The sequence below is a fragment of the Hippoglossus stenolepis genome, chromosome 16 (assembly GCF_022539355.2).
Source record: "Hippoglossus stenolepis isolate QCI-W04-F060 chromosome 16, HSTE1.2, whole genome shotgun sequence".
Taxonomy (NCBI): Eukaryota; Metazoa; Chordata; class Actinopteri; order Pleuronectiformes; family Pleuronectidae; genus Hippoglossus; species Hippoglossus stenolepis.
This window is the reverse complement of record NC_061498.1, coordinates 4,014,298-4,128,937: the sequence shown is the minus strand read 5'-3', so window position 1 is coordinate 4,128,937 and position 114,640 is coordinate 4,014,298. Positions and strand designations below refer to the sequence as shown.

Here is a 114,640-nt window from a genome sequence, read left to right as displayed (position 1 = left end):
CCTGTTCAGCGCGCATGTCTCCAGTTATACCAGTTAATACATGGGGGAGAGAGAGAGAGAGAGAGAGAGAGAGAGAGAGAGAGGCAGAAACACACTCACACACACACAGACCCTGATATTTGATTGTGTGGTTTTTATGCAGCAAATGTTTTCCCACTTCAATTTATCATTAATAACATCATTACATCTATAACCATCCCTATTATTATTTTCTTTTATTTAATAGAAGTCTCTCTCCCTCTCTCTCTCTTCTCTCCCCTCTTTTCCACCCACTTCTCCCCCCAACCGGTCGAGGCAGATGCTCCTGACTCTCCACAGTCTCAATCTGTTTGCTGGTTCTTGGAACTGTTGGTTTTCTCTTTAGGTCTCAATCTGTAAACTGCCTCGAGATCATCTTTGTTGTGATTTGGCGCAACAGAAATAGAATTGAATTGAATTTGCCTGAATAGAATTTTCGTGTTGTGGAAAAGAAAAACTAATATCAAACCCTTTTGATCTCATCACATCTGATTTCACACGTTGCATCATGAGCCATATGGTCGGCTGTATGTGCAGCTTCATAATAAGAGTAATGTCTTTTTTTATTCTTGAGCTTTTACTGAAAATGCATTTCTGCTTCTGATCTCCACTCGAGCCCCCCCGCCCCCCTCCCTCATTGCATAACAAACCATGCAACATCTGAAAATTAGTTTTTCCTTCCTCAGGCTTAATATTTTCTAGCTCAGCAACACATTAGGCATGTAGAGGCGCACTGTAATGAGATGTTCGGCCATAAGTCAGCCTGGAGGCTCCCTGCGGAACAGCTCTACAGCAGCAGAGATGACAGAATGATGGTCCTAGGGTGTGTGTGTGTGTGTGTGTGTGTGTGTGTGTGTGTGTGTGTGTGTGTGTGTGTGTGTGTGTGTGTGTGTGTGTGTGTGTGTGTGTGTGTGTGTGTGTGTGTTGCAGATCATGATAAAGTCCCAGTGCCATTAGTGAGTTTCATTAAACCATGCTCGCCAGTACAAATTTTGATCTCAGTGTGATGCATATTCACACAAGCACACGTAATTGGACAATACATTTATGAGTTTGCATGAGAAGGTGTTAGAGAGAGAAAAATCACACACACACACACACACACACACACACACACACACAGACACACACTGAGTGACACACGAGCAGATGAGCGTTCTCACACAAGTAACAGAGGGGGGTTTAAGCTAAGACCTCTTAAAGTCGCAGGCGCCGAATGCTCTAAATTGAGATGGGTGTGGGAGAAGGCGTGAGACATCCAACATGTCTGCAGCAGAGAATAGCTCAATATCTCAGTCTTCACCAGAGCACCACAGAATAGTTAAGTAGGGGGAAGAGAAGCTGCTGCAGAGACGGACACGAGCAGCAGCAACAACTGAACTCCACATGTTGCCAGCTTGTAACCGAATCTCTCTCGTGGCGTGTTTGGCTGTAAATAGCTGTTCTTCTTCTATACTTTCACTCTAATGGACCTGTTGTTGATGAAACTCAAAGCTTAAAATTGTATTTTAATATTTTACGATGATGGAAGTGTAAACACTGGACCATATATAGTTGACAGTACAAGTACACAGTTTATAAAGTATTTATTTCATTGGAACTAAATGGTTTTCTCAGGATGGCAGCTTGGTCCATTTTCAGTCCCCAGAGCTTTGGCAGCATAAAGGGAACCAGTGCATTAGAAAGGACGAGTCGTGAGTGAAGCCGTCTGGACTCGGCTGCTCAGTAAAAGATAAAAATACTGCTGGTCTATTAAATCTAAAAGCTTCTGTGACCAGCTGACCTCAATTTATCAGCCGTCACCTTTGACCTGTATGCTGTGTGTTGTGGTGAAGTTAGAGCTGGAAAGTTTTCTGTGGGAGGATTTAATTTTTTGCTGATACCGATTTTCCACAGGATTTTAATCATAATCTGTGCCAGGGGTTCAGTCAGAGCAACTTGAGAGTCAAAAGAATTTGGACAAATTTCACATATTGCACATTTATAAAACAGCCAAATGTTGTAAGTAGTACTAATATTTAAAAAAATATAAAATTACAGTCATGTCTCCACTTGGTTTATCTATCTATCTATCTACCTATCTATCTGTCTGTCTGTCTGTCTGTCTGTCTGTCTGTCTGTCTGTCTGTCTGTCTGTCTGTCTGTCTGTCTGTCTGTCTGTCTGTCTGTCTGTCTGTCTGTCTGTCTTCACTGTCTCCGACATGTCAGAGAACAGTGAACTCCAGTGTGATAACAACAGACTCATCAGGTCTGTGGCTCTGCTGCAGCACATCAGTTTGTATATCAGCAATGGGAGGACTGGGTCTTGGGCTGCGTGCCAGAGGTACAGTGGTAGACGTGAGGAGAGAAATCGATAATCTTTTCTCCACTCGTGGTTCTGATCAAATATGGCAGAGCATCTCTCCCTCTGACTTTCTGTGGAACAGCTGCAGAAGTAACACTTTCCTCCCATTTCTTGGATAGTGGTCTTTTCTTGGTGCAGTGTTTCTTATGGTTCAGTGTGTGAGGCTCACTAACAAAAGACCAAGACAAACTGAATTCATGTGTTCTTCTTTTTTGCATCGTACAGTTTGTGCAAGTAGGACTGTGACACATCAAATGATTAAAGTATCAGGATTATGGGATTTTTAGCACATTTTTGCAAATTTTGCATTGACCAATGAAAAATGTGGAATATTAGTGACATTAGCGTATTAAAGGATTTGGATTAGTAAAACCGTGGATTTCTGCTTGATTTACAACTGCACTTTGTGACATTTTCATATTTAGTCAAGTCAGTTTCACATTATGCTAAAATCATGAATCAGAAAACTGCTTCACCAGCGAAACGATAATCAACGAACTCGGTCCTGAGATGAACAAAGTCCCTCCCTTACACGGGAAAGAGAAATGTCAGGAGGAGCGACAGAGGAGGGAGCTCTTTACCAAGGCACACAGACCTGCTGCGTGGTGTCTGTACAGGACTGCAACACTAGGTACATAGAGACAGACAGATAGGCTTTAAATGAAGATGGATGACACGTCTTCACTGCCTCCCACTATCCAGAAATGAAGCCAAAATATTCTGGATGTACGAACGCAGGCATCTTGGACCAGAGACGTCAGTTGCCAGGTCTCAACCAATTCCTGCAAATCAAAATCAAATAACTTATTAAAAACAAAGTGAACATCAATGTGATAAAAAAATAAAAAATACTAAAATGATAGAAACCATCTTTTAAAAAAAGTTTATTTGACGTGTGACTTATTATTTTGTTCCGTGTCCCATTCACAAACATGGAGGAGGCTGGTTTATGACTCTTGTTTACTGCAGCCAGCCGGGGGGGGACAATTGAGATGCTTCACTCGTGGGGAGCTGTCCTGTCGTCCATCTTTACACACAGTCGATGGAAAAAGAACCTGAGCTACACAACCGCCTCGTCTATAAAGACCTGGATAGTCTCAAACACACAGGACACGGTGTTCTTGATATATGATAAATGTGCTTCTATAGATAAAGTACATAGTACAAAAGTGGATTGCTCACCTGCTGTGCACATCCATGGAGCCCAAGTGGACTTGCTCTACACTTGATTGTCTTTTTTTAACCTTGGCTCTGTGGCTTCCTGTGCAGATTATGACTTGCAAATAGTGAAACCGAGACACAATGACCCTGTTTGTGCAGGAAGATAATGACGACTAATAAAAGAGAGCAAAGATGACAGCTGTGGTCGAGACACCCTGGATACACATCAGACAATTCAGCCGACACGGACATGAAACCGTTCGCCACCATATTCACTGAAAGGAGAGTCCGCTTTTAGAAAAACAAAATCTAATTCATGAGCCATTTCTGAAGCTTTATGAGGCTGAGGACAGGATCGTAGTCTGAAGGTGATTGATTGTCTCTTCCTGTGGTTTTTTTACACTGACAGACGGAGAAATACAGAATAATAACACCATTATTCTTTGTAATATTATCATTTTGTCTGGATGTGTATTTATTTTCAGAATTAAAAAACGTCTCGTTGTATTCTTGAATAAAACATTCAGTGTAGGAAACTCACACTCAGACACACACGCCCCCAAACAGCAGCCAGGGCTTTACAGCATGTGTCGGTGTGTTTTATGGCCGAGCCACGTTTAATTATTTACCTCAGTCTTTCCCTGGCCTCGGTGGTGTCGATTACCGCCACACCGAGCTGCCTCCTCTCCTGAACTCCACGTCCACATTAATGAGATTAACCCGCCTTTCTCTCAGAGGCTGTGGCGCGTTTGCCGGATGATTTAAGATCCGCAGACCCTCTCGAGGCTCCACTGGATAGAAACATGTCGAGGATGAATAGTGATCAGCTACATTCCTCCACCTTGAGGATTTACTCGGTAAGTAACAGATAGTGCGAGTGGTGTGTGTCGGCCTGTGGCTCAAGTTAGACAACAAAGTGACAGATGGGGCAAAATATAAAGTAGTTTTATGAGTAAAGGCAACAAGTCCTGTGTTGTGATTACTTTCTGGAAACTGGGACGGTTTCCGGATCACGTAGAAACATTTCTCACTCTTCTTACCGAGGTGTTAAGCCCAGTGAAACTTCTCTATGCAATTTCTGCCGAGCAAACGCGGTGTGAATTCACAAAGTCAGTTTGGAATTCAGGGAGTGTTTCGCTGGCTTGATAACAGGAGGGATGTGAGTCTGACTCCGTCTCTGCTCCAGTGTCGAGCTCACGAATACAGATTGAATTAAAGATTAATCCTATTGACTTTTCTAAGGTGTGTCTTAAAATATCTGAGAAAAATATCCGTGGAAAGTATCTGAAAAAATATTTCTCCCCAACAGAACCTGATGGATGAGTTCAACCCAGGCCTGAAGAAATTGGTTTCACTGGGAAACAGCTACGTCCGAGCTTTCAAGGGTAAGAAAGCGAGAGAGAGAGAGAGAGAGAGAGAGAGAGAGAGAGAGAGAAAGGGAAAAAGGAAAAGGAACCCTGCACTTGGTGTGTTGAAGTCACGCACCTATACCTTTATCAGTGCTGTAACCTAAACAAACAGTAATGACGGTGCATGGTACAGGAGCTGTCAGCCGTCTCTCTCCCTGGACCTCATTCCAAAGTCCGTGTGCTGGGGGAATATCCCGGGGCTGTTACAGCTTTGCTTATGGGCCCAAGACATTGTAATGGCTCCCCTGTCAAACCCGACAACTACACAGGGGCAGAGATTTAGGACGTGGAATACTAGTAAAAACTAGTTCCGCTTAATCACCAGCAGCTGATTCACAGCAGCTCCACTGCACCAAAAGCCGCACAGACATAAAAATATGAAGCGTCTTGTCGCTACCTGATTAGAGACGTAACTCCAGGACACGGTGATGTCAGCCTGTTTAGATTCTCCTTTCTGAGTATTTTATTTTGGTACAAAAGTACAAACCATTTTGTCGCTCATCGACGAAACAGAAACCTTTCACATCACCAAGGTCGGATATAATAAATCAGGACGTGGCAATAAAAATAAAATGTAACTACTCAAGATAAAATGAACTCAATTATCTAATCTATTGTTGTGTTAAAGTTACTGAGACACCAGAATTAACTGGGGTCAAACTGTGATTTGGATCCGTTGGACATTTACTGTTCTCCAAAGGCAGATACCAGGAGAAGACGTCATCTGCCCTTGATTAGTAGTTAATTAATTAATGTGTAAGTTAATGTAATAGTATCACTATTGATGGGGAGACATAAATCTCTCAGCACAGTGACACTGAGGGGCCTTTACTTCCTTTTGGGGGTAAGAAGGTTTAAGGTTAATGTTAGATTTAGAGTATTTCCATGTATAAATCCTTTAAAATGAATTATTCAGTATAAATATGTTATTTAAAAGTAGCTTAGCCACTGTTTGCCTTGTTGTTTTTAACATGATGTTTAACATTTGACTTACAAATTCAAATAGATGTCAACAAACCCAAATTTAGTCAAAAAACCAAATCTTGCTTAATGCTTTTTGTAGTTTTTTGCCTTTTGGCTCTAGAGCAGAAATAAATCAGTGTCAGTGCTCATGTGGTCATGTGACACATTTCCAAATAACTACAGAGTAGAAGAAAGAAGAAGGAGAAGAAGGAGAAGAAGAAGAAGAAGAAGATCCTTGTGCACAGCGGAGCGTCCCCTGGGTGCCAGCTGGTGCAGGATCAGTCACGATAATAAAATATATTATTCCCGTGCACAGCATGACGCCATGAGAGACGCTATTTATTCAATGAAAACTTTACAAAACGACAGAAGTTCGCTCCTTCTGTCGTTGTTGTTAAATGTTTATTGAGCAAATCGTGTCGATCCAGGCCTCCTGGTGTGTGCTGGGATTTCAGAGGGATGTTTTTGTGTTTGGAAATTTGAACTCTTTCTTTCTTTCCCCATTGAATGACTCTATTTATCTGCTGTTCCAGTATTTCAAGTATTTCAAATGAGTTGTGTGTCATTTTTGTGTGTTTCAGCTCTGGCAGAAACAAGCGAGGCCTACTTCAGTGCACTGTCAAAGATCGGAGAGAAGGCTTTTTACACCGTGTCCTCACGCTCCCTCGGTATGTGCACGCGCACACACTCGTGCGTCTCATGTTTAACAAGTGGGAACACAAAGACTTAATGTACAATCCAGGAAGTGAACATTTATGAAACTAATTAAAGAGCTTTCCTCCGTATCAGAGGAGCAAAGTTTACCCCCGGGTGGCACTTTATTGTTCCTCCTGTGTGTGTGTGTGTGTGTGTGTGTGTGTGTGTGTGTGTGTGTGTGTGTGTGTGTGTGTGTGTGTGTGTGTGTGTGTGTGTGTGTGTGTGTGTGTGTGTGTGATCAACATGCTCTTTGACATTAAAGTGGCTGAATACATATTTTTCACAGTATCTATAACACTAAAGGCTCATAAACATGAAAAGACTTTGACCTCAGCTCAAACTGAACCAGTATTTGTTCTGGGTTCAGGTCCAGTTCAACAACAAGGCAGAGGTGTTCAAAGTTAAACCGTGGCTTAATGCTTGAGGGTGCTGTGTTGTGTTGTGTTGTGTGCTTGTTGGCAGGGTGGGTATCAGACACCAGCAGAGGATATGAATAATAGATGGTGACAGACAGCGGGTTGTGCTCTGCTCACTTAACCCGGCCACTGGAAAACGATGTCATGTCAGGTTTAACGGGCGGAGCTGGAGATATTTGTCCAAACTGGATCATTAGCAGTGAAACGTCTCCTCAGAGTCTGTTGGAGGTTCCTCATGTTCCTCATGTTCACTGTGTTTGTCTCTATAACACTGTGGCGTCTCAAATATAGTCAGTGCCTCGGGATAATGTCTATTGTGAGTTGGAGATTAATAAATACAAATTTAACTGGACTGAATGAATACAAATATAAATGTGTTCACATGCATTTCAATTGTTTACATTGGATGTGATTTCATACAGTCTGATATTTACTGCACATGCACTGATGCCTTTCATCAGAGCAGCTGTATGATGTGCACAGAAGAGATGAATAGAAGTCATGCGTTCGTCCTCCTTCCATCTCATCTCTGGCGTCTCGGAACATGTTTGGTGATTTTATCAGCGAGAACAAACCAAACACACGGAGCAGAAACAAGGGAATAATGATTCAAATGTAAACAAACCGAATTACCTAATCCTCAGGCAGTGGAGACTTTTTAATCTGCATTTAAAAAGTGAACGCATTGGCCCAAGTGTCTGAAATATAGAAGTAGTTCATAGCTGCAGCCTCATTAACCTTAACTTATTAATAAAGTTCAATCAACCAAGGACGGTTTGAGAAGCTTTGTCAAAAGGAAGCAACTTCTTTAAAACTGCTATTTCTTAATGTCTTCATTTCACTCTGTTTATACTGTTTATATTGTATAAATACTATCAACTTTCTTTGCTTTTCAAGTTAAGCTGCTAAACTGTATTTTAGACGCAATGACAACAAAGTTTAATCTAATCTAATCTAATAGTCTAATCTAATCTAATCTTGTCTAACTACAGTCAACAATTCTAATCAATCCAATGAAAACAATACCTGGATTGAATGGAATAAAGAAATTGGATTTCTATTTTTATTTTGTCAATTACAGAAATGCCACCACATTCATTTTCAATCTCAATTAAACGACGTGTGTTGAGCTTTTCATAGGAACGATTTAAAGGTGTCACAAATCACACCGGAGTCATCTGCAGTGTGTGAGAGAATGTGACTCATTTTTGCATCATGGGTTAAAAAACAGATACAAAATAAAGATATTATAAGATATTATATTGCAAAATGTCATTGTTATTATTTCTTCTTAGCCCTAATGTAAAATGTGACCCACTTGTCTTTAAGGAGATGTCCTGCTTCAGATCTCCGAGAGCCAGAGAAGACTGACGCTGGAGCTGGATGGAGTCGTAAGTTAAACACATCACAGATCTGTGAGTGGGATCCTCTCGTGTGCTCATGATGTGTTGTTGTTTGTGTCTGGTTCCAGTTCCGCTGGTTCAGTGCGGAGGTTCTGCAGGAGATGGACAACAACGTTAGACTGGACAAAGATTACATCTCAGTGAGTGATGTCGCAGCAACACAAGGTCACGGGGGACTCGATGAGCAGTTGTCTCATAATCAAAATAATATCTGCAGGTTGGATAATAGTCATAAAACCCACAAGTATGTTGTGTCGGCCTGGAGTGAATTATTTAATGAATGAGAATAGGAATATGGCCACCTCACCTCACAGACCTGATGCTGGATGATGACTGAGGTGATTTTACAAGGACGTGATGTAAATTCTGTGTCTCACAGGGCAGCAGGAATCAGTACGAGATGGAAGTCCACAACCAGGAAGCAGCTCTGGAGCGACGTCTGAGCAGAGGAAACTACAAGGTCTGTGTCTTTCTCACACTCTGCACCATGTATATGTATGTGTTCCTGTACAGTGTGTATATATATATATATATAACTGTAACTATATACGAATCCCCAGGACTGTTCAGAGTACGTGGAGTTCCTCAGGGAGAGCCACGGAGAGGCTCTGAAGGAGGAGGAGAGGAGATACCGCTTCCTGGCTGAGAAACACTGCGCGATGATACAGTCCATCGGCCAGCTCATGGATAAGGTTTGGAATAAGTAACTTTTCTGAAATTTTACAGTTTGACAGTTGGACAACTAAAGGTAGAAATCATTTCCACAGAGGTTTAGTGATTATTTGGGACTTTAAAAAGAAGGTTAGCCACAGATTAGCAGGTACAGATTCAGGGCTGATGACACACATGGACGACATGATCACCTAAAGTGAAGCAAAAGCCTCCTGACTGCATTATTGGTCATAAACCCCGGCTCCTCCATGTTATTGGATGTGACATCGACCAAACTAAAAAGATCAAAGTACACGTTAAACATTTTTCCGGTAAGTTTGTTTTAATATGTCAGACTCTGGCTCCAGATGCGTTTATATCCATGATACTTTGGCTTCATTTTAGGAAGCGAAGGCACATTGTCTATCTTAATATACCGTCTATGTTTTGGACTCTGGGACCATTCTACCGACCTAATTAAACAATTTACTGTGGCTCTGAAGTTTTGTGCAGTGAACCAAATCCAGCTGGGACTGTTAAAATGAATAAAACCCACAGAGAAATGTATTTATGAGCCGTATCTTCACCCTTTCTGGGGACTTTGGAGAAGCTGGTTCTTTTAATTTACAGTTTTCATAATAAGGCTGTCGTGAAGCCCTTTGAGGCCGGAGCAGTGATTCAGGACTATGGTCATTCACTTACTTACAATTAGTAACAGTTGGCAAATTGTAACCCACGGACCATAAAACCATAAAAAACTTTTTCCATGATGATGGATTGGAAACGGACTTCGCTACCTTTCACTCTCAGCAGAAGATGTTGTTTCTCTTTTGTTTAGTTATGGATAATAAGAAATCTATGCTTATGAATGTGTGTGTGTGTGTGCGTGTGTGTGTGTGTGTGTGTGTGTGTGTGTGTGTGTGTGTGTGTGTGTGTGTGTGTGTGTGTGTGTGTGTGTGTGTGTGTGTGTGTGTGTGTGGCAGATAGGTGGTTCTCTCCAGCAGAGAGGTGACACCTGGACAGAGGAGGTGAACGCCACCAGACAACCTGAAGCCAGACGTCCAGCGGCCGTGGAGAACACTGTGAGTTCAGGGTTTGTCAAACAGGGTCGGAAGCAGGTTGTGTTTAGATTTTTCAATATTCCAAGAGTGATGATCTACTGAATAATCCTGTTTCTGGAGAAGTAACTGAGACGAGCTCTGTAAGATCTGTTTGGTGAAATAACTTGGAATTGAAAACTGAATTTGTGATGGAAACTGAGTTTTATTCACAGCAGCTCTTCCCCCCCAATTTCTCTATTATACACAGACACAAAGTAAATCATCCAGAGAATTACTGCAGTAATATTCTTATTACTAGAGCGCCCTCTGGTGGTTGAGCTCGGCCCCAGACTTGATTTGAAACCATCAGAATGAATTGCACCTCAGTCCTGCAGCACATCTCTGAGACAGCAAAGCTTTCTGAGGATTAAACCGCTGAAGTAGTAAAACGGAGATTATAGATTGAAGGAAGAGATGATGTGATTGTCAGCATCTATCCTCCCAAACACTCACTTCAAGTGAATCCATCGCACAAATGTAAATCTTAGGAATCACCTGAACACACACACACATTATTGTGTTGTTGTAAATGAATCCAGACAGAAATCCATTCTCAGAACAGAGGGATTTCCATGAAGGATGATTAACAAAACAAAACTAATGTTTGATTGTATAAAGGCATCATTCAAGTTGCTCTCAGTCTGTTCCTGGTTGGAAAGTGACACGACAATGAACCCGACACATCCCACATCCTGCGCTAATCAGCAATCAGAGGATTACCATGGATTCTTTGTTTGTTTTGGTTTGACGTGGGATTTATATCCTTGTCTAAAGTGGAGTGAAGCCCGAGAGCCACTGCTGGCAGATGTTTCCACGTACACAACTGTATATCCAACACATCCTACGCCGTCTTTGTGCTAAGCCGAGCTAATCGCCTGCTAACAGCACATGTTGACGTACACAACGATGACAGGCTGGGGAAATTGTGCCAAACAAATCAAAATAGTATCTTCTGATAAGTGTGAATATGAAATCGTGTTCTTTATTTGGGGAAAACCCATTTTCGCCCATGTGCTTGCTTTATCTTTTGCCCTGTTAAATCTCATAATATGGTAAATGGACTGTATTTATATTGTGGATTTCCAGTCTTATCGACCAATCACAGTGCTTTACAGGACATGTCGCATCCGTCCAGTCATGCACACATTCATGCAGCACTTCTATTCACACACTGTCGGGGAAATCTGAATGTGTATTCTCATTCTGTAACTGCCGTAGTATTTCCTTTATGTACATTTACATCTCAACAGCTGTTATTATTGTCTGGATGTGTGTATATAACGTGTGTTCTTGGTTTTATAGGTGAGGCAGGAGGAGACCAGAAGGAGCAGAGAGGAGCCGCCCCTCGGCAGAATACCATCAAGGGGTGAGTTTTTAAAATCAAATCCAACACATGAACCTAACACCCAACAGCAACAGGCCTGAATATAATTTTGCTTTTGTCACATTTAACATATTGGGTTCTGGTTCATCTCCATTTTAAAACAAAGCTCTGTCTGCAACATTAATTTCCCTCTGTGAATCATTTGCAGTCCACAGTGCCTTTGTCTGTGTATCAGTAATTTTGCCTTCACTCTACAGCAGCTGCTTTATCTTGGCCTGAGCTTTTTATCTGTTTCCCTCTCTCTCTTCACATTTTGCTCTCCGTGCACTTCTGTGCCTCCTCTTTTGTACTTCCCTCTGCAGAAAGTCTAATTATTAAACTTGCTTTATCTACAGCAAAAAATAGATTCCGTGAAAATGTATGAAAAACAGAAAATAAATACTGGATAATGTTCCTCCTTATTTGCAACCTTCTCTGGTATAATGCAATAAACGGCATCCTCTGTCATCCAAACCGAAAGAATCATGCATAGTCTCAGCTATTTAGTTATGAGTTATGAACACTGGGGTCATAATGAATAAAGAAAAAAATCATAGCTCGTTATAGTTTTTAATTAATCATCCCACCAGAGATTCTTTTTTGCCATTTAAGTGGGTTCATCAGTCGATGGGAGCTGCAGCAAACTGTTCTCTCTGTTCCCGACGTGTGTGTTTTTCATTTTTCATCTCTCCAGCCCCGTCTCCCCAGGGAAGCATTTATCGCTCTGCGGCAGACTCGGTGGGGGGTGGCGGCGCTGGAGGAAGATCTACAAGGGCCCTGGTTTCCCACCAACCCACTGGCTCCAACCCCACCTTGCTGCCCTTCACCAGGGGAGAGATAATCACTGTGATGGTCCAGCAGCCGAGGAACGGCTGGTTGTACGGACGAGCGGACGACAGCTCGCGGTGAGAGATGTGTGTCTGTGTTTGTGTGTATATCTGTACTCACTGATTATATGTGTGTTTCTTTAGTAACAACAAATACTACATGTCTGTTTAACTCTTATAAAAGAAAAGTTAAAAGAAAAATGGTCAGATACTCAAACTGTACAAACGAACTAGTACTGTCAATCCCAAAATGAAGACCAAATATCCCGGATACGAACGCCTCCATCACAACACTGTGCTTAACACAAAGTCCAGCTGCAGCAGAAGGGAATGTCTTCATTTGAGCTGATATTTGGACATAAACCAAAGTATTGTAGATAAAAAACAATGTATAGCGTCAGAGGAGGAAATATCAAGTGAGCACCAGTGAAGTCAGAGGCTTCACCCTCCTGGAATCACGAGAAACTGCAAATATCATATTGCAAGTATCATATATGTCACATATGTCTCTTCCATTTTCAGTCAGGGATGGTTTCCAGCTGCTTTTGTGGAACCAGTGGATGATCCTTTCAAGTCAACCAGCTCCAGGTGAAGATCCAGTGAAATGAATGACAACTAAATTCTACTAAACTACTGATTCTACTCTTATTGTGCCTGATATCGTAGCAGAGGATAAAATTCCCATTAGATTAGAAGTTCCTCAGCATCTATAGGATTCCACAGTTAATGCAGCCATTCTTTCTTTATGTGCAGCCATTAAGTTTGAGTGGGGAGATACACCAAAGTCTAAACTTACTGCACAGTATTTGCCTGTCAAACCTGATGCACATTGTATTTTGCAGCTCCTTCCTCCAGGCTCCCTATTGTTTTAAATGAGGTCTGCGTTAATAACTTGGACCAGTTAAGATATCTGGGTGACCCGTAGCTTTGAGGAAAAACAGTAAAGGTTTAACAATCATTCAAGATATGACACTCTCCTCCTTTTGTTTAATTTCAGCAACTCAACGCTCCGAAGCAGCAGCAGCATGAGCAACCTGTTCGACCAACGGGGAAGCAGCAGCTACAGCGGAGCCGCGCCCCCTCCCGCTCCACCGCCACCCCCGCCATTGTCACAAATGTCTTCAAATAAACACTCTGACATGCAACTGAACACTCAGAACTGGTCCACTCCCAAAAGGAATGATGAGTCAAACTCACACAACAAAAAGGTACGGCCATCAGTCCATCAGTTTTCAGTCAAAAATCTGTACAAATGAATTGATTTGACGCGAAAACAACAACAGAAATGTTTCCAGGGGACCCGAAACAGTGATGCACCTCGCTGCAGGTCAATGCTTTGTGAAGTTGCATCACCACTGACGAGTAGCAGACTTCAATAACTTCACAACTCGTCGCTGTGGAAATTCTCTCACAAGTTGGAAGAGGCCGAGTGTGAATGAATGTCCTCTGCATTAATGGTTGAATTATGCACTAATGACCGTTGTGTTTTTAATCCAGTGATGATGGAGAAATGAGATGTGATGAGAAACGCTGCGTCCACTGTAGTTGTTTGATGGCTGTTGCCCGTCTGTCCAGCAGGGGCACTGTGGCAGGGTGCTGCTCTCAATGACTCCACATCCGTCTTTCTGGTGGATGCAGGGTGGAAGCTCCAGCTGCTGACAGTGTGGGGGGGGGGCAAGGAGGTTGGGTGCATGTGTGTGTGTGTGTGTGTGTTCTTTTACTTATGTATTTGTGAGGACCATGACCCTACAGAGTGACGACATTTTTTGAAAGTGAGGACATTTTTGCCGGTCCTCACTTTTTCAATGGTTTGTTTGAGGGTTAGAATTCGATTTAGGTTAGGGTCAGACATTTAATTTGGATGGTTAAGGTTTGGGTAAGGGGGGCTAGGGAATGCATTATGCCAATGAGTGTCCTCACTAAGACAGAAGAACAAACATGTGTGTGTGTGCGTGTGTGTGCATGTTTGTGTGTGTGTGTGTGTGTGTGTGTGTGTGTGTGTGTGTGTGTGCATGTGTGTGTGTGTTTGTGTGTGTTCTCTTGCCGTGTATTTTTGCTGCAGTGAGACAAAAGCCTTGTGTCTTTTGTGCTATTTAATTACAGAGTGATTTAAATAGCATTTTTGTTTGTGTCAAGAAGCAGGAAGGAGCTTAATGTGATAAATGACCCTCATAAACTTTAGTTTTATAAATTGATTTATATATTAGTTAATTATTATATTATACAAATAATGGAAACTGTTCTTTTACTGACAAAAGCATATGAGCCATGAAACCTGCTCTCAAGTCACCAACGTAAATGATAAAGTAGATTTTCATTAAAACAATTACATAGTTGTGTAATTACTCGAATAATGGCTTCGATGATTCAAACAATGGTGGACACTTATCACTGTGCTGTAGTATTTTAAGATTGAAAGATGAATCCATAATGAAAGTTATAGCTGCAGCCGTAAATAATAATTCTGTGTATCATGTTTTTCATATAGATTCATTTTCCTGGATGTTTGTGTGTGTGTGTGTGATCTCTGCTGCTGATCCCTCGTTCTTCTCTTTGAAAAACAGTGATTTTGCAGTTTGTGTCAAATGGGCACTCACCAATGTGTGTGTGTGTGTGTGTGTGTGTGTGTGTGTGTGTGTGTGTGTGTGTGTGTGTGTGTGTGTGTGTGTGTGTGTGTGTGTGCCGGGCAGCCTGTGGGAGGACTGGCTGAAAGCAGAGGGGCGAGGGGTCAAGGGCTGAATGTTGCTGAGCCTCCATTAATGCACGTGTCTACATGTAGTGTTTTGGATCGGCCCTCGCTCACCCGTACCTTTCTCATCTTTTTATTTTGCAGAGATCACAGCAACACGCATCACAGCCCGAGCTCTTCCCGAGGTAAGAGTGATGTTACTGCAGCTCTGCTTTAGACGATAAAATGGAGGCCGCTCGTCTTCTCTCACAGAGAAACTAATGGTATTTTTTGAAGTATATCACGGACCCATTAAACTGGAGAACAACACAGACGAGGGCAGTGATCTAAATAGCGCAGAATCGCTCTTTTTCCATCAGGCTTTGAAGTGCAGTTCACTTCTGAAACCATTTCAGTTATGGCCGTTTGGGAACCGTGACTATCGCTCTCACTTCAGGTGAAACAGTTTGCCAGATGATGCTTGTGCACTTTGAAATGCGGCGCTCATTTCTCCTGATATAACCTCTACATCATTGTGGGCCAGAACATTTAGTGATATTGGTTTTCTCAACCCTTGTCTATGTTTTTTTCTCTTCTCTCTCCTGTCCTCTTCTTCCACCTTGAAGGGGAACCAACCCGTTTGCAACGGTGAAGCTGAAGCCCACCACCACCAACGACAGATCCACCCCGCAGCTTAACCGCATGTGACATCTCAATCCTTCACTCGTGTCCTTGGTGTGCATATACGGTAAAAAAAAGCTGGACCTTCGATACTTTGACGTAAAGTCCAACTGCAGACGTGTACACACAAAAAACAGAGAAAGAGGGAAAAACGCTTGAATAACAACTTTAGCGTTTTCTTGGATTTGCACAAGGTTGTTAGACATGTATTCCCCAGATCTTTGTAAACTAACAACATAATACTCGAAGCAGGCAGGTTTTCTGCTCTGTGGTTTGTAAAATAATAAGTAAACTAATGATCTAACCTGGTCCTGAATCACCGTTCCTCCTCAGACGTCTGATTTGTTGGCACTGAAATGTTTTCAAATAAAGATATGACATGGGAATGATTTGAATATTGGCCATTTGGCAACAAACAATTAAACTCTGTGATATGATGCTCATAACTTGTTTATGTGCAGCATGAGCCGTGTTTTTCTGTATGTGAGATGTGTAGTTTATTGCTCAGTGCTGGATAATTTATTCCATGAAAGATATGAAAAGGTTTTAATGATCTTTTCCATGTTTTATATTTTTGTAATGTTCCCATCATTTATTCCTACATCGGCCACATGTGAATTAAGCTGATTGCTAAATATTAATTGCATAACAAATGTACTAATAAAAAGCTTGGAGGAAAATGATAATGTAACCTGTGGCAGTAAAAATGTGTCTGAGGCAGAGATGTAATGAAAAATGCAACAAAGTCATAGATTATGTAACATCACATTTATAGCATCATATAATTACTTCAGCTAATCTGTTAAATCTGCGGCTTCCATATTTTTACAGATGGTTAACTGATCATTTTGTTCCGCGATTATGTGTAAAATGTCATAAATGTAAGTTTGTACGTCATAAAAATACTTTCATCATTCTGATATTTAAAAACAAATAAACTCCTCTCTTTACTGCTCCTTCAATGCTCCACCTCTCCACATTCACGCACGTGCATTGCAAAGAGTTCGATTTAACCGCCGCAGACATTAGTATTCTCTACAGAGGAAACACACCCTCTGTATTCACATAAACCACCAGAATGAGTCGTTGTGTGTGTGTCTGTCCTTAAAGAACCGTTACCTCTGCACCACCAGAAACACCACGTGTGTAGGGCTGTTATCTCTGAACGGGTGAAATTCAGTGTGGATGTGTAACTGATACATGTAAAATGCAATATGGTGATAAACTGGCCAATCCTTGGAGGAGTATGTGCGTTTTCCAAATGAATCACACTGACCTCAACGTAACAGCCCGTCGGGAGAAGCGCTCTGCTTTCCCGTGCTACTCTGAACGCCGCGGTTCTGTTCTCGTCACCGTGTAAGTGATCGCCTCTGAGCATTCAGAACTGTGCTTATTTGCTCGGGCAGTAAAATGGCCTACTAAAGAAGATCCCACGTTGCCTGTCTGGATCCTCCGCTGGGGATACTTAACCCAAATTGAACCTCAGTGTGAATCCAATTCTGCTAATGGCCAGACAGCGCGGTCCTGTTAAAGTAGCACAGTGCTTCTGAATAAAGACTCTTATGTATGGATTAACGGCCTCCTCCTCCTTCCTGTCTCTCCCTCAGTGAAGTCAGATTTATGAAGTCATGTGCAGTGCAAAGCAAACACTGGCGGGAGGAGGCAGAGCTTCTTCCCCCGCTAAGACGACACAGCCTCGGCCTGATGAATACGTCTCACAGAAAGTTGACCTTCTTAAAGACAAAAGCCTTTTGAAGTACATGATTAGATGGCTGTCGCGATACGCTTCAGTAGTTGTGCTTGATAAGAGGGACGAGGGAAAGAAGGAGAGCTGCAGTGAAAGGGTGAAATGAGGACTATAAGAGAATCACGTCAAAAGAAGGAATCAACACAGTCGATGTTCTTGAGGCTTTGTTTTCTCCATTTTATTTTATTCTTTCACAGCTTGACCTCTTTCTACTTTTGGTATGTTTTACAACAGCTCATTGCCGGAGGAGGGAGGGATGGGCGGGTATGAATAGATAGATGTGTGCAAGTGACATTGACACAGAGATAAATAGAAAGTAAGGGGGAAAGAGAGGGAAGGTGGAGGTCAAGGAAAAATAGAGATAAGGAAAAGGGTGAAATCAAGAATACAGAAGGGGAACGAGGGTCTTTCTCGGTTTTCTTTACTGCTTTATGCTAAATTGTGAGGTTTGTCCCTGCAGGCAAGTCTTTTATCTATATGTAAACACAAGAACAGTTTTTATAAAAAGGATAAAATAAATAGGATGAATGAAGCTCGTGGGGGGGGGGGGTTTGGAGGAAGTGTGTGGGTTAAGGGGGTCGCACACAGGAGCGTGTGTAGCAGGGATCAGCTGCAGTCTAGTGGGCTGGGAGTCAGGGTGCAGGGTGCTGGGGGGTGTAGGTGCTGGGGAGGGAGAGAGGGGACTCAGCGGCTCTCAGGATGCGGCGGAGATTAAGAGGTGATGTCGGAGCTCTGCACCGTCACAGCAGGTTACTCTTTCACCATGGCAGCAAATTCTGCAAGAGAAGGAGAGAACATGAAACTGGAGTTAGCGCCCTGTGGTTTTATGACTCAACCCACCGCTGCAGTTTCAGTCCCTTCATGTTCACGACATGTTGCATTCACAATAACGTGAGGTTTCTGTGACCTTTCTACCTTTGATCACAGGAATAGAAACCGTTCATCTTTGAGTCCAAGTGACAACTGGTTAGGCTGAGACACAATGTTCAAGAGGCTAAAAACACGTTTTGTGAGACTTTGAGCTTTGCAGAAATTCCCTCAAGGAGTTCTTGAGATATCGGATGGACGGACGGACGGACAGATGTTCCAACGTACGGACATACAGACTGATGGACAACTTGAAAACATAAAGCCTCTTGCTTTTTTTTCGGTGGAGGCATAAAAGTTGTGAAAGGTTTCATCCTTTCCCAACTGTTGGCTTTTATGCCCAAATATGTATTTTATTAGGTAAGTCTTTACTGATATTGGCTGAATATATACATCAAACACATATTTATCATCGTTTTGCTGTAAGCAGTAAGTTATGAGAGACAGAATATTAACACTTTCAAGGCTGCATCATCTTTTCACAAGCTTAACTTCCCTCTGAACAATCGGTCAATCCACCCTTCATCTATGCTGCTTATCCTCTCCACACCTGCGGTCGATTTAAAGTCTCAGATTAACCTAACCCTGCTCTGTAGCTCTTGGTTCAAGGCAGAGCAGCTGCGTTTAACAGGATGCACCATTTATTATGTGCACTATTATTTTGGGATAAGCTAATTCCACTAAGAGTCTGTCTGCCAGTGTGTCTGAGTAACTAGAGAGACAGATTCAGAATGACCTGCTGCAGACTTTGTGATTCTGTGGTTTATTTTGTTCTGATATTAGTTGAACCTTGATGCCAATTAACTCAATTTTAGCTTCTTTTGATATAGTGATCAATAATAATCAATGAAAAAACAATGACTGGACTCTGCGGTTCTACATGTGTGTTTCTTGGGTGTTTACCTTCAACTCCGATCTTGCCGTCTCCATCCTTGTCGGCTGCTCTTAAAAATATTTTGGTTTCTTTGTCTGTCAGGTCCCGGCCATTTTTGGCGAAACCCTTCAGGACGAATCTGGTCAGAGACAGAGAAGAGGTGTGGATCAGTGTCACAGAACACTGATGCTTTGTGTGCAGCAGTAAGTGAGAGTTTGTCGTCATGTGTCGGGGGGGTTTGTGTGTGTTTGTCTCACTTGAGCTCCTCCTCCTCTATGTAGCCGCTGTTGTCGGCGTCCAGCACCGTGAAGACCTTCTTCACATCGTCAAAGGGCTTGGCCTTCAGACCCACCATCTCGAAAAACTTCTTATGGTCAAAGGAGTCAGCAGCTGCACACACACACACACACACACACACACACACACACACACACACACACACACACACAAACACACACAACAGATAAGCTATAGGTTTACAATTGAGGGTAGATGTAAATTCTTATTAACACAAGAAAAGACAATAAACGTCTCTAAAAGTTACTTTAAGTAGCTTTTTCGATCTTGATCTGGGTGATGAGGCACAACCCCCCAAAAAACGAATCATAACAAAGCAGCCTTGTAATAAAACAGATTGAGAACGTGTTTTTTCGCCAGAGGACTCGTCAGTTCTAGGTCACGGAGCTCGAACTACTTACTACTATCTGTCTGCCCTGTACAAGCAGATACACTGAGTTGAACTTTCAATTGTCCATTAATATCAGGTTCTGCGTGATTAACGGTATATATATATATCTGTGGCAAGGACCTTACCTGCAAATGCGTCTACAGCTTTCTTGATGTCATCAGAGTTGAGGATGCTGCTCATTGCCATCTTGGCTGCAGAGGAAAAGGAGACAGAGAAGGGGACAAGGGGACAAGGGTAAAAACCAAGGACACTAAGGGAGCAAGGCGACAACTCGGAGACATTGAGCAGAGGTCATCGACATTACGGAAAATATGAAAGGATATTTGAGAGGAGCAGCGAGGACAATGTGGTGTCCATATCAGTGTTTTACATTTCATCTGTGTGATGCCATCGAGCTGTTACAGATGGAAGCAGGGCACGGGGCCAGAAGACAAGTCAGCAGGGTGGGGGGACAGACCGTCTGAGAGTCCTGCTGTTTCTGAAATATCACCGGAGAATTCAGTTTGTCAGCCCAGTCCGGACGGAGAACCCTGTTGTACTTCACACTGGGAAAGGTGAGCCCTGCTCTGAGACTGAGACAGAACCTGTTTGTGTTTAGGAGGTTGTCGCCTTGTCTTGAGTTTTACTGATGCCCCTCCCTCCGCTGTTGCTATTGCAAACACACACACACACACACATATATATATATATATATAGACGTACATAAAGCATCTCTGAGCGAGCGGCAGAGGAAAACAGCTGTGGTGAAGAAGTGAGTGACATTAGAGGTTGTGCTGCTCAGATCTCACTTGGCTCTTTGAGGTCTGGTGAACCTTAATGGGGATTTGCTTGGGACGGACATAAATACAAGTGGGCCACACGACACTTCACTCAGACGTTCACTCAAACCACAACTCTGCCTAAATGGATGCACACATCACCAGTCAGGCATTCTTCTTAAATTGTCAACATCGTAGACTGTAAAGTGTCTCAATCGCCCCCTGGTGGCTGGCTGCAGTCATAAATCCTGCCTCCTCTATGTTCGTGGATGGGAACAAATAAAGTGTTAAAGTCGACACAAATCAGTTCACAACTACATACGTTATTATTATTTGCACACTGGGAATTGTGAATGTACGTATCAAATTTCATGGCTCTCCATCCAGCACTTGTCGAGATATTTTCGTGTGGAACAAAATGCATCGACAGAAAGTGACCAGGCTAAAAACAACTATGCTCTTTACTGCAGTGGGCTACAGAGCTGAAATACACACACACACACACACACACACACACACACACACACACACACACACACACACACAAACAAGGTCAAAGTAATGATACTGTATCACCACAGCCCCGACACCACCACCATCATCATCACCACCGTGTTCCCTGTGTGCAGCAGATAATGCTGAGCTGGCTAAAATCATCACTCTGTCCTTTTCAGTCTGAAAACCCCGTCTGAGCTGATTGAGCATTTCCACTCAAACAAATCACTCACACTTCAACACTTTGCTGCATCGTACCTTGAACAGTGCAGACGTCCTTCTATCATCTGCCTCATAATCTTTTGCCCCATATGCATCTCTGAGTGGTTGTCTCTGTATACTGGCCCTGGGGTAAGCTGGTGATCTGTCCCTCCCTTGATATAATTAGCATGTAAATGGTAAATAGTTGATGACACATAATTAAGGAATTTATTACACATATATAACATTAATCCAGCTCAGTGTTTTGTAGCTTATGTGTTTTGTGTTACCCACTGGGTGAAGTGGTTCATATATTACACTCCACTGGTGTCCCACTCAGCTTCGGTGATGTATGAGCCCGGCGTTATCTACTCCTCTAACATACTGCTGCACATACAGATCAATACTGAACACTGCTTAACGTGTGGGGCCACACATCCAGTCTTTTATCATGATAGAGGTGCGCCCCCCCCCACTGACCTTTCACCACAAAGGTGTCCGAGGGGAGAAGAAACAATTCCCCACGAAATGAGGAGGATAAGATTGATTCAGGGAGGCGTCTCAGTCGGTGCGCTGCCGGTGGAACTGTATAAAGTAAGCCATATTGATTTAGTTAAGACCGGCGCTGATCTGACGTCAGTCTCTGCAGATGCTGTGTTTTCACTGCATCAAATGCTTACATGGAGATTGAGGCTTTAACAGCAGAATATTATTCATCTTAATTTAAGTTACATGTTTTCCTAGAAACTAAATAATTGTTTGATATTTTTGAATGAAATATATTATTTTTCTCACTATTAATATGAAGTTTAATATGACAAATGTTGAACTAATCTTGCATGTAAGAGACAGAAGAATTATCAATAAATTATCAATAAATTTAATAATTACATTAGAATTAACAATCTGCCTATAGACTTGCAACCACACTGTGAGAATATCACATATGAATTCAAGCAAAAGCAGAAACTTGAGCTTTAGCAGCATTTTGAGCTTCAACCCAAGTGATAGCATGTTAACGTGAAAACAAAAACTGTAAATTAATAAATAACGATGTGGTTTGACTGTGTTGACGTGGGTTTGAGTTTGTGCTTTGTGTTTTCAGTCAATAATTAAAGAACCTAGAGGGACGATGTAGAAAATCTCAACACATCGACAAGGAAAGAAGAGAGAAACCTAGAGAATCGATATGTTTGTGATCAGTTGATAGTAATGCTCTGGAGTAAAGTCTTTGAGTTTTTATTGTTCTCTTATTTTGATGCTTATCAGTGTTCAGCCTTCCAGGGTTTCTCCCACTGATCTAATAGATATGAGGTAAACAAACTGCAGTGAATAGTGTAGAAACCATCATGATTCAACCCTCAGGCATTGTTCTGTCGGTGTAATGCAATGACGTGCAACCAATCATGTTCTTTAACTTTTAAATTTTTTTTTTTTTAAATCAATATTTTCCCTCGAAATTCCTGCCTGAATACAAGTAGGAGTGATATGAGCATCAAACAGAATCCACCAAGGTCGTCTGCAGCGCTGCTCTGCTGGTGGAATGGGCCGATCCATCCCCAGCTGCTTGTCTTTGTCTGTAACCAGACTCTTTGCAAAGGTCTGTTGCCTTGAATTGTGCTGTAAATATATATAAACACAAACATTTGCACAGCTATAGAGGACATTGCATTCGCTGGAACATTGCATTGACCTTTAGAGTCTGCAGTATTTGAGTGTATAGTGTTCAATCAGGGATCGGTTCTGCCAGATAATTTCAAATAGATGTAATTTTCTCCACTGTGAGAAGAAGGAGCTGCAGCGACTATAACCTGAAGTAAAATGAACCACTCTAAGAGGCCATCAAGGGGCCTCAGTGATTCTCCTCTTCTTCAAAAGCTTTCTGTCTGAACTCCCCTGATCTGCGCAGTTGATCTTCAAATAAGCTCGATGGCTGAATGTAGTCGGGAGTTACCTCTTCAGTGTGCATTACACCGTCTGCTGGTTTTATAGAGCTGCCGATGGGGACGAGGAAACACAATGGTGTGCGTTCACAAACAAATGGATGTGTGTGCTCACCGACAGACGAGCAATGACAGGATGGATTTGATAAGAGTAGCGAAGACACCTGGGAATCATCAGGCTGTTATCACCGCCGTCCACTGTCTGATCCTCTGGCAGGAACACGACAGGACCCACACTGTTACAGCTCGGCAATTACAGCCCTGTGTGTGTGTGTGTGTGCGTGTGTTTACTTGTTTGGTATATTTTTGTGAAGTAAGTGTGAATCCACTAGATTCAGATTTGCTGTTGTGTTAGACTGTTGTGTGTGTTACTGGACGCCTACATTTCCCTCAGGATCAATAAAGTTCCTATCTATCTATAAATCTATTTTAATTAGGATCTGCACCAAATTTACACACTCAGAGACACCAGTTCCCTAAATATGTCATATTTTTCATGAATCTATGAATCAACTAGATATTCTGTGAAAATACCAAAAGTTAATAATAATAATAATAATAGAGTTTATTTGTACAGCACCTTTCATACAAGAAATGCAGCTCAAAGTGCTTTGGGTACAATATAGATGAAAATAATTTATTTCTTGGCTCCACACCTTCAACTTTCACTAAAATCAATTCTGTAGTTTTTCGATAATCATGGGAACAGACAAACAAACAGCAATGAAAACACAGTGGAGGTAAATAAAGAAAAGAATGATGCATCCACTGGAGACCATGACTATCAAGGCAAGTTAGTCCTTGGAGTCATGTCACTTGCATGGCTTAAACATGTGTGATCATATCATATGCATGGTTCCACACTTCCCACTCCCACCTAACTGGCTTAGATTCATAATATCATAAAGTGAAAAACTCAAACGTGACGACTTTGCAAAAAACACATGAGATTAAAGCGATCCTAAACATTCACAGTCGCTGGATATTTGCATAAAAATATTATCATACAAATTAAAATGTAAATTCCGTATTAATCTGCGACCGAACGCACCAGCATTAAGAGTGATAAAAGGAAATGCATCTTTCACTGCGACACACAAACAAATTATAAGGCAGCTTCCTCATTAATTAACTGGCTGCATCCACTTACATATTGTTCTGTCTTTAAATATTTGTGGAAGCATCTCACTTTTCTTTTTAAAAAAAATCTGTGATCAACCCCAGAATCGGTGCATTACCAGGAAGAACTTCAAGTCTTTTACCGCATCAGCGTTTTGACAAAGTTGCGTTGCCCTGGAGTACGGACAAGAGACTTTATTGAATCTCTTTCGCTTTAATTAAAGTTTGACCTTGAAAGATATCACAAGTAAGCACTTCAACAGAATTATGCCGGCGCCTCCTGTTTTGGCAGCAAACCGTAGCTTTCAGCGTGTAATTGCCTTGTTGATATACTGTCTCTGTATCTGACTCGGATCTCACTTTAGAAAGGAGCCGGCAGAAGACACATCTATACGCTTTTCTATAAGTCACATCTATCAAACACATAGCAACAGTCAGATCCACTCTGATATCAATGTCCAACAATCGAGATCGAAATCACAATATCACAGGTAAGATCTCGTGTATTAAAAAAGATAAAACACCCGTTAAAACGTCCATTTCCCTTTCCCCTATACATTCATTCTTCTTCTTACCTGGTTACTGGTGGACGGGAGAAACATCCAGTCAAAAGATCATAGTCTGTGCTCTTTCTGTTTTATATGAACCAACTATTTCAGGATGAAGTTCAGTTCAGTGTGGGCTCGGGGGATGTTCGGCCTCTTGGCCCACGTGTATCGCTTTTACCGCTCTCATGCTAATCAACTTTTACTATAAATAATCTTAAATCTCCACCTCTCAAGACGCCGGACCTCTTTTCTTATCCTTTCACGTGTTCCGGCTCCTCTCCTCTCCATCTTTCCTCCTTCCGGCCATTTGATTTCTTCACCCAATTTGCTCACACCTCCCGCCCACGGGGGCTAAACTGATCCAATCTCTACCTCTCTCTCTCTCTCTGCCTTTCTCTATCTCTCCTCTTTCACACTTTTAATTTACTCTCACCTTTGTTTCTCATCTACTACTCCCTCCCTTTAAGGCATTCTGTATCATCACTGGCTTAATTCTTACAAAGCTTCCAGGTCCACTTGTCGGCACATTTAATGATAACAGCGACACTGTGTCCACCTCAGACTGACACAAGCAGGTTTCTGAGTTCCTGTCAGCCGCTGCAGGTTTTCACACATGAAATGAATTTGTTGAAAATGTCATTTGACTTTAAAATGTTTACAGCTGACTTGTTTTAGAAATAGAATCTCGTAAAAGGGGAATTTGAATGTGCACAAACATTACACTGAGCTAAAAGTCGGCAAACGTCTCTCCAGTTAAAACCCTCGCTGTCACTACTACAAACGTACTGCTACTAATTAATGTCTATTTAAAGTAATGCTGCTAATGTCAGCCTGAACTTGGATAGCATGAGAAACTGTGGTTCCCCTCTGGACTCAGACCTGGGAAGGGAGCTCACCAGCAGGAATGAGGTGACTGGTCACATCCTGAAGAAATTGCATGAAGCCCCCACCCACATGAGCACACCACCTGCACCACTTGAGGGATGGCCTCAATCCTGTTTCAGAGTTGGCTAGAGGTCCTGGCAGATGTGTGGATACTTACAAGCTATAAGTGCTTCTGTGTTGGAGTTCTCTCCGGAGTGTAAGAGGGTTGTCTCTGTGCGACTGGAAGTTGCTAAGGGGAAGAATCTGACTCTGCTTTATACGGTTAACAGCAGGTCCACAGTATCTTCGTGGAGGGTCCTGGAAAGGGCACGATCTGAATACTCTAGAGTTCATCTGGAGCACTTCAACGCTCATGTGCTCAAACTTGTAACTGGAGGGAGGTGAATGGAAGAAACAGCCTGTCCCCTATGATATCCTTGAATCTTAGGGGCATCACAAAGATCAGCCTCTTGGCGAGAGCCCAGGCAGAAGGCTGAAGGAGGTTCGGACAGATTGTGGACCCTCGGATTCAGTGCACGGCTACTTGAGGGATTTGGGGCATTTGCCCACTCTGTCAAAATGTGTTTTGTGGACTTGGAGCACATCTCACATGGACATATGGAGGAAACCAAAGCTTGACAGGCTTCCCATCATATAGTGTTGGCTTTGCAGACAGCCCATTGTTTAGAGGAGGAGTAAAACAAACTCCTCCTGATAGTTTCCCAGTGAAGCTCCATTAGATCAGTTTGCCCAAGAAGATGGGTTAAACAAAACTGTGAGAAATGTGTAAAGTTAATAGCCAGACAAACATAATCAGAGTTCCAGCAAATCTTCTCTCATCAACTATGCAGGACATTGTAACTTTGCAGAGAAAAACCCTGCAACGAGGCCCCATTACTCTTTATTACCATAACCCCGACAATAAAACACACAGCTATTGGCAGGTTGTACGTCCCATCTGGGAGAGTGCAGCACACCCAGCCCAGGACTCCTCCCCCGAGGCCCACTTCCATATGTGTAGTGATTATAGATCACAGCAAACATCAGCTGCTTCCACCACTGGCATTACTGAAGAGCCTCTTGCATTGACCTTTAGCGAGCTTTAGCTGCCAGAGGCCGATACCAGACTTAAAAGCATTTTTTGGGGGGGGGATGGATTTATGCTGTTCTTGAGTTTTCCCGTGCATGTGTTGTGAATGTTTGTGTGTCTGAGAGGGTGTGAAGCAGGGATCAGTGTCCTCTGGTGTGGAAGGACTTTCATCAACAGGTGTTATTATATCAGTTACTGTCTTGGCTTTGTGTTTATGAGAGCGCTACGGGATTTATGACGGACCTTTCATTGATATTGGATGTTTTTTTAGAGACGATCAATTTAAAAGTGTCTAAGATTTACTATGTACGCAAGCTAATCATGAAATGTTTTGTAGAAGCTCTGATATTATAATGAAATTACTGTCCTGGTACTGGAATATATTGTCACCAGAGAAACAACGAGACAGGTTATTTGTTTAAAGTTGTGACTTTTCATGTAATAGAAACAAATCTTTGATACCATTTATGGTCGACATTTAGAAAAAGACAGAAAAAGCAAACTTTCTACAGTTGGATTAGCTGTTTCCATGACTACTAGCATGTTGCGTCAAACTCTACAAAATGAATCTGCAAGAGGTAACACACTGTTTTTTACGTGAATACAAAATCATTTGCAAAAGACGAATGCAACTTTACTAAATCACAAATTTGAAACTAATGGGTGACTGATATTCATGAGCATGTGCATTTTGAAGCAGCTTGAATTTAACGGGCCTGTCAGAGATGGTTATTGATGCCGTTCTTGTTCACGATCACGTTGTTCCGTCTAGAATTATGAAACTTTATCTTTCTGTCCTCTGCTCTGAATTCCCCTCGGAGAACCTGTCCTGGAACAGAACTCCCAGTCCAACTGAAGGATCTTCTCCTAATAGTCGTAAATCTTTTTCTAAACCACTTCACGCCGCTCCTCTTTCATCTCTTCTTCAGCCTCTCTTATAATGTGATGCAGCCTCGTGACAAGCGTTGCTCTCCCCCCCGCTGAATCTTCCCTCATCCCTTTCTCCAGCAGCCAAAGGCCTGCTGAGGGGGGTTCCCTTGATCCCATGATGTGTCTCTTGCAGGTCTGACAAGGGGCTCGGCAGGGGGAGGGGGGGGGGGAGGGAGAGGTGATGGAGGAATGACAAGCGATGCTGGGAGGCAGATAGATGTGTGTGATGAGGGAGCAGGAATTAACAGAGGAATGCAGACAGGGGGAAAGGAGGAAAGTAAGAAGCGAAGGATGAGAGCAGTGACGTGGTAGAGGGCTGGATGAATGTGTTGATGTGAGATGGGGCATGGACACAGGTGGGGGGGAAGGGATAATACGCTGAAATGAGGCAGAGACATAAGCCAGCGCACCTCTGGCCTGGGAGAGAAAAACCATCAGGGGTTGCTGCCGCAGACAAAATGGAAACCTGCGTAGACTGGTTTTTTTCTTCTATTCCCTCAGCAAAGGCAACAGCTCATATACTTTATACCCAACACATGCTTCTATTAGTCGAGGAGCATAAGGATTTCAGTCCCAGTCGTCCCACTGCTTCAGATTATCCGTGCATCACTTCCATTATAGAGACTTTGGGTTTGTGTGATTACTTATGAGACTCCGGCTCAGGATGAGGTTTTTAGAGATCGTTTTTAAGGGTGATGCGAGGTACTTGACTGCGCTGACTGGAATATGAATACGCCTTTTGGTTAACTGAGGAATTTACAGTGTAAATGTGTTGATTTTCCGTTGGAGCTCAAGCGAGGATTCACCACATCTATCGTTAATAACACGAATAAGAACTCTCTCACATCTCAAGTACCACACTGTATAAACTTCTTTGTCTCGTTACTTTTGAATTCACGTTGTCTCTTTATGTGTTTGTTTGAGACATCTCGGCCGCCAGTGAACTTTAGATTTAGTAATATTTAAAAGAAATGCATTATATTTAATTTAAAATACTGATATAAGTCCTCCAAAGGCAATAAGTCCCGAGCAGGTTGTCTCCGCTCAGCAGGGAAGCTTCGTCCTCACATCTGATCAAATTATGCAGCTGGAACAGATCGCCGCCCTCAGCATCTTTCTTCTCCACAGGGTTTTTGCTTTCTGATGGACTCAATCTGTTTGATTTCTTTGGATCGGAGCGGCGTTCGAGTGCGGAGATGTCAGTGAAGTGATAGACTCTGACATGATAGAGGGACATGATAGCAGCGTTGAATAAATGCTGAAGCACACACGAACTTCAGTGTGAGGATATCTCACGGGAACGAACGCCTGGATAGCAAAAAGCATTTAGATGTAACGCGTGCTCTTTGGATGTTGATGTGGTGCTTATACTTCAATGTCAGCGGCCGTTTGGGGGAGCGTTAGCGCGCCAATATTGATACGAGGGGAAACCGTTAAAGCTATAGGGTTGGAAATCCAGGACAAGCGAGCGAGAGCAGGCTAGAACCGATACATCCCTCCCCCTCCCATCAGCCATCTCTTCAAAAGCTACACCCTTAAGATGTACGCACACTGCCTGACAACTGCTATAAGCCGACTTTTCCATTACTCACGTACTTCTGGCCTTCGTCTCTGCGTCAGTTTGTCTCCCTGGCTGAAAATGGACAGGGTGCCTAAAGGTAGGCAAGAGGATTTCAACAAATGAGATAAAAAAAGGGCCGCCTCAGAAACAAATTGCCAAGAAAAATGTATTCCATCAAACCATAAATATGTGAATTTGTAAAAAAAAAAATGTCCAAAAGTTTTAACGACACATAGAAAGAGAGTTATTGCGACGTCATCTTTCTCCCTCCACACGCACCCTTATATCACTGTGTCTCAGCGGTTTTCTTTTTCCATTTGTCTCTCTCACTTTGAAAAAAAAAACCCGGAGGAGACGGAGATTGGTGAAGGAAACATGAAAAGGCAGAGATTGATGGAAAAAAAGAGAAAATATGAGAATAAAAAGAAAAATGGAAAAGATGGCATGGATAGACAGATGGGGGGGGGTGGGGGGGCGGGGTGTATCTGCTGACAGCCAAAAGAGAGAGTGAGACGGGAGAGGACTCATTCGCCTGTTATTAGGAAATCCAATCTTCCCTGCTGTCGGTTTTTTTGTGTATGTGCGTCCATGTGTGTTTTGTTTACCTGCTTCATCGTTGTTCTTTCTGTGTTTAAAGCAAATCTCTCGCCTCCTACTCTAAATAATCAGATCCTGTGAAGATACAAGGCTTCACACATCAGGCTCATTTTGTTAAATAAAGGAAGCGTCCTCGCTGCAGGGCCTGAGGGTGCTGGGTGGCACACGCCCCTCTGACAGACGCACAAAGATACCGAGAGACTCTGAGGACAGAAAGAGGGATTGACTCGAGACGCATCAGAGGAGTGATGTCCTGACACAGAGAAGATAACATGACGGAGGACAAAAAGACAAGTCCAACGGCTGCAAGAGAGGATTTGCAAGAGAGGATTTGTTGTAGGAAGATGTACGAGTGTGGCAGCAGGAGACAGAAGTCATTCATCCATCTCTGCGTCCGCCGACTGCAGAGATCTGTCTGGGTGGCGTCGGATCTCTCTGAGCTTCTTGTTGTTGTCTTTGTCATCATCAGTGGTGTCTTTATCACTTTCATCTCTCTCACTATCATCGCTATATCTCCACTGTCATCATCGTCGTTGTGTGAGTTTGTTTCTGCCTGAAGAGTTTCTCTCCATCTCGTTTTGTTTATAGTCTCATCATTACACACTCTGCCGTAGGTTGTTGTAAATAATTGAGACCTACGGGTGTGTAGATACTGGTGCACACACATTTACAACTGACTGCTGAGGAGCACGAGGAGTCTGATCACCCCTCTGGGATGTATGAGGATTTATCACCAGTCGGGGGGAAAGCAAATAAACACGACTAACATGAAGTGTTTCAGCTGTGTTTTTTTTTGCCATACCGAGACAAGCGTGGGTAAAAACCTAATTTTGATAATTTCTCTCCGGAGAGACAGAGGTACAATCGAATCTCTTCCTTAAACCTTGTTCCGGTTTGCTTACCTCTGGACTAAATTAGGACCTAGCAGATGTAATTTAGATGTAACTAAGATTAGTCAGGATTCGATTTGGACACTGCCCTCACATTGGTTAATACATTTTGGGATGGTGGTGTGGTGAGCATCGTCCTAATTGTATCTTGCAGGGCCGTCAGAAGCCGGCTGCTCCTATTTCCCTGCTTTCCTTTATATCCAGAGAGCACAAACAGATGTCAAAGAACATAACCAGCAGAAAAGAACAGTCACAGATGATGTAGTAACAAGAATACAGACAAGAGACAAACCTACAGATAATGGATGTAAAAATACAAGTTCCTGCATCCAGATATGAGGCTTGATCATGAGTCAGAGACTGAGAGAAAGAGAAGAGGAGGAAAAACTACACTTTTTAACCATATATTTGATAAAGTTTAGAAAGTTTTAAAAGTTAAAAACTAGGATACATCAACAGGAACTGTGGACGACTGGAGGATTCTGAGGGAGGTTGAGCACAACTTCTCGAGAAGAGCGGAAACTCTGGGAGATGTGAGGGCATAATTAAAGTTACAAAAGGAGAAAGATCTAGTGAGTAAATAAAAGTCAAGAGCGTGTCTGTGGTCACTGGCGTCTGTAGAGGATTTACATGTAGTGACAAGCAACCAACCGACCCTGACTCCCAGCTCCATAAAGTGTCTGTATAATGGGAGGAATGATTCAAGTTTGATCTTTTTATCTAAAATGTTTCTGAAAGTTAAGATCTGAAAGATGGTAGAAGTGAAAGGAGTTTATCAGAAGATATGTGGGACATAAATCTTATAAAAGTTATATGAGTAAAGGAATATACAGGGATTTTTATGCATATTAATACATAGTTTTCACTAACTTTCAATCAATGGGTGGTTTTGATATTTATACATATACCAAATACACACACGCCTTTCACACCATAATATACATGATAATTGATAATTACAAATTCCTACTTTTTATTTTATAATTCAAATCTTATTAGATGTTATAAATTGTAGGTAATTATATGAAAATAGTGCCGTGTCCATTCTGAACCTGCCTGTTTGTTCGGCCTTTGCTGCAGAGATAGAGACCTGCTGCTGGACTCAGATCACAGAACCATGAGGCGGCACCATTGCTGCTGCTGCACAAAGAGCTGCTCACCAGTTATAAGATGAATGGTTCTGGAGATGTGTGAAACCACAGTAGAAGGATGACTGTCCAGTTCACTGTGTATTTACTGGATTCTAATGTGGACTGCCCACATTAAACACAGTGTGAATCATGACTCGTGACATGTGGGCAGGGACAAGTGCTGTAAACACATGAAAGACTGAGTAATGGTTCATACAGCCCATTAAAACTATTTGATGTGGGCAACAATCATCTGTTCCGACTCCAGGATACACACTGATTAGTGGCTTAATTGAAAATTTTGTGTAACTGGAAAAATCCTGTTATCGCTACAAGCAGGAGAAGAGTCCGGTCTTTCCACTGAGGAGATTTACAGCAGGGAGAAATAAGGAGGAAATGGCTTCTCACACACGCACATGTGTCTGCATGCATCAGGACACGCTTCAGCATGTATGTTGTATGTAACCCTCCTCCCACTCCCACAGCATATAAACACCTAAACACATTGGCCAACATATATGAGGTCGCACACACACAGTAGCACATGTTCTTAAAGCATTTGACCTTGAAGTTCAGCGTACACACAGAAATGTGCTCGCTATGTGAGTGGGGAGTGAAGTCTGTTGAATTCCAACAAATCACCAATGTGAGGCAATAGAAAAATAAATATGTGAAGATAATCCCACATTTTAAATCCTCTCCAGTATCCACTATGATAATAACCAACAAAGTCTGTCTGTCACCGACGGCCTGAGGTTCCTGTGCACCTTCGTTAATCCAAGGGCGACTTGGTAACCTCACACTAAATGCTGCACATCATAAAAACATTATGAAGTCCTGCTCTCCACGCTCATCCTGCAGGTGTCACATTTATTTGCTCTTTAAGGACAGTATAGGTTTGCCACGTGAATGTTCCATTAACACACATCACGCCAACCAGCAACAGTTTGCTGTGCGGTGAAAGCCAGCCGCATTGCAGTTAAAATCTAATTTCAGTCAAGGACTCGCTCGGGTGAGAGATTCTAGATGCTGCCAGTCTGCAGGGCAGCACCTTTATTAGTGTACATGATGCACTATGAGAACAGTTTAGTCTTCAGTCTAATTCTGAGCTCATTCATGTCCAAAACGTGTCTGCGCTCGTTGAAGTATCTTTTGTCCTTCATACGTTTTACGTGGTTCACCTGCCACATTTAGCCAGTTAGCTCCTGTTAGCCACATCAAAAACAATACAAGCTGTCACAAGCTGTCAGCTGCTGGTAGGTTTCAGGGTGCTCGTCAGTCACCCACCAATCACAGCCCATTCACACACGACCTCCTCCTCACTGATCCCTGCTCAGCTAAACTCACGTCCTGGTGCCAGCAACTTTCCTCCACCACCCCAGCCTCCACCTTTTAGCAATGGGTCCAAACACGGTTGTGGTAAACGATACTCAGCTTGAACAAATGTATCTTGCCTGCTACGCCCACTATAACCTTCATGAGGTGCAGTGTGGTGGTGTGTGTTGCAGAGAGAGAGAGGAGATTGGCATTTGACATCAGAGAGGAATTATAATTAAGTCAAGTTAATGCACTGGCATCTCATGTGCATCGATCCACTCCCAGCTAATGTCCCATGGTAGCATGAGTTGTTAGACCTATTAAGTGCACACCTACAATCATAATATGATCTGATGAGATAAAAGCCCATTCATTCAACCTGCACTTTGAGTCATTGGCTGTCACCACACGTAGCGGCAGCGGCAGCAGCCCTGACGGTAAAGACGGTTTAATTTAAGTCACTGCAGCTCAGAAAAGACTTCTTATCTAATTGCAACAAGAATATGTCAAACCATGTTTAAATTAAAGAGAGAAAATGCTTTCGTCTTAATTCCTGGATCAGAACGAGTTCAGCCACATGACTCCGGCTGCAGTGCATGTCAGAGACGAGATAGTGCAGGGTGTCGTTATAATTGAGCAGTTTGAGTGAGGCGCGGCCGAGTCTTTGAACAAACTGCATCATTCATGACTTCTTAGAGAAACGGGCCTAATAAATCTTCTGAAGAGAGGCTTCTTCTCACCGTCTCCTCTGCGTGACTCGATTACAGAACAACACAAGTCACCTGAATCATCACGGACTCTCGGATATTTGTTGGTATAATATGTTAATAACAAATATTTGGGATACTTTTAATTTAATAACATCTTTGCCGACGATACAAAACGATTGAACACTCTCTAAAGCGTTGGCTTACGTCTGATGTCAGATGATGATGATGATGATGCTACTAGCAGATGGTTTTATCCAAAACAACCTGCTCAAACAAATCCTGACCCCTGGTGGCGCCTCCTTCGTATCAAACTCTGCAGTGAATCATCAAAAATGGTTTGTTAGGCAGAGTAAAAACTGAAAACGGTATTCAGTGTCCCTCAACGTTTTCTGGGAAACAAACTGACTCTGGAACTATTTTACTCTCCCTGAGTTGCTTTTGTCTTGCAGGATGTTTACCTCTGTGATCTAGAGAAGAAGTCGTCCAATGTTATTCAGCTAATGAAAGTTTAAAAAGGTTGAGCATTGGGCACTTCAAATATTGATAGGAAGAAAAGAAAAGAGAGTTTTTTCGGAAAGCTATTTTTCAGTCGAGTTCTTCTACATCTAACAGCCTCAGGATCCAGCTTCATCCTCTGGGTTTTTTCCTCATGCCTTCATGCTCGGCTTGCTTTGGATCAAACAGCCTCCACCGAATGTGTCTTTGTCCGCCTCTGGCTCAATTCTTGGCCCGTTGACACTCCTCACCTCCGTTCACACGAAGATCTTATCACAATTTCATGACTCATGATATATCATTCCTCTACATTAACCTCTGACCTGCCACCTGCTACGCTACAATCGTCCCTGTAGACCGACTTGTTAATGTGCATATATAAAATCTGGACCTGATGCTGTTTTGAGCAGTGTAGGGGTCTGATGTAAATGTTTGTGCTGCAGGTGCATATGAGCATGTGCCTGAGTGGGATTTGTTCATGTTGTGGTTCAACAAAGTCTGTGTGTGCAGCCAGAACTGAAAAACAAACACAATTCTAAAGCCTGAAGAGCAACATTAAAGTAGAATTGAACGCAATTCAGTCAGCAGAGGTTTGTCATTTTAAAGCCCCCCTGTGTGTGTGTGTGTGTGTGTGTGTGTGTGTGTGTGTGTGTGTGTGTGTGTGTGTGTGTCTCTCTCTAACTTGCACAATGATCGATACTTTGACCTTTGTTGTTACCACCTGAAGGGGAGCTGCTGCACCCATGGAGTCAGCGCTCAGCGGCCTGCATCAAAACTTAGACACGCAACTATTGCATGTCAGCGTCCACGCAGCCTTCTGTGTGCACGTGTAGTGTGTGTGTGTGTGTGTGTGTGTGTGTGTGTGTGTGTGTGTGTGTGTGTGTGTGTGTGTGTGTGAGAGAGAGAGTGAGAGTGTGAGTGTGGGTGTGTGTCTGAGCGTTAGGGCAGCACACAGAGCTGCAGGACAATACTTCCTACTGTACAGCGCTCCAGGCATCCTTCACTTCTGCCATTTCTCAGAAGAACAACAGATTAAAAGATGAGAGAGAGAGAGAGAGAGAGAGAGAGAGAGAGAGATAGAGAGAGAAGGAAAGAGGTGCGATTCTCAAAACCTCTCGTCCCCTCGTTAGGATTCGGTTTATCGATCATTCAAGAGCAGTTTGCCCATTTTCTCTGCCTGCACGCCGACATTAATAGAAGCTGAGGAGGTAACACACACACAAACACACACACACACACAAGGTCACACACACTTTCTCCCTCCTTTCCTTATTCAAATCACCTCACACACACCTACTGACACACACACACACAGAGGGGTTGTAGTAGCTCTGGAACTGGGGCCTGCCAATAAACGCTGCTGACATGGAACCAGAGGTGACAGATGAGGCAGGTGAGGGGGGAGCAGGGAGAGGGGGGCGGAGAGGGAGACAAGGAGATGGACAGGGGGTAATTAGGAGAGGCAAGTGATTCTGGTTGGGGGGGATTGCAGGAAGGGTCGGGTGACAGGACTGATGTCCCCTCATCCACTGATGAGATTCAGCTGCTCTGATGGGAGACACTCTCGTCCATTATCTTTCATTCCTCTCCGTTAATCCTGTGGAGCCTGACCTCCTTCCCGAGCGGGTCACGGGGGGGGGAAATTCACACTTCACATTATTAAAGTTAAGAGAAGGAAAAACTTCTTCTCAGTGAGGTAAAATAATCCAGAGCTGACGTTTCATAGGAGGAAAGTTTCCAACTCGCAGCCAATTGTCTTCACGAGGATTCCCCACAGGCTCGGGATTCTGAAATTTGTAAGGAGATTATCTGAGCTCTGTCCTCTTCCCTTTCTTTCTCTCTTTCTTTCTCCCCCCCCCCGCCCCCACCCTCTCTCCCTGGGATAAACATCTCTCTCTGCTGGTTGCAGGCAGCTGTCAGTCTCATCTGGGTCTTTGATGGCTTTCTCATTTCCCTCGTCACGCCGTTCTCTACTCAGGTGAGACGGGACATGATCAGACGTCGCGCCTCGATGAGCACGTGTCGCTTTGCATCTCAAGTAGCTGCTGAACGCTTCATACCGAGCGGTTGTGCATTCAAATGAAGAACAAGGGAAGCTTATTCAACCCCGGTGTTCGACCCAGAACTTGCTGTAGGGACAACATATCCCATCTGGCCGTGGAACACCTCGGGATCCTCCAGGAAGAGCTGGAAAGCTGGGGAGAGGAACGCCTTGGTTTCACTGTCTCCACAACCCGAGCCAGGAGAAGCAGAAGACAATGGATGGATGGATGGATACTGCTACACAAGTTGTTATCTACGAGTTAAATGGTTGAGTAAGGACTTTTATTTCGATTTAATTAATTTAAAATATCCAGGTCTTTTACTTCTCCCCTTGCTTTGTAGTTATCTTATTAATCATCTCCTCTCGGCTCAATCAAGGTGCAGGATAATAAGGAATAATTCCAACCCCTCTTCAGGACGGGAAACACGCGGCAGCAGCATGCAGGTCCTTCACGGCCTCGTGTTGCACACTGCGTCAGGTTATTTGTGCCAGCTACACAATCTGAAAGATAGTTTTCGGGTTGAATGGTTTTGGAAGGGAGGGAAGGAGGGAGGTTTGTCCTTGGGTTTAACTTTTTATCCACTCAATAGCAGAGTGGTGTAAGAGTACTTCCAAATATATTACGCATTAGAACCGGGGCCAGACTGCGCACTGCGAGGCTTTCCTTCCTGTTCCCTCTATGTGTGCTGTTGTTTTTTTGTCTTTCAATTTTTAATTCCAGTTTGGCCTCGTCCTCCACTCTTGGCAGACTTGGTTTTTGCTTCGTTTGTTGTATTTTTGAATTTAATTTCCTTCATTTGTCAGCGTGGCTCCGCTCCATCCTCCTGAAACCACACGGACAATATGTCCCTGCAACCCAAATTAACAGCATCATCTATCGCTCAGCCTCTCCATCCATCCTCTCTCATTTGGCCGTCCTTCCCCGTGTCTCCCCCTCTCTCTCCCCCTCTCTCTCTCTCTCCTCTTCCCATTTCCTGCGATTAATTTTACGCTTTCATTTTCCTTTAGCGACACACATCCATAGGCGGTGGCATCAACCTCCCCTCCTGGCACATTTTGATTTCACCCCTAATCCCCTATCCGCTCTCCTCACTGTTATCTCCCCCCTCCAACCCCTCTGGCAGGATCATTTGGCCGCGGCAGAAGGGCTCTTATACTCCAGGTGTGGTTCATTGAATGATCACCATAGGAGGACACACACACACACACACATACACTAAGTCGGCAGCCAATATCCCCATCATTGCACCAACCTTTCCTTCCCTTGCATTTGCTCCTTTTCTCCTCTGTTTTGCCAGTCGGCCTCTGCTATACCTCATTCAGACAATACCCTGCTACTAATAAATGGGGCTGTAAAAACAAACCCCATGCATATACACACTCGGGCGGGAAAAACCCAAATATAGAGAGTTATACTTCACGTGTATACACACGTGCCGTGGTACAATCTAAGGTTTTATGCTCCGTGTGACAAATCTTTATTCCACGCCATCTCCTCATCTACTGCGTCGTCTGCCAAGTCATTACACTCTCCTCTTCTCCTCCTGTCCTCCTCTCCTCCTCTCCTCCTCTTCTTCTCATTCCAAGTAGATTCATTCTTCCGGGCGATTAAAAAGACAGCAGCATCAATACTTTGCCAAACTGCGCTATCATAATTTTGCCTCTGGGCCCAATGAGGTGTAAAAATGGCGATTATAACTTGTTGGGAAAGACAGTGTCTGAATGGGAGGTTGTGAATAGAAGTAATCTTTCATGGTAGAAATCAGTTAAGACTGGAGAATTTATGAATTAATTACTTTTTCTATTGATATTTTTGTGAGCCTGACACAAAATTTATCACAAAATGGAAATGGCCCTATTGTTAATCGTTTCAATTAAGGAAAATCAGATAAAAAAGGGTTTTCAGTGCAGAGGAAACCAGCGAAACAATGAAAACGCCTCGTTTATCTTCCATTTACCAAATAACATATTTACTCATCACACTCGTAATTTGAAGTGTGCAAAGTGTCACAGCTTGGGAATATTAGTTATTCCAGAAAACTGAGCTTTTAGATGGTGGCTCTGGATCCGTGTGTATTTGCAGGAGTATTTTTTCTCCATTGCATGACAGTTGGCGTAATGAAACCAAGTTTTGAGTGAATGGAAACATTGATGTGTCCTCTTCCTCTCGGTTGCTCCACCAAGCACAAAATAGAATGGGGCTCAGGAAATACCGCGTGTCAAGCTGCAAACAAGTTTGAGGTCTTCTGGAGAATAGTAACGGAAACGCCACTTCACGGAAACTGAGACACCGGTGACACAATAAGTTATGTCACCTGCAATCTTCCTGCAGACATAAATAGGAAATCAAAGGTAAACGTGGGGGGGGGGCGGTTGCACTTTTCACCTGTGGTCCGCTCCTCACCTCCTGAGTGTGTGTTTTAACAACAGGAGTGAATCTCAGCTGGTCTCTGCACACACACATCTAAAAGCTGCTTGTTATTAACAGGGGGAGAAACCTCAGAGAGAGTCACATGTGAGGGATCCCTCTCCCAGGACGGACACAAGTGCATCTAATGGCTTCCTCCTTGGGTCGTGCTGCATCCCTAAACAAAATTTCATGGCAATTGGTTGAGTCGTTTTTGCATAATTCTGCTAACGAACAAACTACTAACGTGAAAAGAAGCTTGTACTTCGCCAACAGAATGACTAAAATCACACAGTTGACCAAGACTTTGGCGTTGGAACGTTTGTGTGATCGTGTGTTCTCCGTGAGCGGTGTGGCCGCCCCGCAGGCTGCACGTCACTATTCTTCGGCATTACAAGACAGAGAGCCTGGAGGCCGGGCTGCTGCCAAAACACACACACACACTGCAGGCACTCACACACACACTACACACACACACACACACACACACACACACTGCAGGCACTCTTACAGAGCAGCTACTGCATATGTGCACATTCAAATAGGCAGGATTCAGGCCACTTTCACATCTTCACACATGCAAATGAAAAAAACGACACACATACTGCACACACACATTTACCCACCCACACACACCCACACACACACACACACACACTAGAAGAGTCAAATCACTCACAAATGTAACAGATGCAGATATACTAGAAATCAAATGGCACGTGCATTAACATTTCTCTGTTTGATGGATTCATGCGATGGAAAAAAGAAAAAGAGCATCACAGTGAAATAACTGATGCTCTTACTCATTTTTATTATGCAAACTTTCCAACACTGTAATTTGTCCATGTTATTGAATGTTGTTTGTTGAAGATGCCGTTTGTTAGAGAACGTTAACGAGCTTAAGTGTCTTTAAAGTGCGATGTAGCCACTGTGTGTGTGTGTGTGTGTGTGTGTGTGTGTGTGTGTGTGTGTGTGTGTGTGTGTGTGTGTGTGTGTGTGTGTGTGTGCGTGTTCTGAAAGTACTGCAGTCCTCGTCATGCCCGACCGGCTCACAGCAGTGTGATGTAAGGGCCAATTTTTTCCCTTCAGCTGCTGTAAAGTGATGGGGTTCAGTGTGGCCAGGTTTTGCTTTAGGGGAAGACTCTAAATCAAACGGGACAGACGCTGATGGTGCCACAGAGTGTTTGTGTAAACTGTGACTGCCACACAAAAATGGTTGAGCCCTCGGTAAATGGGGGTCAGAAAGAGTCACGAGAAAAGTTTTCGGTGCAGCGATCGTGAATCCACAATCACGTGCTCTTTTCCGTCTCGTCGCCCGGTGCAGCTCGAGTGAGGCGCTGACAGAGTTTAACCTCCCGTCCACGAGGAGAGTGGCAGGCTGGATTGTTCCTGTTGATTTTAATGAGGGTTGATGGACTCACGTTCTGTCTGCAGGAGCCACAGGACAAGAAAGAAAGACGTCTTCGTCTGCGCCACAGATCTGCATCACAGCAGGTTTTTTGTGTTTGACATGAACAGCGACAACTTTCTTTGTCCTGCTCGGAGACGCTGCAGACAGATGCTTGTTCCTGCACATTAAGTCTTTCTACTCAATTATAGCTGCTGTCAGATATTCTCTGAATGTTTCCTGAACATTTCTTTTTTACGAGTGTTACCCACACTAGGGAGAAAGATTTTGCTGCTTCTTTTTTCAATCTGCAACTCGTTTCTTTAATTAAGTGCAATGTGAAATTACTGAAGGTCTCAATCAAAAGCTTCCTCAAAGGTTTGCATGGTGATAAGTCGATTTATCTTTGTATTTTTGGTGTGAGATGCTGCAAAACACTGAAAACACTGCAGTCAATGGGTGAAATAAACCTATAAATCAAAACCTACACTGTGTAGCCTGCAGCGAGTGTAACTACAACTTAACAAATCACACATAGGCCAAGGTGACAGGTGGAAATAAGATAAATTAACTACTGGCGACAGGAGACAGCGAATCCAGAGACCATAGTTGGAGAATTCAATCTGTGGGCATGGTTTTTGATTGACAGTTTGGCCGTAGGTTTTATTTATCAGTTATTTTTTTTGTTACTTGCAACTCTCATAGCAAGGAGGAGATTTCCTAAAGATGAAGCAAGGTAAAGTATCTGCCCAGTTCACCACATCTGGCAAACTTTTAAAAAATTAATTCCAGCTTTATTACACGTCTTAAAATTCAAATACACCTGCGACCTTATACCTCCTACATCCTACAGATAACAGTCTATCTGATCTATATTTTTGATCTGATCATTGACTCGTCGCCGTGTGAGAGGGTCACACACATGCAGTCGATCTCGCTGAGGATCAACTTCCCAATTAGTTCGGTGCAGCTTCTGAGGATAAGTGACATTATTGGTTGGAGCAAAATCATGAATCTTTGAAACGCAGCTCAAGTGCCCCCCCCTCCTTTATCTGCATCCTTCCTTTTGTCTTTCTATCTGCTCGTGTATCTCCACATATTCTCTCCCTCTCGGCGTGTCTCTGTTTCCACCTCTCTTTGTCCCCCCTCGTCTTTTTGTCTGCAGAGCAGCTTTACACCACCTCATTGTCGCCTGGCTTTTCTTTTGGCGGGACACGTTCGCTCCCCATCTCCTATCCTCCCCCGGCCCTACAGCATTATGGACTTCCCAAATAAAGAAAGGAAAAACTCAATTTGTATTCCAGACCATGTCTGTGATTTGCGAGGAGGGAGGGAGGGAGGGAGAGGGGAGAAAAAGAAGCAGAGAGGAGAGGAGGGGTTGTTAAAGTCACAGTTTGAAGTCTGGTTAAATTCATTAGACGTAAAGGCGGTCGTTTGGGGACATTTGCCAACAGTGTCGGCAGATTTCCTCTTAAGGACGAGAGTTTGACCTTGAGTCAAAAGGGCGAAACACTTCTCATGTGGAGATCTTCACTTCTGCTGCTACTTGTAATCATGCATTCATCTCGTAGCGTGTTATTCATCCGTCTAATTTTGTGCCTCATTACACGAGTGGTTTGTATATTGACACACGATACGTCTGCACTGCGCTTGCTGGTGGTTGTTTAGTACGGTCTAAATATAGTCGCTCAGTGTATCCCCACAGTTGGTTAATGATGCGTTTAGCAGAGTCTGAGACATCGCAACTCGAGTCCTCATCGATACACCCGCGGGAGGCGCTGGTGGCGTGCTGTGTGTGTTTGTGTGTGTGCGCACGTGACTCCGTCTCTGTGTGAGTGAGCAATGAGCACACGCGTGAGTGTGTGCGCTCGGATGCCAGTTTGTGCCAGTATGTGTTCCCTGCCCTGTATCCATAACCCCGGCAGTGATGCCTGGTCAACGGCGGCGGCAACAGCTGATACCCTCTTGTCACTGACAGCGGTTCCCGCAGTGCTGCGAGACAGAGCGAGATGGGAGGATAGCGTCCCACTGACCTTGCAGCAGTGGGAGCTCACACTTGACTGCTCGCACACACTCGGAGAGGGGGCATGCACCACACACACCCGCTCCCCCTCTGTCGCCGATGCCCGGTCCACACTCAAGTGCTCGGGACTGCCCTCGGGCCTGTTTGTCGAGGCCAGGATGGAAAATGGGCTGGAGGCAGGGCGGGGAGGGGGGGTGGTGTTTGAGGACGGAATATGCACATTCACATCGAGGAAAGAAATGTGCAGTCACTCATGAAGCCACAAAGAGAGAGAGAGAGAACTGAGTTACAGCTGCAGAAAGAGAACAGAGAAGTGCTGCACACGTCTATATGAGGGCACTTCCAGAAGATACAGGTGCAGAGACAGATAGGTGTTAAAGATCCAATCTAATCCAATGAGCATAGATCTTCTGTTCAAGTGAAGTACAGTGTATCACACTGCTACAGCTTCCTGTTGCCTCCTCGGAATAACAAACAAATTGTACAGAGACATTTTCTCACACGAATTCCAGAAAATGTCCGGACAATGGAGTCCAGACTTTGGAGGTAACGTGTTCATTCCACTGCAGAAATCACGTGTTTATGTTTTACAGCACATTGACACGGGCGTCGGTTAAAATGTCTCCAATCTGGTTGTCTCTCCAAGTGGACGTCTCCGTCTATGGCTCCTCTATTTAATCCTGAAATGTCTTTATTCTAGATTTTGGTTTTTCAGTTTCGCGTTCGTCCTCATTCGCTCGCTGTGAATCCTCCGGACAAATATCCTGCTGTATTCTCACATGAGCTCATTCGGACATTATCTATTTTGTAGTTTTAACAACGAAGCTGGTAGGAAAAACTCCTGAGATTGTCCGGAGCTTCTGACTTGGACATTTTCATTCTCACGTACAGCAACGTATTTATTTTACTTATTTTATTTGTCGTGCATCTCGGCACACACCCCTCAAATAACAGCCAGGGAGGAAAAAACAATGCAAAGTATTTTCACTTCACAGAAACAGTCTGCATTTCGATCTGTGAGGCTGAGACAAAGTGTTTAATGCCTTCAACTCCACCGAGTGTTTGACGGGTCTGTTATTGCAAATTCACTCTGCGACGCAAAACTCTATTTGAGTTTTAATCAGGTACCCACAGGTTTCTAAACATATCAGACTGCCGTGCAGGGAGGGCGGATTATAACTTCAGGGTTGCAGCTTGGGAAAATAGCGAAAAACATAGTGTGCGCTTGCGAAGACGTTCAGTTTTTTCTGCTAAACTCGCCCGAGCCGGCTTCACCTCAATTTGTGATGCTATTACAGCCGTTTGCATTGTTCCATTAACTTTGAACTATCAATTGAAATCTGTTTGTTTGCACCAATGGGCGAGACAGAGAAGGAGAGAGGAGGTCTTCGGTGTTGGGTCTGTGGATGGAAGGATCCAAATCCTCAGCCCCTCACTCTTTTGGGAAACTTTCATTAAGGAATCAAGTAGCAGAGAGCGGCCGATAATGAAGGGATGGAGGAAGGGAAGAGAGAGAACGGATGAGGGGAAAAGGATTAAATGAAACGTAGAGTCCGGGATTGGAAATGAAGGTCATGGAAGTAAGAAAGTGATAAATGGAAGGAAGAGTTCTCCACCATCACCGTCCTGGCCTTTGTTCCTGAGGGGCGGGACGTGGCCTGGGATTTGACACTCAAGAGGGATTGATGGATATTGTTCACAACGAATGCGGCTCTGCGAGACCAAAGCTCCGCAGCTCATCTGGCCTAATCTCTGCCATTCAGATGAGCTGTCATTCACTCCGAGGGGAGGATAATGCAGTTCTATCGGACCAGTGACACTTCGTTGCTCCACATTAGCTTGAGCAGTTTTAAGATAACCGTGCTTTGCATACAGGGCACCGCAGGGCTTTTCCCACTTTGTCTCTCCTGTTGCACTGGGAGCCAAGAACCACTCACTCCATTTGAACAATCCGGATTCAGTCGAATACGTTATTAATGGGAGAAACAGTTGAATATTGGTTGGGATGGTTTGTCATTTTGATGAATAGGTGCGATCAGATGAGAAGATGGATGTAGATCACTCATGTCTGTATGGTTGGGTTCAGTCATGAAGTACAAGAGAGCGGAAAATTGGGTCTGGACATTTTTTCCGTTGCGCACATGAGGGTGTTGTCGCTCAAGTAAAGAAGAAGAAGAAGAAGAAGAAGAAGAAGAAGAAGAAGAAGAAGAAGAAGAAGAAGAAGAAGAAGAAGAAGAAGATGTTTCCCAAAATATCTCTAAAAGATATATTCTCTATTCCTTTAATAGACCCCTCTCGTGCTATTTTCCATGTAATGGTGTAGAGTATTAGTGGAATACATTAAGGTGCTGATGTGTAATATTCATAGATCCTCTGCTGTCAGTGATGGGTGGACTGTCTCATTCAGGCTTTTAATGACATATGTTATTAGACTTTATATTTCTCCTGTGATCTACAAAACCCAACGTTACATTTGTTGACCGAGTAAATTTGACCGTAAGACAATTCGCTGCTTAAGGAGCAGTGTGAATCTATTTATACCATCACTTTGTTCCCTGAAGATAGAGGCTTTAAGTGGCTTTGACAAAATGGGTCACATCATCATCATCCCTTTTTAATCTTACTAAAAAAAAAAACGCCCAAGCTCTAAAATAAGAAAAGTCTTCATCCATTTTTGCTCGTCCTCTCTCCCACCTGACCGGGGCCTCGTTAATGATCTCATTTAAGAGGTCGTGGGTTTCCTAATTGGAAATGGGCTGGCTCCTGTTGCACCGCGCTGACCTCGGTGACAGTCTAAAGTTAGCGTGGACTTATTGACCTCGGTAAAAATACTCACACTTCTGACACCGCTGTGCATAGAAACACGTCCAATCCTTCAAATAGCTCAAACAACCTTTGGACCCAAGTTCTCCCTCCGGGGGAAAGAAGACGTGATTTGCCTACAGAACATTTGCAAAAAAGCTGAGTTACTCTTTAACCATATCTGCTTGTGTGTGTGTGTGTGTGTGTGTGTGTGTGTGTGTGTGTGTGTGTGTGTGTGTGTGTGTGTGTGTGTGTGTGTGTGTGTGTGTGTGCATCTGCTGCATGAGAGAGATAATCTGCAGTGTAAAAAGAAAGAGGAAGAACACCCATAAACCAAAGGCATTTAAACTAATGCGGGTTTTGCAATTTTGGCCGTCCAAGGGCAGCATAACACCTGAGACCTTTTTGTTCATGGTGATAATGTGCAACACCTTCATACGACTTCGCACACGCACACACACACACACACAACGCTACAGTGCGATCACTTATTACAATATTCGTCAAACCAGAAGATCCGATGCCTCTTGGTCATTGTTGATGCTCATAATTCCACATTAGCAGGACGCTCCACACGCATCCCAACTGTCACATACATATGCACACACGTGTCTGCAGGCATACACACACACACACACACACACACACACACACTCACACACACACAATGTTAATAAGCCCTGCTCGGCAGCATCAGGCACGTTGCTCACTGATCAGCCTGCGTATCGGTGAGACCGTCGAGCACTCCCCAGATGCCGGCCGCCTCACACAACATCTGTCCTTGACCTTGGCAGTGAAGACTCACCAGACACAGAGAACCTGTCTGCCGATCTGCCTTCTGTTTAGGGCCATCACGCCATCAGGGGCATGTGTTAACGTGCGTGTTGTGTGGTTGTGACTGTCTTGTGTTGTTGGGGGAGTGGAAACATGTGCATCATACCCCGTTTGTCCTCTTCTTAACGCTCTTTTATTATACCTTTTAATTAAAGCCTTCTAACAGGGGCCCTGAACGCCCGGGTTAATTGTGCTTTTCATGACAAAATCTGCGCAAATGCGAGTTCTCTGCGAGTTCTCTGTGAGCGTCCTCTGTCCCGTGGCCTGGAACGATGTTTTAATTATCCAGACAACCTCTCCTCAAGTGCTGGAGAAGCTGTGGAGGGACCATATGCTCAGCAATCCCAACGTATCTCACAGTCGTACGTCAGCTCGCAGGTGGTGGTGGACGTGCAGAATGAGGAGAGGAAGATTAACGCTGACGAAAGATTTAAGTTTAAAGGAAAAAGATAATGGGAGTGATGACTACCAAAGAAAAACAAGTTCCTGATGCTCCCTCACCTACGATCACGGAACCATACAAAACAACCTCACATCCAAATTTCCTGGCGAAATTGCTTTCCCCATTCCAGTCCACTCACTGGCAGTTTTCCATCCTACTCACGCTCACAATCTCTACACAATAAACAGGAGTGAAAATAGACTGCCAGCGGAGAAAAACAGAAACAGAACAAAAGACAGGCTTCCCAACAATACACACAAACACACTGTGTATATACATATATGAATAACAACCACCGGTGCTGCTATTTTCTTTGTGTTTTGTGTTGCGGTGCGACAATACATGTACAGTTACTGTGTTTGTGTGTGTTTTATATTTATTTTCAAACTTAGGTTGTCCGTTTGGTCGCTGACAACTATTTTCTCCACCTGACACAAACGCAGCATGAATATTCAAGATTTGATACCATGTCAGTGTGGAGGAGACACAGATGAATACTCATTTGCTTCATCTCGGCTGAGAGGCCACAAGAGCCTCCTCAAACCAGAATTTAGCAGCACTCCATCTCCTGCAGTTAATCAGAGGCTTTAATAATCAGCACACATTGTCAATACACACACACACACACACACACACACTCTCCTCGTCCACTTGTCCCAGTCCCTCTGACACTGGTCCTAAATTCCTCCTTCAAACTTTCTTACGCACAACAGCTTCAATACCGCACAGACCTGCAGAGCACAGCTCCCCCGCCTCGTCTTTATTCTCCCACCTGTCCCTCTTCCTGTCCTCCGTCTTCTGAATCACACACAGATGCGCAAAACCATTATCTCTCCCATAGCCACATTGTGCGGTCTCCCCCCCCCCGCAGGGGCACCATATCACACCTGGGTATTTCACGCTCCACGGAGCTCCGCGCTCGTTAAATCACTGAAATCCTGTGAAATCAGGAGAAGTTACGCTACCATGCATCAAGCCTGACTTTTATATCTAATGGGGATTTGGTGCCAGAGTTTATGATGACGTACGATGTGCGGGTTTAACATTGTATGGGCAGAGGTCCAGAGGGGGGTGTAGATGGTTATTCTATAGGCTGCATTATATAGTGTTCTGCTTGTTATTGACCTGGAAAGAAGATGGTTCATATCCAATCTTTCAGACTGGCATTTTTCTGTAGAAAATCATTTTGTGTCCATTAATCTACTTGCGGTGTACCTCAAGGTTTGATTATGGGCCCACAGTTTTTCTCTATTTATATGCTTTCTTTGATAATACACAGATTTATTTGACATTAGTAGTTTTTAACATCCCAACACGGCTTATTTTCATTTATATCATCATTGTATGACACTTTTTCACCGTCAAGCTTATTCTGCACATTTCTTTTCCCATTTTTCAAGACAATTTATCCTTCCAACCACCTTTATCTGTCTTCGTAACCTGAGACGGTCTCCGAACTTCCCCCCCTCCTCCTCCTCCTCCCTGTCTCACCTCCTTCTCTCTCCCTTCTTCATCACCTCCCTGTCCTTCAACGTGCCCAAACAAATGTCCCTTTCTAATTGACCACCACGGCAGAAGCAGGAGACCGTCGTGGTTTGGACAGCTGTTAATCTAGGAGGGTTGATGGAGGCGGTGAGATTGAGCCGGTGCCGGCAGTGACAATCTGGAACGGCACTGAGGATGACGCAATGAGGGAGAAATGGTTAGGAGGCAAAGGAGATGACTTGAAGTCTGGTGCACAATCACCACTCACACCCCAGACTGTGACCACATCTGTGTGTCGCCGTGACGTTATCCTGAGCCAACGGGAAACTGGACTCACAGATTTCAAATGCACCAAAACCTCATTGTGTGTCTCCGTCCATCACTCAGCGTCTCTGCATCATTGTGTGGCACGGACTGTGTGTTAGAGATAATAACGCGGAAGCAAACGCGCAACCTGCAGTTTCATTCAGGTCCTCTGAAAAGCCTGAGCATGAGCCACACACGAGCACACCGAGCACATGCACCTCTATCTGTATTTCACACACACACACAGACACACACATACACACAGCGCACGGGGAACCAATCACCATCCCCTGTTTTCAGGTCCTGTTTGTGAATGGGATTTTTACGGGAGAGGAGGAGGAAGAGAAGGAGGAGGAGGAGGAGGAGGCAGCCGCCACAGCAGAAGAACATCAGCATCCAGTTCTCGTTTTTTTTTTTCCTCCTCGACTTTGAATATTTCTCTCTCTCTCTCCGTCGGCTGTTCATTATTAATGTGATGGTTTGTTTTATCTTTTCTATTCTTCTCTTTTCTTCTTCAACTCTCTCAGACTCTTTTTTTGTCTGGTTTGATGCAGTCGAATGTGACTGCTGCATCCCAGTAGCTTTTTCTTTTCCATTCTTTTCTCTCACTTTACACCATCATCATCACCACCATCATCATCTTCATCACCATCATCATCTATAACAGTTTGTCCCCCTTTCACATTTTTCATCGTACTGCCACTTTTCCATTTGCTGCAGAACATCTGTCTTATTCAGCTGATGCAGGTAAGGTGAATGTCCAACACACACTTACACACACTCACACACACTCACAGACACACACTCACAGACACACACAGACACTTACCTCCAGCGACAGAGTCTTCGTCCCGAGTGCTTCTGTGTCCTCACTGGTTGAAGGAAGAGCGAAGAGTCTGCGAGCTCCTGGCAGCTGAAGAGAAGAGGAGGACAGACGGGGAGAAAGAGACAGAAAGAGAGATAAAAGACAGGAGACAGTGGAGAGAGTGAGAGGTTTTGAAGAGAGAGTGAGAGAGAGGAAGAAGAGAAAGTGAACGAAAGCAGGCGGGCTGTGTGATCCAAGAGGAGGAAGAGGAGGAGGAGGAGGAGGAGGGAGCTCTGGCTGGCTGGAGGTGAGATGAAGGGGAGAAAGAGAGAGGGAGGGAGAGATAAAGGGAGAGGGAGAGAGCGAGGGTGCGCTGGATTGGGATAGGAGGGGATTGTATGATGTTTGATGGGAGGAGGAGGAGGAGGAGGAGGAAGAGGAGGAGGGGGGACTGCAGGGAATGGAGAGAGAGGAAAGTTGGAGAGAGGGGTGAGGAAGGAAGGAGAAGGATGCAGAGACCGAGAAGAAGGAAGGGAAAGATTGGTGGAGGTGAGGAATGAGGAATAAAGGAGGATGTGACCCGAGGTGAGTGAGAAGAGAAGTAAGGCAAAGGGGAAGAGAGGAAACCCAGAAACACAGTATGTTCATGATCTGATTCGTTGGGAAAAAAGAAGAAGTGAACCCATCAGATTTCATTCCACTTTCCTCCAGTAGCCTGTTACAGCGTCGACCCCCCCAAAAAATACAAGTACAACTCATGTCAAGCTGTCACAGGCCGGCGGTCCCTGGATACAATCAATTTCAGAGCAGCGAAAATGTCCTTCCGTCCATCAAGTCACACTGTAATCCAATCCTGCGCTGGTGTGTTCCAGCTCAGATACTGCAATTAACTTCGGAGCAATAACTTACCGGAGGTGGCGGACGGACGTCTGCGGGAGAGAGGAGGAGAGGGAGAGTGGCAAGAGGCAAAGAGGAGAGAGGAGCTGAATGATTTCTGTGAGATGCTGGAGACGAAAGGAAACAGGGTGTAGTTCTCTGCACAGCAACACAGACGCAGGTCGAGCGTTTGAGATGGGCGATTGTTGCTCGGGCGTGTCTCGTCTCTCTGGTGCATCTCTCGTCTGCAAACACCATATGAAAACACACAATATGAAGAAACACGGTACAAAGCATCTCTGCAAGCTTTAAGACACGTGGCACAGAAGTGAAAGTGACGCTCAAAGACATTTTATAGATTGGAGAAATACCTCGTTGGCCCAGGTTCAAAGTTCTTGGAAAGTCCCTCAAAAGGTCTCAGGGTTGGTTTTAAAGGTCCCATGACTGTCTGCTTGAATTCCAGACCTGAAGTAACCTATTTTGTTGATGTGCTCTGTACATGTGGTTTATTTTGGTAGTTTTTCTTCACTCGGGTTGAGGGTTAAGAACAGAGGATGTCGCACCTTGTTCAGCCCCACGAGACAAATTGAGATTTGTGAATATGGAGCTACGCAAATAAAACGTGATTGATCGATTTCACCTTAAATCAAATGAATCATTTATATATCAAGAATAATTTATCAATGCATCATGAACTCAGACACGCTTAGGAAAAGATGGAGTGATGGAGACAGGACGCGTGAAGAAGTGAAGAGGGAGGTTGACCTGTGGCTGGAGTCACTCAGGGATGAAAGGATGGCGAAGAGAAGAGCGAAGAAAGACAAGACCGAATGGAGGATGAGGGTATTGTGGAAATCCGCTAATCTTTTAGGAGCCATTCGGGAAAGTGTGTGGTCACATGTACAGTGAAAAACACTTAACGTTGATGTGCGGTTGTGAAGAGGCCTCCACCTCTTCCACACACCCGCACTGCAAGAGACTCACAATGATGGTTGTCATCGTTTTGCTTTTCTCTGTGGTCCTTTGTCGTCTCTTTGTCGTCTTTTTGATGTTGTTTTGTTTCTCTTAGTCGTCGTTTTGTATATTATTCTGCTCATTTTGTCTTTCCCTGCAGAGTTCTGTGTCTCTTTGTTGTTGCTTTGTGTTTGAAAGTATTTGTCGTCCCTTTGGAGCCTTTTCTCTGTGGCGCACAAAAGCTCATACAAGAACGTAAACACGCTTCGTATCCAAAACTGCAACACATAAAACAACACACACACAGACAAATACACAGCAAAGATATGGGACTAGAGCTGTGATGCCAGAAGGGCTCCCAGATGTGATGTGGAATAATGTTCTGGATTTGAATAAGCAGCAACATTACAGATGTAATTTCCACCCATTAAACTTAACGTACCTAACTTTAACCCTTTATCTGTGTGTAAATGTGCTAAGAGGTACAAGATGGAATCCGAGGATCCAGATGTGCAGGTTTATCTCAGCAGCTCCGTTGTCGTGGGAAAATATTCTTCATTTTACCTCCAGCTAAGTGTTTGTTCTACGATTCCTTAGGAAAGATAACATTTTATTTGTTGTTCAATGTTTGTCTGAAGGTTAAAATTAAAACATATATAATATAATAAATACATTTACAATAGTGCTACTGTGGGTTGAGATTAAGATCTCCACATTTCAACAAAAAGAAGTAAGTAAATGACAATTAACAGATTATATATATATATTATAATTAACAGTTATATTCTCTCGTTTTGTTTTTGTAGTGATTGTGTGTCTTTGTGCACATCTTGTATCCCTTCTTGTCTCTCTTTGTGGTTGTTTGCATGTTTTTGTCATTAGACTTCTTCTGTGTGATGATGTTTTTCTTTGCAATTGTGGGTTTTCTGCTTTGTGCTTTTCTCTGTAGTCTCATCTTGTGTCTCTGTGTGGTCATTTAGTGGTTATTTAAGAGTTTGCAGTTGTTTTGTTTGTCCTCTTGTGCATCATCGCTGAATTTTCAAACAAGAACTCAGTCAGTTAAACTAATTAAACTTGTTGAAATGTGGGGAGTTTCTTGTGTATTTTCTTTGTGCATATGTACATGGCTCTGCTGGTGATGAGCAGCGGCTGGTAAAGAACCTTCTGGATATGGTTTAGAGAAAAAGAAGAAGGCAGTGACCTTAGATTAGAGATCAAATCTCATCTTCATCTTCGTTGGCCCTGAGGGTTATTGAAGCAGCCATGATGATGTGATGCATCTGAAAACCTCTTTCTGGATTCAGAGTCAGAGGTTTGGATCCGCTGCAGTCGACATGTGTGGAGCTGAAGAGGAAATGATTTTGGCCAAGGCAAAGACACTCCAGCAACATGGAGGCGTGCCAATGCAGAGCTTGATCCCATGTCCTGTTGTCTCCCTGGCAAATGGAGAAAATGAAAAGAGAAAGCTTTACTCAGCTGTTTAAACACATTACTGTCAGTGGCAGTCGCTGCTCACGAGAAAAAAACACACAGAGCTGGAGAGAGAAAACTGTTAAATGCCTCAAGGCCTCGTCTGTAATGTGTTGTTTTCCACATACTAATGTGCTGCACCATGGGAATCACCCCTGTGAGACTCTCAGGGAAATCACTTTGTGTGTGTGTGTGTGTGTGTGTGTGTGTGTGTGTACATTGTGTGTGCATGGATTTTGTGTTTGTAAAATAAATGGAGTGCATGAGAGATGGGCAGCAAGAGAGAGAGAGAGAGGGAGGGGGGGAGAGAGAGAGAGAGAGAGGGATGCAGGCGCAGCTCTCCCACCTCACACGCTGCTGCATTTCTGTCTCCTCCAGGAGCTGCAGATTTAACAGGCCTGACCAGACCGAGAGACACCACTTCTGTCTCTGAAACCAGGAAGTGAGCGCACTGCAACAAACGATTCAGCCTCTTTGCATCGAAACCTCTCTCCTCTGGGGGAGAATTTGAGGAGCCATAAGGGAAGTGACTGCATCGCTCACATGCACTGACGTGATTCCTGGCTTCACTTTTGCTTCTGTCTGTTCTCAAGTGATACCGGGAACAAGGAGTGTGTGTGTGTGTGTGTGTGTGTGTGTGTGTGTGTGTGTGTGTGTGTGTGTGTGTGTGTGTGTGTGTGTGTGTGTGTGTGTGTGTGTGTGTGTGTGTGTGTGTGTGTGTGTGTGTGTGTGTGGACGGGACAGATATGCCTCCTCTGGCTGTTTATCAGCTCACAGCACTCTGCCCAGATTAAAAGCACATATACTACTTTATAATTACCATAATGTATTCTTATTGGACTTGTATACGTCTCTTAATAAACAGAACCAGTAATTGACTCTCCTCCCCCCCATTCCTCGTCTCACACACTCACTATTGATCTCATTAATTTACATTACATTCTCATTAGCCTCGGAGAGTATTTCATTGTAAAGCAGCAGGATGATGGCTGTGCGCTGGTGAGCGCTGCACCCTTAGTCAACAACAACTGGTCCAATCATTCGGATCACGCTGCGTATAAATACCATTAGCACCGATTTTTTCTTTCTCCGGGTAATTAAAATCGTATTGTTTTAATTGGGTAATTTATATTTTTTTCCTATCCGGGAAGCACAGCCGAGTCTGTTTGATTTAACATGAGAATAAAAAATCCCTTCCCAAACCAATCATTTTTCCAGACGCTGGGTCCAGTTTGTCTTTTCTGTGGGAATCACTCCGCCGGCCTTCAGTTACTGGTTTTCAGCTGCGAGAGCGACGAGTGTTCACAGATGAGATTCCTCTCGCTGAGGGGAAATGCAGAATTCCACCCGAAAAAACAGCATCATGCACATTATGCTCTGAGATCTGAACGTGTGCACGTATGTAAATCAGTCACGTGCACTTTAGTCTCAGTCATCTGTCCCCCATACGTGTTCACAACTGTAAAAATCTCATTTGCACCTGTAATGATCACAAATCCGTGTTTAAAGGTGCACATCCATCTTTAGTAAGGCCTCATTACGTGTCTCACTTTTTAAAGTAGCATAAAAAAATCTATGGGACCAAAATTCTCAATATCTCGAATCACAATTTAGGATGACGTGGGCTGACGAAGAACTTTTAGATATGAGCAGTGACATGGATTTCTCATGTGACCGAATCAGCGTGAAACATTTCATGCAGATGTGACACGATTTAGACGCAAACTCGGACAGCAGCAGAGGGGGGGCGCCAAATCCTTAATTTAAAATGACCAGACGAAGTTTAAAAGCAATGCACAAACTATTATGTCAGTAAACAGTCTTAACAGCCTCGGATTTCACCAACCGAAAAGCTGTAATGTGAAAAAATGGCCCCTGAGGAGTAAAGACTTCTGCTTAACAAAGGCGAGTGTGAAATGAATTTGCCAACACTGCGGAACAGGATGCCGCTCTGCAGATGTCAGAGGAGGAAAGGAAATATATATGTAAAGTGAGTAAAAGTAAATGTGCCTGAAAATAAATCTACTTAATTAAAGTAAATATATTTGAAAAACGTAGTTAAGTACGTTTAACAAGTAATTGTACTTGATTAAATTTGTGCTGTGCATGTAAACCTGAACCCTTTATAATGAAAGAAAAAGCAGAGCGACCCAATGAGACCTGTGAGTCACATCTACATGTGATCTGTCCTGAGACGTATCATGGGTCAAAGTCAATTTTATGTTGTTTATATCGCTTGAAACTTTCCTTTGCAAAATAAGAGAACATAAGCTGGTGAGCTGGTTTTGACTTTGACACCAACAAACCTCGAGCAGCTGCTCTGTAGATATCAGCTGACGGTTGATTGGTGAGTTCCTTTTTGTTTCAGAGGAACAAGGGAGGTTTCCTTCTTCTTTTTCATCTGGAAGTCTCTCGAGACAGAAGCTATTCTAGAGTCACCCGCTTCCACTGGACTCACAATAAACCCACTTGTGAAGTGCTGACACCGACAACTTAAAATAATAACACACACAAACACAGAAATGAGGGGCCACTCTTTGTGTTGAGCCGCTTGTGCAACAATGTTGGTTCTATCAATGTTTTTTAAGACTGTATCTAGTTTGGGTTTTCTCACAGAACTTAAAGTTAATATGTTACATTAACACAATTGCCAACTTCATTTATGAAAAAAACTAACTTTTATTTGTGGGTGAAAATACTTAAAATAATTCTTAAAGTTGTTCCAAAATGTTTAATTGGCAGATCATTGTATCGTCCTTCGTCATAAACTTAGCTCAGATTGAAGTGTTAAGTCTCAGAGCTGCAGAGAAACAGAAAGAGGACGTGATCTCAGAGGTGTGAATAACAATACGTGACAATAATGAGGACGTGAGTCGGCTTTTCAGTTTGAAGTGCAGACAAGTGCAGATGGAGTCAAAGCTCGTTTTCATTCACAAAGTAGCTTTTAATTGTGGAATTTTCTTTTGCTTGAAGGTCTGTATTTCGATGCCTGTGTCATTTTTAAAATTAATAACAACCAGCAACACAAAGCTGACAGTTTGAAGAGAGGAAATAAAACCTGTTGAAAATGTAGTGCGTCTCATAAGAGTCAAACCAGGACCAGTCTCAGAGCAGAGAGACCTCTAAAGAGAGTTCTTCCTCTTTTCTAAAATCTAACATGATTTACCGACAGATAAACATCATTTCAAAACTCGTATTTCAACAACATTAAACTGCAGATGATAGGCTATTGGTGCAGTGACATTTTTTAATTGAATTATTAAATATTACATAACAACATTGAACTGCAGATATGTAAAAAAATTGGACAGCACTAATAGCCTATTAAATAGACTAAACTTTAAATCAATTTTAGATTTATAGGTTCACGCTATGATATGAAATTAAACTTTCTATGCTGTAAAATAATTACGGGGAACTATCTCAAAAGTAGACTGTACATTCCTGGACACATTGTTTCCGGCCTCTCTAAATGACCCCAGATCTGACCCAGAGTCTGCGCCTCAGCGGTCACTTCAGTATGTAAATGCATTTTCATTGGAAAAGACATTCTGCAGCCTGCGGATGAAAAACGGCTGACGGTGTGATAAAGTGACATTTGGTGTCAGTGTGGACAGAAAAGGGGAAACGGACCTCGTCACAGAAGAAACTCCCACTGACTTCTCGACAGCGTTGGCGAGGAGCCGGCTGACGAGAAGGAAGCAGTGGAGGCAGACTGACGGATGGCGAAAGGCAGAGTTGGTTTTTTTCAGGCTGTGGTAAGAGGGAGATTTTCTGATTCTGTGGGTCAGGGCTGAGATCAAGACACGGGTGTTCAAGGGCTGAGAGTTGTGTGGAATTGTTCACGTCTATATTCCTTAAATTAAAAGTGTCCCACAGCTTGGAATTGTGTGTATGTTGTAGTTATCAGGATTTGTCATCGTGATTTTGTTATTCAAAGATTTAAAATGATTCTTTTCGATTGTTCTCTCTGGAATATTAATCCAAACAGCGCTGGACTTGCTGTGTGGTCTTCCATAGAGCTGATGATGAAATGTGTTGAGAGGATGAAATCAAGATGTCTGACACATTGACTTCCTTTGACTCAGATATTACATCAATTACAGCGAATTTCCATGAGCAGATAAACGCAGACGTCATCATAGATATCAGTTTCCTCAATGGTCCATGAGTTATTTCTTTTGCGAAATTTGTAAAAGATGTGTGAGAACCCTAAAAGATTAACTCCCTATTTCGCAATATTTAACCTTTGTCGAGATTAATAACAAAATGGACTGGATTCGTCCTTGGTCCACGTCCCAGCTTTCCAATACGTTTTATGGGAATCGATTCAGAGGTCGGGCGAAAACATCCCCTCTCTAGCGGAGGTGTTCAGCCAGGACGCCAGGTTGAAAGAAACCAGTTGTGCTCTTTCATGAAACACAGATTTCTTTGTGTCTTCTCGGATGCACACTGTCATTTCGCAGACTTGTGCACATGTTTGGGAATATCACAGTCAAACCTGCTCGTCGTTTGCTTTCAGTTTTAATGTTGGATTCTCACATTGTTCTGGTGGTGGTTTCCCTACACCTACTGTAAACAGAAGCTAAATGGCAGAAGTGGAGTCAGTTGCGCATGAGTGACCCTGAAAATCCCCTTTTGGCTCAGTGCACTGACACAATCTGACCCATTCTTTTACTTTTCTCCTCTTTCCTTTAAACTTATTTGTCTTTTCACGTTAATTTTCACATAATGTCATGAAAATAGAATTTGAGAGATATCAGAAAGTGGCCGTATATTTAAGCGGAGGCGTAAAAAACAAGTGATCACTCAAACTTATTTTATTTAAGGTAATTTGCATGTGTGTGTTTGTGTGTGTGTGTTTTTGTGTTTGTTGTATATATTTTTGTATTTATCAGGGCCAATGACACCTGAGAGAGAAAGATAAGAAGCAGGCGGATGGGGGGGGGTGACCACAACACTCAAAGCAGAAGTTTCTGTTTCTGCTGCCATGACTCATTTCTTCACTGGTCTGAGTCGGTCTCTCTCTCTCTCTGTGTTTACATTGCCTCCCTCTCTCGTCCACAGACGTCTCGTTGATATGAATGCACTCACTTCACTCCTGCTGAGAGCAGCTCGGAAAAGAACGGCCTCTTAACGCTCCCTGTCCCCAAAAACGATGCCTCTCCTCTGGGTCGTGCTGTGGTCGGCGCTCCCTCTTCTGGTTCTCCCCTCTGGTCCAGATCGCTGCAGCGTCCGTGAGAGCAGCAGCTCACCGAACGGTACGTCTCAGCAGGATCCCATTTCAGATGCTTAGTTTGAATATTTCAGATTAAAAACTTCATGGCTCAGATAAATCGGGATGCTTTGGGAGGCAGGAGGCAAAAAAAACAACAGTCTCTGCACGAAAATGAAGCCAAAATATTGCCAGATACTGCGCATTAATAATCGTGGAGGGTTCAAGGTCCCACGCACTTGCTCGACCAATCGTTGTGTTGACCAAGATGTTTTGGCTTCACTTCTGGGGCGCTGTATGATGTCATTCATCTTTATATACAGTCTGTGGTTTGAACATAATGGAATGTAACTAAGTACATTTACTCAAATACTGCAAACTACTTTGAAGTACTTGTAGTTTGCTTGCATTGCTTCTATCTCCCTCAGATTTCAGAGAGGAAGTTATTTAAAGTTATTTTTACTACACTATGTTTATCCGAAATAAAATATTTTGCTATTTATTTTCCAGATATTATGAAGGGAATCATCTTGAAAATAAAACAAATGATCATTTAGCCTCAAATTTTCTTTAAAAACATAGAAAAATGCACATTGAAGGAATATTTCCAAGTTTTTCTACAATCATGTCACAAGAAAGTGAACTTTTTCGTTTCAAGTTTGATTTACATTATAAACGTATTAAATTGCCCAAAAGTATAACGAAACAATGTATTAACACATTAACAAAAAGTGTAATGCAAACACTTTTACTTGAATGCATGACTTTGAAAAGTAATGGATTCTTTTTTACAATGACCAACACAACACCACAGGACTTTAGCCATCGCCCACTAATCTAAATACTAATGTTCTCCCTCTCTGCCCAGAGTCTCCACTGCTGGAATCCTTAAGTTGCCATAACGACTACGAGTCCTTCGTCCACTGCAGATGGAGGAAACACGGAGACACGTCACCGCAGCTTTGGTTCCAAACTGAAAACAACAGGTAAAATCCAAACAGACCATCTGAGGGAACAAATGGTGAAAAGGATCATTGTGAGACAACGGGAGAGACTCAGTTGTGTGTCCTTGCAGGAAGTTGTGTGAGCCGTACAGTCCGCCAGGCCCAGATGAACCCGGGACCGTCCAGTGTAGATATGAAACTCGTGCGTTTTCCATCGGGGGCAAACACACCGTCTTCTTCCTCGAGAACGAGACGCAGACTGTTTGTTCATCGGCCCCACACAAGCCTCTGGATCTCTCTCAGCACTGTGAGTTTACAGCCTGTCAGAGGTGTGACAAATACATTAGAGTCTGTCGGTACCGTCGCTGCAGCTGAATATATGTGGTTCTGTGTTTGGGTTCGTACAGTGAGAGCTCGTCCACCAGCGGATCTGTCTGCACACGATCCAGGAGACGGAGGCCGATGGCTCAGCTGGTCCAGTCCCTACTCCTCCTCCTCCTCCTCCTCCTCCTCCTCCTCCTGGATCGGAAATCTCAGCTACCAGCTCAGCTACAGACCAGAGCAACACGACCACTGGACTGTGAGCATTAAAAAAACACATCTTTGATTTGAAATTACAAATGTGTGTCCTAATATTTCTGAAACCTTTGATTTCAATTGAAACGTCACACATGAAAGTTGAAATCAGATTAGTCAAAGCTTCTTTTCAACAGGACGATTGTATTCTCTGAACATCTGAAAACGTTGTTTATCGCCAAGATAAGAAATTGCTGGTGTTTCAACTTATTCAAACCTGGATACTCGTGTCGAGTCTGAGCTGCGGTGAAGAACAGAGCAGGAGAAGCAGCGTGTGAAGAGTATTCACACACATCAACGTGTGAGACCGAGCGACACATGAAGTGACACCTGATAAAATGCTGCCTTTGTTAGTTTGTCAACAAGTGAAACAGGATACAAACATAAACTGTTTAGAAAAAGATGGACGACATGACAGCTCCACAAAAGTGAGGCCAAAGCATCCAAACTGCCACCTGGTGGCCGGCTGCAGCATAGCTCATAAACCCAGCCTCCTCCGTGTTAGCGGACTTGTAACAAACAAAAACACGTCAATTAAATTTTTATCAAAGATCGTTTCTGTCACTTTAGATTGTTCTTATCACACTGATGTTACATTTCCTTCAGATAAGTTTGGTTTTAATTTGAAAGGGGGAAATGTGACCTGTGCCTCCATCCCGATTGTTAGCCTGCTGCTCAGACTCTGGGTCTGTGGAGGATGTGTCGTCCATCTTTATTTAGCTAAAAACAAATACATGTATTTGTTGCCTAATCCACACTTTTAGCTAGTTGCTAAACCATGTGCTGATATAAAATGAGTGTTTCACCACACGCGCTGGAAGCAGAAACAATAAAACCATAGACGATTCATCCTTAACCCTGAATTTATTATTTTGTAATCCAGGATTCATCCTTCTTCCCTCTCTCTGCAGACCGATGAAGTCACAAACACCAGCGTGAAACTCGAGAGGCAACTGTTGCTGCCCGGTCGCAGGTACGACGCCCGGGTGAGGGCCCGGGCCAGCGTGGGCCAGTGGAGCTCCTGGAGTCCGGTGGTGACCTGGAAGACTGAGGAAGGTGAGTCACAGGAAAGAAAACATGCAAAACTATGAATCATTTCCTGCATGTGCACAAATTAGCCTCAACCGTGACATTCCTGAAAAACCACCGAAGTTTCGCTCCTCATCTCCGTCCCTCACATTTCTAATCTTCCCTCTCTGTGCATTTCTCTCTGGCCTCAGACACTAGGCAGTTTCCCAGTTTGCATTGTGTGCTGCATGGAGAGAAGGAGGTGATGTGCAGCTGGGAGGTGAGCAGAGAGCTGGCTCCCTTCATTAGCTACCAGCTGGCCTGTCGACACCGCCACACTGCAGTGTAAGTCGAGTGTTGACAACGCCGCCCGGTCGAGGCCGAGCGAGGCCGTCGCTCACTCACTCTAATCCCTGCCTGCAGGTCTGAGAGATGCTGCATGAACCCAACAGTCAGCTCGGAGGGCAGCAGCACGGCCCTGAGGTACAGCTGCTCACTGACCAGCACAGACCCTGCACATCTGCTGCTGGAGCTCCTACCAACACACACAGCCAGGACGTTTGAGGCCTACCAGCACAGTGAGTGGACACGAGACAGAGGAGAGGAGAGGAGGAGAGGAGGAGGAGGAGAGGAGGGAGAGGAGGAGAGGAGGAGGAGAGGAGGAGAGGAGAGGAGGAGGAGAGGAGGAGGAGGAGGAGGAGGAGGAGGAGGAGGAGAGGAGGAGAGGAGGATGTTAGAGACACACAGGCTGCAGGAGGACAAACAGAAGAGCTGTGACGCCACCTCCTGTTTAAATGGCAGCACTGCATCACTGTCTGTTTATGACCATGCAAGATAAGATAAAACATGATAGACAGATAGATACATATTTGTATTCATATTTATTATAATAGATATATAAATATATTGAATATATACATTTATTAGATATGTACATCATATATGAAAATATATATTTAAAAAAGGGCATTATGAATATGAATTAATACTAGTCTTAAATTGATTAAATCCAGTCTGCCCAGTCTATACAGAGTTTATGAGTTTACAAGTGTGACCTTAATCTTAATGTGACCAATGACAAGGTCTCACCTCTTGGTCCTCAGTCCGTCCCAACCCGCCACGGCAGCTGAGAGTGAAAGAGAAAGACAACAAGTGGATCGTGGAATGGACTGAACCGAGCACAGCTTCCAAACTGAAACTGTCCTATCAGGTCTGCTACCACAGAACACAGGATCAGGTAAGAAACCTTTAACACTTGATTATTACTGTTCAACTGGTCAATAAATTAATGTTTCTCAAGTTTTTCTACGTCGCATGATTTCATGATTCATCATTTATCGTAGAAGTGCATTTAGTTTGCCTTTAAATTTGATTTTATATCTATTAAATCCTCAGGAATGTTCCACCCCGCTGAACATTTCCGAGGGGTCCACGTCCCTCACCATCCAGGGAGCGTCTCTGGCCCCGTCCCAGCTCCACCAGGTCAAAGTCAGGTCCCTGGTCGCCCCCGGAGACGGTTCCAGGTACGAGGGGATCCCGTCTGAATGGACCGATCCCGTAGACTGGACTTCACACGCAGGTACCACTGAGATACACGTTTTATTTCACCTATTTATTGAATTTGGATTATGGTTATTTATTCTGTGTTCTGTTCTCTGGCAGGAACCTGGTCCCTCACCACCTTGATATATGTTCTCATCGGTGTGTTTGCGGTCACGGTCTTCTTCACACTCTACTGCACCATTCCAGCTTGTCAAAGGTATTTTATATACATGTGTCCAGACTGTATTTGTGTTGTGTCCTTTCTCCAACACACTGAGATTACCAGAATGAACAGTCAGTGCAAACAAATACATGTTAAACATAATCCCGTGAAGCCAGTGAGACTACAAAGGTTTAACTATCCATACCGATCATGGCATTTAATAAAGCATTGAACATTAAATTTATTGTTTCACTTTGAATAAAACTCTCTTGTGTATCCTGCCCAAACAGGAGGGTCATCCTGTGGGTGGAGTCCGTTCCCTCTCCACACAAAAGTAACATCCTGTGTGAGATCAAGGTGAGACTGGTGTAATGAATCTAGTTTAGATCTAATCTCTAATTCCAATTTTTTTGGTGACGTGTGAGTCATTGTGTACTTTTCTGTGAGCCAGTGTGCTACCAGTTGGACGCTGCAGACTGAGGACACGTCCATCTGCAAAGTGCTACTGGACAACACATCGGAATGGTAAGAGATGAGATAAGAGATAAGATAAGATAAGATAAGATATGAGATATGAGATGCGATACTGACTCTCTGCTCCTTCTCTCCCTGCAGCTCCTCACTGGGTTCCCTGGTGCCGATCACCACAGTTAACGAAAAGCTGCTGGAGCCGGACGAAGGTTTCTGGAACAGTGACGACTTGTCCAGTCCTGCTGAGAAGATGAGTTTCAGTGGACCGTACATCTTCTGCAAGGTCAGCAGCTCAGCAGGCTCATCTCTCAGGTTTCAGTCCTCAACATAAAACAGAAGAAAAAAGAAAAGACGAGACGAAACCTAATTTAATTAAATCTTTATGTCCGGTATCTTCGTCGTTTAGTATCAATTGATCTGATGAAATTCTATCCAATAAATGAAAAGTACTGAAAAGTACTTACTCACAGTTTTGTGAGTTGGATGAGAAGATTTCCTTCTTAATAAGAAACTCCTCATCTCATTTGACACTTTGGTTTTGTATGAACTAAATAAAAAATGTAATAATAATAATAATACTTACTTTATTTATATAGTACTTTAACTAAGTGCTTTAATAGGAAGAAAGGGTTAAATATTGGAATATGAGCAGAGAAAACCATATATGACAAGATAGTTAATACTATTTAGACATAAATAAATAAATAGGAATATTCAGTGTAAATTAATAGATAAATAAACATGTTACTTAAATTCAACACATATAGATTTGCTGGTAGGAAGAAATCCATACTTTATAGCAACTTACAATTTTTCAAATGACGTCTAGCAAGTGACTGAATGATTTTCCAACTGACCTGTGTCTTTCTGACAGGGATCAGAGCCCGGCCACAAGTCGGAGGAGGTCGAGTGTCTGGAGAAAGACGACAGGACCTCATCAGAGGACTTTCCCCCCCCTGTGAAATTCACCCAGAACGGAGACGGCTACGTGTCTCTACCCAACCGCGGCGTCTCCAGGTCCACACAGGACCTGGTGTCTAACAGCGTTGTCAACACAAGCACACACGGGCAGGACAGCGTGGAGCAGGACCCACAGAGGGCAGACACCACGCCGGGGTCAGATAAGCCTGACCTCAGCGAGGCCACCAGCAAGGAGCCACCTCCGGGCTACACCCGTGGACCTTTCACCCCCTGGCCTCAAGGTGGCAGTGTACAACCCTCGGGGTACTGCCACCTCCCACAGCACACATGAGCAAAGTGACCTGCCACATGTCAGAGGAGCACATGAAGAAGGAGCCATCGGGCTTTAATCTGCAGATAATAACAATTTATCAAGCTGCGGTTTCCTCTGATGTTAAAGGCTTTTAACTTCCCATGCTTCCATGTGAAACAAACAGAATCACATGTGTTGATCATTGGGCTGTTGCACATTAGAGTGGATTTATTTAGATTTGTCTTCCTCTGACCTGAGATCAGAGTGTCCAACCAATGGGGGGCAGTAGTGAGCTGAACCTGTAATTAAGGGGTTTGACGTCAGTTTGAAACACAAACTAACTTCAAACAGAGGTCAGGATAAAATAACAGGATCATGTCAAAGCTCGTCATTTTCACTGGGACAGGGTTTGAGATTCTCATTTCCATTTTTGCTATTTATTTGGCAGATTTTTCGCTCATGTGAAGTTACAGTTAAGATCTGTGTTGAAGTGTCATATGTTTTTATTAGTTCCTCAAACGTCATGTCTGTGTCACAGCTGAGATAAGAAGCTAAGTTATGTAAACTGAATGTTTACTGTACAAAATATGCCTGTTTGCACAAAGCTGAGTTTAGCCCTTGTTTTCAATGTGAATGTACATATGTGTTATTTCTGCTCTTAAGTTGCACCAGGATCATCACTGTGAGTTTTAAAACACATGTTAAAGCCACCTTAAAGTTAGGAGACTTTCCTTTTGGACCCTTTGAGGAGACGTCTGATGTGTTTGGAACTTTCCGTGGACCGTGTGATTTCTTTGTGGATCTTTTCTTGGACCTCTTGTTGCGTTCGCGGACTTCAGCCTCGTTGTCTTCGTTGCATTTGGTGATGTCATGGTATCCATGTTCTCCAAAAGGCAAGCCAAAGCGCCTCGAACGCCCCCCTGGTGGCTGCCTGCAGCATTGCTCATAAACTCTGCGTTTCCCATGCTAGTTGATAGGACATGGACCAAACTAAAATGTGAATGTATGTATCAAATACATTTAACTCATGGATCGTTTCTGTAATTTGCTAAGTTTGGTTTTAATTAGTTATTTGATGCTATAAAAATGCGGTGAAAGGTCATGATTGACAGCTGAGACTGACTCAGGACTGGTCACACACACACACACACAGTATTTGTTGTGCAGGCATGTATGAGACTGCAAAGCAACATTACTGTAAAACATTTATATCAGGAGAGTATTGTGGCGGGAATGACGCAGAAGTCTTTCTTGTCTCTGCAGCGAGAACACAATGCTGGAATTCCAGGCATGCTGATATTGACTTCCTGTGTTCTCAGCCCATCGCTAGGTACAGCTTCCTGTCTGATGAGGCTGAGGAGCAGTTTGACTCACACACCGACGGAGTCACGACGCCCGCGAAGGCGCACATTTTCTGGCGTTGACTATGGTTGTGGAACTGGAAAGTGATTTAATGGGTTTTCACAGGTTTGTCCAGATGTTCAGCTCCAAAAACAGTCACATTCCGCAGTTTCACATCCACCGTCAGGGAGCGTTTGTTCCCTGAAGGAGGTCGGTGCTTTGGACAGATTCACATCGATCCTGATCAGTGAAAAGGAAAGGACGAGGTTGTGTGTGGACGGACGCAGCAGGGTTAGTGTGTATGTGTCTGCTATCCGGGTGGATGTGTGGTCATCTGTGTACAGCGTGTCCCTGTCCGCTCTCGTACATAAAAACAGGAAAATAAAAGCGCTGGAAGGTGTAGGGAGTGTGCGGAGCCACACGGATGCTTGTGTAACCTCCTGTTCAAAGGCCTCCTGTTTCCTCAGCCCTGTCCAGCAGGGAATCCAGGCCACACTCAAACACACGGTCACGTCAGAGACTTGTCGTCTGAGGTTGTCGGGACAATTACGGGCTTTTTGCCATTTCGTTTTCGTTTCTTTTAAAGTTCTGTATTTTCTTATGACTTGCTGGTCAAGTGGTGACAACCTCACATGCCCACATATGTCTATGCATATATTTTACACTTGCTGTCTTCATCATGAGTTTAAATAAATTGTGCTTTTCTTAACTTTTTGCTGTGCTGGTGTGTGGCTCCCTCCCGCTGAGCATCGAGATGAAATAAAATGAGAGAATAGAAGTTAAACAGGCCTTTAGTTAAGTAAGTAACACTAAACCTGCTCCTGCTCTGCATGGATGCACATTCCCAGAGGTCCACCACATGTTTAGATGCCTGGTTGCACACTCACACACACACACACACACACACACACACACACACACACACACACACACACACACACACACACACACACACACACCCTCTTCCACCACTTAGGGGGGCATTGCATTCATTAATTCCCCTGAGACTTCAACCTTTACCAAATCAACTTCACTCTTTACCCCAACCCTGACACCAGCTCTATATCCTAAAACCAAGAATCCACCCTAAAAGTTAAAGGTTTGTGTTGTGAGGATTCGTATTTTCAAATGTGACGCGAGCCCCGAAACAACTGAGCAGCTCAAGATTTATCAGAAACATCCTCAAGGTTCCAAATTTCCTGTTTTCCTGTTAACATGAGTGTTGCTGGCACACTTTTGGGACTGCAACACTATGAATGTATTCCAGGAAGGACAGTGTGAGAGTTTGGACAGTTATGTCTTCCTCTGTGGTCAGAGAAAACACTGAAAGCGTATTAAATTCTAGTTTGTCTCCCAGCATGCATTGGAGGAAAATCACAAATCTGTTGCAGGATTAACACAGAGAGACAGATCATACATCTACTTTTTAAGTTCTGGGGAATTTGCAATTTCATATTTACTTAACCTGCATGTTTTTGGACCAGACATGAATAAGCAGAACATGAAATTGCAAATAAAAAAGGTTTTCTCACATACGTCTTCCTGCAGCTGCTGCAGGTTCAGTTCCGGCCTTTGCTACGTGTCTCTCTCCCCATTTCACACCTGCACTGTCCTCTCATGGCTTTGAGGTCCAAAATTATCTTTTAAAAAAGGATCAGAATCCCTATGGTAAATATTTTTAAAAGCCCTTTTATCGACCACTCAAAGCACTTTACAGTAAAATCCATATTCGCCCATTCACACCTACACATTCATACGGTGCGTTCATTGAGGTGCAGCATCTAACCCGAGGAGACTTCAGTGTGCAGACTGGAGGATCCCGGGATCAAACCAGCGACGCTCTGATTATTTGACCCGCGTTACCTCCAAAGCCCCAATAAATATAGAGTTCTTCAGCTGACTGTTGCCTCCCTGCTCCATCCCTCAGCTTTCATGATCATGGAAACCCAAGGAAAAGATCACAGATTAATCCCAGTAACAGAATTTGATTGGACGTAACTAATATTAACGGTTGGGTCAGGGTGTTGCTTTGAGTTTGGTGCGTGTTCGATTGCTCCAGCGGTCGTTTGCTGGTGAGGTAACAGTGTTGTTGGGACCCAACAAGCCGTATCGTTCTTTAAGGTCAGTCAGTCAGCTGTGAACCGTCCTGTGTCTTTAGTCACAGCCCCTGGTCCCTCGCAGACACTCCCACACTGTCATGGTGGCTGACCCCTGGGTGTTTGAATGAGCGCGAGCATGCCGGTGCATGTGTGTGTGTGTGTGTGTGTTTGTCACAGACAACAATCCTCCGGGAGCGCATCTCTTCCCCATTCTTGTTTGAAGTCCGCGGGGGGTGGGGAATCTGCTCGGACACCCACGGAAAAAAACAGGGATCCCACCTCGATGCTGAATTTGGAGATAGTCTGCTGTTTAGAAGTAGGACGTCTGTGTGAGATTGACAGTAGGACAACGGGAAGTCATTCACGAAACCCTGAATAAACATGGAGTGTAAGGAGTCCCATGCAGGGGGATTGGACAGAGCTGGACATTAAAACAAAATCAACCCTGGTTGTTTGTGAGAAAACAACGATCAAGGCCTTTTAAACCCCCCCGAAAAAAAGACCATAATCCCATCTACACAATGGTTTGAACGTTGGGAACATTAGCATCTATCACGCTTCAAAGTCATTCCTCGTATGATTCCATTTAGACAGAAGAGCAGACGACTTGTTGACTGGATAATTAGCAGACACAGCTATGCGGCAGGCTGCTGAGCCGGAGCTTTTTTTGCAGCCAAGAGTCAAGTGGGTAAATGTGAAAAACAAACCGCAGAGAGAGAGAGTGCTGGAGTTCACCTACAGGACACAACCCCCCCCCATCCCTGCTATTTCTTTTCTGTCTCTATTGTCGGATTGAACAAACCTCACTGCACATCACCGACGTCTAACACTCAATAAAAGGCGGTGAAGTTAGAGAGGAGTCAATATGATGATGTCTCTGGAGAGCTGAAGATGCACTGAGCGGAAACAACACGGCAAACAGGACGAGGGGAATTAATCCACCTGAGCTCACAAGGCGGCGAGAAGGAGTTCATAAAGAAGTGATGTGTTATCCATCGCACTGTCCTCGAAGAGTTTGGTGTTTAAAAAATAAACTTTTTTTGATCATCAGGTATAAACTGGAATAGCACTCAGCCAAGCGATTACCTCAAATTGGGGAAAATGCCTTAATCTTGCAATGTTAAAGAAAGTTTTTTAAAATCTTGGATCCGCCCCCTGATCCAGATCCACACCCAAATGGAACAGGTTCTTTCCCGAACCCCAAACTGCCCTTGACGCTGTGCCTGTGTGATCGATACGTGATAAAGAAAACGCTGCAGATTGAGAAATTTAGCTCGAAACATTGCTGTGACTCACTACACTCACAACACTGGCCACAGACAGTTACGGCCGTTTAATGGTTTGCACTCGTGTTGATGCTTCTGTTCATCCCACAGTCAGGTGTATGAGGAACACTAAAAAAACATCATGGTGACCTGCTGACAGCAAGAAGAACGGCTTTGCTTTTTTGTATTTGAACAACATGAAAAAGTACATACATACAGTGCATAGGGTGAATGAATGGAGCGTCCACTTTACTTTGGTGAATGCACAGTTTTGGGTTTTCACACTGACGACCACACAGGAAGCTTCGGTGGACGTTAAAATTCAACATCTCATGGACGCGAAAAAAAAAAACACAAACTGGCCTTTGGTCTTCGAACCCATTTTGTTCGAGTTGTCTGTTGTTCACCTTTCACAATAAAATATTGGCCTTTTTAGAAGAAAAGTTTTGAATTTTTAGAAAAAATGTTAAAAGATATAAAAAACACAAAACCAAGTAGATTTAAGCACATTAGCTTCTTATACCCATATGAAAAAATAGCATTAGATGGCAAAGTTATCACAAACATTACTTTTTTCCATCGTATCTCGTAATAAAACAGACAAAATCAGTAACAGTTGTGAATTGACAAAGGACATACAAGCCATGTTTTTCAATAACTTAATAATGTTTGGCTGAAAAAGTGATTATCGGACACCAGTGTGCTTCAGACAGAATTATAAAACAACAATACCTGCAATGGTTCGGCCTTTTTCTGTCCTTCTAGTGGAATTACTTTGACTCTTTGCTTTAAATGAAATCTCAAAAACACTGTGTGCTAGAGTAATACAACAGCTGCAAGAGCAGTTCAATACATTTTTTTAAAGATGGCTGTTTCTTTTTCTCCCAGAGTCATAAAAGAATGAGACTTTTTGTTTCTAGTGCTGCAGGAATGAGCCTGGAAATCAAATCATTTTTTCCACTTCCTGGTTCCCTCCCGAGGTCACGCAGAAGCTAACAAGTGGCTAAATGAGAAGAGCAAGGTCATCGGGACAATTAACATCATTCAGCCGAACACAACCCCCAGCCTCACCAGTCCGCCTCGTTGAATTTAATCTCACGCTCTCCCAAACTATTTTCTACTTTAAAAGGTAAGTGCACTGAATCGAATTACAAGTCCGAGGATCAGTGATGGTGATCATAGACTAAATAGAGATGGACGACACATTTCCACTTCCTCCCACTTTCCAGAAATGAAGCCAAAATATTGGTCTCAGCTGTCAATCAGGACGTTTCACCGCATTTGAATAGCATCAAATAACTAATTTAAACCAAACTTACTGGAAAATTAGCACTGAGATACCATCTTTGAGATAAATTTATTGGACGTGTAGTTTGACTCTTTGGACGGTCCATGTCTCATCCACTTACATGGAGGAGGTGGGACTTCTAACCTACACCGCAGCCGGCCATTAGAGGGCGATCGAGGCCGTTTGGCTTCACTTTCGGGGGAACTGTCATGTCGTCCATCTTTATACACAGTCTATGACGGCGATGAAAGTGGTGTTATTAGCGAAGATGATCTTAAAATCACCCCGTTCCTAAAAAGAAAGACGTCTCTCTATCGGAGAGAGAACTAGATGTTGTAAATGCTTCTACGTGAGTATCGAGGTGCGTCACAGAAGTGTAGCTACAATACACACGTACAAAACAACACATGCACACACTTGTTTCGACAGGTTCAACACTGCATGGTACTGGGAGGTTTTTTCATTGTTTTCTGATTGAAACACTCAAACATCGTGAGTGAGGCTCGACGACAAGTTGTTTGCAGTATTTCCACAGTTGTGGTCGAGACAAATAAATAAGAATCATAGCACACGGTCAGGCCTCAGGTGGGACGCCATCAACTCCCGTTCCTATAGCACCTCAATCTTCTTTCTTTTCACCCGTGATGAGATTTGGAAACACCAGACGGTTCGTTATTTTGTTCTCGAATCACATCTGTGTAAATTCCAGTGTTTGCAGTGAGTTAAATATAATTAAATATGGTTAAAGACAGAGCATCACTGTTTTTTAATGAGCTAATAAATGATATCAGGCCTTAGTACGGTGAATCCACACGGCTTCATCTCCCCAACATGGTCGACACTGAGTCCCAAACATGTGCTCACACGTGGAGATATTGGTCATTTTAGTCAGCATTAGTTTGTCATTGCAGTCCGTTGAATGATTGTCTCTTACATTACAATGGATTCTTTCTTGACACGGAAGAGTTTTGTCCATTTTTTTACGTCCAACAAACTTTGTCATCCAAACCCTGCACAGACTCAGCTTCGTCAATCCATAAGTGCAGTTTCTCTCTTTTGATATCAAGACATGGTTCCAAGGAGAGTTCTGAAATTGCACTTTTATCCACAGCAATGCCGTTTCAGTCGTCCAGATGTGTCGCGCTTTCACACAAGTCCTCCGACCTCGGGCGCCACCAGCAACTGTCGTCGTAGAGAGGCAAGTGTTCTCTTCAAAAAAAACCTTTTTATTTATATTCCATGTTCCTCTTACTCCATCCAGGCGTACTTACAGGTTGACCGGTCAGTCATTAGTAGTGTTACGGAGGAGACCTCACAGGACGAGCAGGTTACTGAATGAAGGAATAAATACTTAAATGGAGGGAGTCACTCTGCGTCCCCTCTGGATTATCCACAAAATACGCCAAGTTCACACTGTGTCCCTGGGGGGGGGGGAGAAATACAGGAAACAAGCTTACACCACAGTTTCATTGAATTACTTGCATTGTAGAGTGATTTCATTCATGTGCTGTCAACTCACCTGGGTTTACTGTAGTTCTACATTAGCATCGCTCTCATAGCTGCCTTGCTGATGCGTTTGCGATTCTTCCTCATCCTCCTCTTTGTGTGGTTTGGACGAGCTGGAGGTCTGGGGCCTGCTGGAGCGGAGGGCTGTCGTGTGGTGGTCGTAGACGTTGTCGTCTCTATGAGAATCAAATGTACATGTTACGGAAAACATATTTTTTTAAAAAGAGAAATGAAACACAAAAACAAAAGAGAAATGTTTCATTACCTGGTTTCTGTGTTGTTGTTTGCAGATGATGCTGATGTTTACCACTCAGGTGATGTCGACTGTCTGTCCCCTTTTCTCTCTGCCTCTCCTCGTCCTCTCGCCTCATCTGCTGCTGTCTCAGGATCTCCTTCTCCTGGTCCAACCTCATGTGGAGGAGAAGAAGCTCTTTCCTCTCCTCCTCCAGTTTTGCCTCTTCAATCTGCAATATCCTCTCTTCCTCCGGAGTCTCGTTGTCTCTCCGCCTCGCCAGCTCTCGAGGCTCCGGATTTGGCTCCTTCGTCGGCCTCAGCCTGTTCCCACGTCTCTCGCTATTGGTTCCCTCAGTCGGACTGAGTTTGACTCGAGGATTTTCGGTAACAGGTTGTGAGACACCTCCACTGTGATTCTTTGTAAATTTGGATTTGTCTTCTTGCAATAATGGGACTTGCGTTTGTGTGCCTTTGTCTCTGCTCCCGTTTCCCTCGTTAACTTTTCCCTCAGTGCTGTTGAGCAGTGACCTACTCCCACCTTCTACCGACTTGTTCTTTACCTCAACACCAACGTTATCCACTGAGGAAACTGTCTTGTTGCCTTCTGCGACCCGACCATGCTCCTTCTCCACGTTCTCCGGGTTCTCTTCTGTCCCGTGGAGCCTGCTGGAGTTATGAGTCCAGTGTGGAACCAAGAGAACCGCCTCTCCAGTGGACCGAGACGTGTCGTCCCCAGCCAGACTGTAGCCTTCTCCAGGCTGAGTGAAGGTGTCTCCTCTGGGGCTCCAGTGCTGCTCCAGCAGCTCCTCCAGACGGGCCCTCTGGTTCTGCTTCAGCTCGTCCCACTGATGCAGCTCATCCTTGGACTGAGTCTTGACCTTTGACAATAAGATTCAAGGAAATTTAATTTGGGTTAATGGGCTATAGTTTGTCTTGGTTTACAGGATTTTCTTATTTATTTTTAAATCAGGTATATTTAGAGAACAGATATCGATGAGTCTGGGAACTTTGGTGGAACTTGATTGAAGTTAAGGGGACATTTTTACTACATTAAACGACAACAAAGGAGAATCATGCAACTCTTCTTTCAAAGGAAAATCTCCTATGTGTTTTAATGTGAGGCAGATTTCAGAAGTGCTAAAGACGTGTTGAGATGTATTAAGACTTCTTTAGTGTTTGCTCTGTACCTGTCCGTGTTCTTGGCTGAGTGTCTGGTTCCGATGTTGGTGGCTGTGTTGCCTGCGCGATGATTTTTTCCTGGGCGCTGGGGCACGAGGCACGGGCTGACACCGGCACTCCACATGATCCACCACGGACACCACCGCTTTGGTGTAAGTGGGTCTTTTATTAATGTATTCGATCTTCATCACCTGCAGGAGGAGGAAGAGGGGTAATTGGCAGTATAATAAAAACACAGTCCAGGCTCTTTTCTATGCGTGTTTCGACATTCGTGTACAATGAATCTTTGTGCACGTGGTCGTCTACCTGCAAGTATCTGGTGTGCGTGACGACAGGGACACAGTGCAGGCTCTTGGTGTTGCAGCAGCCGGAGCAGCGCTGCACCTCGACGCAGGGTGGCCATAACATGAAGTTAGCATTGCTACGATCCAACATGGCCCTGGTAACCTCAACCACCTCTGTGCGTACTTTACACAGAGCCTGCTGGGCCGGCTGGGCACCTGAGGGACCAGAGTAGATGATTGTGCATAAGTATGACAGTCAGTACTTGTGTTTTAGTATTCAAAACATACTGTTTACAGACTATTAAGAACTACCTGCCTGTTGTGTACGTGTTTCTTAAACCAATAAGTAAAACACAACAATTAAAATCCTCGTGATAATCGAAACCCTCCAGAGCTGCTGAGAAAGTGTTCCACAAATCTGAGAAGCCTAATTACTTTCAATGCCATTAAACGTGCTCGCTCCTCCGAATCCCTGAGTGCACGTTTATTTATGGGATGGTGCAACGTGAGCTCTGATCACTGAGGCTCGGTTTAGTGTCTGTGACTCAAATACATCTAACGTGCATCAGCAGCACAACATGCAATACGGCCTGATACTGCAGGAAACAAGCAGCCGGGTTATGAAATAAAGCTGTTCCTGGTCTCTTTTCTCTCCCCCTCTCTTTCTTCTCTCCCCCTTTCCACCCACCCACCTCTCCTCTCTCTCCCCCATTTCTCTCCATTCACCCCAGCCGGTCGAGGCAGGTGTCCGCCCACACCGAAATCTGCTACAGGTTTCAAAGGGGTGGGGGATTTGGCACAATACAAGTATAATTTAATTGAAATTGAACAGAAAGTGTTACTCTTCATGTTAAAGAGAATCCACCAAAGAAATGTAGACATCTGCTTTATCATGAGGCAAAACAAACTAGCTTTAATGGGAAGGATTTCACCGTGACACACAAAGAAAAAACATACTTGTCACATTAATCAACTCTGAGGAAGGCTGCCCTCCATTAATGAGGACAGAGTGTGTGGAGGAAAATCAGGAATCCTCCACGTCTTCTCTACGACTTTCTACTCATCTAGTTCTGGGGATAAGCAAACATTCATCCCGACAGACTCGTTTTTTATCTTAAAGAAAGGAATAACAGCGTCTCTCTCCTTCATGATATACAATAAACACTGTGAGCAGAACAAGACACTGGTAAATAACTGTGGAGGAACAAAGAGGAAGGAGGGGAGGGGGGGGGGGCTCTGCTCACCGAGGCTCCTTGGTAGTCTGTGACCTCCGCTGACTGCAGAGGTCCCGTCCTCCTCATCTGAGACAATTAGACAAACACAGCATTTAAGTAAACATGGTCACATATTATGCACATAAACTCTAAATTTGGGCACGTGTGGTGTTTTTAATTTCAAGGCCTCTAGCGCCCCCTGCATGTGTGGAGAGGGGGAAACAAAAGCTACCAGAAGAAGGATACGTGCTGGTGGAAGTGGGCAGGGGTCGGGGAAGAACTTGTGTGGATGAAGGAATGTTGCTTTAACATTTGTCATCATTTTCACTGATTTCTCAGAGAATAATTCTTGGATCTTCATGAAAATAACCAGCATGTTTACAGGACTGATGTTTATGAGTTTGTGTATTTTGGTTCAGATCCAAACTTGAATCTGGATCTAGAGAATTAAAATGTGGTTTCATAGGGGACTGTTGGGCCCGGGCGGAGTTATCTCTGCCGAGTCGTCTCTGCTTTATTTACAGAGCTGTTGTTGGGTGGAAACAACACGTAGTGTCTACGCTGCCATGTTTTTATCCCATAAGCAAAAAGGTTCTTCAACTTTTTCCCAAAAGCAATGAGCAGACATTTCTGTTCCTCGTGACATTGATACCTACATATTTTCTGCTTTATAAATTGTTTCATTGGTGCATTTAGTGATTCGTCGGTGTTTGATCAGTAATAGTAGGACGCTGGGATCTTTACCTACGGAGTCAGAGAGCAGCAGCAGCTGGAGGTCCTCTATGGACGAGATGGGGCTGTTTCTAACCAGCTCCACCAGGGCTGCAGGCAGAGGCTCCCCCTGAAACACACACATTCATCAATATACAAGAGGCCAGAGAAATAAGATGTTGTACGTTACCATGATTGGAAAAGTGGAAAGGAAGATAGCACATAAGTGTTTAGAGGCGTCTTCAGGAGTGGATGTGACAATGCCTGAAATCTAAACATAAATGCACATGTTTCTGCATTCGGCTCCTATTGACTGATGTTATTGCCAAACTGATACTGAGTTTTATGGTGTAGAGGCACATATATCATGATATATAATGATGATGTATATATTCTATGTCAGACTCCCCAGGTACTTTATGTTGATAATGACCAAAAAGCCAACAAAATATTGACTTTATCCTTGAACAACCTGCTTTTAACAGAATATTTCCACATCACCACAACAAAAAAAACCAAGCAACAGCTCCACATTGTCTTTCTGTGGACTGAATGTGGGTTTAAAGCCCCCCCACCCCACCCCACCCCACCCCCAGCAGCATTACTGGGGTGGAGAGAGAGAGCTGGGGGGGACAGGCGTATTAACCGGAGCCGACACACAATGGTCACTAAGAGCAGGGTGAATGACTATTGGCGTTGTGTCTTCTCATCTGCTAACATTTAGGGGTCAAAGGAGCCAGGAAGGAGTCAGGAAGTGGGGGAAGGAGTGATACGGAGCGGAGGAGAGAGGAGAGGTGCATCTGAGAAAGAGGAGGGATAATGGATGAATAAGAGACGGGCTGAAGTGGACAAGGATCAGACGTGGGTCGACACGCTTCCTCACGGGGACTTCAATGCGGTCGATGTGGTTGATTTGCTTTGAGAAGAAACGGTGAAGACGAGCTCGAGGGAGCGACTGTGATCTTGTGGCTCGTCGTGCACCAGCGAACGCAGAAACACAACCTAACAATTAACGTGTGTCAGCATTGGGGAAATACACAATAAGAAAAAAACAAAACTATATTTCAGTTCGGAGCATTGTACGATTCTATTGAGGAAGAATACCGACAGGAAGTAAGGTTTGGCCAAAGGAAGCAGCCATCCATGCATGAACATGTATTCTCACCCGGCCCGTACTGTACGCCTCCGACTTTCCCCCATTGTTGCTCGGCTTTCCATAGACTCAAACCATCCAGCGGGGAAATGCCTGCTGTATTACACTTACATCTCTGCTGCGGAGCCTTCGATGCCCCCGAGGAGTCATCATGATTATTTCCTCCCCGCGCCAACGCGGCCAACCTGCCCGGCTAATTGTGTCTGATGTTAATTATAGGATGTGTGCCTTTGTTCACGCCGGTGCCTGCTGTCAGGACGATTTGTGTCTAAGCAGGAAATATTAACTAAACACTTTGGTTCCGATAAACAAAACAGATGTAAACAGATTCAAACTGCACAGACAGAAGCTGTAAACACTCAGGGATGATGTTCAGTGTGCGACTCTGAGGTTTTACACATTAAATATATCAAGAGAATCAAATAATGAACGTTCACTGAAACAAAGACGTTTACGGTTATTGAGAACTTTACTGAGACTAGACTGCAACTCATGGTTTTCATTTGTCTTATCAATTCATTTAATAGTAATAATGATAACAATAATAGAAATATCAACTTTATTAATATTGCACCTTTCTCAGTGCTTCTAAAGATATTCAGTTAAATAACCAGTAGGACAAAGAAAACCTGCAAATATTCACAACTGAGAAGATGAAGTGATAGAATATTTTCAATTTTGCATAAAAAAGTATTTTCAGCATCAGTGGATGATCAAAATAGTTGGCGATTATTTTTCTTTCAATCGAATAATTACTTCAGCTCCTCACACAAAACTGTCAGAGGTGGAAAATTGTCAACTCTTGATGACTGATGTCATTCTTCCCTTCAAGAAGCTACAGGGGTATTAACGTGTTTTTTGTGCATTAAACTCACAACCTTGGCCACTAGTGGGTCTCTCTATCAAAACAATAACTAAAGACTGTAGTCGGATGATGTCATGAAGCAGCGTGGGATCATGGGAGTTGTTGTCTCTACCACCATCGTCGATGAAAATCTAGCTGATGCGAATCAGATGTTAACCATGTTCACGGATGAGGTAATGTTATTAAAGTTATATTTGTGTTACGCAGCAAATGACAACGAAAAACTTAAACAAATAATGATAATAAAAGGCGACCAAAATGAAAAAGTTGTTGGAAACATCTTGGATAATGTACGTGCAAAAGTCAATCTAATCGTTTTTAGACATTTTAATGAAGAATCGCCAACAATTACATCTTTAAACTGTAAATGTAAACTGAAGCCAGTGAGTCTGATGCTTCTCCTCAGTCTCATCACTCGGCTGCATCTGGAGCAGTCGGCCTGATTCGTGCTGATGAGGCAGAGACAGCTGTTCCATTAGGTAACATGATGTTGACCTTGTGTGTATCTACATTAACACTGGAGACTTTCTGCAGCACCACTTTCTTACGACCTGCACCAGACACACAACAGCTCCCTGTGATGTCCGATATTTTACATGTTCCCGATAAGTTCTGACATAATCCAGAATTTATCACCTGGAGCAGACGGGGCACGTCCCCTGCAGGCCGGTCGGACACGTTGAGGAATGCCAGGCAGCGGCTGCAGCGGGCAGGGGAGGAGAGGGAACGTCTAATCGTACATAATTAGGGGGTCGAGTTTGCTGCCGGCGCAGCAGCAGCAGTAGCCACAGCACATGTGTGAGTCTCTGGAACTATGCCTGCACGTGCACAATACTGCAGTGTGGGAATAAATGTGACTCCAATTAATCGTCATAATTTATCTCTGAGCTGGAGAGAAGCCTAACGCATGATTAGCAAAAAGTAAATGTGTGGATTCCTCTTTGGTGCTCCCTCTGAACCTAAGTAGTGTTTCATATACAAATATACTTTTAAATTATCCCTCCCTCTCATGACTAGATGTGGTAACAGCATTCTCTCATGCTTTCTTTAGGGACATGATTGTACCAACAGACTTCCTGGTTGTAATTTTAAAATTAGACGCGGGGGGGAATTCCTGCTTGTATACCTCAAAGCCTTTGTAACGCTCTCCGCCTCTAAAACACAAAATTTGAGTTTTCTTTTTTCTACAGAAGCCGTAAAATGAAAATACAGGTTGAAGACAGGAATTTAAAATCATCCATCAGAGCTGTGTTTCACAAAATCTGTACTTTATGTGAAGTGCTCATGGTGACGGTAGATTTCATACAGTAAGTTCTCGGATGTGAAGTGAATGAAAGGAGGAGTCCAACCACTTCTACCAGAAGTTACTCCGTCCTCAGGCCAAACCACAGCTTCCACATCTGACTGCACCAGAGCCGGGGCCTCTTTTCTGATTTGTCCAATAGTCCACTTCTCCCTGACTTGACTTGTTAACTGTGTGTGTTTGGTTTTGTGACTCACGGACACATGGTGTCTCATCGTGGAGATGAACTGCGAGGGTCAGAAACGCAGATTCAAAGATAAAAGATAAAAAATCTGATCCACTGCAGCTGAACCCACTTCTACAGATTTAATTTCAGCAGCAGCGAGGATGTGAAGTGTATAAAAACCAGGTCAGATTCACACCGGATCCGATTTTATCTTTCCGACTCTGACCCTGGCAGCATCAAGCCTCACTTGACCTTGAGCAGACCCTGGGTTAAGTTTTGTCTTCCTGTTTGACCTCAGCAGACAATCAGACTTCTCCCCAATGCATCCACATGGTAATACTGATTGTTCACTTGAACTTCTCATTCAGGCAGATATAATAAACTGTAAAACGCAGCAGCTGTGTGCATCGTCTGCATGGAAATACAGAAAATCAGCCATAGACGTGATGTACACTGTGCACGATGAATATTCAGCGCCGCATCTCAACTGTCGAGCCCACAGTGCCACCGCAGGAGGCCTTTCCTGTTCCCCAGCTGCAGCGAACATGTGGCCTCCTATAGCGTGATGCTGCGGTCTGACGCCGCTAAACCACTGATTCACCGCCTCGTTCGGCTTCTGCAGCCACGAACGCACCAATCATGGCCGCCTCCATTTCCTGTGGCTCATCATCACACCGACAGAGAGGGACCTCCGGATGTGTCTGCCCCTGGGCATCCACTCTCAACACCAGTTAGTTAATGGGAAGAATAACAGTTGTTTTCTGCTGAGGATCCCGACACTGGACTTTATTATGAGAGTAAAGACTGAAGCAGGTGCAGGAGGCCTGAAACTCCGAAGTTATAAAAAACACATGGGTTTGATTATAGTTTTATAAACAGAGATTGATGACTTTGTGCCACCATCTCCATTTGTTAACTTGTTTATTTTATATGTCGTTAGATAGATAGATAGATAGATAGATAGATAGATAGATAGATAGATAGATAGATAGATAGATAGATAGATATGGTTGATTTTACGATATATAAAAACACAGACATTTTAATAATAGAAAGATCAATGGAATGATGGATGGATGGATGGATTCTTCATTCACCCCCTTTGGGAAATGCTGGTATCCAGTAGCTCACAAAAAAATGCTCAATAAATACACCATTAATAAAATAACAGATACTCTAGAAACTTTAATAATAACATCAATTGCATATTTCTTGATTTTTGATGTTATTCTCAGGAAATAGATGCTTCGATGTTCTTAAGTAGTTTTAAAGTTTAACTTAAGTATTAAAAGTTTATGCTTTGAGTAAATGTTTCTGTAAAACCTGACTCGGGTAAGTTCAGGTTTTACTGGGACATCTGTGTATTGTGGCACGAACAGGACAAACAGCGGAGACGCACCAGTGGAAGTTGGTGGTGCAGTGATTGGATGAGAGACTCACCTCGGCCACTCCGAACCGCAGACACGCCGCCAGCAACACGAGCTGTACCCACGCGCTCATCCTGCTGCCCAGCCTCGAGCCTCTCTGACGGACCGGGCATTTATGGAGGCGCGAGAGTCTCCCTGTCCTCTGCAGTGCGCGCGCCTTTACGCGTGGATCGTGTCCACCGGCCGGAGGTGTCCGAGGCACGAGGAGGAGAAGGTCGGTCAGAGGCACCTCACGTGTGGGAGACTTCACAAAAAGTTCCTGCGCGCAGAATGATAAGACACTTCCAACTTTCTTTTTTTTCCTCCGACGTGCACCTTGCGCCAAAAAGTGTGCGCTCTCGGCTACAGGCGCAACTCGAGAGAAAGAAATTCAGCAAAGAGAAGACTCACGCACATTTCTACGCGAGCGAGAGGGTCCAGAATTCACAAAGGAAAACCCCACCATCCAGGGAGATGCGTAAAGTGCGTGAGATTGAGATTATTCCAAGGATTGCTTTTCAAACGGAATCGGTTAAAATCCAGTTTCTGGTGCGTCCTCAAAGTGCAGCTGAAGTAACGTGGCAGCTCTGGAGGGTAGTTTGCGCTCCTCTTCTTCCAAGGAGCCTTATCACTGAGCTGCGCGCTGTGTGGCTCGGTGCGCCTCAGCCCTGGAGCCGCCTGATTACACAGCGGCCGCAGTGCTGATGATGATGATGATGATGAGGATGATGATGGTGTTGGAGGAGGTTTTCGCTTTCGCTCTCGCTCTCTCTAGCGCCCCCTGCCTGCGGAACGGGCGATGCTTTGCGCACAAACACCCGCCTCACACGCAGCAGCAGCCGCTCTGAGCAGCGTTTCCTCCGCCGTGGATCATTTATGCAGATATTCCTGAGACTGAGCCAAGTCCTGGGAGAGTTTGTTTTTTCATCCCCTGTCGATCTGACTCTGGCTTTCGCCCCATGATTGAAATGTTCCAGGAACTCTGAGGGTGTAAGAATCAAAAGTTAGTGTCAGTGTTTAGTGAGATGAAACTAAATGCACTTTTTAACTTAAAGGCAATTTGTAGGTAAACTGCTTTACTTTACTCTCTTCAATTAGTGTTAGTGCATGAAGGCAAAATGCAAGATATAAGAAAATAATATGATTACATAGACTAGCATAGAATAAATAAAATAAAATACAACATGCTATATATATAACAAACTCAAGGACACAAAGGCACTTTATACTGAGTGATTGTTTCTTCAGTGCCGAACCTTCGTGGGTTTATAAGACACCGAAAGTAAAGTTGCAGCGTTCTGTCAACAGTTTCAGATTGAGACAACAACAATGGAGTAAAAACGATGCAATAGAATTAATAATCCAGTAATATAATGTTTGAAATAGGCCACTTTCTGCACAGTGACAACTTTTAAAAAGATTAAGATCGCTGTTTATGAGCACAACCATCTAATATTGTTAATGTCACGGTCAAATAATTCACATTAACGATATTTATGAAGTGTAAGAAACACATATGAATAACCCTGAACTCTAAATTCGGCCCCATTGCATAACAGGCCTTTATGCAGCTACTATTGCTGGAGAGGTCATGGGGATAGTTGCCATGCCAACTGACTCCTCTTATTACCTCAGCATCACCGCGAGCGACACACTCGGGAAACAAAAGGTGTTTCTAAATATCACGGGGGGGGTTATTCTCAGACTCCTGACCTTTGGCGGTCACCCGTGTTTGGGGAACATTTTTGAACAATGCCCGACGGTGACTCTGCATCTGTAAACTCAGACGACCCCCGGGCCCCGAAATAATAATATCAGCCAGGCCCCGGCAACCAGGTGACTCAGGGACATAATGTAACATGACAGGGGGGGACGTGTTCATCATGGAACATGAATCTGAAACCTGAGGCGCAGAGAAGAACTAAAATATGGGAATAAACTGTGTTATTATTATTATTATTACAGTATTATTTGTGGGTTTTCCACAGACCTTCCCAGTTCTTCACACAGCCCTGTACTAAAGCTATGAAGGATGTCCCCTCGCTCTCTTTTCTTCCAGTTCAATCATGGCCCCGTGAATAATAGGACACCATTGTTTTTCTAACAAGAGTCAATGGCGGAAACTGCCGGAGCTATGGAGCTATATTTACACTGCGTTTCATTTTCGCACGTTTGGGCCAAGGCCACTGGTTCTGACTGGGACCTGGGACACTGGTGTGAAGTCAGAAAACAGCGGTGAAGCCAAGTGCAATGAATCATTATGTCCAAACCTTTTGTAGAAGTAGATGTAGAAAAAATAAAACCTTTATTCTATGATAGCAAATGCATTTCAAAGGGAGTAAATAAACTGGACTTGTGATAAATAAAGAGTTTAAAGCTGATTTTCAGACAGTAACAACAAAACGTATTCCCACTTTACTGACTGTGTGTTATTTTATGTCTGTACACGTCTAAACATATTTTATTTCATGCTCCGGCTGTGGCTCCCAAAACACGAGTGTTTGGTTTCTAAGGAAAAAGGGGAAAGGAGGAGGAGGAGGAGGAGGAGGAGGAGGAGGAGGAGGAGGAGGAGGAGGAGGAAGAGGAGGAGGGGGAGCAGGTTCTTGACTAGAGGTAGGGATTTTCCCACCAGGACCTGCATTCATATCACACTGTATCGGACTTTCTCTTTTCTCACACACCTGCGACTGCAACATCTCACCACAAGTCTGCTGACAAATGGCCATCCATCATCTCAATAAGCAACAACTTAATAAGAAAGATTCATAAAAATACTCCACATCCACCTGTGTGTGTGTGTGAGAGAGAGAGAGAGAGAGAGTGTGTGTGTCCCTATAACATTAATCATTACATTTTAGACATATTTTAATATCAGGTCAAGGTTAGCTTTAGGTTTAAGTTAAGATTGGGGTTAAAGTTCAGGTTAGTGTAAGGGTTAGAGAAGTATAGTAACTTTGGTTAAGGTTAGAGTCAGTCTCCAGGAAGTCAATGTGAGTCGATGTGATGTCCTCTGAAGTCATGGAGACACGTGTGCATGTGTGCGTGCGCATTTGTGTGTGTGTTTGTGTGCGTGTGTGCATGTGTGTGTGTGTGTGTTTGTGTGCGTTGATCACAGGAAAATCACATTCTTACACAGAGACTGAAATTGCACATGAAGAGCATTCACATATGTTAAAGAATACTTTTGTGAGGGACAAATTACACCCCCTCACACACACACACACAACACAACACACACACACACACGGTCAGTGTCCCGAGCCGACAACTGTTTTCAACCATGAATGGAGCACAGAGGCCCCTCTATGCTTAACAATTGAGTGAGAAATGACAGCAGTCGCTCAAATATTTAGGAGCTTTTCAGAGGATCCGGAGAAGGTCACAGCTCCCTGAACTAATCTTCAATTTGAACAATGATGCCATTTGATTTCCTGCATTTTTCCGTGGACGTCTGAGAAGCTCCAGTGGTTAATTTGACGCAGTAATCGCATAGTTGGGTCCTCTCTTCCCCACCCCCCCTCCTCCCCACAGTCAGCTTTTCTGGATAAAAAACATGAATCTACTGTATTCGTGTGGGACAAAGGGGCCGTGGATATGTGCACGTGTGTGATGCTGCGTGTGCAGAAGGTGAACATTGGGCTGCAGTCGAGGGCACGACTGACCCTCGATTAGTCGTGGGGATCGACTCTCCTCAGCGCGTGTCCCTGTGATAATAGACGATCATAGAGACCAAATGGACTAATGGGAAGTCATTAGTCTGCGCCTCCAGCCTCCAGGACGACAGCTCAGCGCGGCTCTCGGGTTTCACCGCCCCAGAGGCAGGAATGTGACTGAACCTCATCCAAAAGGCTGAATGAGGAGATTCAGGTGCAGAGAGGTTGATCTGTTTAGATCCAGCACAGGACGTCAGCCCAGATTCACACATTCAACTGCTCCTAATCACCTCTGTGTGCTGGTACATCAAAAAATAATAACATCGCTTAGATCGGGAACTTTTCCGATTGTCTCTAAAGCCGTTTTCAGACATGGACTCCCGAAAACATCTGGAAAATTGGGTCCAGACATTTTCTGGAGTTTGTCAGACGCGTTGACAACACAAACAGGAGCATGATGGGATATTCTCCTGTGCAGCCCCTCGGGAAAATGTCTGGAAAATATCCCGAAGTTCAATATATGTCAGAAAGCAGCTTTAATGATTCAGATTACACAACATCACGATCACAGGTGCATTTTGTATTTCTCCATTAACCCAACAGGAATGAGCCGAGTGTGACGGCAGCTCAACGTCTCCGTGTCTCAGCAGAGATCCGTCAACAGCAGCTTACGAATGAGTCTGAAGGAGAAAGAGTGAGACACTGACGGGGGAGAATTGCTGGAATGCTCTCCACTGAAACAAGGACGAGGAGAGAGGAGAGAGGGAGAGAGAGAGAGAGAGAGAGAGAGAGAGAGAGAGAGAGAGAGAGAGAGAGAGAATAAAAAAAGGCAGACACCAAGATTTGCAAATCAGGGTAAAAAGATATTAGGGTAGATGGAAATATTCTGCACTTTGACCATTAAAGTAACACATTCTCTCTCTCTTATGACAAAATGGACTCATGCAGGATTAACCTTTAGTCTATTACACACAGCACTGACTTTTATTGGCTGTCAAACTTATTTTGGACATGTTTTCTTGCTGGACTGAAGATAGTGATTTTGCTTATTGTGCAATTTCATTCTAGAAAAAAATTAATCCACAGGAAAGACTGTTAGAAGAGAAAATTCAACGTTTTTAAAACGCTTTGCCAATTTGATATGTCCTCTTTGCTTTGGGGACGAGCCAAACTGTTCCCAGCGTGTCGACATTTATTTTGTCTGTTTTATTTCTGTTGGATGAGACGCTGCTGACGGTGACATTATGAAGACACTGACAGATGCGGCGGGGACGGACCACACCACACTGCACAGTATAAACACCTCCGTGAGGAATGCCTGGTTTTGTTCAGCTCCAAGAGGCTGTGTACAGCAGCATTCCTCTGGCAGCCTCCCCTCCCTATCCTGGTTCACAGGGGACTTCCCTGCTCTCCACTGTACTCAACTAAACTCTAATGAATACCACGAAGGCCTAATGTAACGTTAATAACTGTATAATTAATATTACTAATGAATGTCCTTTAAAAGCCACCCTCTACGTGTATTTTTACTCAGTGATCTTAATGATTATCAGAGTGAAAATTGATGCTCTCATGCAGCATTTATTCTAAAACATGCATGTGTCAGCTTGTCAATCACGAGCAACACGCCCTGCGGCACTGAAGCTACTTATTGGCGAGACTTTCACTTTCCAAGTCCAGATGACAGAGATAAATCTTAAACGCAAACTTAAAGACTAAATAATGTGATGAAGAATAAAGAGAGTGTTCCTCAGCCGGCATGAATCTCAACTGATGTAACTTTGTTGTTGTTGTTGTTGTTGTTGTTGTTGTTGCTGTTGTTGTTGTTGTTGTTGTGTGTGTATATATGAACTAAGAGTATGGCTCCTTGAAAAAGTTGCTGAATTACTTTTATGACTGGATTTTTTATTTCTATTTCCTTTTCCTTTAAATGTAATTTTAACATGTTCTCATGTCTTCTTAAAATCTGTTTCTCTTCTTTCTTTGAATTACATTTTTATCTATATTGTATGTGAAGCACTTTGAAATGCGTTTCTTTAGTTTACTGTCATTATTATTACTAGTATTAATAGTATTATTATCATTATTATGAGTATAGGTCATATGCAGTATAGGTAATAAACCCCACCTCCACCATGTTAGTGGATGAGACACGCTCATGTTAAGTAAATAAGTACATGTAAGTACTCAAAGATGGTTTCTGGATAGTGGGAGGAAGTGGAAACGTGTCGTTCATCTTGAGTCTGTAACGTCAAAGGGGGAGAGAGGAGAAAGAGGGAGGAGACGGTGAACCTGGTACGTGTTCATGTGGTTGTGGAGTTATTTGATACAAGTGATATTCACCATCTGGTCCTATTTTCTAAAATGATTGTCCTTCATTTTCAGGAAGTTTGAAGGTAAAACTTGCGAGGGAGCGAAGATTTATCGCTTCACAAAAATACAAAGGGAAGCAGAATAAGAGACGGGGACGGGGGAACAGGATCACAGGTGTATTTTTAACAGTCAAATTTAAAAATGAACTCTGTCTCTCTCTCACTGTAAAGACACGGAGCTCCTCCCGGTCGTTCCTGTTTACACGGAGGCTTCCTGATGATGTTGTGCTGCGTGTGTCACGGCCCGTCATCTGGTATTCCTCTCAGAAGTCACAACTCACGTGTGTATCCTGTGTGTGTGTGTGCGTGTGTGTGTGTGTGTGTGTCTATGGAGCTGTGTGTTTACCTTATTATCTGATTTCGACCTTTATCCAGATTTTAGTTACACACCTTCCTTCTTGTTTCTTCACTTCAACTTCTTACTTAGAATCTTTTTCTAAACCAGTCTCTAAAGTCACCAGGGTCTCAGCGACCTGCCAGCTGTCCTGTGCCCGTTCACATACACGTTCACATCCTGGCAGAGAGGATATTACATCATTCAATCACACACTGCAGAGACACATTTGAAATTGTTGGTTTGTGAGTGGGCTCTCAGTGGAATGACACATAGCCAAAAATAGTTTTTAAAAAGTTCCCAAAGTCCCGGTAGAGCCCCAAAGCCATGTAAAAAAATATATATATATATTATTAAGATTAGTGGATACAGTTTTTTTCATAGCACTGCTGCTACTGTATTTTGTTTTTATAGATTTTTATCAGCATGGAAGTATCAAATTATACAGATGTGAAAATTAATTAATGGATGTGTTCGTATCAAGCTGCCTCAAATTTCACACTTTAAATATACCTGATTTATTTATTTATATATAAAAAAAATGCCTAGACTTGCCCCCTGTTCTGGATCTGCACCAAAACTCAATGAGTTGTTTCCTGACTCATCCCTCATCCTTCAATCAAGTTTCGCGGTCATTTTGTTTGCTATAGTTTTTGCGTAACCATGCAAACTAATAAACACAGATGAATTGGTAATAATGAGCAATAACAACATAATATCTAATTTTAAACTCTGCTGATTTGTATTTATTTAAAATTCTACATACAGGCTTAGTCACCAGTGACTTTGACCTCAGTTTACATTACGACTCTCCCTCAGGTCTGATGATCAGAAAATAAAGACTCCACAGATCCACTGAAAAAGACACGTGACATAACTCATGTGACCCCCCCCCCCCAGACGGGACACCTTTGTAATTTGGTAGCGCTTCTCTTTGTTGCTCTGCCATGCAGCTGTTCACCAAAAGTTGGAAATCCTCAACGGTGCCATAAATTACAGACGTCAAGTGATTCTTGGAAAGACTTTATACAGAGAGGGAATTTGCACACCTGCAACCCACACACACAATATACTGCACAAACATGCAGGTGCACACACACACACACACACACACACACACACACACTGCAACAGTCCCTCTGTACGGTGTCTCACACACACTTTGCACAGACTTTTAATGTGTTGTTTGAGGGGAGGACTCTGTAATCAAAGTGAACAATCAGACAGGTCCAGGCAGCACAGACGTGGTGCAGCGGGAACACGGAGCGAATACAAAACCACGTCCAGAAAAGGCCTGAAATAACTCTGCTGTATACCTGCTCATTACGTTATAGACGTAATTACTTATCTGATGGATTTGGGCATGGCGAGGGGAGGATGAAACAATGTCGGGATCCTCTCAGCCTGGCAAATGCACTTTTATATACAATATCCAAGTAATTATAGGTGCATAGAAATGAAAAAGTGAAAACAAATCATATGAGATGTTGTAAATATCCTGTGCATTTGCCAGTGGGACCGGTTCAGAGATCGGGACACAGAGGAACAACACGGAGGAGAAACCGTGTTGAATTAAAAGGACATAATGGTTTAAAAGGGGAGGAGAGGAAATGAGAGGAGTGGTGCTAAATGAGAGGGTGAGAGCGAGGTGTTAGTTGTTAAAGAGAGGTAGGAGATGGAAACGGGAAATCCAGGCTTTACCTCCCAGAAGACAGGGGCGGGGTGGGGTTGGGGTGGCAGTCGAGGAGACCTGCTGCAACCGACTCTCGACTGCCAGCGAGGGTCACGGAGGACAGAGCTGCTTGGCATCTGCTGCAGCCGTGATTTCCATCCCCTCCTACTCCAGATACAATGAAAATTGTGTCTGAAAACAAAAGACATGTGCAGGAGGGGGGGGCGAGGAACTTTGGAGTGGCCCAGTTCAGCTGGGGAACTGTGTCAAGGATGTGATGCCTATTGAATCAGTGCTTCTGTGTGAGGCCTTGTTCGTTGGGAGGGCCCGAAACATAATGCCTGTTCCATGTTGTGAGTTTTTAAACAGAAGATAACAGCAGTCAGTTCATCACACGACAAAACTATCACATCTGTAGTTTCCTGCCCTCAACCAACATTCTTATCTGGAGCTTTTGGGATATGATGGCAGGTCATAGAGGGCTCCAGCAAACACATCTGACAGGACAGATGTGCACCCATCTGTCTTTATCAATCCAGCTGTTTCGAGGCTGCATGAGAACTCGGGTTTTATTGTTTTAAACCTGTAAACACAACACAAATCAAATCTTTACGTTCCAAGTTTTTTTTCTTGCGTTTTCAGGAGAAAATAGAGCAATTGGGTTCTGAGCGATTCCAAAATGCAAGTGACAAGTCAGGCAAAGGGTTCTCCTGAAAACTCGGAAGTTGTATTTATTCGGAGGAAGAATCAGATTCTTCAAACTTCTGTTCAGCAGCTCAGTCGTAACGATGCTACACTGACGTATAAAGCGGAAGTCTCTTCTCCAACCTTCTTCCTGGACACAGTGTCGCTCTCTCTCTCTCTCTCTCTCTCTCTCTCTCTCTCTCTGTTTAATTCCTCCTCCTCATCCTGCCTCTCCTCCTCTCGTCTTCCTCTTCCCCCTCCGGGTTTGTTTGTTCTCCCTCAGCTCCCAGGTGTCTTCCTGTACGACTCCGTGTTCCGCTGAGCCGAGGGCCGCTTAAGCTCCTCTTCCGTTCTGACTCAGGTACAGTACACTGACGGCTTCCTCTGGCTGCGATACGCACACAACACACAGATCAACGTGCACACACCTGTGACACAATGTCCACATGTTGAAACACAGAACCCACATCTATACAGTAAAAGTTAATTCACACACAGACATAAATCGCACAATAAACATGTGAGATTCGTCGTCACACACACACAGACACACACACACACACACAGACACACACACACACACACACAGCCTCCTTCTCCCTCATCCAACAATAACAAAACAAACCTTGCTTCCTGTGCGTGGGGGAACAATAGTAGGATAGCTTTGATGGCCAGAGGTAGTTTGTTGCAGACGCTCCCTTATCGGGCCCGACACCAGCAGATCACCGACACATCGTGGCCGGATCCGAGCAGGATATAAAACAGTTCACAGGGAGAATATAAAATATGTGAAAGGTTATAATCGTTAACAGATAATAAATCGTTATTAGGACTTTGCTGTTGAAAGTATAGAGCAAAGCAAGATTTTAGTGCTTTCAAAAAACAAAACGAATGACTGTGTAATGTGAGATGAGTCATTAGCAGTGATGAACCCACAGAGAATTAATTAGCACCCAATTATTTCCTCTGTGCTACGAAGCATTGAAGCATCTTTCAGCTCATTGTTTTGGTTTTACAGCCGTCGGACTTTTACAACGTCTGGTGAACTATCTGGTGAACTCTGTGTTCAGCAGCAAGAGAATAAAGAAGTATAAAGAAATAGCAGCTAAAAAGTTTTTTATTTCCCAAAAGAATTGGTGGAGACCAAAAACAGAGGAAAAAGAGAGTAGAGAGTTGTGTGTTAACGTGTCACTGGGTAATTGTTTAACTTGTTTATCCTTTATATCGACAGTGAAAACAGTTGTGATGTTAGTTACACCAGTGTAAAATGAATCAATCCACAGGAGTGTGATTAATTTAGTTCACAATATTCACACATGTCCAATATAAGTTCAACACACGTCAGTTTGTGAAGTTAGAGAACACCTGGGCTTGTCTGGTAAATGTAGAGACTCACATGTAAATACACAATGTTTCATCTCGTCAACATATACACACAAACACACATCACACACAATAATGACACATGCATTTTAGCCTCTTGGACACAGTAGTTGCATGATGAATATTTAACAGAAAAGAACAACACTCAGTAACTAAGCACACACACACACACGCACACAAACTCACACAAACACACAATCCCCCTCTCATCCCCCCCCCCTCTGTCGTCTCACTTTCTCCATGTGTATCAATACTCCCATTGATTCAATTAGCCACAGGCGTTAGCAGGGTCAGAGCTGTGTTGGGATATCAGTTGCCGGTGGCAACATCTCCATCAGTCCGCCCCCACATCCTACATGCAGCCCCCCCCCGTCCCTTTGTCCATTCCCTGTACTGTATACCCAGTGATGCTCTCTGTGTTTGTATGTGTGTATCACTATGGAACTCTGGGTGTCAGCAGCTGTGTATGGCTGTTCAAGCATGTGTGTGAGAGCGACTGCGTGTGTGTCGTGCGTGGGAGAAAGGAGGCGATGAGTCATAGCGCACATACCAGCAGGACACAACAGCTCCCCCTGTTGCCGGGGCAGGGGAAGCCCCGGAGGTGTGGGTGTATTGTCTGGGAGAACAGAGCTAGGCGTGACATCATAGGATGTCTCGCTCCCACACCAGTCAGTGGAGAAGGTCGGGGAGGGGGGGGGTGGGTGGTCATCAACAGGTGGAGGCCCTGGTTCTTTCCTTCCTTCTCTCTTTCTTTATGCAGGCGAGTGCAGACTATGACTAGTTAGACCTCAGCTGAGAGTAGAACCCACGACTCAGCCCTGAGCTCTGGTGAAGAGTTGATGACTAAAGCTCTCATCGGATTTTAACTTTTATGAATCAGCTGCACTGTTAAAAGTTTGTTTCTTTGGGATTTAGCAAGAGCTTTGATTGACAGCTGATGCCGAGGTGCTGATTCACAGACATCCACTGTAATACTGTGCAGACACATCTGCGAGGCCACGTTCATGCTCCACATCTGTTCTCCTCTGTAATGTCGGACTTTTGATCGTGCATTTTTTAGAAAAATCTCGGCTCGGAGAGAAAAGGAAAACGTAGACTATGATTTTCCTTTAATTAAAAGGTACGAGCTGTACTGTGACATCTCATGTGGTTGCATCTCTTTTAATTATGTTGCCGCGTTGTGTCAACATGTGTGTTCTCGCCCCAGAAACAGATTAAGCATCGAGAAACCAGAACAGCAGGTAAACTTTTCATCCAAATGTGTGAAATCAGCAAACTGTGCGAGCTGAGCAGAGGGATCCACGCAGAGTGAGAGGACATGCAACACTCCTCCAGCCTCTGTACCTTTGTAGTGCGCCGGCCGAGTTCACTAAAAGACACACACACGTACACGGACATGTACACACAAGGGCAAGACGCGCACACATGCATCAACTCATACACTAAATCTCACACATGCACATGTGCACACACGCAGCGGGGAGAGGAAACTGCAACACAATGATAAGGTCTGGGAACACAATGGGCTCAGCAGTGCACAGACAGAAGCCAGGACCAGTTTAGCTCTGAAAGGTCAACAAGCCTCTCCAGGCTTTCATTCAGTTCCCCCAGTTATTATTGTTCAACATTATAATGATTACTCTGATGGCCTTTATTTTGCAAATGTGGGAGCCATCCGGAAATACCAGTGAAATATGAAAATGCAGGCCAGACCGGGGAGGACAGGGGGGGGGGAAGGTTACTTATTTTGGAGGGCGAACTTCTTTGACGTCAAGCTTCCCATGGCCTGGCCCAGCCTTGGAGTGGACTGGTTCTTCAGAGAGCTCTGGTGAGCTGCCAGTTCAGCTGACTCGCGTCCTCACGACGATTCCTATCATCACACTGAACGTGGTGTTGGGCGAATTATACTGAGAGCGCTTGAATTAAATCATAACTTAAAGCTGCACAGTAAGACTTTGAGTCTAGTGCTCGCTCTGCTGCATAATTTGTGTCTTCAATTTTTACTTCAAATAATGTTTAATTAAAAACTCTTATAATTCTTGTTGTTTACTGATTAATATACAAAAATAACCTAACGCTAAACATCTGATCGTTTGCGACATGATTTTTTCGTGGTAGTGGTAAATATTTCCACGGTAACAGCGACATCCACCAATCAAAGACATCGCTGTTACACCTGATGATTGTGGGTAGTGTGGTTTCTCTCTTTGACATTGAGAATAAAATAATCTTGTAAAAAGAAGTGAGTGGGATTTTGACTTTTGGAACCACACTGTTGAGCGAAGCACATTTCTGAGACCAGTGACTCATGATGGATGAAGAATGTCTCACTGTCACTTTGTCGTTTTTTAACTATTGTTCGGCGTCGATAAAGACGTCTTTGTCGTCCCACATCGCGCAGAATGAACCTGTGATGAGCCTCGACACTGTAACTGCCGCTGCATCAAGACGTCAATTCAGCCCGTGAGCGGCGCCGACCTCAAGGGGTAAATCTGAGCGAGCGTCTGACTGATCCTCAAAGCAGTGACGGAGCGGAGCGGGTCACATCCCACCGCAGAATGTCACAGCCCTCACATAATCCCTGCATGCATCTTCTGTCGTGACACAACCAGCTGCGGCCCTCTCCTCCTCTCAAGTCTTCCAACGGGCAAAAAGGTCATGACATTAGAGATGAGAGAACGAGGCTGGAAAACTCTCCTCGCATTATGCAGGAAGTCAGTGTGGAGAGTGGGATTACAGACATCAGGAATTTTCTTGAGGCCTCTCCGACCATGATGCTGATTTATTGACTGTGTCCCAGTTGAAAGTGACCTATGAGGTGGAGTTTTCACATCTGAGACTGGCTTTGTTTAACTGTGGCGAGTGGGCACTTGGTCATTTGGGGCAGAAGCATGTGACCTCAGTCGGTGGCTCAGCTCACTGTCGTGTTAAGAGAATCATTTGTCGTTTTAGTCTTCGGGGGGGATTCGAGCCAATCCCATCGCACACTGGGTGAGAACCACCTCGGACAGGTCGCCAGTATATCTCAGAGACAAACCATTAATTCACACTCACACAGAAAGAGCCTGACCCGGGATTCGAACCATCAAAATAACCCAACATGTCACGCAAAGATATTCTTGCTCCATGCCAATAAACATGAACTCTGGCAAATTGTGTTTTTTTTCTTCCCCTCTGGAAAATCACGACCAAAGCTCCAAAGCAATCCAAACCCTCAGGGGACAAACAGACTTCAAGAAATTGTTGCCAACATCTAAAAACAGCACGATTAAAAACAGAGAGACTTGGTTACGGCAGCCATTTTTCTGCGGAGACAGAAGTTTTCTCACGTCTCACAGAACCTCTGCGGCCCCAAAAATAGTTGTGCATCAGCGAGTTACACGTGAATATCTTCTCTAAGCTGGATGAGAAACTGTAATTGAAGAGGGTTGTTTTCTGTTGCCACGAGAGTGAGACTGTCTACGCTTTGTGCAAAAGCAGTAATCTTAAAGAGACAGACAATCGGAGCCTCATAAGTGCTAATGACTGTTTGCTGGTTTTAGGCAAACTGTCGCCTGTGGAGACCAAAAAAAGAAAAATCTACTGTTTCTTATCGTCTTTTGGGAAACGTGCACGTGTCAGACGGACCACATCAGGGAATTTATACATCGTTTAGAAGAAAAGAAAATAACCATATATGTATGAAACAGACGGGGGGCTACATCAAACCAAACCAAACTCCCCCAACACCAAAGTGCACACTGTGCATGCACATAAATAATACTGGTCGTAAAGTCGTAAAGTTTAAGTGCAAACCTCCACCACCATCACATCATACACATGCATTTAGACAGAGGCCTTGTTGGGGGGTTTCCAGCCATGGTGTCGTCTCCTGTACAAAGCTGATCCGGGGGGGGGCGGGGGGTTCTCAAAAAATTGGTGTTGCTACGGACTAATGCAATCGGCCATTCTCTGAGGGCCCCCTCTCAGCTCTGGGGGCCCAAGGCAATTGCTTGCTCAGCCTATACCCTCTTACAACGCCCCCTGCTGGACATGTTCTGGTGTATTCACTTTGGTGCAGACAGGCAGGTTGAGGAAAAGGTGTGGAGCACATGGACATCATGTGGTGAAACATTAAGTATAATGTGGTCTTGTGCTTTGTATGGTTATATGAATTGTAATGATTATAATGTCATTAATTGGACATGGGTTATCATTCTGAAGCCGTTCAGTAGTTCAACATGTTGCCAATAATCCAGGATTAGTTAGGAGTCTTATCACAATGAGGGTTCTGGACTTTATGCTCAACCAAGTTCACTGTCTGCAGCTTTAATATCTATCAAACAGACAGTGCCACTAATCTTCTTATTCAATTCTGGGCAAGAAATGTTAGTTGTGTCTCTCTGACTGTGAAGCTCTACACAAAGTTTTACAAGCTGCCTTGTGTGATGCGTTATGTGAAATGTAAGATTCCTGGTGCTACATGTTGGTCTCAATGCAAATATTACAAGTATCTGGACACAATGAAGGAAGGAAACTAGGTCTGTGTGTGTGTGTGTGTGTGTGTGTGTGTGTGTGTGTGTGTGTGTGTGTGTGTGTGTGTGTGTGTGTGTGTGTGTGTGTGTGTTAGTGTACATGTGTGTCCAGTGGCTCTGCATCGGTGCACATGTATGTAAGTGGGAGGGGAGCCCTGCTGCATTGTCCATGAGCTTTTTTGCCCGCTCGTTAAAATCTCATTTCTTCCCCCACCATCTCCAGACCACCACTACCAGCCCTCCTTCCTCCCCTGGTTCTCTGTCTTGTGTGATCAACAATAGCCTATTCTGTGCCGTCCCGTGCGAGTGGAGACACACCCAAAGCCAAGGCCACGGTGCGAGGGGAGATTGTTGGGTGGTGGCCAACCGAGAGGGACACTGGCTCAATTCTCGTCTGGGAGCAGAGATCCTGCCCCGACGAGAGGGCAGAGGAGGTCTTATCTGTTTGGCTATAAAGTGAAGTGGTCATTTAGTGTGATTCCCCTGCAGTTGACGGGTATGTGGAAAGCTTGTGGAACAGCTCAATACATTTGAAAAAATAACTTTTAATATAGTATGTATGGAGTCAATGGTAACACCTGAACACCACCATGTGTCCAGAGTGAATGAAAACTAGAACAGCTGATTACATTCTATGATCGGCTTTATACAGGAGACGGCAACGAAACCATGGTGGGAAACCGCCTAGTTAGGCCTCATGCCACGAGCTTTCAGCCAAAAGGTTAGTTAAGAGGTTAGGTTGGTGGGTTTGGTAGAATATCTAAATGCATAAGGTTTGGTTGGATGTAAAGGCCGCCCAGGAGGGCCACACTTTGGCCTGGGGCCCCTAAAGTCCCTTGGAACGCCCCTGCCTATATGGTAGTGCAAATGCAATCAAACCAAACCAATCAAAGCACTGACACTTCGAACACTGTAACTAGTTTCACTTTTATTTAACAAATAGCATCAAATATCCAGTTTAACTCATTTAAATGAACACATTTTGAATAAATTGGGGGGTGAGGTATATCAACCCTGACCCTGCTTACATCTGCATGAATGTGAATGAGCACTATACTGTATCTCTGTGGGCTCAGAGTTGTGGGCAGAAAAGATTTCCCCCAAAGTTTCATCTCCGTATGATTGATTTGTGGGAGCCCCGAAAAAGTCCCCACCTCCTCCACGCATATCACAGAATGCCAACACACACACACACACACACACACACGCACACACGCACACACGCACACACACACACGCACACAATACATGCCCTGATCTGAGCCACGGGCTAAAGGTCGCGCTATCGACCCGTCATGACAATCTGAGCCTATAAGTGCCACAGCTGAACCCCCCACACACTAATGCCTCGTCTGATAAAGCCCGACTCTCTTCATTGTCCGATAACATAAATATGACACACCAACACACCATCTGAGGGCCCCGTCTGCACCGGCCAGCCTAATTATATAATTATCCCTTGTCTGATTGTGCCTGTGCAGCTGAGACGAGGGAGGGCCTTTGTGTAGCTGGTGGAATGCGGTGTGCTTGGCATTTTTCAGCAAAAGGGCAGCTTTCTGGAAGCCCCTGCCAAAAGGAGGGGAGAGGAGGGTGAGATCACGGCTGCTGGTGCCCACTCCTCTGTCTCTATCGCTCCGTCTATCTCTCTGGGACTCTTTGGCTTGTCTCTAAGATCTGCTCAACAATCCCATCTCTCTTCTGCACCTATCCGTCAAAACCCGACGCGATCCCGACGCGGACAGCCCGACCATTTCTAAGCCTTGTAGAGTTTGCGGTATTGTCTGATTAAGTGGCCTTTCGGAGTGGAATGAACAGGATTTGGCTCTTCGGTGATAAGAGCTGACAGGTCGCGCTGTTGCGGAGAAGCCGAGTGGCTGAAGGCGGCCGCTCCCGATGTCTGATAGCGAACTTGGAGGCGACTGATAGAAAAGCATTGCTATTGTTTCTGTTGAGGGGATAAGAGAGACGAGAGCACGAGCAGGTGTTGGGGGAGATTACAGTATAGGCCTTGAAAGCACGACTGCTCTTACCTCCTTCTTGACTCAAAGTCAAGATCAACAAGGCAAGTGTCACATGAACCGTGTTCTCGTGCTACAATAGAGGATCCAGACCTTTTTCTGACATTTACATCGAGGGCCTCTCAATCTTTGCACGTTGCTCCTGGGGATTTTATGAGTTTTACTGCCTTATCAGAGGCCTTTTATACTCACTAATGAAAACAGCAGGGTTAAGGGTATTTTGGCGCCAAAGCTCGCCTTCTGAATTCCTCTGTATGAGCTGCTATACAATCTGGAAACATATTCTCATTTCAACACTGGCAGACTTACACTTTGACACTGATTTAAAGCTCCAACAGCAGTTAAATCATGTGCCAGATTCCTCAACGTGCCAAAAAGAAAACTATGTTTACAACACATGGCAACCCAAGTTCTCCGGTTCTCAGATCATCATAATGTTGTGAACTTTGTCAAGTCAGAGCAAGCTGAGGTTCATGTCGCCAGTCTGCTGCAGTAAACAAGTTTATCAGAGGGCCGAGACATCATTGTTCAACCACAAGTGTGGGTAGAAGCTCTGCCTGCCGTCTGCAGCAGAAACACTGGTAACTAACGGCACTTGAGAAATTCCCATAGAATTCCGAGCCGTCCGTCTGATCCCTGTGCCCGCTTGTCAAAGCCCCCCTCTGGTGATCACACAGCGTGGAGTATGTGAAAGAATGCTGTCAGGACGGAGCTGGACACTGGGGGCCCAGTATTCCCATCTCAAGCTTCTTTACATGCCCCCAGTGGTTTTTCTAATGACATCAATAAGCAAAGTGAAAAATTTGATCACCAAGTGCGACCAAAGACGCTGCCAACAGGCCCTGAGACAATATGTTTAGATGAGCAGAGAACTTGGATGAGAGAAACGGTCTGAGCGCCGGAGCCAAGACTCGGACCTCGCCCATGATCAGCGTGGCTGTGAGAGCGCCATTATTTTGTTCATCTTAAATAGCCCTGACAAATTGTGCTGAATGTAGAACCTCTGTCTAAACCAGAAGCATCTTCCAAAAACATGCTGGCATGGCACCAGAGCTGCATTTTCCCATCAGTGAAATGACCGCCGGCCAGCATCGCTCCGCCACGGCGCCCCCGCTGTCCAGTGCAGCTCCTGAAGATGTGAAAAGCATCTTCAGCCCGCAGGTAAGATTTTATAATCACAGAAGAATCTGTATTGTTGCAGAAAGCTGATTTAAAGTCTCAATAAACACATGAAGCTATGATCAGGGATTTTTGCAAAGTGCTTTAAGTGGTTCATGACGTCATGAGGAAACTCTTTCTTTTGCTAACCTAACATTTCCTTCACACCATCCTCCTTTTCTCCTTCCCCTTCCTGTGATGTATGACCCAGCTGACAGGTGGCGAGCGAGGCTGAAAAACACCTGATTTTCCTGGTTTTCAGTGTCTGGGCACCAATCATGAGATCATTTGGAGACAAAAATATATATAATACAGAGTATAAATAAAACTATCAAGGTTTTTTTACTAAAATATCAGAGGAGAGGGAACTACAAATGCATGAATGCTGGACTGGCACTGGAGCATGAAGTTAACTTCCTCTGACTGAGTTCAAACTGTGCAGAGTGAAGTGCAGTTGAATGGTGCCACCATGTGTTAGCATGTCATCACTACTACATGGGTCAAGTCAAGGTTTAGAAGCTCAGAAGTGTCTGAAGAACCAAGTTGATCGATTCATTAGTCAACTGATTCATATTTTGCTGCTATTTCAATGGATTAGTTCTAATCATTTGTAGAAAGCAACACAACCTCTAGTTCCAGACGTTTTCAGACTGTATATAAAGTTCAATGACTTCTTGATGTCAAATGGTCCCCATTGCCTCCATGTTAGTGGAAGGGACTGGGACCAAACCAAAAAGTCAAATAGATTTTTCTCAAATATCTGTGATATTAGGTAGTTACACATTTGACATTTGGTTCCTGTCAATAAGATATGACAGGAACATTACCATCATAATTTATTACAACATTATAAATCCTCTTTTGTAAGAGATCAATTTAATTACTGAATGAAAACCACAACAAAAGAGATGTTTATTGACCTATTTATCTTTATTGAGGTATAAGGCAGTGTTCACAAGGCCAGTGGCCTTGTTCACGTCAGTGTGTGTGTGTGTGTGTTTCAGAGCTCGAGCTCAATCTTGACATCCATCTTTGCTTTGTATGGCTCCAGCAGGGGGCGTACTTCTTCAGACAGGAACCTGGTCACCTAAAAAATTAAAAAATACACATTACAACTTGCCTCCTGCGTGCTCTACCCCTCTTGAATGTTCCGTAAACACTTACTCCACAGTAACCACACTCGTAATGGCAGAGAAGCAGTGTGGACAAAAGACAGCTGGTGAAAAAAGATGCTGTACCTGCTGCGGAGCGCGGCCGATGAAGGTCTTGGGCTCCAGCAGGGCGTCCAGCTGACACAGGATGGGGGCGAAGTAGGGGTCTTGCTGAACTCTGGCCAGAAGGTCGTTATCACCGCCCTCCTGTTTGACCACAGCTGCTGCCTCCTGGGACAGAACGCGGATCTTCTCGTGGCAGTCCTGAAGGAGAGAGCACAAAGATGGAGACCTGGGTACAGAGTTGATCTGATGTACACTACATGTGGAGCTGATCGAGGATTAGGTGAGGTTCTTGAATTATTTGGTCCATACAGATATCCCTCGCAGCTTAAACAACTTCCTCCTCCTACCTGTCTGTTTCCACCAGCCTTCACCATGGCCATAATGATGTTCTCTGTGGCCATGAAGGGAAGCTCGTGGCGGATGTGTCTCTCGATGACTTTGGGGTAAACCACCAGTCCCTCTGTGATGTTCTGCAGCGTGGTGAGGATGATGTCTGCTGTGAGGAAGGACTCGGGCAGCGAGATCCTCCTGCAATGAGTTCAGTGTCTCTGCATGAGCCCATATCTGGAAACCTTGAGTTTACTCAGTCACAACTGGCAGCTTGGAGAACACATACAACCGAGGATCTTTGATAAAAGACCAAACTCAGAGTAGCAATCTAAAAAAAACTGCAGCATGTAGTAATGCGAAGGTAACTAAGACTGGGGTGAATACACGTCTCAGGTTTGCTGACCTGTTAGCGCTGTCGTCCAGTGTCCTCTCCAGCCACTGCACTGAGGCCGTCTGCAGCGGGTTGGCCAACAGCGCCACCAGGTGTCGAGCCAAGCTGCAGCAACGCTCCGCTCGCATGGGGTTCCTCTTGTACGCCATGGCACTGGAACCTAGGGCGGGGAAGACAGCGTCATCTCAACATCAACAGGATCAGGAGAGTGAATGATGTTTTCATTATAGGACAGCAGCAACACAATGATTTATTATGCTACTGCTTTACTTTTACGTTATTAGTTATCACCATAAGACAAATGTAGAGATAACTGTAAAAGGTTCATGCCAGTGAATACGAGGTTACGTAAGAAGTGAACAAACCGATCTGATCTTTCTCAAAAGGCTCCTCGATCTCCTTCAGGTTGGCGAGCAGGCGGATGTCGGTACAGATCTGCAGCAGACACATGCATCAAACGTGAGCTTCAGCAAGTTTACCTGAAATGTTCAAGTCAGCTTTGAAAGTCAGGAGAGAGTTGCATGTTTTATCACAGTGTTGTAAAAAAAAAAATGACCCAACCTCCATTTCCACACCACTAGATGGAGACATTTGTTAATGCAGCTTTACCTTGTGAACAGTTGCTCCCAAACTGGCCAGGCTGGACAAACAGTCCACGTCCACCTTCCGACTGTACGTCTGGCCCGTCACCAGGTAGGCTCTGGGTGGGATGGGAACAATATCATGAGGGCAAATAACAAAAGAAATCTCAGTGACCGGGTTAATAATAATAATAATAATAATACCACCCATATTTTATTTCTAAAGCCCTTTTCCACTAGTGATGGAAACATGAACTCCACTTCAGGCAATGGAAAAGGATCCAATCCCCTTTTTTAGCGAGTTCACCTGCTACTTTTGATGTAAAATATGCTAAAATTGTGTGATATGGACGATACTGGGAACAGCAGGAGGCAGAACTAACTTTTTGAAGCCAGCCATCTCCGTCACCATCCTGTCAAGCTCCTCCACCTGAAAAATAATGATTGGTTCATTTAGTAGATAAATAGACAACAATTGCTTTATCAATACATTTCTAATTGAAATGGAATGAATGATGATTTATACTTTGTCGTGGTCCCCCTGGAAGAGCTGCAGGAAGCTGGCCTGGGTCCCGGTGGTCCCCTTCACCCCCCTGAAACGCAGGTCGTCGCGGGCTCTCTGGAGGTTCCGCATGTCCATGGCCAAGTCCTGCAGCCACAGACACGCTCGCTTCCCGACTGTGGTCAACTGGGCGGGCCTGCAGAGAGCGAGAGGCGCAGACTTCAGAGATGGAGCCCAGCAGCAAACGGACACAGAGAGGAATGACCAGAGGAGTGAAGCTGCATTCAGACTCACTGGTAGTGTGTGTAGCCAAGCGTGGGGAGGTCAGCGTATTTCTCTGCAAAGTTCATCAGTCTGTCGATGACTCTGGCCAGCTGTGGAAATCAAAACAGGAGCGTGGCACTGAATCATTGCATAATACACGCATGTCGAGCTTATGTCTATTTTTTGTGATGAAACATTGCGCAAGCCGAGGTGATTATTTCTACACTGTTGACTTGTTATTAAACAGCTGAGGCACCGAGTTACAATGCCCCTGATTCCACTGATGTCACAGTGGGCCTGCTCTCTGGCAAACAGCTGAGCCTCACCTTAGGCAAGAGGATGTCGAATCCGTCACGCAGCATAATCAGATCCTGAGGAGGAAAAAACACAGCGACTTACAGAAGATGAAAACTTTTAACGAAAAGTAAATACGTAAACAACCCAACTGTGGGGTTGTGTTTTCTCGAGGGGAATTTATCAGACATCTGGGAGAACTTGGAGACTAAATACTGTGATCAGGCGATAGCTATAAAACTCATCGTGATTACAGTGTTGTCTCCGACGTAGCAGGACGTGGCTCCGAGGTGGATGATTGGAGCGGCAGTGGGGCAGCAGTGTGCGAAGGTGTGCACGTGAGCCATGACGTCGTGCCTGAGCTTGCGCTCTTCTTCGGCCGCCATGACAAAGTCAATGTCGTCCGCATGGCTCTCCATCTCCTGGACCTGGGCGTCGGTGATGGGCAAACCCAAAGTCTGAGGAAGGAGAAGAATAAAGGCTGAGATGGAGTGAGGAGGAAGAAGACGAATGTCAACAAGGGAAGTTACGATTTAAGTTCAAATTTATTGGGTTGGTATTTCAAATCAAGGGCATGAATTTCAGAACGTGCAGCCAATTATAATCAAGATCCATTAGGAGTGAGTGACTAAATTGTCTAAAGTGAAACGTTACCTTGATTAAAATTCCCTGGGTTTGAAAACTGTAGGAAACATTTTGGATGATGTCAGTAGACACGTCAATAAAATATATATAACATAGGTTGAGTTGTTTTTAGACATTTTAATGAAGAATTGTTACAAATTATATCTGATACAGTTTTCTCCATGAATCATTGAGTAATATACAGATATTTACATCATGTTTTCTGAAATGAAATGCACGTTACTTTAACTGAACTATCACAGATCGCTAATGAAACAAATGAGGACAAATGAAACAAGATCTGTTCTGTCTTTTTAACGGCCCTGACAGACATGTGACGTCCTCGTGAGAAGACGACCAGTGTCCTGATTAGATTGGTGTGTCCTCTATTAGGACACAGCAGTCACGGGACGGGACTACAGAGCAGGGTTGAGGGAGAAATTGGTCCCAACCCCTGGAAATACATCTCTCTCCGTGCAGGTTACAGCTCAGTTCAAGGTCAAACTCTCTGGTGTCAAAGGTCACGACAGCAGGGAGGCTAATTCCAAGGCAGATGATGTAAATGCAGGGTATTTGAAGCCAAACGAACAAACAGGGCTACAGCTTGGCGAGGTTATAGTAAAACACAGCCTCTCAGGAGGCAGTTTCCAGTTACCGTGACATTTGTGCTCGCTATTTCCACACACCAAGCGCACAGGCCTGACTCTGCACAGACAAACTGTAGAGCAGCACCGATCAGTGTGTGCATGTGTGATGTGTGTGTACAACAGATCATGTGGGAGGGTGTGTAAACAGTTAGCTCATCATGGGGGGAGAGGGTGAATAGATGTCTGCTGAAATCATCTGTATCTATGACTTGACTCAGCGTACTTTGTGTCTGTGAGATAAAACCACAGTTTGATCAAAATGGTGAAACAGTTTGAAGGCTACATGTCAACAGAGGATAAACTTCTCTGATAACCTCTGAAGCCACCGTGACAGACTCTGAGCAGCCGAATGTGGTTTTAATCCAACAAAACCCTGAACGTGACCCAAGGGGAAAGAAAAGAGACGGATCTGACGTTTGTCACTGCAGGATTTGGACCAATTCTATTTTTTATTGTTATATTCTTTATATTTTGTATAGTTTCTTATACTTTTACATCTTGCTTGGTGTGTTATGTGCCTCATGCATTGCTGCTGCTAACACATTAATTTCCCCAATTTGGGATCAATTAAGTACATCTACCTACCTACCCATCTATACATCTATCTATACATCTATCTAAACATATATTAATTCAACTGTTTCTCTCAGTGTGTGTTTTGCTACGTGTGTGTTTTAGTTACATTTGTGTTTCTTAGTTACATGTTATGTGTTTTAGCTACATGTGTTTTTATTTCAGTGTGTGTGTGTGTGTTTTTAGTTCAGTGTTCCTCTGGGCTGCAGCTGACAAACTAAATTTAGATCAGGGAACACGAGAGGCTCTTAAAGGTCACACTCTACTTCAGGTCCTGGTCTCACACACACACACACACACACACACACACACACACACACACACACACACACAGTTTTCCCTATGGAGGCTACACACCTTCTCCGCCTGGGCCAGGTAGATCCACAGCTTCCTCCAGGTGCTGAACTTCTTCCGGTCGCTGAAGTTGAAGGCCATCTCCTTGCTGGCGTACCTGGACACCAGAGGAGAGCGGTACTTCATCGTCTCGTCTGCCGCCTCCATGTTCTCTCAGAGTCGGGGGGGGAACTCTCGGCACCTTCCTCACAAACACACACACACACACAACGCGGCAGGACCAGCACACTTCCCGCCTGCTGACATCACGTGGAGGAAGCGGAGCGTCGTTTTACGACACCACGTGGTGACCGTGTGCGCGTTCACGTGGAGTCGGAATAATCCACCCAATTGAAGAAATAGATGATTATGATGACATTTCATGATTCAGACTCCGGGTGTTGATAAAATACACACAACAAATACTCAAGTAAATACAAAACATCAAAATAAATAAAACAGATGAATATTAATATGTTGATATAAGTTTTAAGTTCAATAATGTATTATTCATTTATTTATTGTTTCTATTTATAAGTTTATTTCATTCATCGAAACACCCGAAAAATCTCAGGGGACCAAAAATAATATTGACAATGAAAGAATAAATGAAATATTGATTCCCTATTTGAATTGCATTATACACAGGCAGGGTCTATATTTAGCTTGAATCTTATCACTTAACATCGTAAATTTTGAGGGATATTTCCTTTACTTAATAACACTAATAAAACGACTAATAAAACTACTACTAACAATAATAATAGTAATAATAATAATGATATCTTTATTTGTAGCACTTCTTACAGAGAAAGAAAGTTACAGAGTCCTTCACAAATAAAAAAAAAGCACACAAGTAAAAGAAGAAATAAAATAAAAACACTAAAAGCCCAGGATTGAACACAGAACTTCGCTGCAGGAGGTAAAACAAAGTCCACAGCATTTCTGAATTGTTTGCTACTGCAAGGTTTAGTCTGTCGGAAATGTTGACAGGAGCTGCTGACAACATCAATTGAACACTTATTACAATCAGTTCTAAACATCAGCTCCTAATGTGAATTTTTTTGTACAAAAATTGTCACTTGCAAACTGCACATTCATTCCCTACAGGCCTTGAACACCATGCTGTTTAACCAATACAGATGTTTTTATGATTAACATGCATATTATTGTTGATATGCCTGTCACACCTGATTATCTCATTAACCCTTTGTTACTATGTAGATATATATAGGAGAAGGGTGTCAAAGTTTTGTTTAAACGTGGATCAACACATTTTGTGCACAGCGTCCATGTTTTTCCCCCACATTCTGGGTTCAAAGCACATCAAAGAACACACTGAACATTGACGTCACAATTTGGGAAATTGCTCCTTCCGGGGAGCAAGTGAACGCACCGTGCGCACGGCCCAGTGGTCGCGGACGTGTCGCGTCCCTTCAGTGATTTTCCTCCAAATAAACCGCAGGTCCAGAGAGAGGAAACTGCGTCATTAAAAAACTGTGCGACAATAGCTTCTACACAACGTTTCAATGTGGTCATTTGATAATTGGAAGATGCAGCCATCAAAATAATCCTCTGTCTTACGTGACTTCCCCCCGTGTCCGTGAACGTATCTCAACACACAGCTAACACAATTAACCTGATCTGGAGCCAAGGATGAGCTCAGACACTCAGGGTGATTTATATAATACTTCTCTTCTGCCTCACATGATGTTTCACTTTTCAAATCCAGTTCAGCTACATTTCATCTCCCGCTATTTATAGGAGCTGTTATGTGTGAAGTGTTGCATGTCTTATATCCATATTTAAATGTATTCATGCAGTATGCATGCCCTCACTGCCTCACATGTTTCTGTGTCTGCAGGCATCATAGAAATGGTTGTGTTTGTGCATGATGCAGCAGCTGGGGAATACATCCAGCTGTAAACAGAGAGAACAGCTCCCCCCTCTCTCCTCCCTCTCCCCCTCTCTGTCTATCCATCTTTCTATCTGTCCTCCTGACTGCAGTCTGCATACAGTGCCACACTGCTGCTGCTGCTGCTGCTGCTGCTGTGTGATACAAGCGAGTGGGAGGAACAGCTTCCTCTGTTTTGCCTCACAAGAAAAAAGGAAAAGAAAATGACGAGACATCTTGCTAGAGCTGCTGCTGCTGCTGCTGCTGCAGGGGAGGATTTGGCTTCCCGGCTCCTGCATTGCACAATCTTTCCCATCTGTTCAGACAGATAAATACGAGAGGAGAAAGGAGCGCTGGAAGACGAGTACAGAAGGGGAGAGAAGAGGAGGGAAGAGAGCCATAGTAGTCTGAGGGGGTGTGTAAGATAGAACAGAAGAAGAGGGAGAGAGGTTGAGTGGCAGAGGGGGTGTGAGGAGAGGAAGGGAGGCAGTAGATAGATAGAGTGAGTCACACCGCAGTAGAATGAGGGTAAGAGTGACGGAGAGAGCCGAGGAGCATTTGAGCTGCCACCCTTCCGCACGCCACCCAGGATCCGTCGCTTTCTGAAGAGGGAAGAAGAGGAATCCACCGTGGAGGCGAGAAGGAGACGGAGGAGGGGGGCAGAGGAGGAGGAAGCCAGAGGTTCTACACACAAGATGGCTGCTGTGTCCTCTGCCTCTGACACTGGTAAGTGGGTTTTTTGGTTCTTTGCAGTGCAGCCTCGCCGCACGTTCCCCCACCATCACCATTCGTCCACTCACTGGCAGCATCCAGGCACAGCCATGCCATGTCTGGACCACATGTCTGCAATAGTGGGGGAACTGTTGCTTGAGACAACTTCCTGTGTTTAGCAGCTCACATGGAAAGTGTCAGCAGCAGCGAGTAACCTCCCACTATCCTGTCCTTCTGTCATCCTCACAGAGCAAACATCTTGTCATTCTTATTTCTCTGTGATGCCAAAGCATTTGTACTCTTACTCGTGATTCCGTCCATGTGCCTGTTCTCTCCGGAAGGAGGTCGAGGTTCCACCTCTCTGACCCGATTCTTCCAAAGGCTAATGACGAAGGAAAACAAAGAGGAGGCATGCTGGGAGCAGGGTTGAGGGGCAGAAAGGGGGATGAGGACAAGAATGAATGGAGGAGGCAATGAAAGAGAAGAGGTGTAAGGTAGCAAGGAGCCCGGATAAGATGATGACAAGGGGAAATCAGAGGAGTAAGGGCAGAACAGAGGGACAAGGAGTGCGACATGAGAATATATTGGTGGGGAAAAAAGAGCAGACATATCCTCATCTCTTAAAAGTACATTGGGGACAAGACGAAGGAGGGATTGAAACCGATACGATAAAGATAATTTCCTCTGAGGCCCAACTGTGCTGTGGACATCACTCAACAAACCCATCCTCCTAGAGAACTTCAGTCTCATCTGTCTTTGTTTCAACAGGTGACCCCAGGGGCCGCCACCCCCCTGAGCGCAGACTGCTGATCCTAGGGGGCCCACAGTCCGGTAAGACCTCAACTGCCAACACCATCCTAGGGGACGAGGTCTTTGACGCCGGGACGGAGACAACTCACAGCAACGTGGGCCACACAGAGATCTATGGCAGACGCGTCACCGTGGTTGATACTCCACCATGGGCCATCCCAGCTGACCCAGAGGAAGACACTGAAGCTGAAAACAACAATGACGATGCCGGTGCCGAGTCGGACAGTCAACCGCGGCCACCGCCGAGCCTGGACAGCGAGGGGCCATGCATGGGGGCCATTCTTTGTCCTCCTGGACCCCACGTGATACTGCTGGTGGTGTCGGTCACCCAGCCCTTCACTGACGCCCAGAGGAGGGCCGCAGATGAGCAACTTGGGGCCCTGGGTGGAGGGACCTGGAGGTACTCCATGGTGATCTTCACTGGGGTGGACAAACTGCCAAAAGGTGTCTTCATTGAGGAGCACATATCCAACACTGGAGAGGCCCTGCAGTGGCTGGTGGAGAGATGTGGAAGCAGGTATGACGTCTGTTTCCCCCCCTCTCTCTTCTCTGGTTCCTTTCACAAAAACAAAGGAACATGTGTTGTTGTCTGCGTCGATTCTATGTTTTCTATATAACCAGAAAAAACAGAAGTAATGACTGAGTCTTGTGGTTGTAGCCTCAACAGCAGCAGAAGCAGTTCAGCAGTTCAGCAGAGGGACATTCGTTGAACATAGCAAAGTGTATTTGCAGGTGTTGGGGAATATACCACTGCATATGTGAATAAAGTTGTGTAAGACTACTTGTGACATCAGAGGGAGCTGTACGGAGTCTGATTCACGGCCTCAAGTGACGTCACGAGAGTCAGTGTTTGTTTGGCCTGAAAACGACAAGTTTGCAGCTGCTCTTCCTCTCTGCTGGAGCCTCTCGCTTCAGCTCGACATTAGCTTCTTCCAGCTACTAATTATAGACTGTATATAAAGATGGACGATATGTCTCCTGTTCCTCCCGCTATCAATACATTCAGCCAGAATATCCCAGATACAGACGCCGGCAGCTTGCACATTAGAAGCCAAACTTACCGTATAAAATTAGCACATGAACAAACCCCACCCCCTAATTACCAACCCCTTCCAAACTCTCCTCCCACAGTTCACGACCCTGATGACATCACTACACCTTTAGGGTTTTTTGGAAAGCTCACAGAAGACACTCATGGACTCATGATGAATAAACTGAACGATATGTGTAACAATGGCGAACACTGTGTCTCTCCACCTGTAGGTACCACGCCTTTGACAACACTCAGAAGGAGACGGAGGAGAACACGCAGGTACCCGAGCTGATGGAGAAGGTGGAGGAGCTGATCACTGACAACCAAGGTTGGTTTTTCACGTGAAGAATTTGTTTTTTGTGCTGTGATACACAAACGGATAAGACAGTATGTAGAGCAACGTTTCTGCAGCTTCAATCTTATATAATTTCATCATTAATGAATACACCAATTGTGACGTAGAGCCGACTGACGACGGTTTAGTGAATAATTCATTGTTTTTGTTGTGCAGGCTGGTACTTTGAGGTGAACGAGCTGATTTTACTGGAGGAGGAGCAGGCCAGGAGAGCGCTGGAGGAGGAGAGGATGAGGATGGAGGAGCACGCCAGACAGAGGGATCAGATGATCGGAGGACCTCCCAGAGGTGTGTGTGTGTGTGTGTGCTTGTTTTTGATACCACTTTAGGACATTTTCCAGCATAATCACTGACCTTATCATGACCAGTAGACCCCATGGGGACCAAAACCCAGTCCTAATGAGGAAAACTGTCATGTCTGAGATCCTGGTTATAAGGTTAGGCTGTCCTTAATGAGTGGAAGTCAATGCAAAGTCTTAATAAGGTTAGCTGCACGGGCCTGTATGTGTACTAGTACAGATATCTTATACCTTTGTGACGACTATCTTGAGCTCATAGACCTTACAGAGTGAGGACATCTTGGGGAAGTTAAGACATTTTGGCCGGTCCTCACTTTCTGACCCACTTTCAAAGGGCTGTTTGAGGATTAAGACTCACTTTTGGGGTTAAGATTAGGTTTAGGTTATGCATAGGGTAAGGATTAGGGTAAGGCATTCAGTTGTGATGGTTGGGGTAAGGGTTAGAGCTATGCCATTGAGTGTCCTCACTAAAATAGAAGTACAACGTTTTGTGTGTGTGACTGAATGATTAATGGGTTGAAGAAGAAAGGCCACTGCACAAGAATTGGTGTTAGGAAAGAGCTTACTCATGACTGATCAATATCTGCCTCTGTGTTCTGGGCAGAACTGAGGCTGCTGCTGTTGGGCTGGAAGGGCGTTGGAAAGAGCTCGGTGGGGAACGCCATCCTGGGCCGTCGGTACTTTGAGTCGGGCCAGGAGACGGAGCTGTGCCTCAGGAGGCAGGCGCTCGTGTCGGGTCGCCGGATCACCATCGTCGACACCCCAGGGTGGGACTGGTTCTCGGTGAGGCGCACGCCGAAGCGCATCCGCCAGGAGTCCCAGCGCGGAGCGGCCCTGCTGCGGCCCGGACCCCACACGCTGCTGCTGGTCCTCCCCGTGGTCTCGTCCCTCACGGCCAGGAAGAGGCGAACCCTCCTGGCCCACATAGAGACTCTGTTCGGGGACAGCGCGTGTCTCCACACCATGGTGCTCTTCAGCTGTGGTGACTGGTTGGGCCGCACGCCCATCGAGGAGCACATCCTCAGAGGCGGGCGGGAGCTGCAGAGACTACTTGAATACTGTGGGAACTATTACCACGTCCTGGACAGTAAGGTCCCCGGGAAGGACAGGAGTGTGTCCGCCCTGCTGGATAAGATAGAGGAGATGATCCGGGAGAATGGAGATAAGGCCTTCCTCCCCATTCAGACTGAGTGGTGTAAGTCATACACTTATCTTCATGTATATTTTGCACATATCTGCACCTGCATGTACAGTATGAAGTTCTAATATGTCTGTGTTGCATTTGACAGTGAGCGAGGAGAGCTCCTACTCCTCAGATAACACCGAGCCTGAGGACGACTGTCGAGGATGCCAGGTCCAGTGATGCAACCTGCACTAAAAAGGAAAGTGACTTTGTCTCCGTGATCCGAGTCTCCGGTAAAGGCCCAAACATCACCTCATGTTAGTCCAACCTCATGTAGAGATCTCTGTCCAAATCTGTGGAGTCTTATGGTGAAATGAAATGAGGAGAAACTCACGGATCACTGGGCAGACTGGTCAACGCGGTCCCCTCAGACCCAGGAGGAGGAGAGGTATTCTACTTTTTTGCTTCAAGGGTCCAGAACAAACATTGACCCCTGCTCATGAGCATGTTCATAGGAATCACCTGCTGCTAAAGAGATCCTGGTTCAACTCTGCAGAGTAAAGAATTACTCATTATTGCAACTCTATGTGTTCAGGCTGCACCGGTAATATTATAAACTGGAAGTGAATAATCAAAACCTAAATCGGTTTGGAGGTTTGCAGCGAGTCAGTCACTTGGTTATTGGAGGAATAAGAGGAATGTGTCTATGGATGTTTCTTCAGTTTTGGATGGATTTTACAGTGTAGTCGTCATCCCATGTTTCAAATGAAAAACCAATCCCATGTATACTGGAATATGTGTGCACCAGTGTCAAACTAAAAAGTCAGGAGGGTCTTGACTTGTTTGTGCACTTCAGTGACACAAAAGTGAAACGTGGTAATTTCCCAATCTCTCATTGGAGCAATATTAAGATTTTCCTGGTTAATATTTGACCCGTTCTGCTCAGGGAGTCGGGGTTTACTTAACTCCTCCCGGGTGAAATCTGGCTCATTTACCGAAACTCTGATTAACGCTGATTGCAAACCTGCTGACGTGAGTCACGTATCAACTCAAATTGGTAGAACAGAGAGCCGGTCTTTGCACTTTGGTAGAAATTTGTCACTTTGGTTCCCTCGTGCCAAAAAGTTAACTGAAACCATCCCAACTAGTCAGTATATATTCTTTATCCCACCTTCGCTGTAGCGTTCATGCTCAATAAGAGCTTAAGCGAGGCTGCCATGAAACTATGTGCAGCCTCAGATCCCCGTGGAGCTGCTCGGGCTGGCTCTGCTTCGCTGTTTGTGGTCGTGCATCTGGTGCATTTATCGACAAGGTAAGATTCAGCTTCGTGCCTCAGCATCAAAACGTGAGAGTGGGAGTGCAGCCCTGCGGCAGGGCACTATCCTAAAGGCTACATCAAGCTTCCGCATGCTGCAGAAAACAACATAACCTCATGAACCATTCAAGCTCACACAGGGCTTTTGCTACCTTTTTCTACATCCTCGAGACATCCTGTCATCTGAAGTGACATTTTGCTAAAAAAAAAAAAAAGGATTATATATGAATATATATATAAATTCAGCTCTCAGAGGCATGTTAAGACATCGCATGCAGATAATTGAGTGCCTATAGAGTTGAAGGCAACCTCACTTGTTATTGCTCCGACTCGCGCTTGAGCAGGTCTTTGTGAATTTCTGGTACGACGACATCACAGCCCTCTACCTTTACAACTGCAAAAAAAATAAAAATAAAAGAACAAAGTGGATGGGGTAAAAAATGGACTCTGAAAGTTACATCGAGTGAGGTTCTGTCAAGAATGGAAGTATTTGGACAGTTGCACATTCAGGTTCTTCGGGACCTCAGCACATTTGAAGTAAAATAATGAATAAGGCGGTAAAGTGCCAAGTCCCGGCTTTAATTAGATTAGGTTTACATCAATATCGAAGCTGAACCACGCTGAAGCACAGAGCCCGGAAGAACACAGAATGTGCAACTGTCCAAATACACCGAATACAATATGTGACTGATACCACTGCCATGCTGTGAAATGTGATTTTATACAAACGATGTAGCCTATAACAGAAACCCTGACACTGCTTCCTCTGTGCTTTTACTGACTCCGTGCTCCATCTAGTGACGTAGGCTACTGCAGCTGTGACCAGCATGACTTTCTCACACATTCATTCAGAGTCGTAGTCCCACTCCACGTGTGAATATGTTGTATAAGCGGTGTATATTTACTGTGTAAGATATGTTACATATGTCGTAGGCTTGTAGCTGAGCATTTTGCACTGTGTATCACTTTACTGTAGCCAAGGTGGCATTACTTCCTGTGTGGTCCTTCGTACGTGGTGATGGCGTCATCGGTACTGTGTTCATCCCCAGACAACAATAAAAAAAAGATGTGGATATACAGTACTGCTGTGTATTTTTGGCTTTTGTCTCATGATATCAATTCTTTTTTGGGGAGTTGGTTTGGGTTCTAGGCAAGATTACACAAAAACAACTGAACGGATTTCCCCCGAAACTGCGGAAGGAAGGATGTGGTTTGTGTCAGGGAAGAAGACGTTAAACTTTGGTGTGGGTCCGGATCAGAGGGCAGGTTCAGGATTTAGTTTTTACTTTCATTAACATTGTAAGATAGGACGTTTTTCAACATTTTCACTATTATCCCAGGGATATAATTCATGCATCTTGATGAAAATAATCAGGCACATTAAGCTGAACACAAGCCGTGAGTCCTTGTCTCAGGAGGGATGTAGTGATTGTGGAGTGTTGTCACTAGGTGGCACTAGTTCAAGCTAGTTTTTCACTGAGAATAGAGACACTGAGAATGATTTTAGTAAAAACAAGAAAAGTAAGATTCGTTTTTTTTATCTGCACCATGACAAATATTTTATATCTTTAAGGCTCACACAGCTCAATAAAAGAAACTTTTTAGTGTAATAACAACTTGGTTTTATTTTCAACATGCAAGAATACTACTTCAAGTACACGCAGTAGATGCAAAGTACATTGTTATGTAGCCTCAGTCACATTTTTGTGCTTTTGAAATTGAATTAATGCCACAATGTTTGACCCCTCAAAATATTATTTATTTATTTTGAAGGTTTTTTTTAATGTACGCTGCTACCGTATGTCAATATATGAGTGTGTGTGTGTGTGTGTGTGTGTGTGTGTGTGTAAAATAAAATTAGGCCCTTCAAGAATACAGTATTCAGAAAGTAAGAGTCATGACTTTTCTTTTTAAGATGGTAGTATAATAGTAGAAGGTAAATCTGGAATTCAATCGTGTCCACATGTTTCATCCCAACATTGTGTGCGTTTAATATAACACACAGAGTTCTCACCCTCGTAAATCAAATGTTTCCCTTGAAAAATGTGTGTATTTACATGCACAGGAATATGAGTGTGGAGTCTGGAGGAAATGTATGTAGGTCTACACCGTCTTGACTTTGGCCGCCTCTGTAGTTATAGATTGTCCCTAAGCTATCTGGACCAAAGCCTGGTCCAATTACCGTGCGTCCACCAGCAGCCAGTTCCAGGCTGAATGTTTTTCCAGGTAATATTATTCAAGCTGTGCCTCGCTCAGCACCAGTCAGCACTCTCTCTCTTCTTCTATTTCTTTTCTCTCATGCTCTTCATTCCTCACACAAACTATGACAAGTACATACTGTTAGTTCCCACACCAAAATACTGTTTCTATCCTTAAATTCTGTATACGTAGTACATGGAAATGACATTTTTAACCTCACATGACTGTGATTTGATTGAAAAGTCATGCGTCTGCAGCACTGTGCTGGTCAGGCGGCCTCCATTATCCTCCTCGCTGTTTGTTTGAGAGAGGCTCCACTCAGATGGAGCATCCACAGGCTCATTGTGAGGCCACCAACAAACACTCTTTGTGTTTGGAACAAGGTTAGATTACGAACAGATTGAAAAGAGTCTCTCTAAGCAAAGACACTGACTTGTGATTCACTAAACCTGAAATTGACTGCACGGGGACAGTTACATGCACACGTCTGACCGACCCTGTGCAAATACCATGGAACTGAAGTTAAAAGAAATTAATACAACAAGCAGCAAAGAGACATATAAACAAAATACAATGTTAATGCTTGTTCAAAGTATTTCAACCTAGAAAAAAAATCATTTGAAAAGTTTGAGCCCCCTTCACTTCACACATGTTGTGTTGTTTCTCAATTTGTTTTGTATTTTTGTTTGTTTGTTTGACACTCAAACACAGAGGTCGATTCAAAATGCTTTAAAAAAATCGATTTAAAATTAGAAAGCTCAGTTTAAAATAATTAAGGAACATAAAAGAGATAAAAAAGAGAGGAATAAAAGAGGTAAAGAGATTCAAAGAGGCAAAAGAAATAAAAAGGCTAAAATCTGTACATATAAAAAGTAAATAAATGATAAAAACAGAAATAACAAAACAAAACACACACACAACATCTGTGACATTAGACCGAACAGTTTTGTCATTCACCCAGCCACACACACACACACACACACACACAGTCATGAAGTGAATCCACGTGCAGAACTGTATTTATCGTACATTACACATTCACTGAGGGCAGAGGGGAAGCGTCAGGGGCAATTTAAGCACGTGGAATGGAGACTGGGATCAAGCCGTGGACGTGTGTGTTAGTGGACGACCCTCTCTTCCTCCTCTGCCACAGCCGCCCCTGAACTCACCACTACACAAACTAATAATTGTGAATTTAAAACCTCAAATGGTTTTCAAGATCAGCTCTGGAAATTAAATTCTTATGACTATATCCCCTCTGCATCATATACCAGGGGAAGGAAGAGCATTTGCAAACTGGGATTGAACCAAACCACTAACATGTCATTGGTTTTGATTAAACCCAATGTAAAGGTGCATTAACATGTGGAGACAGGCTTATTAATAATGCCAGTTTGTGTTCAGTGAGGAATTCACTGTTTAGAAACTTTTCTCAAGTTTTCTTTCTTTCTCAATTATGCCCACAAATAATCACAAAAACATCATGAAATAAGGTTCAAAACTCTTTATTAATAGAGTGATAATACAGGTGGATCGGTGACATTATCATATACACATTTTAAAACAGAAAAGACTTACTGGTTTGTTACTGAGGTCCAGATATAGAGGAATTAAAATACAAAGAAACAGCACAAGTCCAGATACTGAGTGGAAAATATCCCAGATGTCCCCAGAACTACTCATTTATCATAAAACTAGTAATACCAGTGTTTGATATTCAACTTTATTGGATTGTGTTTCAACACATGCTGCGAGGAGAGGACACACATTATACTGATACACGTTTGCATTAAAAAATAAATCTGACACTTCCCGTTAACCACATTCTACTCTGACATACTTAGGTCCAGCC

At 44.0% G+C, this 114,640-nt stretch overlaps 7 protein-coding genes across 7 annotated transcripts in view; 3 read left to right on the top strand and 4 right to left on the bottom strand.

Annotated features, from left to right (window-relative positions):
• Nucleotides 1-4,223: 4,223 nt before the first annotated feature.
• baiap2l2a (BAR/IMD domain containing adaptor protein 2 like 2a) lies at nt 4,224-16,449 on the top strand. The gene is made up of 14 exons (XM_035181805.2): nt 4,224-4,380; nt 4,833-4,908; nt 6,477-6,563; nt 8,337-8,398; nt 8,479-8,550; nt 8,790-8,870; nt 8,971-9,102; nt 10,045-10,143; nt 11,464-11,527; nt 12,219-12,429; nt 12,874-12,939; nt 13,349-13,559; nt 15,185-15,225; nt 15,646-16,449. Exons 1-14 carry the CDS (start codon nt 4,327-4,329, stop codon nt 15,725-15,727), a joined length of 1,338 nt encoding a protein of 445 aa, XP_035037696.1. The 5' UTR covers nt 4,224-4,326; the 3' UTR covers nt 15,728-16,449.
• A 1,151-nt stretch (nt 16,450-17,600) lies between these two features.
• Nucleotides 17,601-49,490, bottom strand: pvalb6 (parvalbumin 6). The gene is made up of 5 exons (XM_035181840.2): nt 49,084-49,490; nt 20,002-20,067; nt 19,446-19,578; nt 19,218-19,327; nt 17,601-18,223 (listed from the first exon to the last, which is right to left on the bottom strand). The coding sequence occupies exons 2-5, from the start codon at nt 20,060-20,062 to the stop codon at nt 18,198-18,200; spliced, it is 330 nt and encodes a 109-aa protein (XP_035037731.1). The 5' UTR covers nt 20,063-20,067; nt 49,084-49,490; the 3' UTR covers nt 17,601-18,197.
• Nucleotides 49,491-56,016: 6,526 nt separating this feature from the next.
• csf2rb (colony stimulating factor 2 receptor subunit beta) lies at nt 56,017-65,546 on the top strand. Its single transcript, XM_035181782.2, has 15 exons — nt 56,017-56,117; nt 57,427-57,620; nt 58,443-58,560; nt 58,650-58,825; nt 58,926-59,098; nt 60,006-60,150; nt 60,315-60,447; nt 60,526-60,680; nt 61,206-61,339; nt 61,498-61,681; nt 61,765-61,861; nt 62,098-62,164; nt 62,259-62,332; nt 62,423-62,561; nt 63,153-65,546. Exons 2-15 carry the CDS (start codon nt 57,518-57,520, stop codon nt 63,528-63,530), a joined length of 2,076 nt encoding a protein of 691 aa, XP_035037673.2. The 5' UTR covers nt 56,017-56,117; nt 57,427-57,517; the 3' UTR covers nt 63,531-65,546.
• Nucleotides 65,547-68,363: 2,817 nt separating this feature from the next.
• Nucleotides 68,364-80,340, bottom strand: pdgfbb (platelet-derived growth factor beta polypeptide b). Its single transcript, XM_035181792.2, has 8 exons — nt 79,540-80,340; nt 74,646-74,742; nt 73,932-73,988; nt 72,710-72,903; nt 72,412-72,594; nt 71,256-72,102; nt 71,004-71,166; nt 68,364-70,905 (listed from the first exon to the last, which is right to left on the bottom strand). Exons 1-7 carry the CDS (start codon nt 79,597-79,599, stop codon nt 71,021-71,023), a joined length of 1,584 nt encoding a protein of 527 aa, XP_035037683.2. The 5' UTR covers nt 79,600-80,340; the 3' UTR covers nt 68,364-70,905; nt 71,004-71,020.
• A 17,862-nt stretch (nt 80,341-98,202) lies between these two features.
• adsl (adenylosuccinate lyase) lies at nt 98,203-103,332 on the bottom strand. Its single transcript, XM_035181798.2, has 12 exons — nt 103,074-103,332; nt 101,127-101,330; nt 100,905-100,949; nt 100,609-100,688; nt 100,339-100,510; nt 100,196-100,242; nt 99,841-99,931; nt 99,597-99,666; nt 99,244-99,391; nt 98,858-99,038; nt 98,532-98,708; nt 98,203-98,380 (listed from the first exon to the last, which is right to left on the bottom strand). Exons 1-12 carry the CDS (start codon nt 103,215-103,217, stop codon nt 98,294-98,296), a joined length of 1,446 nt encoding a protein of 481 aa, XP_035037689.1. The 5' UTR covers nt 103,218-103,332; the 3' UTR covers nt 98,203-98,293.
• Nucleotides 103,333-104,606: 1,274 nt separating this feature from the next.
• si:dkey-110g7.8 (GTPase IMAP family member 8) lies at nt 104,607-111,689 on the top strand. Its single transcript, XM_035181794.2, has 6 exons — nt 104,607-105,669; nt 106,423-106,981; nt 107,728-107,825; nt 108,009-108,140; nt 108,756-109,346; nt 109,441-111,689. The coding sequence occupies exons 1-6, from the start codon at nt 105,639-105,641 to the stop codon at nt 109,512-109,514; spliced, it is 1,485 nt and encodes a 494-aa protein (XP_035037685.2). The 5' UTR covers nt 104,607-105,638; the 3' UTR covers nt 109,515-111,689.
• Nucleotides 111,690-114,277: 2,588 nt separating this feature from the next.
• atf4b (activating transcription factor 4b) overlaps nt 114,278-114,640 on the bottom strand; it is a 3,014-nt gene continuing 2,651 nt past the window's right edge. Inside the window, exon 3 of the mRNA XM_035181803.2 lies at nt 114,278-114,640. This exon is cut by the window's right edge and continues 1,017 nt beyond it. The gene's annotated coding sequence lies outside the window, so the exon portion shown is untranslated.

Excerpts from the sequence above, each read along its gene's own strand:
- baiap2l2a (XM_035181805.2), top strand. The coding sequence starts at position 4,327 with ATGTCGAGGATGAATAGTGATCAGCTACATTCCTCCACCTTGAGGATT. Across the intron at positions 10,144-11,463 it reads CAGCGGCCGTGGAGAACACT|GTGAGGCAGGAGGAGACCAG; the intron begins GTGAGTTCAGGG and ends TTGGTTTTATAG. Across the intron at positions 12,940-13,348 it reads TTCAAGTCAACCAGCTCCAG|CAACTCAACGCTCCGAAGCA; the intron begins GTGAAGATCCAG and ends GTTTAATTTCAG.
- pvalb6 (XM_035181840.2), bottom strand. The coding sequence starts at position 20,062 with ATGGCAATGAGCAGCATCCTCAACTCTGATGACATCAAGAAAGCTGTA. Across the intron at positions 19,579-20,001 it reads AGCTGTAGACGCATTTGCAG|CTGCTGACTCCTTTGACCAT; the intron begins GTAAGGTCCTTG and ends GTGTGTGTGCAG. Across the intron at positions 19,328-19,445 it reads ATAGAGGAGGAGGAGCTCAA|ATTCGTCCTGAAGGGTTTCG; the intron begins GTGAGACAAACA and ends GTCTCTGACCAG.
- csf2rb (XM_035181782.2), top strand. The coding sequence starts at position 57,518 with ATGCCTCTCCTCTGGGTCGTGCTGTGGTCGGCGCTCCCTCTTCTGGTT. Across the intron at positions 58,561-58,649 it reads TTCCAAACTGAAAACAACAG|GAAGTTGTGTGAGCCGTACA; the intron begins GTAAAATCCAAA and ends GTGTCCTTGCAG. Across the intron at positions 62,562-63,152 it reads GACCGTACATCTTCTGCAAG|GGATCAGAGCCCGGCCACAA; the intron begins GTCAGCAGCTCA and ends TCTTTCTGACAG.
- pdgfbb (XM_035181792.2), bottom strand. The coding sequence starts at position 79,599 with ATGAGCGCGTGGGTACAGCTCGTGTTGCTGGCGGCGTGTCTGCGGTTC. Across the intron at positions 72,904-73,931 it reads CAGACTACCAAGGAGCCTCG|GTGCCCAGCCGGCCCAGCAG; the intron begins GTGAGCAGAGCC and ends CTGGTCCCTCAG. Across the intron at positions 72,595-72,709 it reads CGCACACCAGATACTTGCAG|GTGATGAAGATCGAATACAT; the intron begins GTAGACGACCAC and ends CTCCTCCTGCAG.
- adsl (XM_035181798.2), bottom strand. The coding sequence starts at position 103,217 with ATGGAGGCGGCAGACGAGACGATGAAGTACCGCTCTCCTCTGGTGTCC. Across the intron at positions 99,667-99,840 it reads TGGGAGCAACTGTTCACAAG|ATCTGTACCGACATCCGCCT; the intron begins GTAAAGCTGCAT and ends TGTCTGCTGCAG. Across the intron at positions 98,709-98,857 it reads AGGCTGGTGGAAACAGACAG|GACTGCCACGAGAAGATCCG; the intron begins GTAGGAGGAGGA and ends TCTCTCCTTCAG.
- si:dkey-110g7.8 (XM_035181794.2), top strand. The coding sequence starts at position 105,639 with ATGGCTGCTGTGTCCTCTGCCTCTGACACTG. Across the intron at positions 106,982-107,727 it reads GTGGAGAGATGTGGAAGCAG|GTACCACGCCTTTGACAACA; the intron begins GTATGACGTCTG and ends CTCCACCTGTAG. Across the intron at positions 109,347-109,440 it reads CCCCATTCAGACTGAGTGGT|TGAGCGAGGAGAGCTCCTAC; the intron begins GTAAGTCATACA and ends TGCATTTGACAG.